General features: G+C 40.2%; 2 protein-coding genes and 1 long non-coding RNA gene across 8 annotated transcripts; all 3 read left to right on the forward strand.

The window, feature by feature from the left end:
* Positions 1-14,841: 14,841 nt before the first annotated feature.
* Positions 14,842-20,859, forward strand: LOC111544706. Its single transcript, XR_002732258.2, has 4 exons — positions 14,842-15,148; positions 15,852-15,988; positions 20,205-20,301; positions 20,540-20,859. It is a non-coding gene; the product is annotated as an uncharacterized LOC111544706 (long non-coding RNA).
* Positions 20,860-22,982: 2,123 nt separating this feature from the next.
* On the forward strand, positions 22,983-99,087 carry U2SURP (U2 snRNP associated SURP domain containing). 6 transcript variants are annotated; one of them, XR_002732259.2, is made up of 29 exons: positions 22,983-23,777; positions 33,050-33,094; positions 34,753-34,884; positions 36,828-36,926; positions 38,757-38,871; positions 39,315-39,448; positions 42,449-42,516; positions 43,079-43,173; positions 43,816-43,851; positions 43,939-44,021; positions 44,986-45,151; positions 45,342-45,553; positions 46,474-46,517; positions 49,639-49,743; positions 50,826-50,892; positions 50,971-51,134; positions 55,562-55,724; positions 56,044-56,123; positions 57,687-57,774; positions 58,782-58,904; positions 59,980-60,136; positions 60,905-61,000; positions 61,693-61,759; positions 65,828-65,987; positions 71,659-71,769; positions 74,340-74,458; positions 75,643-75,819; positions 98,698-98,830; positions 98,914-99,087. XR_002732259.2 is itself a non-coding variant. In XM_023215362.2 (28 exons), exons 1-28 carry the CDS (start codon positions 23,733-23,735, stop codon positions 98,708-98,710), a joined length of 2,964 nt encoding a protein of 987 aa, XP_023071130.1. In that variant the 5' UTR covers positions 22,983-23,732; the 3' UTR covers positions 98,711-99,087. The 6 variants fall into 6 exon arrangements, 5 of the variants coding, with proteins under 5 accessions (XP_023071130.1, XP_023071131.1, XP_023071133.1 ...); XM_023215362.2 differs by having other exon boundaries at positions 98,698-99,087; XM_023215360.3 differs by lacking the exons at positions 98,698-98,830; positions 98,914-99,087 and adding an exon at positions 76,998-81,280 and having other exon boundaries at positions 23,557-23,777.
* Positions 99,088-138,794: 39,707 nt separating this feature from the next.
* CHST2 (carbohydrate sulfotransferase 2) lies at positions 138,795-142,591 on the forward strand. Its single transcript, XM_023215366.3, has 2 exons — positions 138,795-140,154; positions 140,254-142,591. The coding sequence occupies exon 2, from the start codon at positions 140,430-140,432 to the stop codon at positions 142,020-142,022; it is 1,593 nt and encodes a 530-aa protein (XP_023071134.1). The 5' UTR covers positions 138,795-140,154; positions 140,254-140,429; the 3' UTR covers positions 142,023-142,591.
* Positions 142,592-144,179: the final 1,588 nt, after the last annotated feature.

The raw sequence follows: 144,179 nt of genomic DNA on the forward strand, positions 1-144,179 counted from the left end.
AAAAAAAAAAAAGCATAGTTAACAGTGATAACCCACCTTTTTTTTTTTTAAGACGGAGTCTTGCTCTGCTGCCTAGGCTTGAGTGCAGTAGCGTGATCTCGGCTCACTGAAAGCTCTGCCTCCTGGGTTCACGCCTTTCTCCTGCCTCAGCCTCCTGAGTAGCTGGGACTACAGGTGCCCACCACTGTGCCCGGCTGATGTTTTTGTATTTTTAGTAGAGTCGGGGTTTCACCATGTTAGCCAGGATGGTCTCGATCTCCTGACCTCGTGATCCACCCGCCTTGGCCTCCCCAAGTGCTGGGATTACAGGTGTGAGCCACCATGCTCGGCCTGACAACCCAACTTTTAACAGACTGTTAAAGTGAACATCAGCCACTTGAACAAAATTAAGCCCATGAATTCTCTTTTGAAATGAAACTTAATCAATATTTTCTGGGAAATTACAGGATTGTTTTTTGAATTCAGCTGGTGCACTTGTCCCAGCTGAAGGAATGGAGACCTGATGAGTCAGTGATGCATCTAGGGCTCTATCTCCAAATGGTCTTCCATGAATTAATCATTAGACAGCAGGCAGTGCTCCACCCATGTTAACTTTCCATTTTCAAGATTATGTTTCACATAACAAAATAATTTTTCTTCTAAAAATTCTCTTAAAATATGAAACTGTTGTATGAATAGGATGTATTTCCATTTCTAACTGGTTATTGTTAGTGTGTAGAGAAGCTGTTAGTTTTTGATATGTATCATGTATCGAGCCATTTTTTAAAATTCTTTCATTTTTTCTTGGTTGAATCTCTTGGTTTTCTAATTATACTCTCATATCATTTTTTAACACACTGCTGGATTTAGTTTGCTAATATTTTATTCAAAATTGTTTACTTCTATCTTTTTAAAATTTAATTTATTTTAATTATAGAAAGTAGAGATGGAGTTTTGCTATGTTGCTTAGGCTGGTCTTGAACTCCTGGGCTCAAGCAGTCCTCCCACTTCAGCCTCCCAAAGTGCTGGGATTAAAGGTATGAGCCATGGCGCCCGGCCTACTTTGATCTTTGTAAGTAAGATTGTTTTACCATTTTTGTGTTATATATTTTGTGGTAGGTTTTGATATTAAGAACATGGCAAAATCATACAGTGAACTAAAGAGCTTTCTGTCTTTTCACATGGTCTGGAATGGTTCAAGGAGCATAGGAATGATCACGTAGCGCTTATTAAGAATTGTAGTGTTCTGGCCGGGCGCGGTGGCTCAAGCCTGTAATCCCAGCACTTTGGGAGGCCGAGACGGGCAGATCACGAGGTCAGGAGATCGAGACCATCCTGGCTAACATGGTGAAACCCCGTCTCTACTAAAAACTACAAAAAACTAGCCAGGCGAGGTGGCGGGCACCTGTAATCCCAGCTACTCGGGAGGCTAAGGCAGGAGAATGGCGTGAACCTGGGAAGCGGAGCTTGCGGTGAGCTGAGATCCGGCCACTGCACTCCAGCCTGGGTGACAGAGCAAGACTCCATCTCAAAAAAAAAAAAAAAAAAAAAAAAGAATTGTAGTGTTCTGTAACATTAGGAAATATATCAACACCATCTAGAATATTGCCAACTGATAATGTCATTATGGCAATAGATGAAAAATAAAACAAAATTAAGTAGATTTTCAAATAAAAATTCTAAGTATAAGAACAGAAGAAAACTATTGAAACCTGTTAAAGACTGTGTTTACAATCAGCAACATCATATGACGGCATGAAAAATTAAAGCTAGTGCCATTAAAATCAAGGACAAAGCTGGAATATCCACATTCACCACTATTATTCAATATCTTCTCTTTGCTTTAACTAATGTAATAAGACTTCCTTTCCATAAATTTAACAACTGGTGTAATTTTTGGAAAAAAGGATAAACTTTTTGCATTATACCTGGACTGGAAATAATAAATGTAAAAGACTTCACTAAAAGCAATGAGAACAATGAGAGATTTCAGCCCAATTGCTGAATACAAGATAAATATTCCCAAATTGTTAGCTTTCTTTTATATTAGCAATTGTCTAAATAGATATGGTGGGAAATAACACATTTACAATAGTGACAGAATTATAAAATAACTTAGAACAAATTCAATGATAAAGGTACAAAAATTGTATTAAAAGAAAACTTTAATATCTTATTGAAGAACCTAATAAATAGAACATTACACCATATTCATGGATAGAGAGATTTAATACATACATATCAATTCTTAAATTAACAAACACATTTAATGAAATCCAAGTCAAGACATGCAGATATATTTTCTTTGGACCTGGACAAATGATTTAAGTGTTTGTGTGGAATAAAAATATGCAAAGGTTTATTGGACAAATTTAGAAGAGTAGTGAGGGAGCTCCTGCCTTACTGGAGAGAGAATAACACTTACTATAAAGCTACTCAAATCAAAACAATATAATTGCAACTCAACTGCAATAGAATCCAGAGACAGACAGACTGTATTTGAGAACTTGTATCATTGATGTAGTCTGGATATTCATTTCCATATTTGATCCCAAAATTGGAGACGAGGCCTACTGGGAGATGTTTTGGGTCACAGGGGCAGATCCCTTATGAACAGTTTGGTACTGTCTTCACAGTAATGAGTGAGTTCTTGCTCTGTTAGTTCTTGTAAGAAATGATTGTTAGAAAGAAGCTGGCCCCTACTCCTTCTCTTTTGCTTTCTGTCTCGCCGTGTGATATCTGCACATATTGGCTCCCCTTCACTTGCCACCATGAGCGAAAGCTTCCTGAAGCCCTTGCCAGAAGTAGATGCTGGCGCCATGCTTCTTGTAGAGCCTGCAGAACTGTGAGCCAAATAAATATCTTTTCTTTATAGATTACCAAGCCTCAGGTATTCCTTTATAGCAACACAAATGGGCTAAGACAATCATGAAGTTTGTGTTTCAATTAAGTGGAAAAGGATGTTTGTTAAATACTGTTGGCATAATTAGCTGTTTGTATGAATATTTAGAAGAGTAAGGTCCAGAGTGAGATCGCTTGGGCTCACATCTCAGTTTTGTATCTTCGTAGCTTGAGAGTAGATATATAATCTCAGTTTGCTGGAGACTTAGTCCACAGCAAGTGGACTAACAAACAGGCTTTCCTGTTGCTGGTGAGAGTTTGACCTGCCACAATCCTTGGGAAAGTTAAATCAGTAGATAAATCAATAAAATTAAACTTGCACCTTCCTTTTGAGCCAGCAGTTCCACTTTTGAAAATCCAGAAATAAAAAATTCCAACAATTAAAGAGTAGATGCATAAAGAACTTTCTTGCAATTTTTGTTGTTGTTGTACCATTTTTTTTGTAGACCACATGCTCAGGAAAAAAACCCACAAAATAATCTGAAGGGTTTTTGGTTTTGTTTTTTGAGATGTAGTTTCGTTCTTGTTGCCCAGGCTGGAGTGCAATGGCATGATCTCAGCTCACTGCAACCTCGGCTTCCTGGGTTCAAGCAATTCTCCTGCCTCAGCCTCCCGAGTAGCTGGGATTACAGGTGCGTGCCACCATGCCTGGCTAATTTTTGTATTGAAGGGTTCTTAAATAAGGAAATGGATGAACAAGTTATGGAATATTATATAACTCTACTAAATAATAAATTACATGTATATTTGTGGTGACCTTGAGTGACAAAAACCAGTTCCAGAATAGTGACATAACAGTTAACATTTATTGAGCAATTACACCAAGCTAAGCCATTTAGATGTGATGTCCTTGTAAAACACTGTTGCAAGGGTTCTCTGTCAACCTTCTCTGCATCCTCCTCCTGGGTATATCCTGGGCTTTGGCTTTCTCTGCTTTGTTTTATCTGTCTTCCAGAAATGTACTATCCATTGGTTGCTTTCTCTTCTGTTCTCTTTGATGTTGTAATTTTATCCACCCCTACCACTTTTAAAAATATCAGAAATATCTACACAGTGATGGTGTCTGGAACAACAGGGGGCAAATGTGTATGTTTGGTTCACTCTCTTGAGCCAGAAGGCTTTAATTTCATGTTGTTAAATAAGAAACAGGGAAAAAACAGCCCTACATATGCATGCATTAATTTATATAGATTTGTATGAGGGAAGAGGAAGATATCAGAGGTAAATATGAGAGTTAACATTTGATTTGACACTAGGAAACCTATTGTCCTAGAGTGGAAAGCCCTGATGATTTTGTAAATGACATTGTTTCACTTACAATTATGGATAAAACCTGAATCAACAGGCACTCTGTCTTTTGTCATCATACTACTTTGTCAGTTTTGAATTATATACTCACAAAGGAGGCAGAGCCCCATAACTGCTAAAAACAAGTTATCTTAATTAAGGCATTCAAGCCAGATGAAGTCTTTTAACATCCCAATAGCTCAGACTAAATCATATTGTTTTAGGACTTGTCAGCTAGGGCTGCCATAACAAAGTACTGTAGACTGGGTGGCTTAAACAACTGGTATTTATTTTCTCACAGTTCTAGGGCCTAGAAGTCCCAGATCAAAGTCTGGTTGGGTTGGTTTCCAAGGAGGGTTCTCTCCCTGGCTTGCAGACAGCTGCCTTTTCACATGGCAGACAGAGGGAGCTCTGGGGTCTTTTCCTCATCTTATAAAAGCACCAGCTCTACTGCGTCAGAGCCCTACGCATATGACCTCATTTAACCTTTATCACTTCCTCACAAGCTCTATTTTCAAGTACAGCCACATGGGGATTAGAGCTTCATCATAGGAATTTTGTGGGGTACATCATTCAGTCCGTAGCAACTATTCCTCAGATTTTTATTTTAAATTTAAAAAAGACCTATCGAAAAAAGCCTGTAAGAAAAGGAAGAATAAGTTACATTTACGTACACTTTGGTGAAATTTAAATATACTGAAAGCATAAAGAGATAGAGTTTTAAAATCTCCTCTAAACATGTATATGTTTGTAAAATTATTTTTGTTGCTTTTCTGCTATCCAGTGGAATAAGCTCATTAAAAGTCAGTGGAGCAGCATGTCCCATTATCAGCACACTAAACCACAGGATTAACGAATATTCTAGCAAAAGCAATCACATTTATTAATGTCCCCATGGAGCTGTGGTCTGAAACAAAAAACTTAACCATAATAATTTGGTATCCATTAATCAAATAAATGAATTCTTCCATCTACTATTCCTAGTCTATTTCAAATTTCCTGATAATAAAAGGGGGGAAAAGGGAAAAGAAATAATTTTGTTTACTTTTAAAAAGAATAACATTGGGAAAAGAATAAACCCAAAGGAGTGTAAACAATTAATTTACATTAGTTGGTAACTCACGATTTTGGCAAAACCACATGCAAGGAGCTAATGAACCCGTTGACTCCACTTATAACCCATTCTGTAGCTGGAGGAGGTAGTAGGAATTTAGAATCAAAATGATTGCCTGGAATGGCCGACAGGGGCACATGAAGGCAGATGGTAAATAAAGGGGAAGGTTTTTTCCATTCATTCACCCAATATAATTATCTCCTTTTTACCAGTGCTAGGTGCTTTTCAAAAATGATCTCATTTAATCCTCTCACTAACCCTTACAGATGAAGAAATCGGATGAGAGGGAGAGGAGAGGAGGGAGGGCTGGGTTGGGGGGAAGGGAGAAAAAGAGAGGGACACACACACACACACACACACACACACACACACACACACACAGAGACTGACTTGACCAAAGGAACACAGCTTGCAAGTTGGGGAGCAGAGTCAGAAATGCAGAGCAATCTGACTTCAAAGCCTCTATTCTCTATTCCCTGTCACACTGTAGGTGGACTGTTGTTTATACCTGCAATTATTTGCTTAATCTCTGTATCCCTTCTTAGAGAGTAAGAGGGCAGAGGCTATGTCTGTCTTGTTGATTCTTGTGTCCATCATTTCACTCCGCAGACTCCTCTCAGTGGTCTCTGTTGGGAGCAGGACACTTCCTGTTACATTTACTTCCCATTTGGTGCAACCTGCTAAGGATTTATTCATTTCACCTCAGCCAGGCCGCTGGTGCCTGTTCTCAGATTGCCTGGTCTCCTGCCTTCACCCCTTCCCTTTAAACCATCTTCCATGCAGCAGCCAGTGGTCTTCTAACATGAAAATCAGAAAATTTTGACCTTAGAATAAACTGCAAAACATTACCACAGCCTCCATGCCCTATTCCAACCCCTGCCCCCACATCTGCCCTGAAGACTCTGACCTTCCCATCACTACTCCCTGGCTCTAGCCACAAAGGCTCCCTCATGCTTCTCTCTCTGAGCTCTGTTCTACCTGAGCGCCTTTCCACCAGCTGCTTCCTTTGCTCTCTTCATTTTCTTTAATTATTCAAGAGAAATACATGCACAAGGAAGCACATATAAGAGAATTTATTGTAGCATTGCTTGTAATAAAACAGTTGAAAACAACCTTGTATCTTGTATCAGTAGGAGGGCCCTAGACACTTTGGGGTGTATTCTCTCTACCTGGGAATATTATGCAGCAGTTAAAAAGACCAAGATAGGCCAGGCACTGTGGCTCACATCTGTAATCCCAGCACTTTGGGAAGCTGAGGCAAGAGGATCACTTGAGGCCAGAAGTTTGAGACCAGCCTGGGCAACATAGCAAGACGCATCCCTACAAAAAAACTTAAAAATTAGGTGAATGTGGTGGCATGCGCCTGTAGTCCTAGCTACTGGGGATGCTGAGATGAGGACGGCTTGAGCTCAGGGCTTTGAGACTGCAGTGAGCTATGATTGCACTACTACACTCCAGCCTGGGTGACAGAGCGAGACTCCATCTCTAAAACAAACAAAAAAGACCAAGATATGCACCGATGGAGTATAAATTGGCACAGCTCCTGTGGAAGGCAGTTTGGCAAAATCTATCCAAATTAGCTATTCAAATACCCTTTGACGGTGCAGTTTCCCTTTGGGGACTTTATGCTGCAGACGTATTTACATACATGGAAAGTAACATAGGCACAAGGTTCTTTATTATAGCACTGATTGTAATAGTAAACATTGGAAACAAACCAAGACTCCATTGACAGGGGTCTGGTTAAATTATAGTATAGCCATCAGGGGAATACCATGCCTCTGTAAAAAGGACAAAGATGCTCTAATAGATGTTCTGAAAGATGTGGAAAGGCACTTCAAGCTGCAGAACGGTGCCATAAAATATGCATAAATTGTGTGCAGAATGGGGAAAAATAACCTATATTCATATTTGATGGAAATGCACGAAGAGTAATTATTTGTCATAAGAAACAAATGATGGTGGTTACCTAGGAAACCAGTATGAGAACTGTGTAGACAAGGAACAGGAATGGGGAGGGAAACTTTTCATTGCACATCTTTTTATTCTTCTTCCGGTTTTAACCATATAAATGTATTACCCCCCATGCATACAGTGAGGGAGAGGTGGATCTGCATATACTAACATGAAAAGGTCTGCAAGACATATTGCTCAGAAAAGCAAGTAGCAGAACAGTGTGCACATGCTCAACCTATGTCTAGAAAAACAAGGGGGATGGGCTCAGAAGAAGGGCTTGAGAGGAGGGCCTGAAATGGTGGGGGTAGGATGGCCAAGAGGGACTTTCCCTTTAGCTGCATGGTTCATTTTTTTTCCCTCAAGAAGAATGTAGTATGCACTACTTGTTAATCACTTATTTTAAAAAGGAATAAAAAAGCTTTCTGGGGTTGGTATTGTCTGGCGATGACCAGATCAAGGTTCAGATCAACTCCCAGATTCTGGGAGTTGGTGACTGAAATGGAATGAAAGTGAGGTTGGAGTTCAGGACGTACAAGAAATGTTCCGCCAGGCTGTTACCTACATGTACACAGATGTTCAAAAGCCCCAGTGTGATGCTGGGAGCTCAGGTAAGACACTGAGGGGCAGCTCTGAAGGCTACAAATAATAAGGGGGAGCCTCTAGAATTCTTTATCAACTGAGGCAGCTCTATGACTTCTAAAAGGGATGGCTGGAGGTTCTAGAGCTGATCTGCATGGCAGGAGAGAGGACTTTTATCTGATAGTGCAAGACAAATAGTCCAGACTTGGACTGTCCAATATAGTGGCCACTGGCTACATGCAGCTATTAAGCATTTAAATTTTACTAGTGCAACTGAAAAACTTAATTTTTAATTAAATTTAATTTAAATAGCTACATGTTTAATTATGTTTCTCATAGTCTCAGATCTAAACTGAAGTGCCTGAGGAACTGGGACTGGTAATAAGGGGTGTGGAAGAATAAGTGGTCTCCACTAGAAATGCCCAAAGATTGCAGAGTGACCTTTGGATCCTAGGAGAGTGCCAGGATCCTATTGACATAACACGAGGAAAAGTGCTCCTGGGACAGACTGAATATATGAGGCAGAAGTGCTCCTGGGACAGACTGAACATATGTGGAGACAAGGATCTGACGTTTCCATTATTGCAGAAAGTTCAGTTAGACAGTGCAAGTCTAGCCACATGCTGCCGTTGAGCCCTTGAAATGTGGTTAGTCTGAACTGAGATGTGCTGTGAGTATAAATAAATATATAGTGGATTACAAAGACTTGGTATAAAAAGAGTGTAAAATATCTCAATAATTTTTAATACTGATTAGAAGTTGAAATGTTTTAGATATAGTGTATCTATATATTTTATTTATATTACGACTGTTTCTACTTGTTAAAATATAGCTACCAGAAAACTTAAAATTATGTATGTGGCTCATGTTATATTCCTTTTGGACAGAGTTGATCTAAAAAAGTACGGGGAAAAGGTTGAGAGGGGCATCAGGTCAAAGCAGGGCTGAGGATTATGAGGTTAAAAGGCATTTTGGAAATGATGGCCTCACATTGATACATTCTGGTCCCAGGTGGTATTTGGTCTTATCTCAGCTTGATGGGGAGAACTGTCATGGGCTCTGCCAAGGGACTAGGGTTCCAGCCCAGAAGGTGGTAGTACAGGCCTGGCCAGGTAGAGGGGTGGAGGAGTGATGCAGAGGGCCTTGTTATGAGGATAGTTTAGGACTTTCCCTGGATCTCTTTTCCCTCATTGAAATGTACTTCTCCCTCTGGTCTTAACTTGGCTGATAATACCTTAACACTTTAACCTTTTTATAGTAAAGTTTGGCCTGATTAAGACAAGCCCTTCTCTTAAACACATGAAAAGGTGCTTAACTTATAATAAGAAACGTAAAGCAAATATAAGGACATACCATTCTTCACCTAGCAGATTGGCCAAGATTAAAAAAAGAAAAAAAAATCAGGTTCAAACGATGTGGGGCAAGGTATGGGAAAACAAGGGGTTGGGAATTTGATTGGCACAACCTTTATGGAAGACAAATTGGCAGTGTCTGTGACAACTTTAATTGTGTATATCTCTGACTCAATCCCAGTATTTATCCTACAGATATACACAGTGCAAAATGATATATGTAAAAGGCCATCCATTGCAGTAGTGTTTATAAAAGTAAGAGACTGGAGTCAACTTAAATGTCAATTTATAGAGACTGATTACATAAATTATGGGTATCATTTCAATCAAATTATAAAATAATATAATTTTAATAGCAGACAGCTGCTAATAATAATAAGACAGGTCTCTATGTGCAGATGTAGAAGGATCTCTAAATTATTGGTAAGTTTAGAAACAGAAAAAGAAAGTAACAACCATGTATGTAGCACACTGCCATTTCTGTGGGGGCAAAAATACTCAATATATTTGCCGACTTATATATTTGCAAATGTATCAGTTTTTTTTGAAGGATGTATTCAGGAACAGTGGTAGCCTCGAAGAAGGGCAAATGCATTGTAGGGAGAAGGCCGACTCTATCTCTCACTGTATACTTATTTTGTACCTTTTTAATTTTATGATATAAATATATTACCAACTGAATAAAATAAGACGTTTTAAAACTTTATGTATGAATTTCCTCTTATCACAGCTCCATAAGGTGTCTTTGCCTGCACTTCACGATACAGCTCTTCCTGTTGCTGCAACTGTTTTTGCTTCCTAGAGACTCAGAATTACTCTCTTTCCACTTAGTAACTGAAAAAAAAATGTATTCATTTATATGATTGTCAACTACAGCATCTGGATTTACCAGTTTTTAGGTTTGAAGAATTATTTTTCCCTCTACTTTGTCTTTTTCTTCATACTTAAATGTTTATCATTAAGTTCATGAAAGTTTTTTTCTAAAATATTTACATTTAAAAAGCACATTTCGGCCGGGCATGGTGGCTCACGCCTGTAATCCCAGCTACTTGGGAGGCTGATGAAGGCAGGAGAATCACTTGAACCCAGGGCAGGGGGAGCCAGGGGGAGGCGGAGGTTGCCGTGAGCCGACATCGCGCCATTGCACTCCAGCAAAAAAAAAAAAAAAAAAAAAAAAAAAGAAGAAAAGCACATTTCTCTTACTCTTTGACATTCTTTTGTAATATACATTTCGGTTACAGGAACTTGAAAGACAACCAAATGCAGTGTGCCCTCTAGTGGTTAAAGAAAATGATTTACAATCTGCCTCTCCTGAGCCAAATACACAGATCAAATGTAATTTTTCAAAGTCTAGATTCAGTTATGTGGATAACTTAATTGGTTATTTCAGTGTGGCTTTTGTCCTCATATGAAACCATGGCATATCAAAAAAATTGTTCATCTTATAAAATAATCATTTTTCTCTATTTGCAAAAACAAAAAAGTATTGACCTATTTGTCTGTTTGTGGAATAAACAATATATTAAAATAGATGAAAGAATGGGGAGTGAAAAGTAAATTTCCTCCCACCCCTGACCCTCAGAAGCTAAAGATGCCTTCCCTAGTGGCAAGCACAGTTGCCAGTTTTTAAAGAAATATATTGTGCATATGCATAAACAAATACACGTTATATTAGCTATCTACCGCTACGTAGCAGATTACCCAGAACTTAGTGGCTCAAAACAACAAACATTTATTATCTCACATTTTCTGTGGGTGAGGAATGCAGCAGCTTAGCTAGGCCCCCAGCGCTGGGGCTTTCCCAAGGATGTAGTCAAGCTGTCAACTGGTGCTGCAGTCAGCTCATGTCTCAGCTCGGGAGGATCTGCTGTCAGGCTCACTCAGGGGGTTCTTGGCAGGATTTAGTTCCTCACACGTTGTTGGGCCGAGGGCCTCATTTCTTCACTGGCTTTTGGCCTGAGGCTTCCCTCAGTTTCTTGTTACACTGTCCTCTCCATAGGACACCTCACAACATGACAGTTGGCTTCATCAAGTGAATAAGAGAGAAGAGCCAGAAAAGGCAAGCAAGACTAGAAGCCAAAGTTTCTTGGTAATCTAATTTCGGAAGTGATATCCTATCACATTTGCTGTGTTCTGTTTGTTAGAAGCAAATTCCTGGGTTGAACCATACTCAAGGGGAGAGGATTAAATACGGGCATGGATACTAGGAGCAGGAGATCACTGGGGGCCATCTTAGAAGCTGCCTGCCACATAGTTGTGTAAGATATATCTATAGATGCCTTTAAAAAAAAGGTTCTGTACTTGCTTTTGTCATGTGATAGTGTATCTTGGAGCAATTTCTAAGTCAGTACAGAAAGAGCTCCCTCATTCTTCTAACAGTGGCATGGCATTTCAGCCCCACCTCTACACAGAGCATTCTTCGGGCATGCCATACCAAACCTTCTTAAAAGTCCCATATTGATGGATATTAAGGGCATTTTTGGTCTTTTGCTGCACACCTTCTTTACCTGTGTGAGAGTGCATCTAGAAGGTAAATTCCTACAAGTAGAATTGCTGGGTTAAAGGGTATGAGCACTTCACATTTTGATAGCTATGGCCAAATAAATAGACATTCAAGGGAGGTTGTACCAATTTATTTTCCAACTATGAAGTATAAGAATTGTCTACTTACCCACAGCTTCTTGAAGCATTTTCCCACAAGTTTTAATGAAAAAGAAAAAGAGAAATCACAGGAGAAAAACTAAAATTCAAAGTCCAGTAAACCGGACAAATTGGAGTAATTAATTCTTATTAACCAGAAATGGAACAAAGCTCTGATATCTGCATAATTTTGATCTGGACTTATCAGGGTATTTTCCTAGTTCAATATACAAATGAGAGGAGGGACCCTTTAGTTTAGGCCCAGGTATGCCTGGTGATCTCTTGTGGCTCCTGTCCCTACACTCTTAGATAATGTTTCCCCCCTGAGAGTTGTGTGGCTTGCTTTCTTAACAGCATTCAATAGATAGCATATCAGATTCCAACTTCATCTGGAGGATATGCCACTAATAGATAGTGATATGGTTTGGCTTTGTGTCCCCACCCAAATCTCATCTCCAACTGTAATGCCCAAGTGTTGAGGGAGGGACCCGGTGGGAGGTGACTGGATTATGGGGAAAGTTTTCCCCATGCTGTTCTCATGATGGTGTGGGAGTTCTCACAAGAGCTGATGATTTTAGAAGTGTTTGGAAATTCCCCCTTTGCAGCATTGATCTCTCACCTGGTGCCATGTAAGTTGTGCCTGCTTCCCCTTCTGCCATGATTGTAAGTTTCCTGAGGCCTCCCCAGCCATGTGGAACTATGAGTCAATTAAACCTCTTTCCTTTATAAATTACCCAGTGTCAGGGAAGTTATTTATAGCAGTGTGAAAAGGAACTAAAACAGATAGCAAAGGAAGTTTACACTGATTAATTACTTACTTTTGAAACTTTACAACTGTGGCCACTTTTGACTTTTTTTTTTTTTAACTGATGTTTCAGTCATTAGAAAAACAGAGAATGTTGGGGGTAAAAAGAAGTCTTATAACTCACACTTAGCTTAAATGCTGCAGCTTTTCCCCAAATTCTGGAATCCTTTCTACAATCAGTCAGCGTCTATGTGTTTTCACACACAAATACTCATTTCATTAAGGTAGATTGTTCCCTTGTTAAACAAGGAAAAAGCTTTAGAGTTTAAAAAATTATTTTGTACATTGGGTTGAAATAAAAAATCTGTTGCTTTGTGTCTCTTTCCAAAGCTTTCTTCTCTAAGTGGTCACAAGGAAAAAGTCTTTGTTCCTTGTCAACAGCTCCCATAGCTTCCTCAGGTCTGCTCTTCTCCAGGAGGAGTATTTTTTCTTTTTTTTCGAGACAGGGTCTTGCTCTGTTGCCCAGGCTGGAGTGCAGTGCTGTGATCATAGCTCACTGCAGCCTCAGACTCCTGGGCTTAAGTAATCCAGGAGGACAATTTTAATTGGCATCATTCCTTTTTCCCAAAAAATAATTTTAAGATACACTACGACCGGGCACGGTGGTTCATGCCTGTAATCCCAGCACTTTGGGAGGCTAAGGCGGGTGGATCACAAGGTCAGGAGATCAAGACCATCCTGGCTAACAAGGTGAAACCGCAGATCTACTAAAAATACAAAAAATTAGCCGGGCGTGGTGGTGGGCTCCTGTAGTCCCAGCTACTGGGGAGACTGAGGCAGGAGAATGGCGTGAACCCGGGAGGCGGAGCTTGCAGTGAGCCGAGATCGCACCACTGCACTCCAGCCTGGGCGACAGAGCGAGACTCTGACTCAAAAATCAAATCAAAACAAAACAAAACAAAACAAATGAACCACAACACTAATTCCTCTCCTCTGAAGATACTGAAATGGGAAAACTTCCCTTGTCCCCCTTGCAGGGCGTGTGACGGGGGAGTGGCTCGTTTCTTCAGTGTCCCGCTGCTCAGATCTCGAGGGCAGCATACAGACATGCAGGTTGTGGGGCTCTAACCCCATGGGAGTGTCTAGGGGTGAATGTTTACAGCTCCTGAAGTCCCAATGTGCTACCCTGTGCTTTTTTAGTTTTGCCGCCTATAGACGGCTTGTGTTAACCAGTTCAATTAGACCCTCTACCTTGTTGCAAGGACAGAGGACTTTTTGTATCCTGGGTTCTTGTCTGGGTGTACCAGAATAATCGGATCACGCCTGGGCTTGGAGAATGAGTGCAAGGTTTTATTCAGTGGAGGCAGCTCTCAGCAGAAGGGGGAAGTTATAAGGGGAATGGAGTGGGAAGGTATTCCCTGGAGTCAGGCTGCTCTGTGGCCTGGGCTCTCCTCCCGTTGCCCCAGCCAAACTCCAGGCCGTTCTGCTTCTGCCAGTTGGTGGCATGCCGCTTCCTGTCGGTGCGTTCCTCTCAAAGTCCAGCCGCCTGTGTGTTCCTCAGCTGATGTGCTTCTCTTGACATCCAGCTGCCTATGTGCCTTCCTGCTAGGGTCTTGGGAGTTTTTATAGGCACAGGATGGGGGAATGGTGGGGCCAAGGTGGTCGTGGGAAATGCAACATTTGGACAGGAAAACAAAAATGCCTGTCCTCACCTAGGTCCGTGAGTACAGGTCCCGGGAATGGAGCCCTCACCAGGAACCTGCCCTTCCCTTCCCAGCACTTCCCTGCCCCTCTTCCATATCAATATTTCTGGGCCACTCTTCCTGCTGCCCCAGCAGGGATCCACTAGGCGAAGTTAGCTGGGCGCCTGAGTCCGGTGGGGACTTGGAGAACTTTTACGTTTAGCTGGAGTATTGTATATGCACCAGTAAGCATTCTGTATCTAGCTCAGGGTTTGTGGATGCACCAATCAGCACTCTGTGTCTAGCTAATCTGGTGGGGACTTGGATAACTTTTATGTCTAGCTAAAGGATTGTAAATGCACCAATCAGTACTCTGTGTCTAGCTCAAGGTTTGTAAATGCACCCATCACTGCTCTGTATCTAGCTAATCTGGTGGGGACTTGGAGAACTTTTATGTCTCCCTCAAGGTTTGTAAACACACCAGTCAGCACCCTGTCAAAACGGACCAATCAGCTCTCTGTAAAATGGGCCAATCAGCAGGATGTGGGTGGGGTCAGATAAAGGAATAAAACCAGGCTGTTGGAGCCAGCAGTAGCAACCCACTTGGGTCGCCTTCCAGGGTGTGGAGCCTTTGTTCTTCTGCTCTTCACAATAAATCTTGCTGCTGCTCACTCTTTGGGTCCACGTTGCCTTCATGAGCTGCAACACTCCCCGTGGAGACCACGAATGCACAGGGATGGACGAACAACTCTGGAGACACCACCTTTATGAACTGTAACACTAACCGCGAAGGTCTGCAGTTTCACGCCTGAAGCCAGTGAGACTACCAACCTACCAGAAGGAAGAAACCTCAGACACACTATGTTTAAGAACTCTGACACTAACCGTGAGGGTCCACAGCTTCATTCTTGAAGTAAGTGAGACCAAGAACCCACCAATTCCAGACAGTTGCACAACAATGTGAATGTATTTAAAGCCACTGAACTGTACACTTAAAATTGCTAAAATGGTACATTTTAAGTTACATATATTTATCACAATGAGAAATTATAATGGCATATCACAGCAGCATCTCCAAACATTTGAAAAGTAGTTGTATATGTATCTGAAATCTATTATTCATAGAATCGACAGTTTTGCCCCACCGTTGAAATCTTCACTTATTCCACAGTGAGCTTCTGAGGGTCATTTGGACTTTCTTTGAGCACAACTGATGAGACCAAAAATGAGTGGTCAGCCACAGCTGGACTATTCAGAACCTTATCCTAAGAATTTGGAATTCGATTTCAGAAACTTATTGTTAGTCTCTGTGTAGGGGTAAAGGTGAGGTAATATGGTTGGGAGTTATAGGGCAGTCATCTTTTTCCATGTTCATTTTTTATTCAACAAATACTTATTTTTTGTCTACTCTGTGCTAGGCATTGTGCAAGGTGCTGGGATTCAGTGGCATCCCTGACCTCCTGAAACAGAGCAAGCCTGACTGTAGAGAGATCTCTAAAGTTATTTCTCATATTTTTGTTAGACCTGATATTTTGCATACTGTTTTCTAGTAAATGAACAACACAGTATTCCATGATTTTTAAAAATTACATTTAACTTCCTCTGTATTTTTTTAGCACGTTTTTCAGCACCAGGACAAGCGTAATTGCTCAAGGAAAGCTTGGTTGACAACAACAGGAAATTAGAGTCTGAATTGTAACAAATGTGGCAAGAGCACCAAGATCACTGTGTGTTCACAGAAAATGTACCAAAGGTGGGTGTTTTGTTTACCAGTGGCAGCAGCGACACCACGTGGCAAAACAGTAAATGATGTCTGTAATTTCTATGCCTGCCTGCATAGAAATTACTCAATTCTTGAAGAGCAAAAAAAAAAAAGCAAAAATTGGGCATGAAAGGGGATCTGTATTATTTCACAATTGGTACTTGAAGGGAGACTTTTAAGTCTGTTTCAAATTAACATAATTGGAATTTTCTTAAAGTGAGGTAACACTGTGCTAAGTAAGGTCTTCATCCTGCCCTCTCAGAAGTTAACCCCAGAGGTGAAATCTTGAGAGCTGGACAGACACTCCCAGTGGTTCTAAGAGTATCCTTCATTAGGTCTTTCCTTACTTCTCCCAAACCAATCTTCTCCTGTGTTTCCATAAAACTGTTTTTGGTGCTGATTTCATTCATTAACAAATACTCATTGAGTACCTGCATGGTGCTTACTCTGTTCTAGGCATTGCAGATGCAGCAGTGAACAAATCAAACTAAAATTTCAGCCTGTACTTCTTAGAATCTTGTTGTGATACATCTATCTCTTTTATTCCCTGCAAGCCGTTTGACAAAGGGACCTGTCTTATCCCATCCTCACTGGAACCACACCTTCTACCCATTGAATTCCCCAGTAACAATTTCAGAACTAAATTGATTAAAGATGACTATATTTATTAGGACCATTCCCAACTCAGTTCTCTGGTGGGATCAAAGCTGTGTCCTTTCAGCCAGAGACAAAATACAAAAACAGAAACTTCATTATAGATCCCATGGTAAACTGAATAATGGCCCTCCAAAGATGTCCACACCCTAATCCCCAGAACCTGCAAATATATTGCCTTACACGGCAAAGGGACTTTGCAGCTGTGATTAAGTTAAGGCTCTTGAGATGGGAGATTATCCTGGATTGTCATAGTAGAGCCAATGTAATCACAGGGGTCCTTATAAGAGGGAGGGAGCAGAGGTGGAGAAGACATAAGGGTGGAGGCAAGCGTCAGAGAGAAGATACTGATGGAGAAGGCCACAGACCAAGGAATGCAGGTAAATTCTAGAATCCGGGAAGGGGAAAGAAAAGGATTCTTCTTCAGAGACTCCAAAATGAACACAGGCCTGGTGGTACATTTTATATTTCTGACCCCCAGAGCTGTAAGATAATACATGTGGGTTGCTGTAAGCCACTAACTTTGTGATAATTTGCTACGGCAGCAATAGGAAACTATACAGATTTCTATCTGTCCTCCTCTTAATCTGTGTTCCACATTGCCCATTTTCACTGGTGTGCAGAGTGGGACATTTCTACTTTGTTCCCTTATTTTCCCAAGTCATGGAGATGTCCTGGTTTGTCTTGACAAAAGCCTCTAACAATGTTCCTCTAACAGGGCTGTCTGACCGTCTAACAGGGCATTCTTTGGTGTATCCTCACAGTCCCTGAGTTTTCTTAAGAGAATTTTAAATTCTATTCAGTTCCACAGTTAGCTAATATATATATATATAAAATTCAATGTACAACCCAAAAAGTTATCCTCATCCTCATAGAAATACTAAAAGCATCTCATTAGAGTCAGGAACGAGATGGCCGGGTGCGGTGGCTCATGCCTGTAATCCCAGCACTTTGGGAGGCCGAGGTGGGCGGATCACAAGGTCAGGAGATGGACATCTTCCTGGCTAACACAGTGAAACCTCGTCTCTACTAAAAATACAAAGAATTAGCTGGTCGTGGTGGCGGGCACCTGTAGTCCCAGCTGCTTGGGAGACTGAGGCAGGAGAATGGTGTGAACCTGGGAGGTGGAGCTTGCAGTGAGCCGAGATCGCCCCACTGCACTCCAGCCTGGGTGACAGTGAGACTGTGTCTCAAAAAAAAAAAAAAAAAGATAAGCATGTTCATTAGCCCCACACTTAACATTATTCTGGGGGTATTGGCTAATGTAATTATACAAGAAAAAAGTATAAAAATGGGAAAGGAGGAGGCAAACTGGTAATTATTTGCAAATATGATTGCATACCTGAAAGTTCAAGGGAATAAACGGAAAACCTATGTAAATAATAAAAGAATTCGGTAGACAAGTTACACAACATTAATTTATCAATATAACAGCTTATTTGGACATACATAAATACAAAAACTTGCTATATCCACAGTAACAACAGAAAAGACAAAATACCTAACAAAGTAACAGAAAATATGCAAAGTTAATGTGAAGGAAATGGAACAAAACTTGAAAAAGAAGAAAGGTATGCCATGTTGTTTTGATAGAATCTTACCACTATAGCAATGTCAAAATAAAGCCTTATGTGTTTTAAGACCACTGTTACTAACAACTTCTGTTATTAACAGATGAAATTGATAAGGGAGAGTCTTTCATTTTCTTTTCGTAACTTCATTATCCACCCCGCCTTTAATATTACCTGGTCTTGTCTCATGCATTTCAGTCAGTATGGGGATACGTAGGCTTTGCACTGGCCAAAGCCAGGTCACAAGTTAAGTGAGGCCTTATCTTTGGTGGTCCAAGTCAAGCCCACCTTTGGGTTGCCTGGCCATGGCAAGAGAGAGCTCCCCAGATTTGCCGTATGCTGGTTCTCATGACCTGCCACAGGCGCCTTGAGTCCTCCTTTATCTCTCTCTCTCTCTCTCTCACACACACACACACACACACACACACACACTCTCAGGAACACTAATTTCCATTTCCACAGTACGCCATCTGGACCCTCCTAGATTTTATTAACCTTGTTGATAAAATAATTCCTACACAGTAAAGTTTTCCTTCTCACTAGGATCATAGTTAGAATGGCAATTTCTATATCTTCATCATGGTGCCAGTGTATTCTTGGGCTATATACTTTTTGACATTTTTTGTAGAGATGGAGTCTCGCTTTGTTGCCCAGGCTGGAGTGCAGTGGCACAATCTGCAACCTCTGCCTCCTGGGTTCAAGCAATGCTTCTGCCTCAGCCTCCTGAGTAGCTGGGACTACAGGTGCACGCCACCATGCCTAGCTAATTTATTTTGTATTTTAGTAGAGAAGGGGTTTCATATGTTGTCCAGGCTGGTCTCGAATTCATGAACTCAGGCAATCGGCCTGCCTTGGCCTCCCAAAGTGCTAGGATTACAGGTGTGAGCCACCATGCCTGCCTGCCACTGCTAATTATTATTGTCAAAGGAATCTGTCTATAATCAATAAGTGAGTTAGGTAATTTTGTGTGTGTGTGTGTGTGTGTGAAAGGGGGAGCAGCTGGTGTTGCTACTGAAACCTTATTCATAACACTTACATTGTGAGGTGGGTGTGGGGCAGGCAGTCAAGTTCATCAGAAGGAATTTTCCATTCCACATTGACCACACCTCTGTGAAGGCTGTTTCCTAATTATTCCTAGAAGCAGCTAGGATCTCTCTTAGCAGAAGACATTAAGTCTGATTTTTAGTTGTCTCTCTTTTTATCTTCTTTCTTCAGAGCCTAGCACATACTAGAAACTCAATAAATGCCAAAAAAGCAAATGGAGTGTCCCTTTTACCAACCTATATCCTGAAGCCCAGAGAGCAGGGAAAAGCTGTTTAAAACCTGTCTAGAATGAAAATGCCACCAAGTAGGAGCAGTTCATTGGCACAATACAGGAGGATGTAGCTTTGGGGCAATCATTTTTTAAGGTCTCTATCTGTTAGCATGCACAGGTTCCACAGCTGTTTGTATTGTTAAATAGTCTCTCCACTCCACTTTTTTCCTCCTTGAAGAAATCAAAACATTTTTGGTGGGGAGGTCTAAAAATTATTGTGAGCCCTAGGCAATGAGCCTCCTGTACCTGACTTTAAGTCAGTTCTGGTTGGTGCCTGGGGCAACTGGTTGGTAATGTTTTGATCATCACCCCAGGTTAAGAATTACACTGCACATCAGAACTAGAAAACGGAAATGCCTACAAGCAGGCTGGGTATGGGGAATTTGTCCACCGTGTATGATGAGGGGGTGGCTACATTGGTGTGCATAGCTCCCTTCCCTAGAAGTCGCTACAGGTCACCTCACCTGGATTGTCCCCCAGTGTTGGCAGACTTCCCCATTTTTCAAGAAAGGCTAGAAACCCTGAGTTTTATGTAAAATCTCTCTGTTTTAAAATGCTAGCTCAAATTTCAAAGAAAAAAATCTCCCTGAATGAATCAAACAAAACATCTCAATATTGCATATATATGGCACTACTTTGTAATTTCTCTTGAACGCATCTGCTGCAGGAAGAAGCCTTAAAAACAAATGGCAGGTGTGTGGGCACCAGAGAATCAACATATCAGGAAGAGACAAACGGCATGGTTTTAGTGTAATTGTAAAAAGGTAATACTGGTTGCAGTAAATTGCATGAGTCTTACTGTTTATGTGTAGTCCCTTAGCACTAATAATTGTTAATCTAATTATTCAGACTGCATAAAATTCCATTTGGATTATTTTCATGCTATTTCACTTTCCTGAATTTGTAATTTGAGTAATAGAGCCAGAATTTCATGTATCAAGAACTCTTGCTCATAATTGTGATGTTCAATTTTTTTTTTTTTTCTTTTTTTTCCTGAGATAGGGTCACTCTGTTGCCCAGACTGGAGTGCAATGGTAAGATTCCTAGTGCTCCGATGGTCCTCCCACCTAAGCTTCCTGTCCGGGACTACAGATGTGTGCCACCACATCTGGCTGATTTTTAAATATTTTTTTGTAGAAATGAGGTTTCACCGTGTTGCCCGGGCTGGTCTCGAACCCATGGGCTCAAGCCATCTGCCTGCCTTGATCTGCCGGACGTTAGCCTCCCAAAGTGCTAGGATTACAGGCCTGAGCCACCGCACCTGGTCATGATTTTGAAGTTTTCAAAGTGTACTTAAACCTAAATAAAGGCCTATGTATTATTTCTAGTCACATCACATTTGCCTGACTTGCTTTGGGGCTTACAGTATAAAAAGAAAGAAGTCTGCATTGTTTTTAATTCTTTAGGAGTATTTAGTAAAAATTATTTTAAAAATAAGTAGAACTTTGGGGATTTGCCTGAAAAGCTGCATATAGTCACTCTTTATCATCATTATTATTATTATTATTTTTGGAGACGGAGTCTCGCTCCGTCGCCCAGGCTGGAGTGCAGTGGCGCCATCTCGGCTCACTGCAAGCTCCGCCTCCCGGGTTCACGCCATTCTCCTGCCTCAGCCTCCGGAGTAGCTGGGACTACAGGTGCCCGCCACCGAGCCCGGCTGATTTTTTGTATTTTTAGTAGAGACGGGGTTTCACAGTGGTCTCGATCTCCTGTCCTTGTGATCCACCCTCCTCGGCCTCCCAAAGTGCTGGGATTACAGGCGCATATATTCACTTTCTAGTGACAAAATCAGCCTGTGGCATTTTTAGAACACCACAAGGCATACCCAGTCCCACTTCTCCTCTTGATCTCAGCTGATGATTTCACTTTCTAATCCTATACTGTAAACAGTTAAGATCTAGGCCGGGCGCGGTGGCTCGCGCCTGTAAACCCAGCACTTTGGGAGGCCGAGGTGGGTGAATCACGAGGTCAGGAGGTCGAGACCGTCCTGGCTAACATGGTGAAACCCCATCTCTACTAAAAAATACAAAAAAATTAGCCAGGCGTGATGGTGGGCGCCTGTAATCCTAGCTACTCAGGAGGCTGAGGCAGGAGAATGGCGTGAACCCAGGAGGCGGAGCTTGCAGTCAGCCGAGATTGTGCCACTGCACTCCAGCCTGGGCGACAGAGCGAGACTCCTTCTCAAAAAGCAAAACAACAACAACAAAAACCCCAAAAAACAAAACCCAGTTAAGATCTAGTGTGCTGAGCTCTTCAAAGTGGGAAAGTATAGGTTCCTTGGAAACAGAAGAAGGGTCTCTCATTTAGGATTGGTGGGGAGGGAGGACTGTAAGCCTTCCTGGAGGAAGGGACATCTTCACCAAGAGTAGAATTGGGTTATACTTCAATGAGAGGTCAGGGCAAGGTTGAGGCTTGAAGAGGCCCAGAACTGAAAAAGTATGACAGAAGCCAGCACTGGAAGTAAATTCAATTGCGTTGGAGGGTGCAAGTCATTCTAATTTCATGTGTAGCACTTGTCAGTTTCTGATCATTTCTTGTTTACTGTCTGTTCTTCTACCCTCATACCCTCATACAGAATAGGAGGCCTGGCCTGCTGATTCCTTAGTGACTGGCACGTAAGTCTGTTAATCTTTCCTGAGGGGCCAGCCTTGTGTCAGCTCCTGTTCTAAGTGCTTCCCTCGCTCCCCACCCCCGCCATTCAACAAAATTCTACTTCTTCAGAGCTGGTTCAAATGCTTTATTCTCTATGACCACCCTCCCTCCCCCGCCCCGTCTCTTTTCCTCACTCTTACTCTCAGAATTAATTACTTCTTTCAGAGGTCCCTCAGCTATTGATCCTTCCTTGCAGCATCAATTTAGTTATGCATAGTGTTAGTTTGCGGTTTCCTTGTCGCCTTCATTTCTCATTAAGTTTTAAAGCATATGAAGACAATGCATGTTTATCTGTCTCTGTAAGCCCTACAACCCTTTGGGCAGGCTTTTACACACAAAACGGGGCTCAAAAATATTTTGAATAAATGAATTAAGGAGAGGTCCACGAACACCCTCCGCTCCCTCCCTAGTCCTCAGAGCAATACTTTAAAATAAAAACCTGACCATTTCAACCTTGTTAAAGGCCGATCTTCATTCTGAGAATAGAATTCTAACTCCTAAGCACGATGGTGACAGGGCGCTGTGTGAACCTGCACCCACACCCCGTCCAACCACGTCCCTCTCCACACCTGATCTAATAAAACGACTGCTTAAGGTGACCTGCAAGACCGGCTGTACTAATTTATGCCACAGGCTTTTACCTCAATTACTCCCTCTTTCTGGAATGTCCTTTCTTTCCTTGCCTGGCCTGATTCAGGCATAGTCTTCTCAAGCAAGCTTTCCTTCTTTGAATCTAGGTCCTGATTAATAACTTTTTAAAAAAGTATGAAGTACAGAAAAGTTTAATATGGTGCTCCCCCATTTATGTGATTAAAAATGAAAACAATACTAAAGTGTAAAATGCAATCTTTAAAAATGTCACACAACTTTACATGCATGCTAGATTTAGAATACCGTCTGTATTTACGATTTTCTCTTATTGACTGTCTCCACGCGCACCCACTCCGCAGACGCCCTTAACAGTGTCTACTGGATCACCCTCAGGTTGGGTCAAACGCTCCTCTTCTCGGCTTTTCGGGCGCAACCGTATGTCAACATTCACCATCTTCAGATGAGCAGACTGCAAGCGTGGGAGCTGCCGAAGTGGCGAGAACAGCGTTTCCGTCGATCGAGCGCCAGGCCACCGGTCAGCTCCAGTCCTATTTTGAGTTGAAGTAAAAGCTACTCCTTAGATGGCCAGTGCACGTCTTTAAAAAGCGGCTCCCTTCCCACAAAGGAAATACGACTGGTTCGCATCTCTCAAGAGTTGGCGTTGGGATAAGAGAGTGAAATATCAGCTGGCCCTGGACAAGGAGATACTGTGAATTCCCGGACCCAATAACGTGACCAAACACCGTGACTCCCAAGAAAACTAGCGTAGGGAGGGCGGCTGAGGAAATTACTGACACCGGAAGTCACGTGAGCGGCTTCCCCCAAGGTCGCTATCTCTACAGTCGACTATTCAGCCTTGCAGGCTCCTCTGGCGGGCTTCGCTGAGATCCGCTCTTTCGGTGCTCGACTCGCCCGTGCTGCTGCTGCCGCCGAAGGAGGGGCAAAGCTCAAGATGGCGGACAAAACGCCAGGCGGATCTCAGAAGGCCAGTTCAAAGGTAATTTCTGACAAAATTTCGTAAGTCAGCGGATCTACCACTGTCATCTGGGGCCCACAGACGCTTCTGGCCTGTGAGAGGTGATTGGGATTGGGGTCTGCGTTCTGGTCGCGACGGTAGGCCCCGGCGCCGCCGCACCGTGGTGCGCAGGTTGAGAGGCCTGGTATCTCTTATTCCCAGCCTGGATTCAGCTCGAAACTGGCGTGCCCAGGGGGTGGTGGCTTGAGTGCTTCGGCCCGCGCTTGGCGTTGGAGTGTAATCAGGAATTCAGATTGAGGTCCGAAGTCGTGAAAACGCTCTCCTGTATTTCAGTTTCCTGCGCCCTGAGGCCTCCAGACAGCGTCTGGGGGAGAGGCGGGAATCGCTTCCCGGTGCTTAAGTGCTGCTTTTTTCTCGGTTTTGGATCTCAGTTTCCGGCCTCCCTCAGTTTTGCTCCAAGGAATAAATAATCTTTAGGGTCGCCAGCTGTGAGGGGAGGACCACTAGGGCAAAGACGCGAAGTGGGAAATGCAGAGGCGGGAGCAAGCTCTCCTTTGCGGTGCTTCATAGCCAAGGTTAATGTACACTCTACACGTGGTCTTTGCCTTAAGGGGAAGTAAAAAGCACTTTTTAGGGTAGAGGACTCGTGGTCTGTTTCTTCATGTTGAAGAAACACAGTGAAAAGAGAAGCCCCGTAGACTTTTAAGCTACATACGATTAGTAAATTGCATTTGTGTTTACAGGGAATCCTGTGCACGTATTGTGAAACCAGTGAGCTGTGGTAGTAGTTTAGCATTAGTAAGGTTGGGTTCTTAGTTGCCATCTTGGGCGGGACATTTAATCGTTGTTTGCTTTGGGTTTCTGGTCTCGAATATATTGATTGGTACTGCCACTAGGTAGTTAAACTTTCCGATGCTGATGCAAAAAGGTGTATAACACTTTTTCAGGTGCTAGGGGGCTGTTACATCTTAAAAGAGTGTGTGTGACTATAAATCAGTTATTAGAAAGTTAAATTTACGGTAAGAGCGAAGCTTGCTTTTACAGTTCTGAGAAACATCAACTCGTTTTCTACTTGCATTCTCTAATCCGACTGTTTATGCCACTTGGTGAATGATGTACACCAAAATAATTAGTTCATAATTAGTAATGGTCTTACCAGACATCCTTTAGTTACATTCAGACTTTGATAAGGGGCCAGTTTCGGCTGCTTTACAAGGTGTTATGTCAGTTTTTTTCCCTCCTCAGTACATTTCGTCTTCTCCCCCTCTTTGGGGGCGAGGGGAATACAGGGGTAACTCGCTCTACCAACTCTTCTCAACAGACTCCTGACAAGAACATACCGTTAGGGAGCTATTGCTAAAGTTAGCTACATTCATAACAAGTCATGCATAAGCCTCACAATTTCTGTTTCTTCTCAAAGTAATATTTTAAGTATTCCCTACTTGAGGTCTTGGATACATTGAAGACATTTCAATGTCTGTGTTCAGGCTTCCTTCTGAAATAGTACTTTTCATGATTGTGAATGATGGCTGTTCCCTATAAATAAATTATTGGATTATCCAGTAATCTTTTCTGTTTATATTGCCTTAGATTATAATCTCTTGATGCTGTTAACAGATTTCTTACTGATGTCTGTAAAAGGAATCAGAATATCTTAACTAATTTGAAGGCTGCATAATGTAGTGGGAAGATTATGAATTTTGTTAGCAAAAGAGATTTGGGTTTAAATCCTGACTTGGTAATTAATTATATTTGCGATAATATTAAGGCAGATTGCTTAAACTCTGGAACCTCAATTTCCTCATTTGTAATGTAGATATAATTCTTTTTTTACAATGTTGATATAAGGATTAAATGAGCTGGTGTCTATAAAGTACAACATAATAAATTTTAGTTTCTTTCCCCTCTCCTTTTTTGTTTTTAGTGGAAATAAGTTCTTAACTTTCAAAATGTCAGGATAAATTTTAATCCTGTGATTTGGAATCTAAGTCATCAGCCGTCATAATGACTGCCCAGATAGCTGCTTTTTATTTTTATTTTATTTTATTTTATTTTTGTGAAGAAGTCTCGCTCTGTCGCCCAGGCTGGAGTACTGTGGCACAATTTCTGCTCATTGCAACCTCTGCCTCCCGGGTTCAAGTAATTCTCCTGCCTCAGCCTACTGAGTAGCTGGGAGTACAGGTGCCCACTTCCACGCCCGGCTAATTTTTTGTATTTTAGTAGAGACGGGGTTTCACCATGTTGGCCAGGATGGTCTGGATCTCTTGACCTCGTGATCCACCCGCCTCGGCCTCCCAAAGTGCTGGGATTACAGGCGTGATTCACTGTGCCCAGCACTGCTTTTTATTTCTAACACAAAATTTGTTAGAGAAAGTGTTAAGATCATTTTGGCTAATACTACAGTATTTGGAATTTCTAGCCTTTGATATCTGGTTTGATTTCCTTTCCCCTGGAAAGAACAGATGAGTGGCTTATGTTTTACAATACAGATGGAGTGAACAGATACTTCTGTTTCATGTTTCGTCGTTTTCTTTGGTAGTTAAATTCCTATTAATATGGATAGGGATGCTTATATTTCTAGACATTGGGAAAATGGTAATTTAAAAATATACAGTATGGCAAAACTATTAACATTTCTTAATTATAAAAAGATTAGATTAGATAACCTCTACAGGTCTTCTAGTTGCTTTTTTTTTTTTTTTTTTTTTTTTTTGAGACGGAGTCTTGCTCTGTCGCCCAGGCTGGAGTGCAGTGGCGCAATCTCAGCTCACTGTAACCTCTGCCTCCCGGATTTGAGCGATTCTTCTGCCTCAGCCTCCCGAGTAGCTGGGACTACAGGCACCCGACTAATTTTTGTACGTTTAGTATTTTATTATTTGTATTTTTGTGTTTTGTATTTTAGTAGAGACGGGGTTTCATCTATTGGCCAGGCTGGTCTGTTTAACTCCTGACCTTGTGATCCTCCGGCCTCAGCCTCCCAAAGTGCGGGGATTACAGGCGTGAGCCACTGTTCCTGGCCTCTAGTTTTAAAATGATACTTTATGAATGTATACTTGAATGACTTACCTTTATTCATAATTGTCCCTAATGAAGAGACCCCTATGCACTTTAATTTTCTGTGTAATTTTGTTGTGCTTTGCATTTTAGAGCCTGGCAGATGTAGACATTTAATAAATGTACTAGAAATGAGCTAAAATTTTCCTGTGCATTTGTTTATCACTAGTCTAAAATATTGCTTGGCTGGGGAGGGGTGTTGACGTTATGTTGTAGCTTTGATTTTGAGAGGAGAGAGAGCAAGTCTGTAATTGTTTGCCTATAAAATTGTTAAACATATTTCCTTATAATTTAATTTATAAAAAATTATTATTTTTGACTGTCAGTTGTTTACTTAGCAAAATTAGGATATGAAGAAAATTTAGTATTGTCTTTCCTTCTGCAATTTCCTGTGCTGGTAATATTGCTAATGTAATGGAATTGCGTGCCCTGCTATTTCACTCTGTGACTATGGCTTTTTTTTTTTTCTTTTTTGCCGTATCGCCAAAAATTAAGTTAGGTGAATGGATAAAACAGAAAAAACTACAGACTTTCTTGCACATCCAGTGCTGAATTGCTTTGGAAACTGTTTTGATTGACTGCCTTTGCTGATTAACAAAAAGTATCACTTTTAAGAAATAAGTAAAATGAGGATCTGTTCAAGGCTTGTGAACCTTAGGTATTTATTACTGCCAGTTTTCATTTTTTGTGGTAACTGAAAGTTTATGAAAAAGTCCAAACAAAATACATACCTTGAAAATTAGGCTTTTCACAGTTTGCCAGTTTCAAACTGAATCTTTATTATGTTATGGTTGTAACCTTATCTTAAAATATAAGGTAGTTTTTTTGGTAGAAGGTTTTGGTTTGGTGTGGAAGGTAGAACTGAACTTCCTTCCATTTTCTCGATTGATACTTTCTCGAAACTTGAACCTGCAGCACTGGTGCTAGAATATGCCTGTTGGTATGGTTTTAAAAATAATTCCTATCTTTCTGGATTGAATTGATTGTTTTCTGAAAGTCCAGTTTTTATTTTCACTTTTTGTTTTTTAGTTCTGAAACTATGTTTTCCTTGGAAAGAAAAGCTTCTAAGAAAGATACCCATTTGCCTTACGGGGTATCATAGAGAGAAGAGCTCATTTAGTATGCAAGTTGAAGACATCTACCCTGTACCCCCCACTCTTTTTTTACAAGGAGCCATCATTTTTGGAATAAAAAGAAAAACTTGCTACAAGATATTAAAATCAAAAATAGTAATATTACAAACTATTTGCCTCTTATTCTAGTATAGGTAGTTTTAACATTTTAATGCACATCAGCCGTGAGCTGTATATTTTGCTGAAATAACGTTTTTGAAAGCAAGATACATTTGTCAGTAGCACTTGAGGCTAATGGTAGTGTTAGGCATCTATTCCCTGAGTTAAAGGTTTTCACAAGGCCCTTCCTCAGGTTAGATAAGCTATAGGTTATTCAGAGTATACTTAACAACTTTTCGTATAGTATTCGTAGTGTTTTGAGTAATTTAACAAATCATCTTAGGTTTGTTAACTTTATTTACATAGTGCTTGTATTAATGATTTTGTGAATTTTTTTTTAAAGATGGATACCTTGATTTGGCTTGGATAGTGGTATTAACCTAGGTAGCTGTGGTTAATGAGTGGACAGCCTAGTATGTTGACAGTGTGGAGTGTAATTTTGTTTGGTGGTAGGTACTTGTTCTGACAAATCAAGTATATTGAGACTCTGTCGCTTGCCAGATCTTGTGCGTGATGTTGAGTTAGAAAATGGTAAATTAAGAATGTACCCATTTTTAGCGGTCGGGCGCGGTGGCTCACGCCTGTAATCCCAGCATTTTGGGAGGCCGAGGTGGGTGGATCACCTGAGGTCAGTAGTTCAAGACTAACCTGACCAACATGGAGAAACCCCGTCTCTGCTAAAAATACAAAATTAGCCAGGCCTGGTGGCGCATGCTTGTAATTCCAGGTATTTGGGAGGCTGAGACAGGAGAATCACTTGAACCTGGGAGGTGGAGGTTGCCATGAGAGCTGAGATAGCGCCATTGCGCTCCAGCCTGGGCAAAAAGAGCGAAACTCTGTCTCAAAAAAAAAAAAAATAGAATGTACCCATTTTTACCCATTTTTGAGGAGCATGCTGTCTAGTAGAAGAGGGTCAAGACAGTACAATTAAGGTGTTATTATGCTTCCTGCGAGAGAGATTGTTAAACTTGTGGAAATGAAAGTTGCTGCTCTTAGAGGGTGAGAGGAGAAACGTGGGAGATTAAGAGACAGATACGAGAATGGAGAGCTCACTAGGCAGAATGGTGGTGTTGGAGGAATGTTGCTGTGGATAGCTTGCTAATTTGGAAACTCAGATGTGGGGCTTTCACTTGAAGTAAAATTGGAGCAGCTGGAAGAAAATTAGTTTTATTCTCAGCCAGCAAGCTATAGGGCAATAGGTAGTGTAGTTGGCTTCACTTTTATCCCCTTAGCAGCCGTCAGAATGATCTTTTTTTCTTTTTAGACTTTCTTGCTGTCCCTCCCCACATTCGAACTGTCTGGTTTCTCTGCTCCAAAATTTCTCTTGTGTATGCTACTTTATCATCTGAAACTTCCCTTAGTCTTCCTTTTCATTTCTTGCTTTTGTGTCTTCTTTCTTTGCTTTCTTTCTTCCCTCCCCCCCCCCCCCCCCCCCCCCCCCCCAGACGGGGTTCTTGCTTTGTTAGGCTGGTCTTAAACTCCTGGCCTCGAGCAGTCGTCCCACCTCAGCCTCCTGAGTAGCTGAGATTACGGGCATGAGCCACTCCATCCAGCAGCTTTTGGGTTCTTTCATTTGGATAAGGTGCTGTAGACTTCAGGAGATCTTTAAGCATCATTCGTTTGTGTTCTTCAGTTAACAATAAAAAGCCAAACTCAAGACAAATAATACAATTCAGTTCCAGGTTAAGAAGAGGGAGGGGCTCAGCTTCTGAAGTAGTGCTATATTTACTGTTTACCTTGACTGTTATCTTTAGAAGTTGATTATTCTTTTAAAAATTGTGTTAACTGCTGTTTGAACTGTTCTTAACCCTTAAAAAGTTCCGTGCTGAGTGCTGTTTAGCTATAGGTGTGTATCAGTGGAAAATGTCTGGTTTGCAATAAATGTGATTAGTGACATCTTAAGCTAATTGAAATCAGCTGGTGCATTGTCCTACATTGTACACCGGTGCATTGTCCTACACCATGCTGTTATTGCTCTATTTGCAAATTTATCAAATTGTATTATTTTGAAAGCTGACAGAATTGTTACTTTTGAACTCATTTTTGTATTAGAGATTATTTTATTTGATGAATCGTTATGCAAGTGAGATTCTTAAAGATTATAGAACTTCATCTTTTGATGATGACTTGGAGTCAGGGAAGAGTTAACTGTATGGAAATAGGCAGAATGTCTAGGTTCTTGTATCTTTTGTTTTTAAATCCTAGAAATGATTTGGATGTGATAGCATAAAAGACTAAAGAAAGGGTAGCACTTTCTTAGTTATTCTTTTGGGTGCTTATTCTTTCTGGGTGAACTTTAGAATTGTTTTGGCAATTCCTTTGCCCTCTTGCAGGTATTTCTCTTTGGAATTTAAAGCTGTTGAATGAGATTGTATTAAATATGTAAAGAAATTTAGGTATCATTGACATTATCTTTATATTGAATTTTCCCATCCAGTAATATGAATCTTTTGAAAAGGTGACTTGAGTAACTGGATTTCTCCTAAAGTTTTTGTTTTTTCTTCACAAGGGTTATATACATTTATTAAATTGGTTTCTAGATGTTTTTATATTTTTTGTTGCTTTTATGATGAGGATGTTTTTGTTACCTAGCAGGTTAATACTGGTGTATTGGAAGGCAGTTGACTTGTTTTTGTTGTTATTGTTTGTTTTTGAGACGGAGTCTCACTCTGTTGCCTAGGCTGTAGTGCAGCGGCACGATCTCAGCTCACTGCAAGCTCTGTCTCCCGGGTTCACGCAATTCTCCTGCCTCAGCGAGTAGCTGGGACTACAGGCGCCCGCCACCACGCCCGGCTAATTTTTGTTATTTTTGGTAGAGATGAGGTTTCACCAGATTTGGCCAGGATGGTCTCCATCTCTTGATACACCTGCCTCAGCCTCCCAAAGTGCTGGGATTACAGGTGTGAGTCACTGCGCCCGGCCGAGGCCATTGATTTTTTTTCAGTCCCTTCAGCCTCTTGCCTGAACTTCTTTTGTAAGAATGGTTGTTTATTCTTTTGGATTTTTAAATTTCTAGATATTTGTAAATTGATGAGTTTCAAGATATGTTTCAGAGTGTGTTTCATAGTTAATACTAAAAATTTTCTTCTTTTATACCATCTTGACGTTTAAGAAAGATTAGCTGCAAGAAGAAAATGAAGGTGGACACAAAAGTTGGGGACAAAAAAACCATGGACAGAAAGAGTGAGATGGGGCCGGGTGCAGTCGCTCATGTCTGTAATCCTAGCACTTTCAGAGGCGAGCAGATCACCTGAGTTGCGAGTTCGAGACCACCCTGGCCAACATGGTGAAACCCCGTCTCTACTAAAAATACAAAAATTAACCAGGCATGGTGGCACGTGCCTATAATCCCAGCTACCCAGGAGGCTGAGGGAGGAGAATCACTGGAACCTGGGAGGCGGAGGCTGCAGTGAGCCAAGGTCCTGCCACTGTATTCCAGCCTGGGAGACAGAGTGAGACTCTATCTGAAGAAAAAAAGAAAAGAAAAAAAAAGAACAAGAGAAAGAATGAGATGGGAGGCGTCCCAGTACTTGGTTGTCCTGGGCTGATTTTTCTCTATGCTAATGTGCAATACAGTGGAGTTCAGAGGAGTAAATTGATTCAGTGCAAAATTCTTACCAGCTGTTCTTAGCCTTATGTATGGACAACATAAATAAAACAATACTGTATGGATCTATATTAATCTTCCTGATTTGCTCTTTTTAAAATAACATACGAATCTTCAATTTTCTCTTAAAATATTTTGTCTTGTGCTTTATATGACATCTGGATTGGGAGTTGGGGTCAGGTGAGATATTTGTGATCTCAATATTCTTGATTTCATTTGAACACTTAACACTTAAATATATAAATAAAAACAAGTAAAATTTCACTACCCTGTACCCTCAAAAATAAAAACAGCTCAGTGACAGTTATATTTTGGATCCCCAAGTAAAAATTCTTGGAGAATCTTTCAGAAGGATAGCATATATTTAGTTAATAGCCTTACAGCTTGTCATCTCTGTCTTTACATGCGTAATGAAAACAAATTATTGCATACAATGTATAATCTGATCAGTTAAGAAAAATTGAAGTTTTAACAGTTGACATTGCTGGCAGATACCATATGAACTCTTTCTTGTGCCACCAGGAAGCCTGTGTCATGCTATAGAATCATCTCCCTTAAAACGAGTTGTAAATGGTGCCGTATTGAAATTTGATAATATTTTCTTGAACTTTCTGCAGAATTTGTACCTTTTTTTTTTTTTTTTTTTTTTGAGATGGAGTCTCGCTCTGTCACCCAGCCTGGAGTACAGTGGCACGATCTCGGCTTACTGCAAGCTCCGCCTCCTGGGTTCACGCCATTCTCCTGCCTCAGCCTCCCAAGTAGCTGGGACTACAGGTGCCTGCCACCACGCCCAGCTAATTTTTTGTATTTTTTAAGTAGAGACGTGGTTTCACTGTGTTAGCCAGGATGATCTCCATCTCCTGACCTGGTGATCCGCCCACCTCGGCCTCCCAAAGTGCTGGGATTACAGGCGTGAGCCACCACGCCCGGCCAGAATTTGTACCTTTTAATAGACAGCAAGGATTTATATGTGGATTTCTTTATGTGGCTTTGGGTGGTTAGAGAAAGGAAGAGAGTTCTTGTACTGTGAACCAAGAAGTTGCTGTGGCAGTAAATGATGCATCTATGATTAGGAAGAGCTTTTGCCTAAAACTTCTGTTGTATAAATGGTGGTTAGGTTTCCAGTGTATACTATAAAGAGGTAATTGTGCCTCATATATATCCCACTAGTGTTTGTATTATATTTTTGGAAATATGCAGGCTGAATTTTAAAGAAATGACTTATACGTTTACTTTGTATCATAATCTTTTCCTAAGTCAGAGACTGCCTTTGCTCAGTTTAATTAACTGAGGAGAAATTCCCAGAAGTTAGGAAATTCTAAGTTTGTATAACATGAGAGACATAGTTTGTTAGTGTAAGACATTTTTAAATTACTGACTTTTATTTTTAATACTTGTAGACGAGATCATCAGATGTTCATTCATCTGGATCTTCAGATTCACATGTGAGTATAAAAGGCAATCTTTGTCTTTTTTCCGTTAAAATTTAATTTCTTCTCATATGTTTCCCTACATCAATGATTTTACTTCACAAATAAGTACAATTATATTGTGTGTGCTTTTTTTCCTTTTACTCTTTTTTCTAGGTGCCTTCCTTTTTTTTATGTTCTATTTGCGTAAGTTAGCCCTCTCAAGCCATGTTAGAAACCTAGTATGTATATTTCCTTATGATTTTTATTGTGTAAAAATCTGTACATACATACGTATATGTACTTACACTTTGACTATGGGAATGCATTATATACATGCTTTTCTCACTGCACAGAACATGTGTTGGAAATCCCTGCAGGTAAACTGTTATAACTCTAATCTGTTCTTTCTTAAGGCATCATAATGTTCTATGGTAGGGAGGTGCAGTTGTTTGTTATTTGTTTGTTGATGGGCATTTATTTTTTGTTTAAAGCTTTCGAGTAACATTTTGGATAGATAAAACTGCAATAAGTATTTTTTTATTTATGTTATTACAGCAGTGTTCAAAGTGTAGTCTGAAGACCCCTGGGAGTCACTGAGAATCTCTGAGAAGGGTCTGTGAATTCAAAACTATTTTGTAATAATACTAAGGCGTTATTTATGCCTTTTTCACCATTTTGGCACTTGCACTAATGCAAATATAGCTGGAGGTGCAAAAGCATTCGGTGGGTAAACTGTTGGCACTTCAGCACAAATCAAGGCAGTGACACCAGAATATACGTGTAGTCATTATATTCTTCCCCAGCAGGCACAATAGTTTCACTTGAGAAACCAGCATAATTAGAAATAATTTTTACTGCTTGGTGAAGCAGTAAAAATTACTGCTAGTTTACTACTTCATCAAGCAGTAAAAATTTACCATTGTCTTGATCTTTTGTATAGTTTGTCTTAATATTCTATGTGATAAGAAGTACGTATAACACTTATGCTTACCAAAATGTGATGTTTGGTTGAGTTGAGAAATGAAACTAGTTGCTTTTTTCATGAAACACTAGTTTTACTTGGGAGTGACTGACAGGCAAACTCTGGTGAATCAGACTTGGGGATTTTGGCAGACATTTTCTTGAAAATGAAGGTAATGAACCTGTTACTTCAAGGAAAACAACTGTTACCAATATAAAATTCAAGCTTGTGAGTTAGAGTTATTGAAAACTTCCCCTGTTCTTAAGAACTCTTTTATGCTGGGTGCAGTGACTCACACCTGTAATCCCAGCACTTTGGGAGGCCGAGGCGGGCGGATCACCAGGTCAGGAAATCGAGAACATCCTGGCTAACATGGTGAAATCATCTCTCTACTAAAAATACAAAAAATTAGCCGGGCGTGGTGGCGGGCGCCTGTAGTCCCAGCTACTTGGGAGGCTGAGGCAGGAGAATGGCGTGAACCTGGGAAGTGGAGCTTGCAGTGAGCCAAGATCGTGCCACTGCACTCCAGTCTGGGCGACAGAGCGAGACTCCGTCTCAAAAAAAAAAAAAGAACTCTTTTGATGAAATCAATGGTGATATTAAGGGATGTGATATTTTGATAATGTACAATGAAATTTGTGAATATCTGACATGGCTTATTTCTAGTTTTCAGTGCTGTATATGTATGTATGTGTGGTTTGTTTTTTCTCTTGTTTTGCTTTTCCTGAAGATGGATGCATCTGGACCTTCAGATAGTGATATGCCAAGTCGGACACGACCTAAGAGCCCAAGAAAGCATAATTATAGGAATGAAAGTGCCCGTGAAAGCCTTTGTGATTCTCCTCATCAGAATCTCTCAAGAGTGAGTATAGATAAGATAAGGTAAAGATAGGAAAGGATAGTTAATGATGTTAATCTGTCCTTGATTGAATTTAGTGGTTGAATATTTGGTTTTGTATGTGTTTCATCTTACTCTATTTGAAAATAGCATTCTTTTTGTATTTGGGATAACAGTAAACTCATTTATGTAGGGACATCCTTTTAGCTCAAATGTGAGATATATTTCATTTTAGAGTTTTAAATTTTATTCAAAAAGCAGAGTGGTGTTTGGATTTAAAATGGTTAATTGTCAAGTTTATCTTTCCCCACTTATATCAAAAATTTATTGAACCAAGTACCAAATATCAGTTACTGGAAATGCACAGATCATTGAAACACTATTCTTATTTCCAGAGAGCTTATAGTCTCACTTTGGAAAGTAAACAGGAGCAGGTGCTATTCACTCTAATAAGTGCAGTGCCCAGAGTAATACAAGAACACAGAGAAGGAACTTCTTCACTTTTAGATCTGTAAAGTGCTCTCAGGCTCTTTTAGACTTTTATTCTATGTCAAGTAATTTTTTCCTGTGGTTAAATTTGTCGCATAACACAGTCATCACCAGCCAGTATTAACTACTGATAACAAATTACTTTTCTTGTGTAATATTTCTAGGTATAAATATATTTTTACTTTGCCTAGATTTATTTTACAAGAACCCATTTTAAAATACCCTGTTTTTAGTTACAAATTGTTTTCATTTCTGCAAAAATTCTGTAAACAAACTTTTAAATGATCACTTATATTGTTTATTTGAATAAATACTCCATAGTTTCCTTAGCCATATCTCTCTTAGGTGTCTGAATTTAGCTCTTAGGGTATAAATAAAATTTGAGCATGGTGATTTTTCCTTGGGTTTCATTTAATTCATATATAATCTTGCCACTTGTTTAAACTTTTGAAGTTGAAACCAGAGAGACCGAATGATGGCAAAACGATTTTCTATTTTGAGAAAATGTATTTTGAATCTGCTCCTCAAACCCAATATTGACTTTTAGGTTATAAACTGCTTTATTTTTCTCAAAGAGATTTTAATTAACTTTAAAATAGCAGCAATGTTACTCTTCTATTCTGCATCTCCCAAAGCAAGCCTATTTAATGACTAGGGAATTTAAAGTCTTAATTTTGTAATTGGTTAGCTTCTCATTTTAGTGGTGAGAGAAACCTTCAGATTTCAGTATTTTAGGTTGTATTTAATAAACATTTCCTACCTTTTAAGTTCGTAAATGAGTAACTGATTGAACACAAAGGTCTACAGACAGTATATTCAGGCTATATTTCAGAAGGAAGTTGCTTCTAAGTTGCATAAATGAAGACTTCATTAAAATACTGTTTTCTTATATTTAAAATTGATATAGTTTTACTTGAGCTGAAACCTTAAATATTGTAGGTGATATTTTAATCCCAGCAAAGAATGAAATTATGTTCATAAATATCAGTATTATTGATGAAGAATGAGGTAATTTACCAAATTATAAAAAAGTTATTTATAATATGTAAAATGAGGGTTGTAGATGGTAAATTCCTGCCCCGGGACCATGGAAATGTTTGCCTCCCTTTGCGTACTTCAGGATCTGTTTTCTGTCATTGCAACTTTTCCCCAGAAACATCTGTACTTTCCCTCCTCAAATGCTTTTATTCTTGTTCTAAGCATTAGTGTCTGTCTCTTCTATTTTTACCTTTTTTTAAAACATGCCTTTTGCATGTTTTTGACCTAGAGCTAGTGAATGAAGACATCCTTTGATGAATACTTAACATCAGAGTCAAGTAAGATAGGCACCTGACGTGTAGAGTAGCCCCAGCTTTTCTTTACAATGAAATTTTTAAAAATGGCAATCTATTCTGAAGACTTAGTTATCGGTTGATGTGTATTAAAGTTTTAGATAGCACTAAGAATGTATATGTAAAGGTATGCTTTTTATTTCTTAGCCTCTTCTGGAAAACAAACTTAAAGCATTCAGTATTGGAAAAATGAGTACAGCTAAGCGAACTTTAAGTAAAAAGGAACAGGAAGAATTAAAGAAAAAGGTAATGTTGAAAATGTATTTTGAATTATCCTTGGAAATGAGTGTGTCTGAGTGTATTAGAGGAATGTTTCCTGAAGATTCTTAACCTCTAGGATATTCTCAGCTCCACCTCTGAGTCAAATCTGTAATACAACATATATTCCTAGGAGTTGAGCTTCTATCCTTGTTCCCTCACCCTGTTTCTTTTTTCTTTGTTATAGTTTTGGCTATTTTCTAATCTTCTTTTTGTTTAAGTAAAGTGTGTGTGTGTGTGTGTGTGTGTGTGTGTGCGCGCACACACTGTACCCATTCCCCTTAGATTAATGATAGTATGCTTTATACAGTACACTTTTTTCCAACTTGCTTTTGTAACTTAACATTATATCTCAGAAATTACCTCAAGTATATAGAAATACTCCTTATTCTTTTGCTATGGCTGTGTAGATATGCAATCATTTATTCAACTAAAATTCTATTGCGGGCATTTGTGTTTTGTTCTTTTGTCATTACAAATAATGCTGTGAGGGATAATGTTATGCATATGTTTGGTTTTTTTGCTAGTGTTATCTTTGGGATATATTCTTATAGGTGAGATGTGGGATATGTTCTTATAAGTGAGATTACTGGGTTGAATGGTAAATGCATAAATATAGTTTTTCTATATTTGTCATTGTCAAATTGCTCTCTGTGGGGGCAGTGACATTGTGCACCCCTGTCAGTAGTGTATGAATGAATGTTTCCCCATAGCACTGCCAGTAGAGGAGTTTTGCCAGTCTCCTGCATGAAAAATGGTATCTCAGTGTAGTTTTACATTTGGATATCTCTCATTATGAGTAAAGTTTAACAGTTTTTCTTGCGTTTGTTTCTGTGAACTGTCTGCTCAATTTTTTTCTATAAGTTGTATTAACACTTTGTTATACAAGGTACAATTTTTTTTTCTCACTTTGTTGATTGTCTTTTTATTTTGCTGCTGGTGTTTTTCTCCATGCAGAAACTATTGTTGTACAATCAGATCAGTGTTTCCCTATGATTTCTGGTTTTTCAGTTTTTTCCATTGTCAGCTTATAAGGGAATTACCTACTCCTGTATGGTTTCACTTTTAAGAATATTAAATCAGATTATTTTGTAGTTTATTCTGGTAAGTGGTGTCAAGAATAGATTCATTTTTGTCTTTTTTCAAATATATTCAGTTATCCTAGTGTCATTTATTGGAAAGTTTATTTCCCATTGATTTGAGGTGCTCCTTTTATTGAACACTAAATTTCCACATGCTATTTGATTTTATTCTGTATTTTCTGTTATATTCTGTTGGCCTTCTTTCTGTTCGTAGGTGTTTTGGGGACATTTAGCATAATTGAAACTATTAGATTTCTTCTGAGCTTTCTTTAGATCAAGATTCTTCTGAGCTTTCTTTTCTTTAATGCCACTTGTCAGTAGATATTGCTGCTTCAGCTTCTAATATGCATGTTTTTGGTGATTTGAAAAATATTTATATTCACTGAATTAAATCATCATGCCTTGGAAACTTGGTAAACGTTACTAGTAAAATATGTTTTCATATAGTCAATTGTCATACAATTTGATGCTTGAGTAGTCTCTAGACAAATTTACTAGTTAATCTGTACTTAGGGGTTCTTTTCTGGTTCTACAAATTGCCGGTAGAGGAGCAAAGCCTCTCTTGGTTTCATTAATTAATATTTAATATCTACTAAAGATTAGATGTTATTAATTGTTAGGACTGCTTAACCTGGGAAGGGAGGGTTTTCCTCCATCTTATTCCTTGATGAATTTAGCCCTGTGTACATTAACAATGTTTGTATTGTGTAATATTAATATTTTCATGTGTATTTAGGAGGATGAAAAGGCAGCTGCTGAGATATATGAGGAGTTTCTTGCTGCTTTTGAAGGAAGTGATGGTAATAAGGTGAAAACATTTGTGCGAGGGGGTGTTGTTAATGCAGCTAAAGGTAAGTTTATAAGTGTAACTGCTAATAAAGTATAACTGTATTACAGTTTTTGAGCAAACTCCATCTTGGTTGAATGACTGCAGATAGATAATTATGGAAGGAAGTTTGGTTGCTTTTGAATTTTACATTTTCTGTTGGCACCCTCTAGTGGTTATATTAGCAGAATAAATGGCCAAGTGTCAGTTAATGAGATACTGAAGACAGATTTTAAGCCTATTTAGTCCCTTTCAAGTTTTAAGACAGCAGAGCACTTGTCACAGATTTTAATGTGTGTTGTAGTTTTGCTACAAAATGATTAAATTAGCATTATTGAGGTGATACTTGAATTTCATATTTGTTAATAGTGATACATTTTAATGCTAAAGGTATTTTACTAATTTTTACTTGTTTTTAATAAAGAAAAATGCGAAATTAGTTTTGAAACTTAGTATTTTAAATTTCAGAAGAACATGAAACAGATGAAAAAAGAGGTAAAATCTATAAGCCATCTTCAAGATTTGCAGATCAAAAAAATCCTCCAAATCAGTCTTCCAATGAAAGACCACCATCTCTTCTTGTGATAGAAACCAAAAAACCTGTAAGTCATACTTCAGTAATTGACCATTTATGTTCAGAGATGACATTGCCAGTGATACTTCCACTGTAAGCAAGACTTTGGCTTTTTTTCATTTTTGGCGGGGGCAGGAGTGGTAGATGTTAAGTTTTGATGCTTTCTAACCCAGTAATTTACTTAGATGAGAGATGATGAATTAGGACACATAGATGATATTCTTTTTATGCTCTTTGAGCAGTGAACATTTGCTATTTATGCTCATAATATATTGCAAGTCAAAAATTTACTATAATGCAAGTCAAAAATTGACTATATTTGACTTGCAATGGGGTTGTCTTTTTAAACATTTATGAACTGAGGTATTTAAATTATTAGTATGTGTAGTGTCTGTTTCCTAGAACATTTTGGGAATTACTGTCAGAATTAGTGACACTTAAAATATTCTCAGTGTTAGAAAAAAATTCTTTTTCTTTGAGAGTTTGGTTTTTGTGGGAGATGGCAGACAGATGTGAGTCATGTCATTTGGAGCCACATGTGGTGAACAAATGTGATTGCATTGAATAGTAAGCCTGGTTTTTTTGGTTTGGCTTAAAACGTGTCTCTAAAAGCAATGAAAAATCCAGCTTTATTGAGATACAATTTACATACAATACAATAAGGTTCACCTTTTTTTTTTTTTTGTTTTTGGGAGACGGTCTCACTGTTGCCCAGGCTAGAGTGCAATAGTGTGATTACAGCTCCTGCACCCTCAACCTCCTAGGCTCGGGTGGTCCTCCCACCTCAGCCTCCTGAGTAGCTGGGACTACAGGCAATGTAGTCCCATGCCCAGCTAATTTTTTAGTATCTGTTTTTGTGAAAACAGATTTTCACCATTTTGCCCAGGTTGGTCTGGAACTTCCAGACTCAAGCGATTTGCCTACCTTGGCCTCCCAAAGTGCTGAGATTACAGATGCCTGGCTAAAATTTATCCTTTTAAAGTATACAGTTGACTAGGTGCAGTGGCTCATGCCTGTAATCCTAGCACTTTGGGAAGCTGAGGCTGGAGGATTGCTTGAGCCCAGGAGTTTGAGACCAGCCTGGGCAACAGAGCAAGACTCCATCTTTATAAAAAAAAAAAAAAAAAAATTTAAATAAAGTGTACAATTGAGTGGTTTTAAGTATATTCAAAGTTGTGCAACAGTCACCACTCTGATTTCGGAACATTTTTATCAACCTGAAAAAAAATCCCTACCCATTATCAGTCACTCCCATTTTTTTTTTTTTTTTTTTTTTCCTATTAACTTCAGTCCCTGACAACCTACTAATCTACTTTCTGTCTCTTGATTTGTTTATTCTGGACATTTTGTATGGATGGTATCATACAACATTTGGTCTTTTGTATCTGGCTTCATTACTTAGCATAACGTTTCAAGGTTCATCTTTGTTGTGGCATGTATCAGTACTTCATTCCTTTTTGTGGTTGAATAATACTCCATTTTATAGGCATACCATATATTGTTTATCTGTGCATTACTTAGTAGATGGACATTTGGTTTGTTTCCGCTTTTCTGCTGTTAGAAATAATGCTGCTGTAAACATTCATGTGTGGGCTTTTTTTGTGTAAATTTAGTTTTCAGTTCTCTTGGATACATGTGTATACACAAACTGAGAAGTGGAATTGCTGGGTCACATGGTAACTACGTTTAGCCTTTTGAGAAACTGCCAGTTTTTTGAAAGTGGTTATACCACTTTACAGTCCCACCAATAATGTTTGAGGGTTCCAGTTTTCTCACGTCGTATACTAACACTTTGAGACCAGCCTGACCAACATGGAGAAACACTGTCTCTACTAAAAATACAAAATTAGCCGGGCTTGGTGGTGCATGCCTGTAATCCCAGCTACTCCGGAGGCTGAGGCAGGAGAACCGCTTGAACTCGGGAGGCGGAGGTTGCGGTGAGCCAAGATCACGGCATTGCACTCCAGCCTGGGCAACAAGAGCGAAACTCCATCTCAAAAACAAACAAACAAACACAAAACTGTTTTGTTTGAAAAGTTTATTTTAGTCATTTAGTGTGTGTGAAGTTGTACTTCGTTGTGGTCTTGATTTGCACTTACTTGATGATATTGAGCATCTTTTCGTGTGTTTATTGTCCATTTATAGGTTTCTTTTGGAGAAATGTCTATTCAAATACTTGGCCCACTTTTTAATTGGGTTATTTGTATTTTTGTTGTTGAATTGTAAGAGTATTTTATATCTTCTTGAGTCAAGGTTCTTATCAGCTATATGATTTGGGAATGTTTTCTGTTCTCTGGGTTGTCTTTGCACTTTCTTGATGGAAGCATGGAGGTTTTAAACTTTAATGGAGTCCATTTTATCAGTTTTTTTCTTTTATTACTTAGGCTTTTGGTGTCATATCTAAGAAACCATCACCTAATTCAAGATTATGAAGATTCCTGTGTTTTTCTCCCAAAAGTTTTATAGTTTTAGCTCTTACATTTAGGTCCATGAACCATTTTGAGTTTATTTTGTACATTTAGTATGTGGTGTAAAGTAGAAGTCCAACTTCATTTTTCTGCATGTGGATATTCAGTTGTCCAAGCACCATTTGTTGAAAATACTATTTTTCCGTATTAAATTATGTTGGCGCTTCTAAAAGAAGGATTCCAAAAGTAGATTAAGAAGCAGTTTTAAAAGAGGATTCCAAAGATGTTACTTATTGTTCCAGTAATTCATGTCCTCCAAAGGTGATTGTTTTGAAGAGTGCGTATTTTTGGCAGTTACTTTCCATGGCAGTTCAGTTACTTCATGTTCATTAATTTCCCTGACTACTGGTTGTCATTTTAATTGTCTAATTGTATTAATAATTTGTTATTTTGGAGGAAGGGGAAGGGAAGTTCAATGATAAGAAAAGCATTCTTTCTTTTTAATTTAAATAATTAGAACATACAATTTGTACTGAAATGATGTAAAAAGGCTCTTATTATTGAATCATTAGTTTTGCTTAACCTTTTGTTTGAAGTATAACTTGTCATATCCTTTATAGCCACTTAAAAAAGGAGAGAAAGAAAAGAAAAAAAGCAATTTGGAACTCTTCAAAGAAGAATTAAAGCAGTAAGTTTTATAGTGTGGAGAATAACTATCATAGGTATATTGAGCTGATACATAAACAGATGCAAGTATAAAGAATATACTGTACCAGTTAGTTATTACTAACCACTTTGCTATGAGATTGTTTTAGATATTATAATATTTGGTGGGGTATCTTTGAAAATAAATTAGCATTTAGTCCAGTACCTGGGTTGCTTGCATTATGAATATTCAGTTCAATTGATTTATTTAATGTCCAGAGTCCTGTTTGCAGTGGAAACAGTATACTCACTGGGGTGGGAGTGAGGGGCAGCCAGACTTAGCAAGAAACAAATTCAGTGGTTTTAATGTTGAATTTCCTCCTCACCTTTAAAGTAGGCTTTGTGTTCCATTGCTAGTATGGTATATTAGAAATTTGCTCGTGGTTGTGTTATAGCTGAGGGACTCTCTAATCTTGGTTCTCAGTACCAGTATTTAATTACAGATATTTCTAGTTATTTGATGATAGTAATTTGATAAGCGCTATTCTTAAATGTGAATGAACAAATTTTGGCTCATTATAAGTGATTGTAAATATTTTCAACAGAATTCAAGAGGAACGTGATGAGAGACATAAAACAAAAGGCAGATTAAGTCGATTTGAACCTCCTCAGTCAGATTCTGATGGTCAGCGTCGTTCTAGTAAGTGGCATTTACTTTAATGTGTATGTTTGTGATCAATTACAGTAGTTCCCACCTTATCCATGGGGGGTTACATTCCAAGGCTCACCAGTGGATGTCTGAAACCATTGATATATACTATCCTTTCTTTACACATTCATAGCTGTGGTAAACATTAATTTGTAAATTAGGCACACTAAGAGATTAACAACAATAAGTATAACAATATTCTGAAATAAAAGTTATGTACAATCCCAACACTTTGGGAGGCCGAGGCAAACGGATTACCTAAGGTCAGGAGTTTGAGACCAGCCTGGCCAACATGGTGAAACTCCGTCTCTACTAAAAATACAAATATAGCCGGGCGTGGTGGTGCATGCCTGTAATCCCAGCTACTCAGGAGGCTGAGGCAGGAGAATTGCTTGAACCTGGGAGGCAGAGGTTGCAGTGAGCTGAGATCATGCCATTGCACTCCAACCTCGGTGACAGAGCAACAGTCTGTCTCAAAAAAAAAAAAAGAAAAAAAAAAGTTATGTGAATGTGGTCTTTCTTTTTGTCTCTCGGAAATTGTTACTGTAACAAACTGGGGGAAACAAAGGCGAGAGTAAGAGGGGACTACTGTATTACAAAAACTAATAATTGTTTTCTTTTCTCCCCTTTAAGTGGACGCACCTTCAAGAAGAAATAGATCATCTGGTGGTAATACAGTTTTTTGCTCTTTTAATTGATAAATTTTCCAAACTTTATATTTTGCAGGTTATAATTCTTTTTTTCTTTCTGCCCTAGTTCTTGATGATTACGCACCTGGCTCACATGATGTAGGAGATCCAAGCACTACTAACTTATACCTTGGAAACATTAATCCACAGGTAATATTAAGTAAGATGAATGTTGAGTGATATGCTTTATGTTTTTGGAAGAAAGCTACTTTGTCAGTCAAAAAAAATCAAGATTCTGAAGCTGACAAATCTGATGGAATTTGATAGTCTTTAGAGTTGTCTTGTAAACTTGAGACTTACCAGTATGGCCCAAATTGTTTTGCCACATATTCTTGTTTCCTCTTTCAGTAACTAGATTGAACTCTGAATTTGAAATGTTTTACTATGTGCTAATTTTATTATTAAATCAGGGTATGACCATTGATGATAATATTATTTTGAGACTATCCACTTCTGATGCATACTTGTTTCCTTGCGGAGTCCCTTTTTCTTCTCACAGTAGCAAACTACCGTTTGTGGTTTGTCTTTTACATTTTAATTCTTTTCCTGCATTGGTGCTGTTAATTATGTTATGGCGAATATAGTAGCAGTAGTATATAATATACTGTTATTAAAAATTATATTTTGCATATTTACTGTTAACCGGTTTCTCTGCATTTGATTACCTGGGTAGTTGATGTTAGAAGGAGAACAGATGATTAGATCCTTTTTTTCTTCATTGTCAATAAATATTTCCTCCTTAATTTAAATGTACTAACCAAGCCTGCTTGAAAAATGTTCCTAAATGCCTAAACAAACCGTCACTATAAAACGTCTTACTTAGATCCAGGACCTTAAAGCAAAGGAAGATAGGGAGTAAAAGTGATTTTGATTTATCTATCCGCTGAACTTGCCCACCCTGGCATCTTAAATAAACTAGAATATTTATAGTATGAAATGATGTATGAATGCCCCACGTGGGATTTTACTTGTGTAGCGTTCCTGGTACTTGAATGGAAAATTGAAGCATGTTGCTGTGTTGCTTTTCATTTTGTAAAAAACTACTTTGTTTTCTGAAAATAATTTTTTCTTTTCCCTTTTTTGCATAATAAAAATCTCCTACCCTTTTTAATAGATGAATGAAGAAATGCTGTGCCAAGAATTTGGAAGATTTGGACCGTTAGCCAGTGTGAAAATCATGTGGCCTAGAACTGATGAAGAAAGAGCCAGAGAGAGAAATTGTGGCTTTGTGGCCTTTATGAATAGAAGAGATGCTGAAAGAGCTTTAAAAAATTTGAATGGTAAGAATGTTTTTATTACCCATTTATACAATTCAGATATTTCTTTGGTTTGGAAAACTATTTATAAAAACTAGGAAGGATTGGACCTGAAATGGAGAGGTTAAAATGAAAATTATTTCAACTCACCAGAAAGATTTTATTTGGAAACTTTTGAGACTTAACAAAGTGACCTTTCATTTCTTTCTTGTAGGAAAAATGATTATGTCTTTTGAAATGAAGTTAGGTTGGGGTAAAGCTGTACCTATTCCTCCACATCCAATATACATTCCGCCTTCTATGATGGAACATACGCTTCCCCCACCTCCATCCGGACTGCCTTTTAATGCGCAGCCTAGAGAGCGGTTAAAAAACCCTAATGCTCCTATGTTACCGCCACCTAAAAACAAAGAGGATTTTGAGAAGGTAATTTTAAAAATGGACATAAGGCCGCATCTAATTTGTAAATACTAAAACTGTGGTAGTATTTCTTTTCAACAATTTTAAAGAAAATGTGTGTGTAATTCTGTTTGGCAACTTTTAAAGAAATAAGTAGATGTGTTCCCTGCCTTAGCCCGTGGAAACCCTATATTTGAAATACTAGGTCATGTTTTTATTTGTGGCTACCATTCCTTTTTTGACCACTCGTTAAGTTTTTTTTCCTTTGTCCGGTGTTCTATCCAGATTTGCTTAAGTGTAGTATCTAAATTTACTTTGTTCTGAGAAAGTGATATTTTGTATTTGGTTAAGTGACATTTCAATTAGAAATTTCAATTAGAAAGACCTCCTAAGTAGTTATTGTTTGGATGGCAGCTAGGTCTGAGGTATTAGAATATTTGAGAAGATTTATGTGGTTTTTAAAAAATAGTTAATCTAGTAAAAGCCAAGGGTATTTTCTTTTTAGTAAGCAAAAACCAACTTAATTTCAAGTTATAAGAATTTGTTGGTTCTATTATGAATTAATTACACTTAAAACGACAGGGCTGGTTTTAAAGGCTTGGGAACAAAGTAGCGAACTGTATGGTCAGAGGCAAACAGTTAATTATTTCACAAATTAAAATCTTTATCTGATAATTCTCAGTGTAGTACCTATTTCAGTGCATTGATGTGCATTCTGGCAGGAATGTTCTGATTCTTTGCATTTAGTGAACGTTTATTGTTCACTGAACACATCCATTTGCATTTATGTAATTGCTTAGTGTATAATGACTTCAAATGCAGTGATTGCCTGCAAAACTTGTGATTAGATATGTAGTATTTTCAATGCATATGTATATTTTTGCTTGTTACTTGTTAACAATACTCACATATTCTATGTTTATTATCTGATGTGACTTCATATACAGACTCTGTCGCAAGCCATAGTCAAAGTGGTTATCCCAACAGAAAGGTACATGTTTTTCTTTATTATTACTGATCTAAATATAGACAATATCCCCTTCTGAATTTAAAAAGAAATGGTGTTGAGGAAAAGGTAGTATCTTGACTGAGCAATGGTTCCTTCCCAGTACTTTTTGGGGGGATGTGTGAAATTTAACTAACTTTTGTATACTGTGCAATTTTATGTCAATATCTTTTTTGTTTTTATTGTTATCACCATAGGGAATGTTTATAGTTTGACTAGTTAGAATGTATTAGCTCTGATTTGGAGTCAGACAATAGACTATTGTTATGGGAAAATAGATGTTTTAAATGTATCTTAAATTTCAGATAACATTACAGTTTGACTCAATCTGTTGTTATTTTTTTCTTGTTTTCTGAATTATCTGCATTTAATGTATAACGTTGGTTTGAGTTCTCCTTACTGATGGCATAGCTTTGTTTTGTTTTGGTTTTTTTTTTTTTAATTGATTTTAAGAAGAAATTCCTATTATTGTCATGAACACTGGACATACTCGAAACTTTCTTTTCATGATAACAAAGGTATTTGGAATTCTTTTATTTTCCTTTCTTCCTTTTTTTTCTCTTTCAACACACTGTTAAAGCAGAAGAGTTCATGCTGTAGGTATGCTCTTGCTCAGTCAAGCTAAGCCTTTTCCCAAACACAGGAACACAACACTGGTTGAATAATAAATGAACACAAAAGAATACCAAATTCTCTTTGACATTGGCCTTGGTGAGCAACACCAGCTGAACTGTCTGCGGCAGCGGGGGACCAGGAAAACATCATGGGATGGATTGGGAAAGTATACAGTTTTTGACCAGACATTGGTACGATCGACTCCAATAAATGTGGTTTTATTATAACTGAGAGACAATTTTTTGTTTTTTTTTTTTTTTGTTTTTTGTTTTTTGGTTATTGTTGCCCAGAATAAGATAATTACCATTTTAAAATTAAATAATGCACTTTAAATATATCATCTTTTTGTACTACACTGTTTAATAGAAAAGTCACCATTTTTAAAATAAACACAATCCTTAAGGGAAGAAGAATGTGATTACAGTTCTTTAGTAATCTTGAAATCAAGTTAATAATTAATTGTCAGATTTTGATTTTAAATAATCATGAAACATTTTAAAAATACTTATAAACTTTTAATTTTATCAGTTACAAGCCTGTTTAAAACTAAGTGGGTTTTTCCCCACTGATAAAAGCAGTCACAGGATAGTATTTTTATAGCATTCAAAAAAGCACATATCTAGTGGTAGCTTTACATGTATGTGGCTCACCGTATTTCTAAACAATTTTGAGTGTGCGTTTTGCCGAAAGTCTTCACTCACCATTAGGATGAATCCTTTGTTTTTAAACTTGCTAAACAATTTTCCTCTATCTTAAATGCTAAAGTCAAGTTGCTTTTGACTTAATTCACACAAGTTTCTGGGTGTATAACGTTTGTCCACCTAGTAATTAGTCTTATACATAAAATTTCCCTTAGCTTTAATTTGGCTCATATCAGTGGGGAGTTTTGGAATTGAATCATAGCTTTACATTATCTCCCTTCCTTCAAAATAATGTCATTAATCATATGAACGTTGAGGAACTGCGTATTTGCAGAGCAATTACTTCTGTGAAAGAAAAATAATTTTTAAATTAAAAATTAAGCAATGTTTTTAGTTTTTTGTTTTAACAATTTAGGGTTGAATTAGTAGTTTTAAATGCATAATTTCCCCTTTGTAAAGATTTAAACTGTGATACATTTTTTTTTTACTTCCTTTAGGGTTAAATTTTTTTCACTATGTAGAGATTTCATTTTAAGTAGGTTTGTTTGAAAGCTATGAGAAAACAATTATAGCCACCATGAGATAGATTATTTTATTGTTTATGTACTCTGAAATAGGGCATTATGGAGCCAAAAAAGTCTGTCTTATTCTATAACTATATATTTATTTACATTCTAGCAGTTATATGAATGTAATTTGAGCTGGGAATGCTAAAGGTGTAATTTAGTGTGTGCCATGTACCAAGAGCCAATATCCTTTTGCTTTTCCCGATTGTTATTTGCCAACTGTGTATGCTGGGGGACTGGTGAAATGAGAAATCAAAAGCAGCTTATAAATAAGCTGAGTCATTTTGAGCCCGACGCCATTATCAATGTCCAAAATTGTGTTTGGAGTCTAATAAAATATCACATGATTTTAGGACCCAGCTTCAGATAAAGACTTCCTATGAGTTCAGTCAATAAAATGACTGTACTAAAAAATTACTCACATATGTTTATTTTGGTATTTGGAAAATAATTGTTACAGAAAATGGGAAGGGCATCTCACCATGTGCCCCATTTTGCAATATTTTGGAAAGAGTAGTATAAGGCTTTGGCAGCATAATTTCTTCATTGATTTATAGTGTATAGGCATACCAATCTCTCTTGTTTTGGAGGGAAAAAAGATAATACACAGGCAGAATTATCCATTTCGTGAATTGTGAACTAGTTTGAAGTGTGGTCCAAAGGGATGTTGCCTCATTAAAGGTCAGATTTAATAAAAACTCCATCTGGTATGTGTACCAGAAAAACACAGGAGTTGGATAGATTTTTTATTAAATCAGGCCTTAAACTTGTTAGGTAGTTTTGCATTTTTATAAATTATAGTCATGGTTATAACATTTCAGTAGCACCACAAAAGTGCTTGGTTTAGGATTTTTTTTTTTTTTTTTAAACTGAGATAGTGTGTGAATTTCTAGATGGCTGTAATAACATGCAGGCTCAAACTTAACTGATTTTATATATCAATATTTGCAACTTACCAATTAGTTGTGATTTATAATTTAATGTTTTACTTTTGGAAAATAAAATTAAGTAACATTTAGAAAAGTAAATATTACTATGAGGTTATATTGTGGTTTCCTACCCTCCCTCACCTTTCCATCCCCTCCCACTTCCCTACTCCCACTGCCCCACACCCTCTTAATGCACAAGGCATTAACGTATGCTCCAGGTTACTTTTTTGGTATTAAATTTGGTGTTAGTCAGCAGAATAATCATTTTCTGCACAATTATAGTAACTTAGGTCAAGTGTAGTTTTATATAGTGGTAGGTCTGAATCCATTTTCTTTAACTGTGTTGTTGTTGTAGGAATTTGCTCGCCCTGATACATCGAATGATAGAGTTTGTTGTACGTGAAGGGCCAATGTTTGAAGCTATGATTATGAACAGAGAAATCAACAATCCTATGTTCAGGTGTGCATTTTTTAAAAATTGTGTTGAAATATATGTAACATAAAATTTCCCATTTTAGCCATTTTTAAGTATACAGTTCATTGTCATTAAGTACATTCACATTGTTGTGCAGCCATCGCCACCATCCATCTCCAGAACTTTTTTCATCTTCCAAAATGAAACTCTTTACCCGTGAAACAGTAACTCCTCAGTCTTCTGGCCCCTTAGCCCCGGCAGCTGCCATTCTATTTTCTGTCTCTTAGTAATTTGATTAGGTAAACTCATATGAGTATAATCATACAATATTTATCCTTTTGTGACTGGCTTATTTCATTTAGCATAATAATGTCCTCGGGATTCATCCGTATTATAGCATGTATCGGGATTTCCTTTTTTAAGGCCAAATAATATTCTATTGTTTGTATTTGCCATATTTTATCTTCAGGCATGCAGCTTAAAACTACTTTTAATTTATTAGAATTAAAAATATTTCCAAGAATAAAGTTCTAAAAGTATGGGATTAGTTCTGCAGTGGGATGGGAAGGCAGTTTTAGTAATCAGAGTAGAATGTATTGAGGCCAATTTTCCATTAGATTTTGATTTGGTTAATTGAATAGTATTGTTTTTAGCATTCTCTAGGAGGAAAATATATTTCATTATGCTTTTCAGTGAAGGAATCATAAGTGAGATACAGTTGAACAAATGAGTTTTAAAATAAATTGCTTATCCTCTGAACTGTTACAGAATTCTAAAACACTAGTTTAACCCTTAAATAGTATAAAATCACTGCTTTTGTAATTGGGAAAATCTCTCCATTGCCAGACACAGTATCTGCCATGTAAGTGTTCAATAAAAACGATCGTAAGACTCAGCATGATGCATGCCTTCTGATTATTAATGTCAGTCACTAAGGCAGTTTAGGACTGGAGTAAGGGAATGGGGATAGGTAGCGGATGGCAGTGGATGAGGTTCTCTTTAGGGATCTTTATTTTTGTTTTATTTAGAACTAAATAGGCAAATAGTACTTCTCATTTATTTATATTTAATTGAAGATAGCTCTTTGTTGAAGAATATGGTGTTTAATGTTTGTTTGTTTTGTTTAGGTTCTTATTTGAAAACCAGACACCAGCCCATGTTTACTATAGGTGGAAGCTTTATTCTATTCTGCAGGCAAGTAGAATCAATTACTTTGTTAATTTTGACTCTGAGTAATTAGACCTTTATAATAACTCTCTAAATGTTTGTTAGGGAGATTCTCCAACTAAATGGCGTACGGAAGATTTTCGTATGTTCAAAAATGGATCTTTTTGGAGGCCACCACCGTTAAATCCGTACTTGCATGGAATGTCAGAAGAGCAAGAAACAGAAGCTTTTGTAGAGGAACCTAGTAAAAAGGGAGCACTTAAGGAAGAGTAAGATATTTTTCCTTTCTATTATATATTCAGAAAAGTCACTGTAATGGTTGCTTTAATTAATGGTCTTGTTAAGATGTTAACCCTAAAATAAATTTTTTTTCACTTGTGAATGTTTAAAATAGTAACATCTTTCATCATGTGCTTTATAATTTTAAACATCTTAACAAGTATAGGTATATGTCCTATTGTCCTTGACTTTTCTCCTGGTAAAATTAATGATGATCTCTTAAACATGGTTGACTTCTTTCTTTAGCATTGGAGTACTTCAGATTCTTACAGAAATTATTGAGGGATTCCTAGAATTCTTGATTCTCTGAATGCAGCATAAAGAGGAAGAACTATTGTGTGGCTAGTGGGATCATATCGTGGCTATGCAAAGCCCCTTCATGGTAACTTTCACACTTCATTTGCGTTGTGTGGTGAGCTGTGAGATGGCCACCATGGAAGTATGTGTTGTTATTAGTCTCACTTAGCAATTGTACAGTACAAGTAGCTGGTTGAAGAAGCAGAAACATATGAAATGTTCAGAGGACATCCTGTATACCTCATGGGAAAAAATTGGCTAAAAGCATTTTTAGAATATATAATTAAATACAGACATATGTAGTTTTATCGTGCTTTGACTTACTGTGCTCTGCAGATAGAGTGTTTTTCATAAATTGAAAGTTTGTGGCAACCCTACGTCAAACCAGTCTGTTGTCATTTTTCAAGCAGCATGTGCTTACTTTGTGTCTCTGTCACATTTTCATAATTCTCACAATAGCTCAAACTTTTTCATTATTATATCCATTATGGTGATCAGTGATCTTTGATTGTTTTGGGGCACTACGAACTGTGGTCCTATAAGAAGATGAACTTAATCAAAAAATGTATGTTCTGACTGCTCCAGTGACTAGCTGTGTTCCCATCTTTCCCTCCCTTTAGGCCTCCCTATTTCTTGAGACATAACACTATTGAAATTAGGCCAGTTAATAATCCCACAATGGCCTCTTGAGTATTCAAGTGAAAGGAAGAGTCTTACTTCTCTCACATTAAATCAAAAGCTAGAATGATTAAGCTTGCTTAGGAAGGCATGTCAAAAGATGAGGTAGGCTGAAAGCTAGGCCTCTTGCACCAAACAGTGAGCCAAGTTATGAATGCAAAGAAAGAGTTTTTAAAGGAAATTAAAAGTGGTACTCCAATGAACACATGAATGATAAGGAAGCAAAACAGCCTTATTACTGATAGAAAGTTTTGGTGGTCTGGATAGAAGATCACACCAGCCATAGCATTCCCTTATGCCAAAGCCTAATCCTGAGCAAGGCCCACTCTCTGCAATTCTGTGGAAACAGAGGTGAGGAAGCTCCAGAAGATAAAATTTGAAGCCAGCAGTGATTAGTTCATGAGGTTTAAGGAAAGAAGCCATCTTCATAATGTAAAAGTTCAAGGTGAAGCAGCAAGTGCTGATGTAGATGCTGTAGCAAATTATCCAGAAGATCTGAGGTCATTGATGAAGGTGGCTATACTAAATCACATTTTCGGTGTAGACAAAACAGCCTTTTATTGTAAGAAAATGTAATTTAGCACTTTTATAGCTAGAGAGGGGAAGTCACTGCCTGGGTTAAAAGCATCACAGGACAGGCTGACTCTCTTATTAGGGGCTAGTGCAGCTGGTGACTCTAAGTTGAAGCCAGTGCTCATTTACCATTCCAAAAATCCTAGGACCATTAAGAATTATGCTAAATCAGCTCTGCCTGTGCTCTATAAATGGAACAACAAAGCCTGGATGACAGCATATCTGTTTACAGCATGGTTTACTGAATATTTTAAGCCCACTATTGAGACCTGCTCAATAAAATGATTTTTTTCAAAATAATACTGCTCATTGACAATGTACCTGATCACTGAAGATCTCTGATGGAGATGTACAAAGAGATTAAGTTGTTTTCATGCCTGTTAACACATTATCCATTCTGTATCCCATTGTTCAAGGAGTAATTTTGACCTTTTAGTCTTCTTATTTAAGAAATGTATTTCATAAGGCTGTGGCTGCCGTAAATAGTGATTTCTCCAATGGGTCTGGGAAAAGGTCAGTCAGAAAGCTTGCGGAAAGCATTTACCATTCCAAGTGCCATTGAGAACATTTGTGGGCCAGGTGTGGTGGCTCACATCTGTAATCCCAGCACTATGGAAGGCCGAGGCAAGGGGATAGATTGAGGCCAGGAGTTCAAGACCAGTCTGAGCAATATATTGAGACCCATCTCTATTAAAAAGAAATGAAAAAAAATCAGTTTCAGTTTTTTTGTGTATAAAATAAAATCAGCATCAACAGGAGCTTGGAAGAAGTTAGTCCCTCATGGATGACTTTGAGGGATTTAAGACTTTAGTAGAGGAAGTAACTCCAGATATGGTAGAAATAGCAAGGGAACTAGAATTAGAAGTAGAGCTCAAAGATGGGACTCAATTGCTGTGATCTCATGATAAAACTTTAATAAATGAGGAATTGCTTCTTAGGGATGAGCAAATTAAGTGGTTTCTTGAGATGGAATCTACTTCTGATGAAGAAGCTGTGAACATTGTTGAAATGAAAGAATTTAGAATAGGCATACACTTAGTTGATAAAGCAATGCAGAGTTTGAGAGGATTGACTACAGTTTGGAAAGACATTCTCCTCTGGCTAAAATGTTAACAAACAACATCTTGTGCTGCAGAGAAATCCACTGTGATGAGTCAGTTGATGCGGCAAACTTCATTGTTGTTTAAGAAATTGCTGCATCCACCCCAACCTTCAGCTACCACCACCCTGATGAGTTAGCAGCCATCAGCATTGAGGCAAAACCTTCCACCAGCAAAAATACTATGACTCACTGAGAATTCAGATGATTGTTAGCATTTTTAACAAGAAAGTATTTTTAAAGTAATGTATATATTGTTTTTTTTTAGACATACTGCTATTGCATACTTAATAGATTATAGTATGGTATAGTATAGAAGGTGGCTAAAACATAACTTTTACATGTTCTTGGAAACCAAAAAACTTGTGTGATTCGCTGTATTGCGATATTTGCTGTATTGCAATGATCTGTGACCGAATCCATATGCCGTTATGTACTTCACTGCAGTCTATAAATCTTAATACTTGCTGCATTGATTGATTCATTGTCTATGAGAGCATTTGCCAATGGAGTGCGATACTATTTGAGTGTATTTACTTCTGAAGATGTATGTGCATAATCACTGTAATCCTAAGATCTGCAAACTCAGCTCATAGGCTAAATATGGCTGCCTCCTGTTTTGGAAAATAAAGTTTTCTTGAAATACAGTCAGTCCCCTTCTGTACATGTTGTCTGGCTGCTTTGGTGCTATACCAGCAGGAGGATAGAGATCATATGGCCTTCAAAGCCTAAAATATTTATAATCTTTTTTTTTTTTTATCTAGACAAAATCTTGCTTTGTCACCCAGGCGGGAGGGCAGTGGCGCTATCTTGGCTCACTGCAACCTCCGCCTCCCAGTTCCAATCTGTTTTCCTGCCTCAGCCTCCCGAGTAGCTGGGATTACAGACGCCCACCACTGTGCTTGGCTAATTTTTTTTTTTTTTTTTTTTTTTTTGAGAGGAGTCTCGCTCTGTTGCCCAGGCTGGAGTGCAGTGGCACGATCTTGGCTCACTGCAAGCTCCGCCTCCCGGGTTCCCGCCATTCTCCTGCCTCAGCCTCCTGAGTAGCTGGGACTACAGGCGCTGCCACCACTCCTGGCTAATTTTTTGTATTTTTTAGTGGAGAGGGGGTTTCACCGCGTTAGCCAGGATGGTCTCGATCTCCTGACCTCGTGATTCGCCTGCCTCGGCCTCCCAAAGTGCTGGGATTACAGGCCTGAGCCACCGCGCCCAGCGGCTGATTTTTATATTTTTAGTAGGGATGGGTTTTCACCATGTTGGCCAGGATGGTCTCGATCTCTTGAGCTCATGATCCACCCATCTCGACCTCCCAGAGTGCTGGGATTACAGGCATGAGCCACTGCACCCAGCCAGTCTTTTCCTTTACAGAAAAAATTAGCCTGTCCTAATCCCAGGCAGAAGTGCTAAAGTAATAGACTTCCTTCAAAGAAGGGGAGTAAAGAACATGAAAATTCTTCAGTATCATGGGATGGTAAGAGTGGGGTGCTCTTAAAGACTCTTGAAGAAATGCCCATGGTTTTAAATTTACTTAATTCGTAAGCGGAAAACATTGGTATCTTTTATTAGTTCTACGGAGTATTCTTTCTTATATATGTTCTTCAAAAAATTATAACAATTTTGAGGGTCACAACACAAATCAGACAACATATTACAGTCTTCAGAATTATTTTATGTGAGTAGGTTTTAAAGAAATTTAGTTTGTGAGCAAAAACTACAATGGCATTTGAAATTGTATCTAAATATTTATAAGTTAAAACAATTTATGTTCAGACAGAGGGATAAATTGGAAGAAATCTTGCGGGGATTAACTCCAAGGAAAAATGATATTGGAGATGCAATGGTTTTCTGTCTTAATAATGCTGAAGCTGCTGAAGAAATAGTGGATTGCATTACTGAGTCATTGTCCATCTTAAAGACACCCCTTCCTAAAAAGGTATGGGAATGAATTTTAAGAAAAGGGGAGATAGTTGATGTCTTTAGGGATTAGAAGTGGTTTCCTTTTTGCACAAAGAACTTGACTGATGAAATTTTTCCCATGCAGTCTTATGTTACTTCTGCTTGGAAATTTAGGTTCATTAACATACAAGTTGCAAACAAATTGAAATGTAAATGAGTTAACAAATTTCATCCCTGCCAAAGTCATGGTTGTGGTGATAGTTTCATATAACTCTTCTAATTAGTAGCCATTATTAAATTATAGCTAAACATTAGCCTTATATTAACCTATTTTGTGTTATCTTTTGGTATTATAGATTGCCAGATTATATTTGGTTTCTGATGTTTTGTACAACTCTTCAGCCAAAGTTGCTAATGCTTCATATTATAGAAAATTGTAAGTATAATGATATAACTGATATTCCTGAAATAAAGTGTTTAAGGGTAAGGAGTTCAGAAAAGAGGATTGTTTTGTTAACATCCTCCAAGAATAAGAAATACAGTCAGCCCTCCATGTCTGTGGGTTCGTTATCCGTGAATTCAACCAACCACAAATTGAAAATATTTGAGAAGAAAAATTGTATCTGTACCAAACACGTACAGACGTTTTTCCTTGTCGTTTTCTAAACAATACAGTAATGAAAACTCTGCATAGCATTTACATTGTATTAGGTATTGTAAGTAACCTAGAGATGATTTAACACATGGGAAGATGTGGATAGGTTACAGGTGAATATTATGTCATTTTCAATCAAGAACTTGAGCAACTGTGGATTTTGGTGTCCATGGAGGGTCTTGGAACTAGTTCCCCCATGGATACTGAAGGAAGACTCATTTGAATTTCTTCATGGTTTGTAGAATTTTTTAAAAAAATTGGCTTAAACTTAAGCTAAATTACCAATATTTTGGAAAGATTTTATATCATATCACTTTCTTAGTTATTGACAGTAGAACAAATAGGTGGTGTTAAAGAGAAGTTTATTTTTATTGCATATCTAGCTATTCATATAATAAATAGAAACAGTGTATATACTGGCAGACATAAGAAACCAAAGACATACTATTAACTATAGAATCTGCATTCTCTTCTGATCCTCAGCATATTGATTTTAGTTCATTGCTAATGTTTCCTAAGGCAAAAGGAAGTTAGGTTGCTGTATTATAATTAATGTATAACTTAGCCAGGCACAGTGGCTCACACCTGTAATCTCAGCACTTTGGGAGGCTGAGAAGGGCTGATTACGTAAGGTCAGAAGTTCGAGACCACCCTGACCAACGTGGTGAAACCCCATCTCTAGTAAAAATACAAAGATTGGCCAGGTGTGGTGGTGTAGCCCTGTAATCCCAGCTACTCGGGAAGCTGAGGCAGGAGAATTGCTTGAACCTGGGAGGCGGAGGTTGCAGTGAGCTGAGATTGCGCCATTACACTCTAGCCTGGGTGACAAGAGCCAAATTCCGTCTCAAAAAAAAAAAAAAAAAAAGTGTAACTTTTTCTCAGTTCCCCAGAGTTCTCTTTCTGTGTTTATTTTTTGAATTAGGCAAAGGGAAGCTTTTCCCTAAGAAGTTGCTCTGAAAAGAAATTTAGAGATCTGAGTCCTACTTTTATGTCTGCTATTAGTTTTTTTGCCTTGGATGAGTCACTTTTCTAAGTTTTCTGTTTTATAAAATAAAGAAATTGGATGAGATGGTTCAACATATCCTAGATGTAACGTTTCTTGCTTATAAAGGGAGATAATAGGGACTCTTGGGGAGTTTGTAGGAGAAAAATTCAGAGTAATAAGAGTTAAAGCAATTCAGTTACGGTTTTAGAGTTTAAACACCTAGTTTTTGATTTTTAATAATTTCTTGATTGATTCATAGGTATTTTAAGTTCAGGAGGGGTTTTCGTTGGCTGGCATGCTGAAGGGGAAAGGAATTTTAAACAGATTTTATTTTAAAGAATGTATTGTTTGAATTTCAGTTTTGAAACAAAGTTATGTCAGATATTTTCAGACCTCAATGCCACCTATCGTACAATTCAAGGCCATTTACAATCTGAAAACTTTAAGGTACGTTTATTGTTTTACTATTTTTGCCCTAGTGTTTTAAATGGGTCGGGGGAGAGGGCCTTGAAGGGCTAGAAAAGTACATAAGACAAGTATGAGACATAAAATTAAAACTTAGACGTTACAGAAGTTACTGTTTTAAAATTCTGTCATTTTTGTTTTTATCAAAATCAAAAATTTTAAAGATACTATTTTGACAGTAATTTAATTTTAGTTTTTAGTTTTAAGTATTGTTTAAATATTATAAATGTTAGTCTTTTTTCATAAAACAGCCAGAAGAATCACTTGTTTTGTAATGGTATATACTATTTAGCTGGATTAAAGACATACATTTTAATCTATATTTAGAAAGTCTACTCTGTTACCAATTTTTTTATAACCTCTTAAGCTGTAGTCCAGTGTTAAGAGCCAGGTGGAGTACTTTATTTATAATTGACTAAGTAAATATGCTTTCATGGGAAGATGACTTTTTTAAGAAAAATTTTTAGTTTGGGAAGATGCCCAGTGACCCCACCATTTAGGGCATTCAGACAACTCCCATTTTTAAAGTTTTTGACCTTAAATTTTGACCATAAGTTAGAATTTTAAAAAAAGTTTAGGGAAGATACAGAGTAAAGTGTTAACCAGAATTAGGAAGTACTTTACTGGACCATAAGGGGATTCAGGTCAAAACTTGGCTACTTTGGTTTTAAGTTTTCATAAGTTTCTATGTAAGTCTTTCCTGAATGTGGCCCATGTGTAGTACTAATGGTATGGGAGCTGACCTTAGGTGGTAAAGAGCAAATAATTACTGTTTATTTTTCATTATATTTATTTTTAGGGTTTTTTTTTTTCTTTTAATTAGAAGGTGACATTGATTTTTAAAAAAAATATGGTAATATATAGTAATTTTCTTAAAAAATGTCAGTTTAAAGGCAAATTTAGCAAATCTTGATGGTCATTCTCATGAACTGAAATTTGAGACATATAGCCCAAAATAAAAATTTGTTATCTGTTTCCTATTTATTTAGCAACGGGTAATGACTTGCTTCAGAGCATGGGAAGATTGGGCAATTTATCCAGAACCATTTTTGATCAAACTACAAAATATTTTCTTAGGACTTGTAAATATTATTGAAGAAAAGGAAACAGAGGTAGGCACTCTGTATTTGTCTGGTTGTTTTTACAATTCGTTTCTGGGTGGAGGTTTCTTGGAATTATGCTACGTTACATATGCGAGGTATATTTCTTTGTGAAAAATATCTGTTGCTTACCACTAAATACTGGATTTTTATTGCTGGAACTCAGGAGTCAAAATTACATATAGCAGGAATTTTCTGTGTCCTTATGTAAAAATTGATGAGTGGTTTTTTTATTTAATGACCTAAGACTTATGGTATTAACAGTAGAAAAAAAGCAAGTAATAGAGCAGTATATATGTAACATGACTTTATTTTGTTAAAGATAGCTATATAAGTAAAATATGTTCATGAAAAGATGCATCACATGATAGCAGATATACACCACTGTTCTGTTGTTTTTCTTTACCTCCTAAATAATTACTGAACCCTTAATGTTTAATTCTGCCTTACTAGTCAAGCTACTATGTTTTCACTTTTACTCCTGCAGGGTCTTCCTAATTGACCTTACTGTTGCAACCCACATGGTCCTTGTTTCAGTTTCCTAAATGTGTATTTTCACCTACCATTGGCCTGTATACATATCCTTCCCTCTTTCTGGGATTTATCTTTACCTGAGATCCTTCAGATCTCAGCTCAGATATAACCTTAGAGAGCCTTCTCTGACCTCTTTAAGTGAAACTTATTATGCTAATAGTATGATATGCCTTTTTGCTGTAGCAGTTACCATAGTTACAGTTAAGTATATATAGTTGTGATGATCTGATTTCCTGGTTCCCCCACCCCCCAAAACAATAACAAAAGCCTTTACTAGGCTCTGTAACAGGGGGACCAAATTTGTTTTTGCTCATCATTGCCTTACATGGTACCCGGCACCAGTGAACACTTGGTAAATATTAGATAAATGCACAACTGACTGCTTCTTTAGCAAACTGGATGATAGAATATATATTCTTACTATGTTCTTACAATGTACCTTGGATTGTGGGTATCCTGGTATGTTGGCTTGTACTGGATTACACATTAATCTTACAAGCAGTGTGACTTCAGCAAGCAAAGGAAAATGTTATAATAGTACACATTTCCATAGGATGTTCCAGATGACCTTGATGGTGCCCCCATTGAGGAAGAGCTTGATGGTGCACCTCTGGAAGATGTAGATGGAATTCCTATTGATGCTACTCCCATTGATGATCTTGATGGAGTCCCCATAAAAAGTCTTGATGATGATCTTGATGGAGTGCCTTGTAAGTTCAAATTTCAAACTGATTAAATCTAGCTAATAAGTTTGGTGACCAAAACTCTAATTTCCATACATGCGGATATGGAAGAAGGTTATAGTTTCTCATGAAGGTATCAAGTTAACTATTTCTGATTTTTTAAAAATTCAAATACCCAGTAATACATTTATTTGTATGCTATGTATATAAAAGATCAAGAAGAAGCATTTTTTCTGGTCACATTTCTTTGCTGGGACAATCAGCCTTCTATAACATTAGCAAGTTTCTCTTTTTGTCTTAATTGTCAGGAAATTATAGGCAAAATCTTGTGTTCAATTATGCATAATCCTGGGTACCTGGTTTTATCAGTTCTGTATTATTAGTTTTTCTGACCTACAACTTCAGTTTTCCTAGCTGCCTAGAACCATTTCGAAAATAGGAACTCTACACAGCTCTTTGGTACATTTGAATTATATGTTTAAATATTGAATAATGTATGCAGTTTTGTAGAGATTAGGTAAAGGTATTAAAGATTTGTTTTACTTCTCAACTTCTTCACTTGCTTAATATATTACTAACCTGTATTTTCTGAATTGATATAATATATACTGTTAAAAATTTTGCCCTCAGATGCAGAGAATTGGTTTAGTCATAGTCCTTGTTCTCAGGATTACTGTTTGTCCATCCGTGTCCTTATTTTACTTTGCTTTTTAATAATATGGTGAACACCCATGAACGTAATACTTCGCGTCATCCCCTAGTCGTCAGGGTTAATGGCTTATCTTTCCCTAATAGTGGATGCAACTGAAGACTCAAAGAAGAATGAGCCTATATTTAAAGTTGCCCCATCAAAATGGGAAGCTGTGGATGAATCTGAATTGGAAGCACAGGGTGAGTAAAAGTAAAATAAGTTTTTTTTTACATTAAGTACTTAATAAGTTATTTATTGGTGTGCTTGTATATATGTTTTCCTTTTATGTTTTATAACACATTTTAACCTTAATACTCAATGTTATCATATTTTATGTCTAATGTACACTTTTATTGTGGTTGGTGTTGCTGTTACAATTTTCTTAGGTCCTTCAGTTAGTTTGGAGGCTTTGAGAGTAATGAGATATCACTGAAAACCTTTCAGGTTAAGACATTTTAGTAGTAAATGTAGATAGGAAGCTGTACCTACGTAGAAATCTACATAGAGGTCAGTTTCAGAGAAACTTTTTGATTTGACCCTACCATAATGCTAGACTGATTAGATGCCATTTAGACCTGTCTCACACTTACTTAGACCTGTATCCTAGTGCTAATAATCTGTAATTGTTACTATTTGTAGGTTCTAATGAAATCTTAATATTCAACACAGAAACAGGGATGACATTATTCATCACTTCATGAATTTGAATTATACTGTAGGTGTGAGGAAAGAGATTTGGCATATAAATAGCTATTTAGAGAATTGATAAACATAGATAAAGGAAACTTCTGTAATATAAACTTTTCAGTTCTAAAGCTTGAGCTTCCACTGTGCTGCTGCAAAAATGCTAGTTTACCTCATGGAATTACATTCTCGTTTTCCTTCTGTTCAGCTGTTACAACTTCTAAATGGGAATTATTTGACCAGCATGAAGAATCAGAAGAAGAAGAAAATCAAAAGTAAGAATCTAAGTTCCAAATATACTGTTTCTTGTTCATATACGTTCCCTTTTTCATTAAGAGATATAGTTGAAATAATAGTGAAGTGGAAAACTTCACTTTTGCTTTCTGGTCTTGATGGATCTGATTTCATTTTGCTTGTGAGTGTTTTACGCTGGGTTACATTCTCACTTTGTAGTTACTAATTGGTCAACTGCATTTGTTTCAAACCTTTGCCATCGAATACTGTTTTGGACTCCACAAAAAGTGGTTTTTAAAATGTGAGTAGGAAAGGTTATACTCCTTTCTTTTGGATTGTACATTGCTAAGAAAAATATTGCATTATGGCCATTGTGTTATTTAAATATAAACCTTTCAGAAGAACTAAGAATGAATACAAAGGAAAAAAAATCTTTTCTTTTGAAATATAGAGAAATAATTTTGATTTTGCTGTTTGGTAATCACCCCAAAATTGTTTCTGTATTTGACACCTCTGCTCTTAGATTCTCCTGCAAGTTTATATTGGTAGTTTTTAGGAAGTGCTTGACACTTTTCAAACTGGGAGTTGATTTTTTTTTTTTTTTTTAATAATTTTTTAAGAGATGGTTATCACAAACACAAAGCACAGGTTACTGTCTTTTAAAGTTTTGCATTCTTCTATTGTTCTCAGATGGAAGTGGGAACAAAGAGAAAGCCCCTGTGTGTCCTAGCACAATATGGGCGTTTGTGTGGATTTAATAAATGGGCGTTTGGATTGTTGGGAAAATGTGATCAGTCAGCAGGCTATAGAAACACAGTTTGATATGATGGTGAATACTTGTCTACAGTGATGTTTTTCCAGAAATGTTGGTGTGATTAGAACAAGTCAGCAGTGATGATGACAAAATATTTACAAAGTATAGATATGGCTTGCTAATGGAAATAGCTATCTGAGGCTGTTTAGGAATACACGAATTGAGAACAGTTTAGTTCAGTTTGCTTTAAAACAGTGGTTTGCTGAACCCTTTTTATGTTCATGATCCTATGATTAGTAACATCTTATCATTTTAGAATCATTGCTTTAAAAGTAGTATATGTACTCATAAAATAATTATTTAATTTAGGGGGAAGGAAGGATAGAAAAGCCATTGAACTGAAAAAAGTATCGTTTCATTAGTTTTATTTCTAAAGGTATTAGTTGTTTTTTGGGGGGGCATAAAACTGATATTTGTGTTAATGTTTGGAATATGAGTACATTTTAGCATTGATGTTGAAATAATCATACAGTGATGGAAGCCTGGATCACCAGAAGTATAATTTTAGATTTTTCATTTTTCGTAGGAATTCTCGGTAAATCATGATAATGTAAACATAACTGAAAGTACAAAGCAAGAAAAAAAAGCTTTCGCGCAGCTTCTGATCCTTGAAATTTTCTCATGCCTCACTACTACTCTCTAGTGGCTGAATCCTAAATGCCTTTTTACTTAAGGCTGATTTTGTAACTAGTAATTATTTTATTTTGTGGCAATATTGTGATTTGTGGCAGAAATGTGATTTTTAAAGCACGTTTTAGAGAAAAGTTACAAAAACCAATTTCATTTGTATCGAATACTGTATGGATTTAGAATCTTGAATTTGCATGTCTTTTTAAAGAGCAAGGGGAAGAAGATATGATATGATTTGAACCTCGAATTGTGACTAAAAGATAAGGCCAAAACCAGTTTAGAAAAACTGCTTAAGCCTTGAAAAAATTATAATAGCAATTTAAAATATTTACATATTTTAAATCATGAATAGAGCTCATTTAAAAAGTCTTAAGTAATATGGTTAAATGTTAATGTTCAACCATCTAGACCCTTTCTGTGTATATAAAAACATGCATAGCTCTTTGAACGTAAATGATGTAATACTACTGTACATACTATTCTGTGACACGTTTTTCATTCAGTGTCATTGGTATTATTCCATTTTAATCTATTTACCTGTTCTGTGTTCATCTATGATTGAAAACAAACGTTTGGGTAAGTATACAAGGATGTTTACCAAAGAATATTTGAAATTGCAAAATAATTAGAAAAAATTTTACAGGCTAGAATTGGTTAAGTAATCAATATCTGCTGCATTGTATTTTATAGTAACTGTGACTCAATTTAACAAAGTCATGTCCTTATTGACTCTTCTAGAATAATTCTTCAGTAAACATCCCTGTTTACGTAAACAGACATACACTTCACCAATCTAAAAGCATCTGAAACACTTGTAAAATTTTATGTACCATAAAACAGGAAATTCTTGTGTTTAAAAAAAATTAACTAAAAACTATATTTAGGAAATTACTGACAAATCAATGAGAAATATTAAGTAAAACTTTTTTTCCAAAAAGAATATTTTTAAACTGTTGGTTTGGACTTTTTTCTTCCTTAACTAATATTGTATTTAGTTGTACCCATATGGTGATATTAATGATTTGTGTGGTTCCAAAGATGAAGTTAGTAAAATATTTTAGTAATGTCTAGAAAGGATCTTTGGTTGAGAAATTTAAAAACTAGTATCAGAATTTTCTCAGTATCATATCTTTTCTGATTCTGAATTGACAGCCTTTCTTTTTATCTGCCTGGCGTAAATTTTTCTGTCATACAAGGAAGGTCTTATTACGTAAGACTTCAATTAAATTTTATTTGGAAAGAATTTGATTATAACTGTTTTTACATTGTTAGGAATAATTCTACATGTGTATTAAAAGGAATCTTTCTGCTTATCGTAGAATGTCCTTAGTACCCGAATACTAACATAGAAGTGCTTGTGAGGTTCAAGTATTAAAGGCAAAACAGTGTTTGTTCTAGGTTATGCCAGTAGTGTTGTTATCACAGTCAACATTGTTTGTAGGAATTTTGTTTGTATATACATAAACATTCTGAGTTTGTTTGTACATGGGTATCTTGTTTTGCCCAGATTTATTTGCCAATAATAAATACACACACACACACACACAACCCAGTCCCAGAATGTAAAATATATTTTTTAAAAAACCATTCATTCTTTGTGCTTCAAGAACATTTTCTTAATCCTGTACTAGCATTGATGACCAGCTTTACACATAGTTGCCTGTTTATGTTTCCACTAGACTGCTTCTGGAAGGACAGGAGAATTTTTCTTCTTTGTATTCTAAGTGACTTACTCATGATAGTCTCTCAGGTTTTTATTTTCTTCCTGTCTGACCCAGAACCAGTGCAACTTTCAGAATCAACTAAAATGTGAATACTGATATTTGCTAATATATAAAATGCATACATTGCTTTGTTATTAAGGTTATGTGCTAATCAGGTAAGGTCTTTACCAGCTGTATTGATTATTTCATAGTAACTGTGACTCAAGCTCATATATTTTCTAGATTGATTCTAGGCTCTGCTGAAGTTACTAAAGTCTCACATATAGCTTTTTTAATTTTTATTTTCATTTTAATAGTTTTTGGGGTACAAGTGGTTTTGGGTTACATGGATATATTATTTAGTGGTGATTACTGAGATTTTAGTGCACCTGTCACCTGAGCAATGTACACTGTACCCAATATATACTATAGTCTTTTATCCCTCACCCCCCTCCCATCCTTCCATGTCCCAGAAGTCCATTGTATTATTCTTATGCCTTTGCATCCTTGTAGCTTAACTTTCACTTATAAATGAAAACATACAATATTTGAATATTGTTACTCACAATATGAGTGAAGTAACTCGGGAATGGAAAACATGAAGCTTCTTGAAATCACTCTGAACTGTGAAGTATGCAGAAACTAGATTATTCGTTTCATTTAACTGCTGCAAGGAAAGTTTGTTGCAAATGGAAGGCACACAGATAACATAAGCAGAATTTATTAAAGTATGCTTATGTTGAAGCTCACACATTTTCTGTGGCGGAAAGAAGTGTTTTATAAAATTGTCTATAAAATATTGATCAAATATTTTGCAAAAAATGCTTGAGGTATGAATTGTCCTATTATGTTTTGGTTGCATTATTTAAGCTCTAAGACAATGAAAAATAAAATAGGTGGACTATAAAATATAGTACACTCTTGCTACCTTGAGATATAATGTATTCTGCTTATTTCTAAAGTCAAGAAGAAGAAAGTGAGGATGAAGAAGATACTCAAAGTTCCAAATCTGAAGAACATCATTTGTACTCTAATCCAATCAAAGAAGAAATGACTGAGTCCAAGTTCTCTAAGTACTCTGAAATGAGTGAGGAAAAACGAGCCAAACTTCGTGAAATTGAGGTTGGTGTTGCAATGAAACTTAAATTACACTTTATTGGTTTTTCACTTTCTCCACCAAATTAAGCTGCCTCATTGCATTATATCTTAGTGCATACCGTTCCCTCTCTCTGCTTAGAACTCTTCATACCAGGTGACTTTTCTTCAGGCCTCTTCAACCATCTCTTCACTCACAGTAGCCTTTTCTTACCCTTTTGGACTTGCTTCTTCCTATTTATTTCTGTGTGATTTTATATGTATTGTGAGTTATGTATGTGAATGTGTATTTTGTTCGTTTGCTTACTTGCTTATTTAATGTCTTTCTTCCTCATTAGGCTGTACTTCCCATGAAGGGAAAAGACCATGTCTGTTTTCTCTTCATCATTGTATCTCTAATATGTGGCACATAGGAGATCCTCTGAAGAAGTGGATTCTAATATATAGATTATATGTGTATATATATATACATGTAATACATTATATGTTAGGTACTATGAGAAATCCATGTCATTTTGAGTGTTCATAGTATGTATCTAGGAAAAAGTAAAATATTTTCTGGCATGTTCTAGTTATGTTTACATTTTATTAGGCTCATTTTTAATGTCTGTACCTGTAGTATGGAGGAGAGTAGACATTGAGTGGGTCTTTTTTGTTTTGTTTTGTTTTGTTTTTTTTTTGAGACGGAGTCTCGCTCTGTCGCCCAGGCTGGAGTGCAGTGGCCGGATCCCAGCTCACTGCAAGCTCCGTCTCCTGGGTTCGCGCCATTCTCCTGCCTTAGCCTCCCAAGTAGCTGGGACTACAGGCGCCCGCTACCTCGCCCGGCTAGTTTTTTGTATTTTTTAGTAGAGACGGGGTTTCACCCTGTTAGCCAGGATGGTCTCGATCTCCTGACCTCGTGATCCGCCCGTCTCGGCCTCCCAAAGTGCTGGGATTACAGGCTTGAGCCACCGCGCCCGGCCTTGAGTGGATCTTAATACTAAAAAATGGGGAAATGTATAGAAGAGCCCAGACTATCTCAGGCAGACATTTCCCTCCCTTTTCCCCCTCCCCTCTTTTTTTTTTTTTTTGAGACAGGATTTCTCTCTGTTGACCAGGCTGGAGTGCAGTGGTGTGACCATAGCTTACTGCAGTGTCAAGCTACCAGGCTCAAGAGATAGCCTCCGGAGTAGCTGGGACTACAGATGTACACCACCAAGCCCAACTAATTTTTTTTTTTTATTTTTTTTTGCATAGAGGTTAGGTCTCACTATGTTGCCCAGGTTGGTCTCGCCCTCTCCTTTTTAAATGCCTTTTGTTTTGTCCAAGGCTATTCAGACATGTCAGAGAGAGAAGGGCTTTGTAATGCCCTCAAGGGGATGAAATATTCCTAGTAAATGCTAGCAGGAGTTTAGCAATCAGCCTCAAACCTCTAAAGAATGTATGAGAGTGAATTTTCATACTGTATACATTCATTGAACAGTATTTTTGAATGCCTACTGTACGTTAGTACTGTCTCCCTTACTAACTTAGGATACCTATCACATTGGTTACCTCATTGCCGCTTCTCCACATAATCACTGTTGGGCTGATACAAGTTCTTGCCTACCTCTTTGTCAGACATCACCAAACTGAAAAGTAAACAGAGACAGCATTTTGTTTTAACCTTACGTAGAGTCAGTGTGGTGTCATTTATAAGTAGAGATGAAGGATTTTCAGAGTTGATTAGTTGATTTATTTTTTCCTGGGATGTATTCATATACATTTTAAATATGATTTTTAGGGGGATAAGATGTGTGTCAGTGAACACACTCACCTGTGCACCTTTTCAACCTACACATGCCCCTCTTTTACGCCTCTCACCTTATGAGAAGCTCTGCCTTTCTCTGACCTGATGAAACTGTTGGAGTAGAAACAGACTCAAGTTAAATAAAAATACATTTTCTTGATAATAGAAGCTATTCCCTTATATAAATGCCCCAACTGTTTAGAATGTTCTATTTCCTTATTAACTTAAAGAGAGGAAACCATATAATTTAGCTTTTTTGTTAACTTAGGTGGTTTTTACAAACCTTATTCTTTCCACCTTGTATATGTGTATATGCGATACACATGCATGCACATTGCACACGTACACCTTATATGCATACATTTCCATACTACATGTGGTCTTTTGTAATCTAGCCTCTCCTTTATGTATTCAGTGATTATTTCTCCTGCTTTCATAGATACTGCCTCTCACAACTTAGTTGTCTTTCCAGGATTTGGACTATGAACTAAGTCCTGATTTTAAAATGTGTATCTTGGCTTTATCTTAGAATTACCTAATCCTTCTCCTGTGTATTTCCCCTGAGAGATTTAGTCATATGGAATAAAGTTCCACAACAGGTGGCAAACTTGGACTAGAACTCAGGGCTCATGAGCTTTATCCCAGGGCTTTTCACAACTAGCTCTCTTCTCTGCCCCTAAATTTGGATATCCATTTCGAGATTTAGAATCCAGTGAGTACTGACCCTTTTATTGGAGAACCATTAAATAAAGAATTAAGTTCTAAATTAGTTTCTCTAATTAGTTCTATTATATTCTATAGTATATATACTATAATTTTGCATCTCCACATGTGTCCATCTTTTAGCATGGAGTAAATAAAAACCAAATTATTCGTGTTATAAAACATGCTTTGTAAAAACACAAAAATCTTGTAGCTATATGATGTGGTGGTGGCCAGAAGCTAGTTCTTAATCTTTCAGATACCACTGAGAGCAGTGCCTAGGCTGGAGTTACCTTTTCTCATTCTGTTGTCCCCATTTCTACCAACAAGTAGAATAGTGGGTGGGGAACCAAGTGGAGGGTCTTCTATCTTGTTGGAAGAGAGGGATCACTTTCTGTCCTGGTCCCTGAGGAAAGACTGAACAGTTGAGTCGGAAGGTGATAACTGTCTGTTGTCTGAAGGCAACAAGGGAGGGATGGTTAAGCCATTGCATGGGCCACTTCCTTTTGTGTTGAGACCCTTGATCATCTGTTTTCTGTGTGTCTTGGACTTGTGCTTGAGCCTCAGACTATATTAACAGGAACTATAAGTAGGGATTGTATAGTGATTTTTAAAAAGATGATCTTAGGAATCCCTCCTCTCCCCTAAGGAACATTCAGGTCTATTGTTTGACTCTTTTTTTTAACCCAAACCGATTTACTACAAATACATTCTGTGGAAGAGTCATCTTGGTCACGAGAGGCTTCACACAGTGATGAACTTAGCTATTTATGTTGCCCACCCCACCCCCTTGCTTTCTTAGCCTTACATCTTATCTTTTTAAATGCAGTCATGATTAAAACACACAAAAAATGTAGACTTTTAGAGAGCTTTGAAAGAAGAGAAGGAGAGAACATCAAAGATCTGATTATAAAAGACCCTGATTATAGAAGTGAAAATATGTCTGAAATTCCACCACTTTGGGAGGCCAAGGTGGGCAGTTTGAGACCAGCCTGGCCAACAGGGTGAAACCCTGTCTCTACTAAAAAAACAAAAATTAGGCATGGAGGCTGAGGCAGGAGAATCACTTGAACCTGGGAGACTCTGTCTGGGAGGTGGAGGTTGCAGTGAGCTGAGATAGCTGCCACTGCACTCCAGCCTGGGTGAGTGAGACACCGTCTCAAAAAATAATTAATTAAAAAAAAAAAAAAGCGAAAACAGATGGAAAAAGGACAAAATTGGAGAATGTAGAAGAAACATTCATGAAGTCAAAAATAGTGAAAATGCCACTTGGGGCCAGGCATGGCGGCTCACGCCTGTAATCCCAATACTTTGGGAGGCCGAGGTGGGTGGATCACCTGAGGATTAGAGGTTCGAGACTGACCTGGCCAACATGGCAAAACCCCATCTCTGCCCAAAAAAAAAAATTCAAAAATTAGCCAGGCTTGGTGGCATGCGCCTTGTAACCCCGCTACTTCGGAAGCTGAGGCAGAAGAATCGCTTGAACGTGGGAGGTGGAGGTTGCAGTGAACCGAGATTGTGCCGCTGCACTCCAGTCTGGGTGACAGAGTAAGACTCCATCTCAAAAAAAAAAAAAGAAAATACCACTTGGAATGGGGAGAAATGGTAAAAACTAAGTTGTAGTAAAGGGGGTAAAAAGCAAATGAGGTCTTGTTTTGAAGTATAAATAAAATGCTGTAGCAGCGTTTAGTCCATTTAAAGGATGTATCAGTGTTGGAATAAAATAGGATAAAATGTTAGCATCTACAGCAATTTCGTGGGACAAGAATGCTTCCTATTTCTCTTTGAGTAAAACAATACTGAGCAGATTGGCAGCCCAGTGGTACCATCCAGGATCCACGTGCTTTCTACCACTTGGAGGATCTTCCAGGTCCTCATACTTTTCCACCTTATTAGTCCTCTCTTAGAAATCAAGAAGAAGGTATTTTCACCCTTGTAAATTTTTTGGGTAATTTAAGCTCCTTTAAGCCTTAGGGTAGTTTTTATTTTAACTACTTTGTGAAGTCTTTATTTTTAAATTCAAAACAAATAATGAATTTATTCTTTTTACTATTTTTATATAGTACACAATTTTAAGATACTTATATCTCCAGAATAAAAAGCAAAGTTAAGCTCACTTATTGCAGGTTTTTTCTCTCCCTGTAACTGATTTTACTAGTTTTTTCACATCTTTATCCATTGCCATTATATAAGTATATTATATGTATTTGTTTGTGTGTAGGTGTATTGGCCAGAAATCTCTAGGTAAACATCTATCTAGGTGGTCTGTTTTTACAAACAGTGCTACAATGAATATTTTGTACAAATACCTTTGTCCACATATATAGGTAATAAGAGATGGAAGTTTTTCTGTTTTGTTGTTTTTTTTTTTTTTGAGATGGAGTTTTGCTCTTGTTGCCCAGGCTGGAGTGGAATGGCACCATCTTGGCTCGCTGCAACCTCCACCCACCAGGTTCAAGCGATTCTCCTGCCTCAGCCTCCTGAGTAGTTGGGATTATAGGCATGCACCACCATGCCTGGCTAATTTTGTATTTTTAGTAGAGATGGGGTTTCTCCATGATGGTCAGGCTGATCTCGAACTCCTGACCTCAGGTGATCCGCCTGCTTCAGCCTCCCAAAGTGCTGGGATTACAGGCGTGAGCCACTGCGCCCGGCTGGTCTGTTTTAATCAGTATTTGCTCTTACTCTCTTATAAAGTACCCTCCAAATATGATTTAACCTTTTCTTTGTGTTTTGATGTCTAGTGGTTGCACTGTGAGTGAAACCTTCAGACTGTGTGCAGCTTTGCGTGTTTGGTCTTACATGAGCTGAACCAGAATGCCACAGCCCTCCCACCTTCCACCCCTGCCTGTTTTTTAAAGATGTTTATCTGCATTCTGCTGACTGTCATATCTTGCTGGCAGTGTGCTTTCCTTTAGCAACCTTGCTTTTCTGATTTGGGGAACCAGATAGCAAATTTGTTATAATTGTGTTGAGAGTAAGTGGGTTCTTACAGCCATGAAGCACGACTCATGGTTTTTGAATCCTCTCATGACCAGAGAGGCCTCCCAGATATCTGGTCAGCTGACTTTTGCCTAGTTGGACTTGTCTGACAGTTGGCCTTCAGGTGAGGTTATATTTTGACTGAGTACTAATTAAGTTACTACTTTGCTATAGAAAAGAAGCAAAACAGTGCTTGAGAATCTAGAATGATGAAAATGCTTATTTTTAAAATGTTTTATTTCACAGCTCAAAGTTATGAAGTTTCAGGATGAATTGGAATCTGGGAAAAGACCTAAAAAACCAGGCCAGAGTTTTCAGGAGCAAGTAGAACACTACAGAGATAAACTTCTTCAACGAGTAAGGAATAAGTATACCCAACAATACACATTTTTTGAAGTTATTTATTTGACTTCCTAGAATACTGGTATACCTAAAGATGATTTCAAATTATATTCTTTGAATAAATTTTGAATACTGGTAGGCAATTAGAAACATTTGAAATTTGATATTTTAAAAGTGTTTGGTTTGGAAAGGAGCTGAAAGGCAGCAGCACACTATTTTATTCTGGATACTACCTGTGGACAAGAAGATTAATTCTGCTAACAGCTTCCTTTTGAAACTGGAAAACCCTTCAGGACAAGTCACATTTGTGACGGTGAGACACCAACAACCCTGAGAGGTGGTACAGAAAGAAAAAGGTGGAGGCAGGGTTTGGGAAGTTCTGGTGTTGAGAAGTTTATTTCATTTCTCATGGTTTCCAAGGAGGGACAGCAAGTGGTAGAATACCTCATTGGTGAGCTTTGAGTGTTTGAGGGACTTCATCTTCTCGTGCATCACAAAATTTATAGGAACATGCAGAGAATTTTAGAACCAGGAATTCCAGGAATTTTGTTGAGACTGCTATTAATTTTGACTGTCATTGCAAAGAATAATAATAACAATGAGATTATATAGAAAGTGAAATAGGAAAGAGCCATAAAAAGGAACTTAACAATCACTATGAAGTTGTTAATGTACAAAACTGGTGTCAGGGAGGAGTCTGGTAGAGCAACTGTGGTGCCGCTCTCTGCTGCGTACTCCTAGGCAAGTCACTGTAGTCTGCTTTTTCTCTGAAACTGGGTTGATATTCCCAATTTTGTAAGATTATGAGTTAGATAATAGCTACTATTATTACTGTTACTCTTCATTTTAAGTATTTTAGCTATACTATGATTCCTATAAAGTAGACATCTGAATCAGGAAATCATTTTCATTATCAATCAGGAAATGCATCCTACAGATCACCAAAGGAAGTCAGTCTGCTCAGCACCACTCTTTAAAAGTTGCACTCTATATATTTGGAAAAAAGATAAATGGGATTTTGTAAAAGATGCTACTTATGGCCGGGCGCAGTGGCTCACGCCTGTAATCCCAGCACTTGGGGAGGCCGAGGTGGGCGGATCACCTGAAGTCAGGAGTTCAACATGGAGAAACCCCGTATCTACTAAAAAAAAAACAAAATTAGCGGGGCATGGTGGCACATGCCTGTAATCCCAGCTACTCAGGAGACTGAGGCAGGAGAATCACTTGAACCTGGGAAGCGGAGGTTGCAGTGAGCCGAGATAGCGCCATTACACTCTAGCCTGGGCAACAAGCGTGAAAAACTCCGTCTCAAAGAAGAAAAAAAAAAAAAAGATGCTGCTTACCTATACCCCCATAGGAAATTACGCCTTGAGATGCTCACTGTTCTGATGGTAGCAAGCACAAAATGAATAATACTTATATTACCACTTTAGTCTCCTTGCACTCTATGATTATAATTGGAGAGAAGGAACATGATCCTTGCCTGATTCTATAAATAGTTTTATTAGAACACAGCCATGCACATTGACTTAGGTATTTTGTGGGGTGGCTTTCACTCTGCTGTGGCAGAGTTGAGTAGTTGTGACAGAGACTGTATGTGGCCCACAAAGCATAGAGTATTTACTGTCTGGCTCTGTATAGAAAGTGTTTGCCAACTTCTGGTATAGGCTTTTTTCACCTTTTAAAAATTAGAAGAATCAGCTATCACATAGCTTGCTTGATGCATATAAATCATAGAGCAATTAAATTCCTGTTAATGAAGAATTTAGTTTTGTGGATTTATTGTCCATAGCCACTCCTTTATATGCAGAAATCAGAATTTCAAATGAGAAGTGGCAGTTGTAGCATCTGGGGATAAGCAAATATGTTATTTTTTTGGTTTATTGTAGAGTCATGTAGTCAGTTTGTATTTAGGATTTAAAAATTGCAGTGTAATTGGTACTTGTTTCCCACTAATAAAATTTTGATGGAAGATACTGTGAATAACCATTTTCCTTTTCCAGCCTTTTTTCTTTGGTAAGAGCTCTTTTTGATTAAATCAACTTGTTTATAGTTAGACGGTTCACTTTCTACTGACCATTTTATTGTAACTTATAATGGAAAGGGCAGTACGTTGTTGGCTTTTTCTGATTCGAACTTTTCGGCAGGTGGGACAGTAGGGGAAGAGCTCTGATTCTAGAGCTTGGTCTCAAATTCTGACCTGACTCTCCTGTGTGACCATGGACATGGTGCTTAATCTTTCCGAGTCTCAATTTTCATCTCTAGAATGAGGATAATAAAAATTTTCTTAGGGATGCTTTTAATGATTACATGAAATGGTCTGTGGAAAGTTGTTTAGTACATTGTTTGGCCTATGGTAAGCACTCAGTAAATGTTTAGCTGCTGTTGCTAGGATTAGTTTTATTTAGTATAAGCAAAAGAAATGACGAGTTTTCCCTGGAGGGGTAGATTTTTTTTAAAAACAGTATTGTACCTTAAGTAGTAATTTAAAAAATTATTTACTATAAGAGAAAATATTGTTATATAAATGAGATTAACCCAGATTGATATTTTTAAACAACTTAATATTTTCTATAAAAAAACAGGAGAAAGAGAAAGAGTTAGAAAGAGAACGAGAAAGAGACAAGAAAGATAAAGAAAAATTGGAATCTCGCTCCAAAGACAAGAAGGAAAAAGATGAGTGTACTCCGACAAGGAAGGAAAGGTATAACATTTCTCATATTTAATGTATTTACTGGTTTCAAGATTTGCAGTGGTGTTTTATAATATTTTCATTATTGATGCCAGCAAACTGGAAATGTTTGTTCATGATAAACTTGTTTGGGTCCTGCCTGCAGAAGGCGGAAGTAGCGGAGAAATGGGGCATTTAGTTGGCACTTAGTTAACTGGGTGCATCATCCCTTCACGTGGTTTATGTGGTATCCTTAGCCTTAGTTCAGTGCAAGAATTCAATTACAGTATTAGATATCAAACCTGAGGCTTGTGTAACAAAACAGCTTGCTAGATCTTCCTTGTTGCATCCAATTTAAGCATTTTTTCCCAGTATTTGTGCTTGAGGCTGCTACTTGTAAACTTGGGTCTTAGTCTTATCTTTAAAGGAGATTGTTACATAGGCCATAGGTCACTTTAAGTCTTCATTCTAATCAAAAGCATTTCTCTTTCAGTTTTTATTTCTTACTCTCACAGTTCCTAAATCTGATTGAGTAAAGAAAATTGTTTCCTTTAACTGAACTGAGGTTTTCCTAATAAAAAGATCAAGCCATTGCAAATAATAGTCTAGCTTAGTCACTTTACAGATAGTTACAAATAACAAGTTATGCCAATTGGTTAAAAGTTTGCCACTTTTTTGTCTTTTATTACTATTTTGACATAATTTTAGATTTACAGGAAAGTTGCAAGAATAGTATAATTGATAGTTACCCTTCACCCACATTACCCAAATGTTAAAGTATTTCTACTTTCACTTTATTCTTCCTCTTCTGTCCCATCTCCAACCATTTAAGAATAATTTGCCAACATGATGCCCCATTCTCTTAACCACATTCATTTAACCACAATAAAAAGAATCAGTTTAGGAAATTAACATTTAAAAAAACTGATATTTAATCCAGAGACCTTAATTGAATTTTGCCAGTTGTTTTAATAACCTCTCTTATTGCAAAGAGAAAATCCAATTGAGTTGAATTCAGTTGTTGTCTCTTGACAGCCTATCTTAGGACTTACTTGTTCTTGTTACAAAGGACTTTGAATATTGTTAAAAGTAACATTACATGGTTAGAATAAAAGTTAGAGTAAGCTGGTAGGAATCAATAGCTAATTTAGTAAAGGAAAAATGAATACCTGATCCTTTGCTCATTTATGGAATGTTTTGGGGGCTTTGTTCCATAGGAAGAGGCGACACAGTACATCCCCCAGCCCATCTCGCAGTAGCAGTGGTAGACGAGTGAAATCCCCATCACCAAAATCGGAGCGATCAGAGCGTTCAGAAAGATCTCATAAAGAGAGCTCACGGTCCAGGTCATCTCACAAAGATTCTCCTAGAGATGTTAGCAAAAAAGCCAAAAGGTAAATGCAAGTCATTTTTGCTAATATTTCAGATACTAGTTTCCTTGTCATTTCATCAGCTTTTGAAAATAATTTGGTTGGCATACTTTTTTTTTTAAGGATTTTAGAAAACCAAAGAGGTACACTTTCATTTTTGGTTATTGCTCCCCACCTCCTTATCCCAATCTCTTTCATGACTGAAAGTGAAGGCTTCCAACAAGTGAGAACCAGCCAAGAATTTTGAACATCATATCCAATGTTTTCTGTGGAACAGGGTTAGCTGCTTTACTTTTCGTTCTCTTCTTTAGTTTCTATAGAATATTATTGGATTTTTGTCAAAGCTGAAAGAAACACACATTTTTCCCCCATAGCAATATTATTAGCAAGTTCTTGGGTAGATACTTTTGGAAATACATATCATAAATACATTTTTTTCAGTATGTATTTTAGTATTTCATATACTTTTTTTCCTTTAGTTCCAGAAAAATGGTTCAGAAATGTATTATTTATCTGGTGATACATAGAGGAATTTTGCTAAGAGCTAAAACTGCTTTATATGCTAATACTTTATTATTGTAACTATTTTTAGTGAAATCTTTATAGAATAGATACCTTTCTCCTTTTCTAAATGGCACTTGCATATATATGTATGTATGTGTTATATATGTATGTATATGTACATGTGTATTTATTGGTTTGAGTAATCTTCATGCACAGCACTTACAAAATTATAATGTCTTAAATCATGCCCTTGAATGATACTGCAGTAGTTGTTTGCTTCAAGGTGATAAACTTCAAAGCTGCTGTGTTTTTTAAATTTTGTGAATGATCGTAGGTGCAACTTTGAACTTTATCTTGTAGAAATTTGGGGGTTATCGGTCACTTGGGGAGCTTGTTAAAAATGCGAATTCTTAGTTCTAACCTCCAGAGATTTTGATTCAGTAGAGCAGTGATAAGGCACAGAAATCTGTCTTTATAAACAAGTGCTCTACTGATGATCATTGATGCAGTGCATAGTAAGTACAAAATAAATCCGTGTGTGTGTATGTACAATAGAGTTTAAAGTTTAGAAGTTCATGGTCTTATTCCAGTGATTTTTCACCATGCTGTGTTAAAGGTCATTTTCAATAGTTTAAGGATAATCAGTTTTGATCACATGAGTTCTTTCTTTATCAATTGGGATTTTTTTGTTTCCTTAGATCACCATCTGGTTCAAGGACACCTAAGAGGTCTAGGCGATCACGGTCTAGATCCCCTAAAAAATCAGGGAAGAAGTCCAGATCCCAATCCAGATCTCCACACAGGTCTCATAAAAAGTCAAAGAAAAACAAACACTGACGTAAATTTTTAAGATGCTGTCACTTATTGGAAATGCGATTTGTTTTGTGCCTGAACGGTCTGTTTTTTAAAAAAACAAAAACAAAAAATCAAATGAAAGAGCATTCCTGGGGTTTTTTGTTTGTTTGTTTGTGTATGCATGTGTAAACTCATGAGCAACTGCATCTGTAGATGTCATTGTTTTATATTGTGTAAATTACTTTCATTGTGGCTATTTCTCAAGATGAAATTTTTATTGTTCTAATGGATTTCATCAGAAATGTGTATAATGGATCTGCTGACAGTAGTAGTATTTTGTTTTAGGATGTTGTGACTTAGCAAAAATAATACAGATGTCTTCCCCCCTTTTGTAGCTTTGACAATTTGAATTAGATTTCAAATAAAATCTGAACAGAAAACTATAATGTTGTTTTTTTGCCCCACCGGTGATATTAAGTCCCTTAAAGTCCTACTGAGTTTCACACTACTGTTGTGTTTCTTATACCTGATGCACTTTATAAGCCCCAGTGTCAAGTAGCTTAAGTTTTATATTTACTAAGATGACTATCCAAATTAAGGAACCTGAGACTCCTATTTGGTGGTTTGCTAACCATTCTGTTTGATAAGTTTCTCTTGGGTAATGCTAATACCCAGATATCAAAGACTAGATAGATATGGCATGGCGTTTTGTTAGTGGAATGCCTGGATAAAACATTTTTTCACAGAAGCAATATGATTTCCATACATCCAACCTATGTTCTGAGCAACTACTTACTTTTAGGGGGAAATTAAATATCTTTTCAATTCCTCTTCTATTATGAAAGAAGTTTATTTGTCAAACAGATTTTCTAACAAGGTTTGCCCATAGAATTCTCTTGTATGATTGTTGACCTTTTATAATCTTCTGTAGGCTATCTTTCAAACACTGGCATCAGAATATTTTTTACAAGTTTCTGTTTAAACAGCTTAGTTGGTTCCCCGCCTACTCCTCCACCCCCGCCCCCAAGAGACTTGGGTTTAGTTGTAGCTTTAAGTAAAATTTAAAAATAAAATGTATTTCAGGAAACTTAGTATCTAATGGTTTGTAAATTCAAGGTGCAAGAAGTTGATTTAAACCATTTGCAGAGTTGAACTCTTATGAAAATAAATTTGCTATGGTATGAGGAAGAAATAAAACTTGTGTAATGTTGGTCATAATACTGCTATAAATATAATAAAGGGTTATGTAGAATTGAACTGACACTATTATTTGTGAATCTTGATTTCAGTTTTTTATGTAGACACTTTATACAGTGGTTTGATGGGTTTTTTTTTTCCTCCCTAAAAGAGAAAGTAGAAAACTATTCTAACAATGGATTATTTTGATTTAGCTTGCTTTTTTAAAAAATCTTTTCAACTTGTTTTACTTAATCTTGCCTAGTCACAAAATAAGATATGCTGTACCCATGGTTTGAAGAGTAGCTATATTAGTTGAGCAGTGGGATATACTGTTTCCAAACGGTGCACACCCACAGTAGCTTTGGAAATGAGCCAATCACTGTTTTACTTAATGGTTCTTATCAGCATGCAAATATTGCTTGAAAGTCATTTCCTTATTCACTGTTTTGTTAGTCCATTTTGTTAGGAAACATTACTTCCTAAAAATTTGTTCAGAATAATTAAAAGTGAACATTTGGTGCTGATACTCAAAAACCTATAAATGTAGCCATTTAAAAAATAACATGTTTTTCTCTCCTGTTCATTGCCTGGGAGAATGGAATTTTATATAACTACCTTTCTTTGCAAAAATAACGGTAGTGTCGAGTTGGTGGTGATTTTGGCATTCCATTTTACACTAGTTTCTAGTATAGGCTTAGAAATAATTGGTCAGGTAATAATCTTTCCAGTCAAGTTGCAAGGGATGCTTATTTCTCTCTCTTTAAAAAAAGACATCCTTCAGGATTGAGTAGAAAATTTTAGGTCAGTTTTGGGTGCTTATTTGTAATATTTTTCCTACTGCATTGGAGTTTAGCAGTTCTTTTTTTCTGGATCCACATACAAGTATCATAGTTTATCTTACAGTGGGTGAAACTGACTTTCTTTTGGTTGGGTGGGTAAGGATTTCTTAGGCCTGATAGAATATATATTCTGTGTAATTTGTTAATGTACGTATTAGATTGTATTGGATTTTTTTTCTTGAATTTTTAGTGGTATTATTAGATAGGTTATTTCCAGTTTTACTTCATGACAAAATATCTAGAGTAAACCTACTCTAGATAAATCCATGAGTATAAAATCATAGAGTAAATCCATGAGTAAACCTCATGGATTCTATGAAAGTTTAATGGGATCAGAAATTGGTGACTTATAAGGGGGAAGATATTCTACCATATTTTTATAATAACATTATTCATGTTTCTTGTCTGAAGGACACTCAAGTTACAGAGCAAAATTTCTATAGATTCACTAGAATGTTCATAGGCATGGTCTTCCAGTTACAGGAAAGGTCATGTTCTATCTGTGGACACCTATTGTCCTCTACCACAGCTACATGCCAGAGTTGTTTTCCACAGATCTTATAAAGAGCATGATTTAGGCTCTTTACCCTCCAACTTAGTGTTTATACACAGGGATTGTTTACTAGGTTAATGACATTTAACTCCCCTCTCTTCTGTAGGTGAGGGAAAATAAGTAAATGTTGGTCTGTTTCTTACCAAAGAGAGACAGACCTATGATGGAAAATGATCATGTCTCTGAATTTTTTCTTTAACGATATAGTTCCTTGTTATAGATAGTAAGCATATGGGAATTGCTGAGCTATAATGTTGAGAAGTTAGAAATTAAAACTAACACAACAAAAAGTGCTGAATCAAAAGATGCTTTTATTTGGCTCAGAATATTTTTGGCTTTTCTGCTAAGGGTGGCAGACGTTACTCTACACAGACCTGATTTTTCTTTATTGCAGACCATTCTCGTGGGCTTACCCTGAGACTTTATCCCAATTAATGAATCTTGGAGGGAATACTTGCTTATTTATGACTTACGTATTTCCCCCCAAACTTTAATATTCTTGAGCACTTGAAAATACTTTTGAGAAATTTTAACTGTGATTAAATTTAGGTTTATTAGAAATATTCTGTACACATTTGCCTCCATGGTGGCATAAGTTCTGAAAAATATGACCATGACAATAGTTTATCATCATCATTGTTATTCAAAATAAGGGTGAATAAATCTCTGTATTGCCAAAGTGACTTAAACTGTTCTGATGACCACACAGTGTGATTTCTTTAGCAGAAAAAGTTGGTTTTAAAAATAGTACCACTTTTCTAAGACTGTACAGTTTAAAAATAAGAGTTTTTGTTTGTTGTTTTCCTCTTCTGTTAAGTTTTAGTGAAAAGCCTTATTAAAGAAAATTGTGCAGATACTAGTGAGGATACTAGTACAAGTTTAAAGGAACATGTGACTGTAAAATCTCACATTTACAAAGTCCTTGGTCTCTTCATATTTCACACGCATGTTTTAGAATAGATTTTAGGGAGTGTTTAATTCATTATCCTTTTGACTTTTAAAATTTTTGTTACCAACTTCGTAGGACTTAGATAATATATAAATAAGTGCAAATTCCAGGGGAAGTGTTGAGATGATAGACTGAAAGGTGGGAATGTGCTGCTGTTCCGTGAGCCTGGTTCCATTGTTGAAAATTTGATGCCTCAGTGTTTATTCAGTACCACCTCATGGAGCTTCAATGTAAATGGATTATATGTATAATTGGTAATTTGTATAGTTTTGTAGATTGTAGATTAAATGCACTCATCATGTCACATGTAATTGTGCTTGGAGTATTTGTGTTTTATTATTTTACTTCAACGGGTTCTTGTCTGTTACATCTCTGGTGATTTGAAATATTAGGAAAGACAGTTTGTCAGAAATGAGAATAATATAGTTGAAATCAGTTGGGCTAAAATATTCTACAGCAAGACAATTTCTTTTGGGTGAACTGATTCTATAATTTACTTACTTTTGATGTAAGGATTAGGTTTATTGTTGAGCTGCTTTCCAGATCAGACTGTCACTTTATAGTTTTTCTACATAAAGATTATATAGTTGCAAACAAAGGTTGTGAAATTTCCCTTTTGTTGTTTTTGACTTTTAATTAATAAAAGTACATTGTTTTCATAGCAAACTTAGACTGTCCATGTAATTTTCTCCATATTGTTTTTCCGATGCAAGCCCAGTTAATAGTTTTTCAGCAGCTTTCTCTCAAGTGAAATAAGTGATGTGACATGTTTATGAGTTATGGCTAAGATGTTACATTTTGCATGTTTAAACTATAATCAAGTATTTTCATGCTAGTGGTTCTCTTGGTTAGGAAATTTCATTTCCTTATTGGCTGCCTTTTTTAAAAGTTATTTTATTCTGTTTATTTCATTGAGGAAAATTTTTAACATTCTACAAAAGTAAATGGTACAGTGAACCTTACATACCATCAACATGCAGATAACAACTTATGTGTATCTCTAAATACTTTGTTTTTAAAACATGCCTGCAATGTCATTGTCACAGTAACAAATCATTGGGTCCTTTTAAAAAGTGACAGTTATTTTAATTGTGAGACGAGGCTTATAACAAAATTTACCTCTTAACAACATGATGTTAGGTATACTCATATGATTTTGTAGCCGATTTCCAGAACTTTTTTTGTCTTGCAAAATTGAAACTCTCTACCCATTAAACAACTCATTTCCCTCTTCCTCCCCTGTCTCTCAGTATCATCATTCTACTTTCTGTTTCTGAATTTGACTACTCTAGATACAACATAGAAGTGAAATCATACAGTATTTGTCTTTTTTTGAGAGTGCTTTATTTCACTTAGCATAATATCCTCTAGGTTCATCCATATTATACCATGTATATTGTTTTCCTTTACAAAACCCACTTTTTCTTTGCTTCCATATTAATGGAATTTGAAAATGATTTAGCCCAAATGGTTCGTTAGTATTTTCTGTTTTTGAGTAAAAACTTCAAAAGAGAACATGTAATACCAAGTGTATATGCCAACTATTCCACTTTCTCTATTTTTTAACCATTTTCACAACTTTTTGTGCTCTCTGTTCTCTTTAATGGTTACATATGATGTATTTTGATAACACTTCATATAATGGGGTACAAAAGACACTTTTGAAACAAACTGTGAAATTTTAGTGGATTAATACTATTAATGACCATACTTGAATGCTTTTTTAGTTTTATTTATTGCCCAACGAAAAGAAAACTTAAAATTTTGACATGTAGTAAACTCGCTGATTCGATTATTCATTTTTTTCACAGAGAAAGGAAAAATAGCTTTTTCGATTTTTTTCAAGTTATTTTCTCCCATCCTTAGGAAACAGTGTGTCGAACTGTTTTAGAATAAATAACTTACTTTTTGATTTTCAAACGAGATGTGGCATGGCACAGTGGGGAAGGAAGAGGAAGGGCCTGGGCTGTGGAGTCATATTTGGATTTGTATATCAGCCATTCCCTTTTATCACCTGGAAAGAGGGGATATTAACCTTGAATGGTTATTGAAAGGATGAAATCACATGTACATCACTGGCACAGGGTTGTCATACAGTGGCGCTTAAATAAATATTCATTATTCCTGAAAACTAATGGTGGGAACATCTTATAACTAAAACAAGATAAAGAATAACACTATAATTCCATAGCACTGATACCTTTAAAAGATTTCCTTGTACTTGATTTGTATTCAGTTAACAGATTTTATAAATAAAGTTGGTGATATGTTGGCATATTTATTGCATATGGAGTACCACTTCATAATCTGCTTTCCCAGTGTTTTAGATGGCATTTAATTCTTGATCTCCTATGAGAAAAACTATTAAATAGATTTTAAAATATACTTTTTATTAGTTGTCATTTATTATTGTGAATTCCCCTAACCAAAGTTCCTGGAAGGAGGAATCCCATAAAGGAAAATCTGAATGTAAACAGCTGAAATAGGGGATGTGTGGAAAAAGCCTAGAGAATAGTATAAAGGATGATGAAGCACTGGATTCTTTGTCCAAGTTCAAAGTAAAAGAAAAATCTACAGATTATCAGAGCAGAGCAGCAGTGTGCAGTTTTCACAAAATGGGTGGACAGAAAACAGTATCCTGTAAGAGAATTAAGAAGAGGGCTAGTATTGTGAGTACAATTGAACTCCTGTGTTTTTGTATATTTGCAAGTTACAGTTTGTATTTTCAGATTATCCAAGAATAAGAAATGTACCCTAAAATTACTTTTAGAATGGAGTTCAAACCATATGGAATTTGGAAAGGAAATTACAGTTTAAATTCAGTTCAGAAATTAACCGCTTTGTAGTAACGTCCTCAGGACATATGAAGTTCTTTGGAGTTCTCACAACTGCACAAACGTAAATCTGGAAGAGCACAACTTTGATTAGAAATACTATTTTGACCTCCAAGTAGCTGAAACATTGACTTTGGAAAGAATAAGCGCCTTGCTATATAGTTTGGCTACCTAGGCCACTAAATATTCTTATTACATGAGGGTGGTATTAGATGATTGATATGGTTTGGATGTTTATTCCCTCCAAATCTCATGTTGACATGTAATATTCCCAGTGTTGGAGGTGGGGCCTGGTGGGAGGTGTTTGGATCATTGAGGCAGATCCCTCATGATTGGCTTGGTGTGGTAGTTCACGTGAGGTCTGGGGGGAGCATAGCACCTCCCCCATCTCTTGTTCCTGCTCTTCCCATATAGTATACCTGTTCTCCCTTTACCTTCCACCGTGACTGTAAGCTTCCTGAGGCCCTCACTAGAAGCAGATGCCAGCACCATGCTTCCCATACAGCATGCAAAATCGTGAGCCAAAATAAACCTCTTTCTTTATAGTTTGCTCAGCCTTGGGTATTTCTTTAGAGAGATGCAAAATGACCTAGTAAAATTATTTTTGTTTCAGCATATTTTGTTTTATTGCACTGTGCAATAGCTACTGGATGTGAGGGGTTTATTAAGAACATTTAGGAAAATGCTTTTCAGATGACTTGGCTGTGCTAACATTTTAATAAAGGATCTGTCATATCCTTCACTTCTAGTAAGCAGTCTCTCTTACAGGATGTAGAAAGGTATCAAAAACCAAAAAACATTCTAAGTAGCTATTTTATATTTTCTAATCACAATAACTTTTAGCTAACATGAACTTAAACTGTAAATTTCAAAGTTACCTATTATGGATAGCCTACATATTTCATAGGATGCTTTCCTCAACTTTGGATACATCCTATCTTATTTTAAGAATGTGTTCTCCCCAGAAAAATATGCAGCATGTCTAATTCTGTGCCAAATACTATATATGTGTAAGTTCCACAAAGCAAAAATATCAAGTATTTCTACAGAGACATTTACATCTAAAAATACTGTTTTAATTCTGAATTGATTGCCCTGAAAGTATGTGTAATTTGACTTAAATAGCAGGTATGTTAGAGAAAGTCTTTAAGCAGGGAATGATCTTTGTACTTGTTTGTTCTCATGACTGACATGACATGGAACTTGTAAAAACTCAGAATATTCTTTATTTGCATGCATTTTGTAATAAGTATATTATTTATTTTGTCTATATTATATAATAAAACCATGACTAATAATTTATGAAGAATGAGAGAACAGTTTGGTGTTAAGATAAAGAATTACTGTCCACTGTGTATTTCAGAGCCTGTCATGCCATTTATAAGTTGCAGAACTCAACTGTCTAGATCAGTTTAGTGTATTTCTAGAATAGTTTATCTTCATGACTAACAATCAGTGTATATACTGATATTGTCCTGCCAGTGAATGACTCTCTTCAAGTGCCATAGTGAAATTCAAAATATTAGCTACACAGATCACCACTTCGTAGCTTTGTATCTCGTATGTCCGTATATAACTTTGATTATAGGGAAAAAGCCTTCAAGCTATTTTAGTGTCCAAGTGTACTCATACCTACCCTTCTTTATTCCACACTTGGACCCTTTGTCAAGTGTCTTTGCATAGCACCTACTGGGCATCTAAGGACCCTTGAGGGTCTTGCAAAGCTTATGACTGTATGGAAGATGGTTTACCTCTGGTGAAACAGACCCTTTGGATGAAAACAGAGGAGGATATAATAAACTTTTGAAGAAAATAGAGGACTTGCTCTGCCCTACTTGCCTCTTCTGATTGCCTTGCAATGCATTTATTCTCCCCACTTTCTCTGCAACTTTTAGTTTTTTCCTTGCAGAGTGTTGGAGACAAGGTGAACGTGATCAGCTGCCTGGTCTTGAGTAAGATGGTATTTCTCTCTGTTAAATTTGTGCAGATTCTTAGGTTTGACTGAAACACTGCCCACTACAAAAAGAAAGACTGGGGCAAAGAGATGAAGTATTAGATATAATTACTTTCATAATCTTATATGTAAATAAATCTAGTTGCCAAACCTCAGGATCTTTGAGTTCTTTGGATATTTTTGTGGAAAGTGATTTCTGTAGATTAATTTTGGACCTTGATCATCTTTAATGAATCTAGATGAGCTCATACAGGGCTTGAAAAGACAAGGTTCACAGAACCAGAGTGCCTCCTTGAAAACCTGGCTTTTTGTGTTGCGTGGCCCAGCGGGACTTGCCCAAAAATAGAATAAAATACCTGGACTCCAGAGACCCAAAGACTCCCTTCAGCCTTCAACCATTGCAAGGCAATCACTTCCCAGCTCTGTGGTCTCAGTCAAGATGTTTAACCAAGGTCTTTTGAGCCCGTTTCCTCATTTGCAGCATGAGTGTGCTATCTACTTTACAGGATTCTTCAACAAGTTGAACATCTACTATGCACCAGGCACTGGGGAAATATATAGTGATGAATAGAACAGACAAGGTCCTTACTGTCTTGGGACTTACATACAAATGGGAGGAACCAGACGAAAATTTGAACAAGATAATTTCAGATAGTAAAATGTACTGAAAAACAACAAGGTGGTAGGATAGAAAGTGAGGGAGGGGTACCTTTCTTAGGATGGTCAAGGAGAGACACTGGTGGTGAAGTTGAGTAAGAAGGTAGAGCTGGCTGTGTGAAGATAGGGCACCAAGTGTTCCAGGCCGAAGGTGCTGGAAGTAAGCACATTTAGAGGGAGACCATGTTGGCGTGCTGAGAAATGGAAAGTAGTCAGTGGAGTTCAAGTGCAGTGAGGAAAGGACGGTTTGGTATGAGATGAGGTTAGGTAGGGCTTGACAGTTTTAAGCAAGGGAGTGAGTGACCTGATGTAATTTCAAAAGACACGTCAGCTGCTGTGTAGAGACAGAATGGGAGAAGGACAAGAGAAACAGGGAAACAGGAGGTTCTTGGCTGTGAAGATTAAATGGGATTATATAAATACAGTATCTGGCATGTCCCAAGCATATAGCAGCTCTCTAATAAATAATTTAACTCCTCATTTCCTTGGATCTTGTGATTCCTTTCCCTGCAACAGAGGTTGTATTCACCCTAAGATTAACTTCACTTTAGTGCTGTTATACAGAAATCAAACCAGTGGATGATCAGGACGTAGCACTCCTGTTGTTCTTAGGCTGGTATAGGAGGAAATTATAAATTGTGTAGACTGCAGAAGCAGTCTTTAATGCTTCTGTAATCACTGGCACAACTACCTACTGCACTGTGGAGTGTTAATAGATGTTACTTGGAAAAGGGAGTTGTGTGATAAACTAGGTTGGGAAATCCTGGACTAAATAGGCTTCTTTATAGCAGTACTTCTCAGAACCTTGAGTATATACTGTGTATCCCAGGCAGGAGACATTACGTATTTTCCAAACGTAACTGATCTCAGAGGTCTAAGGTTCCACAAACACTTTCGAAAACACTTTAGAACTGGGATTGGGTAACTTTGTTTTTCAGAGTCTGATGACGTAATTAATGGGTTGGCTAGGTGTGTCAGGGTCTTTGGGTACAAACAACAGAGACCATCTGTAGCTAAATCAAGAAAAAAGGATTCGTTGGAAGCCTATGGAGGCTCAGAGAATTGACAGTGCATCTGGAAAGCCAGATGTAGGAATCAGCAGGACAGGAGACAGTGGCAGGACAAGGAAGCCAGAAACACAGATGGGGGCAGTCTGGCCAGGCTTCAGCCTTCAGCCTCTCTGTCCGTCTGCTGGAGGTTCCAGTTCTAGGAAGGGGGCACTTGATGGACCTAGCCTTCCTTCCGTGTTATAAATGTTTAGAAAATGTAACTTTAATGACTACAAATGATCATTTACTGTAGGTTACTTTGCCAAGACCCTGTTGTTAGAAACTGGGTTGTTTCCATTTTTTTGTTTTCTAAGGAATGCCGTGATGAACAGCATTATGCATAACATTTTTGTTTTCATTCATTTAAAAATTACTGGAATTGTTGGGTCAAAGAATATAAACATTTCAAAGCTCATGTGATGCATGTTGCCAACTTGCCTTCGAAAAATGTACCATTTTTGACTTCCTCTGATGCTGAGGAATGGGTGCTTTGCTGCACCGGGAATTTATGACATGTCATTTTAAAAAGTAATTCAAATTGGATGCAATTACTTGCTCCCAGCTGTTAAGGTTTTTGGGGTCTATAAAACAGGCAAATTTTGGCAGGCTATAAAGATGACTGAAGTAACTGGTCTAGTCATCTGAAGAAATTGGTGGGTCTAAAGCAGTTCCACCTACATATGCCATACTGTGTGGCAGCCTTGTCCCTAGATCATAGATTCCTTTTGACAACCAAGATAGAAGGCCAAAGACTCCCAGTATGAAGCTATTGTAACTGAGTTTTTTTTTTTTTTTTAATAAGTATGCTATTTTTAGAAAAGAGAAATTGTATAATATAAACTTAAATGTAAGTCTTTGGGTATCTTCATCTGTTTTCAGTTTTTATGTGTAATTTTACTAGGTTAGGGTTTGTTTGCTGGTACATGGTCATGGGGAACCTTCTCCTCCCCTATGACTCTTGAGCTGGAATGCTGTGGGATCCTCCTGCACTGGAAGTTAATCTGAAACTGGACCTTAATGTTCTTGTCCTCTAAATCTTATCTTGTGAATCATACCTCTCCTAAGCTTCCCACCCCTATACTCATGGGTGACGAGACACCTCCCACCTTCTGGGCCAAGGAGGAGCCAGGGCTTTTGGTGTGGGTGTGCCCCTTTCCCAACAAGGGTCAGGTTAGGAGTGAACCTCCCTTAAGCCTTTACTTCCGTCACCAAAGGTCAAGAAGAGAGACTTTCACTAATTAAAAACTGATCATGAGAAAACCACAACACCTAGCCCTCCCTTCTCTCCTTTCCCTCCTCAGCTTCTCAGAACCTCTCCTATGTCATTTTCCTACATTTGACCAAGAATGAACCCAGTTCTTCATCCCAGGTCATGCCAGTTATCACGAGAAGCCCAGACTCAAAGGTTACACCTCACCTCGGACATTCTTATGTCCTGTTCTTAGTAAAAGTCTCTGTATCTTCATCCTCCTTTCTGAATGTTCCTATTACCTTCTGGTGTGATATCTGGACTCTGAATTTTGGAGGACAACTGGGGAAGGTTTGTGACCTCTATGTATTATCTTATTTGGAAGTTTTACGTTTGAGTTCCCATGTGCAGGTGCAGCTAAAGGGCTCCCTCCCTTTCTGTAGTAGACATTGAGGTCTTCATGATTAAGGCAGCCCCATGAGACTATGATTTCAAGGGTGATGAAAGATCCTAGACAACTTCCAGGGCATTTTTTGGACACATGCATTTAAACTGGGTCAAAGCATCATGTTACCTAACAGGAATACATTCAGAAGCTAATGCATTTGCATTCAAAGGGCAGCCTATTATCTCGAGAACAACCCTGAATCAGAGTCAGGCAACTTGGCTTCTTGCATGAACTGACTGAGCTTGGGCAATTTATTGTCCTTGTATCTCAGTTTCCTTGAGTCAAATCACTGTTTCCCAGACACCAGTCCACTGACCAGCTACATCAGAATCTTATGGGGTGCTCTCAGAACTCAGTCCCTACCTCTGAGATTCTGGTTCAGCAGGTCTGGGGTAGGGCCTAGGGCCTGATATACGTATAGTTTCTTTTAATTACGGAAAATTCAAACATATACAAAAGTAGAAAGACTAATGTAACATGACATTTACAGCCACTCTAATTTGTGCTAAAATTCCATACATAATTTTAATTGTACATATTTTTGTGTGTTTCTGTACAAGACATGGACTTTAAAAGTACCATTAGACACCAGAAAAAAAATTAACAGTGGCTACTTAATGTCATCAAAAATCCTATCAGTGTTCTGAAATCCACAACTATCTTACAAGTTTTTTTTTTTTTTTTTCAGTTTGCTTGAAGTCTGTCAAATGAAGTTCATGCATTATGATTGGTTAATATATCTCTTAAGTGACTTTTAACCTACTGATGTTCCTCAGTTTCATTTTTGCCCTTTAAACTTGTTACAGAGACTCAGTGGTTTGTCCATGAGACTTTCTTACAGTCTGGATTTTGCTGAACACCACACCCACCACCCCGCTCCCCAAGTTTATTTTCTGTAGATCAGTAATTTAATCTAGAGGTTTGATCAGATTTAGTTCAAAAATTTTGTCACATCTACTTTACAGATGATGTGCACTTCTTTCAGGGCCACATGATGTCTGCTTGTGTCTCTGTGACATTTGCAGCCATTGATCATCATTGCTTGAGTTTGCCAATTCGTTAGGGTCACAACTGGTGATTCCTAAATTTATCATTTCTTTTTCACTTATTACTTGAGATAATACAGAGAAACTTCCTCACCTACTATTGACTTATTCCACAGTACAGTTCATATAAGAAAGGCAGCCTCAATGCTTTTTTCCTTTATTTTCCAGTTTTCAACATCACTTTCATGCTGGGATATTATTACCGTTCTCTAAAGTGACCACTAAAGTTTTATTGTTATTTTTAGTATTATTATAACCTCATGGATTTTAATGTATTTGATGTGCTTTAATCCATCACAATTCTTTTTTTTTTTTTTGAGACAGAGTTTCACTTTTGTTGCCCAGGCTGGGGGGCAATGGTGCAATCTTGGCTCACTGCAAACTCTGCCTCCTGGGTTCAAGCGATTCTGCTGCCTCAGCCTCTCGAATAGCTGGGATTATAGGCATGCACCACCATGCCCGACTAATTTTGTATTTTTAGTAGAGACGGAGTTTCTCCGTGTCTGTCAGGCTAATCTTGAACTCCCAACCTCAGGTGATCTGCTCGCCTTGGCCTCCCAAAGTACTGGGATTACATAGGTGTGAGCCACCGTGCCTGGCAATCCATCACAATTTTTATCCTTAGAATTCCCCTCTTTGGCCAATGAGAGCCTCTTCAAGTTGGCTCCTGAAGTCCCTTTGACACGTGACATTACTCTTTCATAGCTTGTTTTCTGAAATGACACATTCTCCAGGCTCATCTTGTACATTTTTTACTCCACACCTAAAACAACCATTTCTCCAAGGAGCTTTCGGGAACTCATATTAGATTAAAAGACTCTTCAGGTAACTCTGATGTGCACCCACGTTTGGGAACTGCTAGGCATCTGAGGTTCTTCCAACTCCAAAACACTGTTTTGTTTTTTCCTCTTGTTAATTAAAGTAGCAAACTTATTTGAAATGATTGTTAAACAGTAATATGAAATAAAAAAATACTTCAATGACATATTCTTTTCCTTTGTGCATTGTGCTTTAAATTGGTACAATGTTTTAAATGCAATTTGACCAAATGTAATATGCTTTAAGTATTTTCATACACTTTGACCCAGAAATTCTACTTTTAGAAATCTGGTCTAAGGACTTTTTTTTTTTTTTTGGAGACGGGGTCTCATACTCTTGCCCAGGCTGGAGTGCAGTGGCATACACGGCTCACTGCAGCCTCGACTTCCCTTGACTGGGATGATTCTCCCACCTCAGCATCCTGAGTAGCTGGGACTACAGGCGTGTACCACCACACCCGGCTAATTTTTGTATTTGTTTTGTTTGTTTGTTTGTTTGTTTGTTTGTAGAGACAGGGTCTCCTTATGTTGCCCAGGCTGGTCTTGAACTACTGGGCTCAAGCAATCCTCCCGCCTCAGCCTCCCAAAGTGCTAGGATTATAGGCGTGAGCCACCGCACCTGGCAGAAAACAATTTTTAAGATACAGAAAAAGAGGCATGCGTCAGAGCTTATTTGCAAATTGTAAACTTTAGACATAGCTCTAACATCCAAAAATGGGGAGCAGTTTGTAAGATTGCTAAGAATTTACTGCAAGGAATATTATGAGGTCATTAAATGATGCCTGGGAGGACTATGTAGCCGGTTACAAAATTGTATTTATGATATGTTAAAATATGCATACGAATAAAGTTTAAGATGGAATATATCAAAATGATAGTAGTAGGTTAGTAGACTTTACAGATTATTACTCCCTATACTCTGTCCTTTTCCACAATTTTTCCAAAAATTACTTAAAACATGCACTTTAAGATTCTGTAAGTCTAATATTACATGATTAACTGACTTGCAGTCCTTTGTCAATTAGAAAGAACAGGGCTTAGGAAAGGAGGGGTCACAGAGTACAAGTCACAGCTCAAAGTCTGGGGCAATACCTGGGGAGTATTAGGACTGGAGGAGGAAGTGCCTGGCTGAGAAAGGCTGGTGGGCGTGACAGCGGACAGGACTCTGCCTCCCCTGCAGTTTTCCCTGAGCCCGTGTCTTTGTTACGTTCATCAGTGCTCATCAGCTCATCAGCTAGGAGCAGGGGCTTGGAATCTGAAAGTTCCTTAGTCTCTCTCTTGGACATCCCAGACATTTCCCCACTGGGGAGTACTGTGAATTCGTTTTCACACCAAGAACATCAACAAATGCAGCTTGCTGGGGATGATGACTGTCCAGCCTGGCATGCTAAGGAATTTGGTAACCACTGGAATCAATAACAATTTGGGCTTGTACTTTTAATGATCTAGACTTTGAGCAAGCTCCTTTGGATTGTATTTATTGGTGTATGAGGCAACTTTTTTCAAATCCTTTCTCACATCTGGAAGCCTTTGCCTGGCTTTCTCTCTCTCTCTCGACAGGAGGTGGTGCCTGAGGTGAAGCTGAGTGGGAGGAAGGAGAGAGAGAAGTCCTGGGACTGCTAGCACCCACCCAGGTCCCTTTGACCCCCATCTGCTGGCGTCTACTCTGCTTATCACCCTAGCATTTCACCCTCACGGGAGAGATGATGCTTGAGGAAAGGCAGACAGGAGCCACATTACAAAGGACATGGAATGCCAAGCTAAGAATTTTGGACTTTCTTCTGTAAGAGCCACAGGAACGTTTAAGCAAAGGAGTGATGTGGTCTGGCATATAAATTAGGAGAACCACGCTGGTGTAGAATGGGGAAGACGTTGGCGTGAGGTGAAACCAGTGTGAGGGCGCCAAAGCCAGGCCAGATAAAAGGCCGTAGGTAGTAATATGGTAGAATGGTAGTAATATCCCAGGATGAAAGTGATAGAACTGGCTGCAGCAGAGAGGATGGGGTGGAGTCACCCATGGAGGAAAAGGCTGCTGTTGGTTACCAAATTCTGTTGCCTTTTCCTCCTTGGCACGTGGCTGGACCACTTGTCCTATGACTGCTGTAACAACAACAAACTTAGTGGCTTGAAAGAACATACATTTGTTTTCTTGGAGGTCTGAAGTCTGAAAGTGCTGGCAGAGCTGCTTTCTCACGGGGGCTTCAGGAGAGAATCCTTTTCTTTGCCATTTCCACCTTCAAGAGGCCACTTGCATTGCCTGGAGTGTAGCTCCTCCTTCTGCTTTGAAGGACAGTCACTCTGAGAGATAGGACTAGCTGGATTTCCTAGGCCGACTAAGAATCCCTAAGCCTAGCTGGGAAGGTGACCACATCCACCCTTAAACATGGGGCTTGCAACTTAGTTTACACCTGACCAATCAGAGAGCTCACTAAAATGCTAATTAGGCAAAAACAGGAGGTAAAGAAATAGCCAATCATCTGTTGCCTGAGAGGACAGCGAGAGGGACAAGGATCAGGATAGAAACCTAGGTATTCCAACCGGTAACGGCAACCCCCTTTGGGTCCCCCCACTTTGTATGGGAGGTCTGTTTTCACTCTATTTCACTCTATTAAATCTTGCAACTGCACTCTTCTGGTCCGTGTTTGTTACCGCTCGAGCTGAGCTTTTGCCCCACGTCCACCACCCTTGTGCTGCCATCCTAGACCTGCAGCTGTCTCCCATCCCTTTATGGCAGGGTGTCCACTGTGCTCCTGATCCATTCCAGGCGCCCATTGCCACTCCCGATCGGGCTAAACGCTTGCCATTGTTCCTGCACAGCTAAGTGCCTGGGTTCGTCCTAATTGAGCTGAACACTAGTCACTGGGTTCCATGGTTCTCTTCCGTGACCCAGGGCTCCCAAGATTCTATTCCTTGGAATCCGTTAGGCCAAGAACCCCAGGTCAGAGAACACGAGGCTTGCCACCATCTTGGAAGCTGCTGGCCAACATCTTAGGAGCTCTGTGGGGGCCCCCACCCCGGCACAACTCCAACCTGTTTCTATCTTCATGTTTCCTTGTTTTTGTTTTGTTTTGGCCCTCTGCCCACCTGTATAACCCAGGATCATCTCATATTGAGAGTGTCATGCGCGTTTGTGTGAAGAGACCACTAAACAAGCTTTGTGTGAGCAGTAAACCTTTTTAATCACCTGGGTACAGGCAGGCTGAGTCCGAAAAGAGTCAGCTAAGGGAGATGGGGTGGAGCCGTTTTACAGGATTTGGGTGGGTAGTGGAAAATTACAGTCAAAGGGGGGTTGTTCTCTTGTGGGCAGGGGCGGGGGGGTGGGGTCACAAGGTGCTCAGTGGGGGAGCTTCTGAGCCAGGAGAAGGAATTTCACAAGGTTAATCGCTCAGTTAAGATGGGGCAGAAACAAATCACCATGGTGGAATGTCATCAGTTAAGGCAGGAACCGGCCATTTTCACTTCTTTTGTGATTCTTCGCTTGCTTCCGGCCATCTGGATGTGTACCTGCAGTTCACTGGGGGTTTGATGGCTTAGCTTGGGCTCAGAGGCCTGACAAAGACTCTGACCTTAATCACTCCTGCAAAGTCTCTTTGGTACTTAAGGCAACATGCTCACAGGTTCACATGGGGATGAGGACATGGACATTTTTGAGAGCCCTTATTCTGTCTGTTACAGCACTGTCACCAGTCTGGCCAGAGGAATGAGGATGTCTTTTTCAGGCCTGGCCCACAAGATCTCCCTTGTCTTTCCTTTTCTCTGTGCTGAGGACCCAGAGGGGAAGCAGAGCCAAAAAAAAAAAAAATGTTGGCGTCTGGGGCGCTGGATGACCAAGCAGAAGACTCGTCATTCACAACCGGAAATTTTCACTTTACAGTTTATACACTCTAAATTTTTAACATTCTTATTATCTCTTATTAAGTATGTGTAGAATTTAAAAATACCACTGAGGAACATAGACACTGGGCCTCGTTCAGTGGAGAATAAGCCTCTGTGTTAAGCCGCTGTTTAGTCAAGATAAAGATTAGGCTTGGAGTCTCCCTTGGAACCCTTTGCCTTTGAGGTGTCGGGTGAGCATCCCAGTCCATATCCAAAGTCCAAATGTGAAAGTAAGAATACATCTGCTACCTCAGAGTGAAAAAATTAATAGGGCAATAGAGCTAAAAGAAATTTCATAAATGTTTCTCCTCCTTTCTATTTTTAAATTAGGTTTTCATAGAGCCGATTTCTGGGGAGAACAACATATTTTAGATGCAACAAATTCATCTGCAGTCAGTCTTAGATCAGGTACCCGAGAGGCTCTGCGGCAGTGGGGGTGGAAAATGGCAGGAATGAGACCTTGATGGTGTAAGAGGGGAAGGACTGGAGGAACAGGGCAGGGGTTTGGGGCAGCCCTCACTGGTGGTCGATGTTTCTGGAGGAAAACAGCTTTGGTTAAGGTCTGAAGTATTTTTCAATTCTACACATACTCAGAAATAATATGAGGTAATAAGAATGTTTAAAATGTAGAGTGCATAAACTGTAAAGTGAAAATTCCCAGTGGCGATGGCTAACAATTTTTTATTCAGGTTTCCTGAATTTTTTTTCTATTCATGTACTCATACACACATGCCCACCCGCCTCAACGTTTTCAACTTGCCTTTGATACTTACGAGATCTTGGATATACTTCCTGATCATTACCTATAAATCTGCCTCATTCTTTAATTACTATTGAGAGACATTTAAGCTGTTGTTATTTTTATTTTTTCTTATTACAAGCACCGTAACAGTGAATAGGCTTTGAGCACTGAGAGAGCACCTCGGGGACTCTATCCACGGAAGAATAAATCTCTTGGAGTGAAATTGCTGCATAAAAGAGTAGGAACATTTTACAATTTTAACAGCTATTTAACATTTCCTCCTAAACTATCATACCAACGCCCCTTTCTTGAGGGGCAGAAGTTGTAGAGTCAAGGAGGGGCTTGGAGCAGAGAGAGGATGGATTCTTGTTTGAAAACCTGAGGGAGACGGGAGGCTGCGGCCCAGAAAGAATCAGAACTCACTGCTCTGAATTGCAGGGACCCAGGGGCCAGGCCCTAGGGAGAAGGGCCATGCTTGATCTAATGCTCCACTGTCACTGTATTGAAATTCTTATTTTTACAAAGAGAGGCCCCACGTTTTCATTTTACACTGGGTCTCACAAATTACATCGCTGATCTCCGCAGGAGGAAAACCGGGGTGGGGCCAATGAGTTCTTGTCCTTGTGGTGAGGAAGGAGCCACATGGACCACAGTTGGCTTGAGGTCTTGGGAAAGTTGGGCTCCTAAAGAGGGGGCGCTCAGTGCACCCAGCTGGGGTCTGAGGGCCATAGACCCAATGAGCAGCTGGACTGGGGGACCAGTAGGAACCTTTGTATATTGGCTACCTTAGAGTGTCCTGAAACAGTGCCCCAATGGTTCTAGAGTGTGGTCCCCAAACCAGTGGCATCAGCATCCCCAGAAACTGGTTAGAAATGCGGATTCTCAGGCCCACAGACCTACAGAACCAGAAATTCTGGCAGGGCCCAGCAATCTGTATTTCAACAAGCAAGCCCTCTGGATGATTCCGACAGGCACTCAAGCTTCAGAGCCACTGTCTAGACCAACCCTGAATCCAAGAGGGACCTCTCAGGGTTGGTTTCTAGAAGAGCAACAGTCTTCTGGCCTCTCAAGGCAGAAGTGAGCCCTACAAGAAGACACTAAGGAGCCTGACTTTTCTCTTGCCCAGGCCAAGGCGTGTGAAGGAAAAGCTTTGGACCATTACAAGCCTCCTGAGAACGTTAACTTGCTCTTTCTCCCCCTCCATCATGAACGTAATCTACGGGGCTAATAAAATGTCACTTAGGCCTCATTTCTGTGGGTCCCCTGGTGGACACATGATATAGTCTATAAGTTCTCCCCACATAGGGGGATAAAGAAAAGCCATGCAAAGACGAATGTTCTAAAAGACTTATTAATGATGTGAATTCTGCTTTCAAGAAGCTAAAAGTCGCCGTGTTAGCTAATAGCTTTATGATCACATTTTAGACTCCTGGAAGTTACACACTTCTAAGGTAAATATCTTTGTCAGGAAAGGGGCCTCATGGGATGCACAGAATATGAGAATATTAGAATTCTAAAGGGCAGCTAGAGATGGTAATAAAGTTGTGTCTCATCTAGGAATAATTTTGAAAAATGCTAACGCAAATTGTAGAAACTCTCTGAAGAGTTAGTTCTTCGTGCTTTGGCCCAGTAGAATGAGTTATGAATGCACTGTATAGAATAGAAATTACAGAGCCACACTGGGTGTGGGGGGTGAGCCAAGATCTGCACCATCCCCCTCCACTTCCCCACTAGCTAGGCAGAGCAGATGCCATTTGAACTTGCAGTGGCTGAAGCTCAGGGGGTTGCACACATTTATTCATTTATTTTTGTTTACTTTTTATGTTTATTTTTTAATTGAAATGTAGTCTCCCTCTGTCACCCAGGCTGGAGTGCAGTGGCACAATCTCGGCTCACTGCAACCTCTGTCACCTGGGTTCAAGCGATTCTTGTGCCTCAGCCTCCCAAATAGGTTGGACTACAGGTGCGTGCCACCATGGCCGGCTATTCTTTTTTTTTTTTTTTTTTTTTTTGTATTTTTAGTAGAGGTGGGGTTTTGCCATGTTGGCCAGGCTAGTCTCAAACTCCTGACCACCCACCTCAGCCTCCCAAAGTGCTGGGATTACAGGTGTGAGCCACTGCGCCCAGCCGCACACATTTAGAAACTGTGCAAAGGAAGTGCCTCTCTCTGGTTGAGTGGAGGCCTTTCACCGTGCCCTGGGGGAAGGGCATGGCAGGCCGAGGGCAAACCTGGGGTGCCCAACTTCTGCACCCTGGGAGCCGGGGCACCACAGGTCCCTGACAGTCCTGAAGGGGAGCCATTTCTGACCGGACACTTCCGTGCCGCAGGGGGAGGTCAGAGCTGGACCCTCCCTCCTCACTGCCTATCTTCTTTCCTTGGAATTCTACAAGCACTGCCTGAGTTCATCTGAACCAGGGCACTCCCTCCAGGTGTGTGGGAGGATGGACAAACTCAGCCTGCAGGCTGGACAACAGTCTTCTTTTCCCTGCTCTCTGTTCCCCATAAGAGGTGCCTGGTTCATAGAGACAGAGGTCTGCAGGTCTCCCTTACATGTGCCCAGATTTTGATATTCTCTCAGTAGCACTTTCCCCTAAGAGGTACCTCTGGGTTTGCTATAGACTGGCTGGCTGCAGCCACACCTGTGCCTGTTGGAAATATGTGCAGGTAGGTGGGTGACAGACTGATTCACAGAATTTTCTCTAGGCTGCAGGTGTGAAAAGAAGATGAATTCAGGGTATCATAACTGATGAAAAGGCTGCATGGATAGAATGGACTTTCCAAGTCATTAACACCAGCAGGAAAACATTAACTGGTCAGAGCAGCTTGTTGGGTCAAATGCCCCAGAGCCTCTGAGGGCTCTTTTCCTTCTCCTTGGTGTCAGCCCATTGGCAATCTCTTGTTCATCTTCTCCAACACATTTGCAGTGAAAGGGGACATGATACTGTTGGACAGATTTGCAAATGAGAGTATGTGATATTCTCTAAAGTTTGTGGGCATCCTCTCAACCTTGTAAGATTAAAAAGAAAGTCTTTTTTTTTTTTTTTTTTTTTTTAAGACAGAGTCTCAATCTGTCACCCAGGTTGGAGTACAATGGTGCAATCATGGCTCACTGCAGTTTTGTCCTCCTGGGCTCAAGCGGTCTCCCTCCTCAGCCTGCCAAGTCACTGGGACTGCAGGTGTGTGCCACCATGCCTGGCTAATTGGAAAAGTTGTGTGTGTGTGTTTTTTTTTTTTTTCTTTTTGTAGAAATAGAGTCTCAGTATGTTGCCCAGCCTTAAAATGAGAGTCATAATAAAGGAATATTCTCCAGATACACTGCACTTATTTCTTTTTAAAATTTTCCCTCTTTAAGTGACCTTTTCTTTCAAGAATGGGCCTCTGACGTTGGGTTTCCTTGGGTCTGCTGCTTTTCCTCCTTCTGAGATCATTCTTTGTGACATGATCACCATGTCCCTCACCTCTCCCTCAGATGCTACGATTGAAGGTTGCAGATGGTGAGAAGAAAACAACTTGCACGGATGAATTCTTGAGACCAGGGCCCTGTATTTATCTCAGTGGCTTCAATACAGGGCAGGGAAGCTCACCGAAGTTGTGACACACAGGTGAAATTATGGCTAAGTGGAATGCTTTTCTAAACTTTAGATGGCATTGTTGGGTTTGTGAATAAACTCTTTTCTGCTCCCAGGTGGCTCCCAGGAGCAGAGAAATTCAAGCAGGCTGTTGTGTAGGCTGGATTCCCACCTACTGCATGGAGAAACTGGAACATGGACATGGAACAGCATTTCTGCATGAAATCTTTTTTTTTGTTTTTCTTCTCTGGCTTTGAAATTTGCATTTCTTTTAGTAAAATAAACTGGTTCAAAAACATGTACACATCTTTGTTTTGTCCATGTCACTTAACAATTCCAAAGGATTTTGCATTTTTACAGGTTTTTTTTTTTTTTTTCAAGAATTCAGTGAAATAGAACTAGTGTTAGCAGCTCCATATTTTAATTGGGAAAATGAGGCACATTCAAGGCCTGGCATCTTGTCTAAGCACAGTCTCTCTCCACTGTATGAATCACAGTTTAGTGCTGTCCGAATCAGGGTTCTTCAGTGCATGCAACAGAAACTGTCTCATGCTGACTGAGAGAAGGATAATTGCCCGGTAGCTCTGGGAATTGTTAGGAGGGCAGGCGAGCCAGGCTTGGAGAATGGCGGAAGCAGAGGCACTGCAGCACGGACGCTCCGCTACCACTGCTGCCACTCTCAGACCAGATTCTCATCTGCCCCTGTCCCTGAATGGCTGACTAGCCAGACAGAGGGCACAAGCTGGGCCGGGGCGCAGAGGGGTCCAGGAATGCAGTGTTGGCTCCTCTTTGGCATCTCCAGTGGAATGTGGACTCTGCTCTCCTATTGGGGAAATTTCCAAATATGGGAAACTGATTTGGTTACTGATATATGCGCAAATCTTTTGCCCATTTATTTCTTGGGTTGATAATGTATTAACAAAAATTTCTTTCTAAAAAATCCTTCTGCAACATCTATCTTTAGGAATTTCTGGGAAACAAAAGCATAAGGAGTGGAGACTCAGCTTATCCCCAAGTCATAAATGTAACATTAGATACATTTCTCAGACTAAAATATTTATGGTCAGCTGTATATTACACAGGGTTATTTGGAAAATTTTGGTGTGTAGAATTAATAAGGAGCCCTAGGATACCTTGATCTCTCATTTTCTAGTTGTCAGGCACAATCCCAGAGGTGAAGGAAAAATAATTAAACAATGGAAGAAAAAAATCTCATTTGCTGTGTTTTGATTTTCAGAAAAGATAATGTTCTAAAAGCCATAACCTCAGGAAACTAAGAAACAGTTTCTTATTTTGAACCCATTATTTTAATCTGTTAGTTTTTCTGTAATTATAATAAAAACATTTAACTGAGAGTGCATTGATCTGGTAGAATTTTGTACCACTTGCTTTAAATTGCACAATCCCGTTCTTCCTACCACATCAGTTAGAATGTATTGAACATTCATTACAACCTATCATTAAGGAGATGTATAAAGACCCAATCTTGAAGTGTTTAGCAATTAGGTAAAGTGGGTTGGTTCCCCATGAGAGCGCTGCATTTAGCTACCACATTTCACGGAGGAGAAGGGCTGTTTAACCTCCCTGCCTATAAAGAAGTCAGGCAAGGACCTCACCACTTGATTTCTGGCTTGATAATCTTGTCAAGGTATTTCACACTTTCCTAATGTTCACATGTTGGATTTCCCTGCTGCCTGGGCCCACGACCATTCTATATTCTATTTTCTTCCTTATCCATTCTGTATTCAAACTCCACACCTACCTGACAGCCACTGGGCCATGGCCTCTGTCAGCACATTTTATGAGAAAGGGGAAGCAGCTCTCCAGTCCTTAGCGCCTCAAAAGACCAGGGTTAGCCAAATGCGAAACAAGGGAAAACTTGGAAAGCTTGCAGATCAAGACAACAAAATCCAAAGACGCCTAGGGGGAGTCCAGGCTTCTGGCTGGAGTGGAATTTGCTAAAGTTAGAACAATTCTGCGGTCCATTCTCAAGCAAATGCTTCCGTTAGTTCAGTGATAGGCTTTCGTGTGGAAATCACGTAGACTTGCATCTGCGAACCCAGTGACCGGTGTTGTGTGAAGAACTGGTTTCTGTGATCATTAAGATCTGTTTGTTAAGATGTGAGTTTGTGGAGCTGCTGTATTGAAGGAGTAGGAATCCTGAGGACCCATAAAAACAAACAAGCAAACAAAAAACTCCACGTATTTTCACTTTGGGAGGCTGAGGCTGGAGGATCACTTGAGCTTAGGAGTTTGAGACCAGCCTGGGCAACCTAGTGTGACCCCTTGTCTAGAAAAAATTTAAAAAAATTAGCCGGGCCTGGTGGTATGTGCCTCTAGTTCCAGCTACTTGGGAGGCTGAGGAAGAAGGATCACTTGAGCCAGGAGGTCAAGACTGCAGTGAGCCAAGATCGTGCTACTGCACTCCAACCTGGGTGACAGAGTAAGACCCTGTCTCAAAAACAAAAAACCCCACATATTTTCTTCTCTTGCCCCTCAACCCCCTACAAGTGCTCTCTTCTCCCCATAGAAGGAGGGAGAGGAAAACATTCACACCTCAACACTAGCTTTCCTCAACCTCAGCTCTTTAATACCCTTAAGGTGGTATTGGGCTGATTGAAATTCCTGATCTCTTCTTTTGCAAGTCTCGTGTGAGGGGTCTATACCAACCTGTGAAATGTGGGAGTACTTGACACCTATTGACTCGAATGAGCTTTGACCAAAACTGACCCATTTCATCCTGTTGGGTCTGTGCAGGCAAATTATCATCTTCACCACCATCATCATCATCACTACATTGCCCAACTTGTTTTGCATCGTATTTCATTAAAATTCCAAAAGCAAAAAACATTGCATAAGAGAAAGTGGGTAGAGTTTCGGAAGTAGTGATGCAAAAAATAAAAAACAAGTATGGATATATAAAATTGGAATAAGGCTAAAAATCCACTCACTTACCATCAGTGGGCCAAAATTTGGCTCTGAGCTTTTGAGTTAAACCAGGAGGAGTCCAACTGGTTTTAGAATGTGAGCCAGAAGGAATATTTTTGGGGTTCAGGTAATCAGTAGATTGTGATGATGACAGCATTTCTCATGTATTTAAATTGAATTTGCTTTTAAAAGCTAGACAATTATAATGCTATTAATTTCCTCTATTGCTCACCCTTCCTTCTATAAAGTTCTAACATGAAAAAAATGAACATAAAAATCCCCCGAAAACAACCAAATCTGCCCAAGACACAAAATTATGTCCACCTTACATGTGAAGTTGTGAACTGTTCTACCCGTGAACGTTGTTACAGAGCCCATTTTCAGTAAAGAGGAAACAAGAGTCCTCTCACGGTAACAGCAGTTTTTTGATGGTGCAGTAACCATTCCATAATTGCACCCAAGGGGTGGGCACGGGATCCAAGCAGGCTGATGGGAATTCCCTCACTGGAATTTAAATCATAGAGTGATGTAGAGACAGAAAATGCCCGGCTGTCATTCATCCCATGCCCGGCTGTCATTCATCCCGTTCCTGCACCTCGTGGGCTGGAGTCCAGTCTCTGAGGCCCCTCAACCCCTGGGCAGACCTACTGGCCCTGTCCTTTGTGAGCTTGGACCTTCTGCCTTCTTCCTTCTCCTGTGAGACTACCAGCCTTCCCCTGCCCCCCTCAGCCTCCTATAACATCTTTCTTTACTTACGATAATCAGAGACTCAGTTCCTGTTTCTTGCAACCCAAGTATTCTGACTGGTGTGCTTTCAATACGGTTTCAGAGTGAAATACAGTCAGTGGGATGGTTTTAGGTGGCACACAAGGAACATTTACATTTTTCAGTTATGTAATTATTTTAATGCACATTCCGAAAAACTATAAACAGCACATCAAACCCACAATGTCATGGGTATTATTGCTTAGAATGACTTCAATACATTTATTTAAGTCAAAAAGTGAGTCATTTAAAAGAAAAACACTACGTGATAGTACAGGTGTCCCTGGCTATGGGGGAGAAGCAATCTCAAATGTGCTGTTCTAAGAGCTTGCAGAGGCCATGAGGACGTCACATTTTTGTAAGAGGGAGCGCTAGATCTGAGTGTTGAGGAGTTCCCTCTACCATCGTGGGACACGGTGAGAGATGAGTGGTTGGGGTGGTCAGAGCTGAGGGGGAGCCTCCTGCCATGGCCCAGAAAGTGGGACCAGGCATGGACTGGAGAGAAAGGGATGGAAGCTCTGAGCCCTGCAGATGACCCTTCATCCTCCTCCTCCTTGGCTGGTGGGCATAAAGCAGATCAACCAGGGGAGGAGGGGTGCTTCAGGAGCCCTCCCTGGGTTTCTTTTCTTTCTCCCTTTTCCCTTCTTCCTTCCCCATTTCCTTCCTGGATCATTGAGTGTCCCTTAACCACCCCCCTTCCCCCACCTCAGGCCTGTCTGGCTTTGCTGGCTGAGCGGCCCAGCCTGGTGGTTATGGCAAGTGTGAGGCTTTGAGGCCACCCTGCCCTCAACAAGGGGATGGCTGTGGAGCATCACCTCCATTCTGCAGCCTCTCATCTGAAGCTCAGGCCATCAGGAGGGAGCCCTCAGGCTTCTCTCTGATGTTTCTTCCATTTGTCAATCTCTAAGCTCAGGCCACAGACAAGGTAGAGGAGCCCCCAGCACGTTTAGGCAGGCTCTTTCCCTGTCACCCCTCACCGCCGCCCACCACACACTAACCTGGAGGTCTCCTTGGTACTTTGCCAAGTCAGGGAATGGGGAGGGTCTGACCCTGTGGCTTCAAGCTAGAACTCTCCCCATTCTCCCCCACCTACTTGGCTCTGCTCCCTAAGCCAGCTGCCCATCCTTCCAGAGCACAGTGGATGCAAACCCCACAATACCCAGTGGCTTCTTTAGCACAGATATTGTTCTGTCTATATCAAGACCCCAGAACAATGTCCGTGCTAAAGAAGCCACTGGTTTTATTGTGGGGCTTTATCTTTTCTTTTCTTTTCTTTTTTTTTTTTTTGAGAGGGAGTCTTGCTCTGTCACCCAGGCTGGAGTGTAGTGGCATGATCTTGGCTCACTGCAACCTCCACCTCCCAGGTTCAAGTGATTCTCCTGCCTCAGCCTCCCGAGTAGCTGGGACTACAGGCACCCACCACCATGCCTGGTTAATTTTTTATATTTGTAGTAGAGACGGGGTTTTACCATGTTGGCCAGGCTGGTCTCGAACTCCTGACCTCAGGTGATCCGCCCACCTCAGCCGCCCAAAGTGTTGAGATTACAAGCGTGAGCCACTGTCCTGGCCTGTGGGGCTCTATCTTAATTCTGCCTTTAAGGACCTAATAAATCACTTTACCTCTAGTTCCTCAGCTATATAATTAGTGGGCTGTGTTATCCAAGCTCTGTGTCACTTATTTATGGCTGCTAACAAACCACCCCACACCTTAGTGGCTTAACGCAACACTGGTTTATGATTTCACAATCCTGCTGGTTGACTGGGTTGTTGTTAGCGGTCTTGCCTGTGTGACCTTGACAGGTGGGTCATCCAGGGGTGGGCTCATCTGGGACACCTGGGACTCTCCCTCCCCATGGTCTTTCATCCTGGGCTTCTTCCTCCCATGGTGGCCACAGGTGTTCCGAGGGAATGAGGTTGGACACTGCAAGGCCCTTGAAGGTGTAGGCTCTGAGGCTGCACAACTTCACTTCCACTGCATTCTCTTGGTCAAAGCAGCAGACAAGGCCCGCCTGGACACAAAGAGTGAAGAGGCTATCAAACACCCTTTGATGGCCATCGGAGTGGCCGTAAACCCTTGCCCTGCCCCATGGGGCTCCCGTGGGTGTTGATGGGGTGTCTTGTATGCAATATTTTGTTTTGTTTTCTTTCAAGCGGAGTCTTGTCCTGTCGTTCTGTCGCCCAAGCTGGAGTGCGGTGGCGCGATCTCGGCTCACTGCAAGCTCCGCCTCCCGGGTTCACGCCATTCTCCTGCGCCAGCCTCCCGAGTAGCTGGGACTACAAGCGCCGGCCACCACTCCCAGCTAATTGTTTTTTTGTATTTTTAGTAGAGACGGGGTTTCACCGTGTTAGCCAGGATGGTCTTGATCTCCTGACCTGGTGATCCGCCCGCCTCGGCCTCCCAAAGTGCTGGGATTACAGTCGTGAGCCACCGAGCCTGGCCCATGGAATCTTTTTTTATCCCGGCTGACTGCCTAATGTTTAAGTGTCTGACCGTGCCCCAGGCGTCCCACACACAGGTTTATCCTGGCAGACGCCTTCATTGCTCCTGTCCCATCTATGTTCAGTTCATTCCCACCAAGACAGCCACTCTCTAGGAGAGCCCTGACGAGGAAAGAAGTTAGGTTCAGGTACATCCGACAGGGGAGACACAGAGGAGGCCTCTCAACAAAACACGTGAGTTAATAGAAGCAGAGCATTCCACAGCCCAGAGAAGAGGGGGGCGCACCTCTCAGGACCCATAGGAAGTGGGGAGCCATCTGGGACATGGGAAGCCCACCGGCGGGCGGGGAGCGAAAGAGTGCGGGTGACCTGCGGGCCTGTGTCTTTTTTTGGGGTCCAGAACATTACCTAGGTGGGAGTTCCAATTGGTGGGTTCAGAGCAGGCAGGCACGAGTTCCCTCAAGTCCTGCTGTGCCTGAGAGGTGGCCACTGGGGCGTATCTCCGCAGTGCATGTATTGTGTCTGATTAGTGGAGCCAGTCAAGTAGGTTGTATTTAGCTGTCCCACGGGGAGGCGGTCACCAGGAGGAGGTTGTATGAGCCAGATATCTGAACTGACCACATTGAGGAAATGGGAGGAGACAGAGAACTGGGACAGTGACTAAGCCCTGCTTCTGGTATGGGAAATTGCTTAAAGCTATATTCAAAATGGACGCTGAAGCAACACAAAATTATAGAAACTCACTACAAATAGCAAGACAACTCATTTCTTTTTTTGAGACAGGGTCTTGTTTGTTGCCCAGGCTGGAGTGCAGTGACCTAATCACGGTTCACTGCAGCCTTAACCTCCTGGGCTCAAGCAATCCTCTCACCTCTGCCTCATGAGTAGCTAGGACCACAGGCATGTACCACCACTCCTGGATAATTTTTAAAAAGCTTTTTGTAGAGACAGAGTCTCTCTGTGTTGCCCAGGCTGGTCTCAAATTCCTGGCCTCAAGCAATCCTCCTGCCTCAGCCTCCCAAAGTATTGGGATTACAGGTGTGAGCCACTGCACCTGGCCAAGACAACTCACTTTTATTTTCCTGCTCTATGAAGATGCCAGGGTTATAGTGGAGATACCAGGAGAGACAGTTTCCAATGATTTTATCAAAAGAAACATGGAAAGGGCCTTGGGGACATTTAGTGTTGTTAAGATCCTAGAAGCCACAGGGGTTTAGAATTTCCTTAGGACTTCTCTCTGCTCTCCAGTTTCTCATTCAATCCCAATCATCATCATCATTAATGATAATCAGTATGATCATCACTGAGCACCTGAAGAGCCTAGCGCTCGGAAAAGAGAAAGAGGATAAAGCATGCACGTGTTTTTCCTTAGTCGTGGCATGCACTATTGGGGGCAACAGTCATTGTTTTGGAGGCTTATGCTTGTAGTCTACCTGTGCTAATTGTGTATATATTTTAGAGTTCTCACACAGCTTCTCGTTTTTTTTTTCTCTTAAGAAAAAAAAAACAAAAATATCTGAGACTTTATTTTGATCTTTCACATCCAGCTAAAGAAGATTCTTTAAAGATAAGTGGGTTTTGCAATCTGGTGAAGGCCATGAAGCTATTCAGTTCAGTGAGTTCCTATCAACTGCATCTGAAAAGAATTGGTGAAGACTACAATACTAAAAATTCATTTTTTTACTTTTAAAAAATTCCATAAGAAATAGGTACTTATGGTAAGATAAGTTTCAAACATATCAAAACATGAAAAATGGAAATTGAAAATCTGTGCTCTCAACTTTTATAGCAGGGCCCCCAGAGGCAGCCGCTGATTGTAGATTTTGTCCTGAATTTTTCTGGTGCTTGCTGTCCTAAATTGATATAACATGCTTCTACCTCTACTTCGTGATTCATCAACTTTAAGTAGAACCCTTTTACTTTTCTCAATCAAGAAAGATGTTAGCTCACTACATACTACTGCTCTGTTGCCTGTTATTTTGCCTAATTCTTTTAGGGACTGTCAGCTGGGGGAATTCCTGTAGATTACCAACCCACTCTTCCTTTCATCTCGTCTGTCTCTCTTTTTGACCTCTTCTCCACCCTCAATTTATGGTTGGTATATTTACAATGCCATGGTTTACCACAACTGCATTCCATTTATGTAATTATAACCAAGGCCATCATCTTATCTTTAGATTAATTCTAAAAGCTGAAAACCTGTTAACAGTATTTGCAATGATGCCATTATGTAGGTATTGGCCACTGTGGAGCCAACTATGATTTGAGCCTTGTAATAGAGATGTAATCCTTTTTTTAAAAAATGTTTTTGCTTGTTAAAGAGAAATTTTTCAAGCATGGCAACCTAACGCATTTTCCCTTAATTCTCCCAGTTTCCTTCACTTCTATGAGATCATATTCAATGGCCACTCTTTGATTTACATAATATATAATGTATTTTATTTCACTTAATTTTGCTTGCTTAGTTCTTTCATATGGAGGATGTAGGTGATAAATCCTTTGGTACTCATTTGCCTGGAAATGTCTCCGTTTTACTCTAATATTTGCCAGGGCATAAAATGTTAGGTAGAAAATGATTTTTTCATTGGACGATTAAATACATCGCATGATTGTCTTCCAGAGCCCAGTGCTGCTTTAAAAAAGCCGGATTTTTGTTCCATTTTGATAATCTGATTTTTTTTTTTTTTCTGGAAGCTTTTAAGATTTTCTTTTTATCCTTGGAGTCAGGAAATGTTAGCAGGATGTGTCTAGATGAGGTGTTTTTTTTTTTTTTTAATCTTGTTTGGAACTTGATGAACCCTTTCAATCTGAAAATTCTCATCTTTCTTCAGATGAAAGTTCAGTGGCAACTTCTTTTATTTATTTATTTTTTTGAGGCAGAGTTTCGTTCTTGTTTCCCAGGCTGGAGTGCAGCGGCATGATCTCAGCTCACCACAACCTCCGCCTCCCGGGTTGAAGCGATTCTCCTGCTTCAGCCTCTGGAGTAGCTGGGATTACAGGCATGTGCCACCAGGCCCAGCTAATTTTGTATTTTTAGTAGACATGGTGTTTCTCCACATTGGTTAGGCTGGTCTCGACCTCCCAACCTCAAGTGATCCGCCCGCCTCGGCCTCCCAAAGTGCTGGGATTACAGGTGTGAACCACTGCCCGGCCACAACTTCTTTTATTATCATTTTGATTATTTCTTCTCTTCAGGTATAATTGTACACTTTTAGTAGAGTTACTATTAGATAGGTGTAAAACTTTCTGAATATATTTTCCATGACTCCAATTTTCTGCCGTATTTTTTCTTTATTTTTCTTAGAGACTGGGGTCTTGCTATGTTGCCCAGGCTGTACTCAAACTCCTGGGCTCAAGCAATTTTCCCACCTCAGCTTCTGGAGTGGCTGGGACAATAGATACATACCAACATGCTCCACATATTTTTTTCTTTCTCTCTTTCTCCCTTCTCCTTTCCTCTTTCTCCCCCTCCCCCCTCCCCTCCCCTCCCCTTCCCTTCACCTTCCCTTCCCTTCCTTCTCTATATTTGGGAGACTTTAACTCTGGCTTTAAAATTAACAACTGGGTCTTCAGTCTTTTCCATTATTCCCTTTTAAAGAAATTACTTTTGTGGTCATATTTTCAAATTGCTATGCTCTCTTTTATTTTTTCTGATCGATCATTTTCCACACACCCAGTAGCTGACATGAGTTTGCCTTTCAGATGTGGAGGTCTGGGTTTTCCTGAAATTGGAGGCTCGTGCTTTTGTGTGAGTGGATGGGGCATGTGGAAAGCCTGCCTTCTGGTGTATTGACAAGAAAAGCCAGGCAGGTGGCCAGGAGCCCCCCTTGCCAGCAACAGGCCTCACTCCACTGTGGAGAGCTCCAGTGTTGCCAGCTGCCCTCTGCTTGTCCCAAATGCCTTCTCTGCATTCCAATGATTTGCTCCAGAGCAGCCCTGTGTACCTGGCAGAGCAAATCTCCACCCTATGCTTCACGCTGCTGTCTGGCACTGACTTTTTCTCCTTTCCTTTATCCTGGGTATCACCGCTTTTTAGGGAGTCCTCAAAGTTTCATGTCTGCTGTTGCTGCTGCGTCTCCTCATGGCTGGGAAAGGGGATAAGTTCACAGGCATCCTTGGTCCTCCATCAGGAGCCAGAAGGCTGGAAAGTTTTTATCTTGTGTTGTTCAAAATTCTGCTATAAAATCCCCCCTCATGAAACACTTTCCCACAAAGAGCCTATCAAGTTTATCTGCGTGCTGTATCTCTAAGGTAGCGAATACGCCTTGGCGTCTAGAGGCCCAATTAGCGGGAAGAAGATGCAACTCCTGCACATTCTTTGGTTAATTAGATCTGCTATGAAATCATTCATTTGATGACCATCCTAATGAATCTAATAAAAGCCTCTTCTGAAGCCATCTATTCTTTGTACCTTAAGTACTGTACCTTGCTCAGCTACGTTGGCACCAGAGCTAACAGACTCATTATCTTCCAAAGTCTGATGTCTGTTTTCAGGCTCCGCTGGTTTCATTAGATACAAAATAAAATCACTACCTATTAAAATTGCATTAAAGCACTAATGTAAACTGACAAAAGCTTAGAAACATTGAGCCTGAGTTGTTGTTTGGCCTCCTGGATATGGGAAATTCCTGCCTTTTGCAGACTGAATGGATCAGGCCAGCTCAGACTTTATGGCCTAAATGTTCTGTTTCCCTCAGCTTAAATGGGAGCTAGCAGTGCCAGCTGCCAATGAAATGACTTGGTTTCTCATCAAGCAGTGATTCAGCTATGTTTTAATGGTACAGTGATTATTCTCTGATTTTCAGAATCAAATGAGGTGAATGAAAAGATAGGAAGATAGACAGGTTTTACACAGCCACTGTAACTTCTTCAGAAAAGATCACAAAAGGATAAATGGATGGTTTGGGGCTACCGATAAACAGGCCGATAGAGTGGTTATACTTCTAGCATTACATGGAATCAAAGTTACTATCTGCACAGATTTAAAAAACAAAAAACTTGTGTGGTGGTTCACACCTGTAGTCCAAGCACTTTGGGAGACTGAGGCAGGAGGATCGCTTGAGACCAGGAGTTCAAGACCAGCGTGGGCAACAGAGTGAGACCTCATTTCTACAAAAAATTTTAAAAATTACTCGGGTTTGGTGGTGCACACCTGTGGTCCCAGCTATTCAGGAGGCTAAGGTGGGAGGATCGCTTGAGCCCAGGAGTTTGAGGCTACAGTGAAGCATGATTGCACCACCACACCCCAGCCTGGGTGACAGAGTGAGACCCTATCCCCACCAAAAATACTAAAAAACAAAAAACAAACAAATGAATAGAACAATTTTGGTTCTTGTACAAAAAAATAGGAAGAGAAGGTTAACTGTCCATAGTTTTCCAAAACCAATATGTAACCCGACTGTATGCAGGGGCGTGAGACAGAGTGGGTGTCTAGGGCATGCTTTGGAAATATGCAGCTGGTGGCTGCAGAGGGAGAAAGGCATTGGCTAAGAAGAGAACGGTTCCTGGCCCGGATCTTGTGACCTTCAGCTAGTCATTCTGTGGACTTTAGGATCCTCATCTGTAAAATGGGCCTGTTGTACGATTACTCTTATCAGCCAACTCAGTGTGTGTGTGTGTGTGTGTGTGTGTGTGTGTGTGTGCACACATGGTCATGCCTGTGTGAGCGTGTGTATGTTTGTGATTTTTAAAAGCTTCCCTCCACACCAAATTGCCCATCCTCAAATTGAGTACCACTGTTCTAAACCATTCTTCCTGATGCAAGCTGGTAAATGTTCCCTTCAGATCCCACATTAAGAATTTTGTTTTGATTACCTTCAAGACTCTTTGTAGCTCTGGCAGCCTCTGAATCTGTGCTTAGGAGGATGAAATGGCCTGTGCTCACAGGCTATGGAAGATAGAAAACTGCCTCTCTTCCTCCCTTCTCCCCATACTTCCTCATCCCCTGATCCCCACTGGAATCTATCAGCTGAATTCTGAGTTTGTGTCCCCAAGGCAGGAATCCAGGAGGTGACAGGACACTGTCCCTTTCAGCAGCTTTCTGTGAGCCATAGCATTCTGGAGAAGTCATGCAGTTGAAGAATATAATTCACAAATAGATAAACTGGTTATTGACCACTCGTTACGTGTCAGGCGCTGTGCTAATTCCTTACATATACATTTCTTAAACCCTTATCATAACCTAGTAAACATAATGACGCCATATTATAGATGAGAATACAGACTCGGACAGGCCAAGGAATTTTCCCAAGGCCTCAGAGCTCCTAAGTGGCTGAGCCAGGATTGAAGGCAGCTGGCCAAGGAGGCACTGTGGAGCAGACTGTTTTTCAAAATATGGGTTATAATCCATTAATACACCATGAAAATAACTCAGGACTTAAGAATAGCATTAAAAATAGAGTAGAATGGATGGCGGCCACCTGTAGTCCCAGCTACTCAGGAGACTGAGGCAGGAGAATGGCGTGAACCTGGGAAGCACAGCTTGCAGTGAGCCGAGATCGTGCCACTGCACTCCAGCCTGGGAGACAGAGACTCCATCTCATAAAAAAAAAAAAAAAAAAAGAAAGAAAGAAAGAAAGAGTAGAATGGAAAATATCAGAGTGCATCTTATGCAATATGTAAATATTGTTTTGTGAAATTTTGTGTGTGTGTGTACAGGGTTGTGACATAAAATCAGCTTCTTACTGTGGGTGGTCATAAACATTTTCGTTTATAATAGAGTCTGCAAAACTCCAGTCTGGAGAAGTTAATAAATGAGATGGAATGAAAAGGGCAGGGTGTGGGGTGTTTGGGTATTTCCCCTGCAGAAATTGACCTTTTTGTAAATTTTTTTTTTCGTTTTGTAGTTTTGTCATTTCAAATACCCTCTTTACATCTCTCAGTCTCTTTTCCTTATGGTTCCTTCTTGTTCTGAAATTCTATGACCCTTTGAGAAGCACAGGTAATTAATTTGTGTTCTGGCAGGGTAGAGAATGACACAGTCACTGGGCACTGGGAAACTTTGCAGGTTGCTTTCCCCTGAGCGGAGAGGAGGAGGCTGGTTTCTCTGGGCAGAGGGACCAGCACCAGCAAAGGCATGGAGAGGGGACTCCAACTGCTCAGGAGTGGAAAGGTAACTCACAGGTGGGGTAAGAATGCTTAGTGCTTCCCATGCTGGGCAAAGGAATTTGAGCAAAATATTGCTGGCAGTGAAGAAAAAATGAAATTTTTTAGATCAAGAGAATGGATTGATAAAAGTGCATTTAATTTGGGACTTGCAATGCCTCAGAGGCCAGGCAGGTACCATGAAAGGGTGAAGTGGGCCTGGTAGGGGCTATGGTGAGTTATACATCACATGGCCCCTCTGTGGGGGCAGCCACTACTCAGCTCTGGAAGATTATCATATATATATATATATATAAATATATCCTATGCAGATTTTTCAACACAAGCCAGAAAATCTGAATTTATACATTAAATCCCCTGATTTGCAATGTAGACAACTGTATTAGTTAAGATAAAGCTGCTATAACAAATATACCTCAAAACACAGAGACTGTAAGAAGATAAAAGCAGTATCCCAGATTGGCAGGGTAGCTGTGCTTCACATGGTCATTCAGGGACCATGGCTCCTCCATTTATTGCTCTGCCATAGGGCATTGTCCTCATCTACATGATCAAATCTGGGTCACAGGCCTGTCTGTGTTCCCATGGCTCTCTTGAGCTGAGGCCAACCCTGAAGGAGCTGACAGCTAAAGGAGGCCTGCCAACCACACTCTGCAACTGGGCAGCATGACCTTCCTTGAAGGGGTATCTAGGCAGCACACTTCTGTGTCTACCATACTAAATGATCCATGATTTCAACACTCTATTTCTATACTATCATTTGGAATAGTTACATAGACTTTGGTCATATGTATATAATCATCTGCTGCCTTGTTTTTGAACTTATAGATCGTTCCCCTTATTTAAACAACATTGTTATGAACAGTCCTAAAACTTCAGACACATCCCTATCATTTTTGTTGCACATATTTCTCTCTCTCTCTTTTTTTTTTTTTGGAGATGGAGTCTGGCTCTTTTGCCCAGGCTGGAGTGCAGTGGTGCGATCTCAGATCACTGCAACCTCCACCTCCCAGTTTCAAGCTATTCTCGTGCCTCAGCCTCCTGAGTAGCTGGGACTACTGGTGCCTGCCACCACGCCTGGCTAATTTTTGTATTTTTAGTAGAGACAGGGTTTCACCATGTTGGCCAGGCTGGTCTCCAACTCCTGACCTCAGGTGATCCACCCACCTCGGCCTCCTAAAGTGCTGGGATTACAGGCATGAGCCACCGCGCCTGACCTATTATACATATTTCTGAAGTAGAATGTTGGGCAGAGTTTCAGTCTTTCTGCCTCCAATTTCTTTTTTCCCCTCCCTATACCTCCCTCACTCTTTCCTTCTTTCCTTTCTTCCTTTCTCTTTCCCTTCTTCTTTATCACTCTCTCTTCCCCTTCCTTTGTTCTTTCCTTGTCTTATCTTCCTTCCTTCTCCTTTTATTTCCTTTTGTCTAATAAAATACTCTACACATAAGAAGAGTATGTAAAATGTATGTTATAATTAATACTGATAAAGTAAATAATCATGTTCCATCATCTAAGTCAACACATATAATATGGTGAGTTTCCCCAAAGCACCCCCATATGACTTTCTCCATCATGCAGTTTTTTCTCCTCCATGTCAGAGGAAACCACTATCTGATTTTTGTGAAAAGTGTTTCCTTGCTTTTTAAAAAATACAATATTGTCATCTGTGTATGTGTCCCCAAAGAATATGGTTTACTATTACCTGTTTTTGAACTTTATATGAATGAGATAATACTCTATGTTTTGCTCCTTTTACTCAACACTGTAATGGCAAAATTTATTCATGTATTTGTTTATACTCTAGTTCAGGGGTTCCCAACCTCTGGGCTGCAGACTGGTACTGGTCTGAGGCCTGTTAGGAACTGGGCTGTACAGCAGGAGGTGAGCAGTGGGTGAGAGAGCAGTACTGCCTAAGCTGTGCCTCCTGTCAGGTCAGCGGCAGCATTAGATTCTCATAGGAGCACCAACCCTATTGTGAGCTGTGCATTCGAGGGATCTAGGTTGCACACTCCTTATGAGAATCTAATGCCTGATGATCTGAGATGGAACAGTTTCATCTTGAAACCAACCTTGTCCTCATCTGTGGAAAAATTGTCTTCCATGAAACCAGTCCCTGGTGCCAAAAAGGTTAGGGACTGCTGCTCTGGTTTATTCTTTTCCATTTTATATTCCATCATTTGACTACACAATGTATTTATTTTTGCTCTTTGGGTTTTATAAACATTGTAGTTTTGAAGGTTGTGGCCTGAGTCTTCCGGTGCACATGTCCACAGATTATCTAATGAATATGCCCAGTGAATAAGGAATAGTGAATGACCCAGAATTGCTGGGTTTTAGGGTATCAAAATTCTCAAGTTTACTAGGAAATGCCAAAACCATTTTTTCCAAAGTAGCAATAATTTATGATTTTCACCAGCAGTGTGTAAGAGTTCTTATTCTCACTAACAGTTGGCACTGCCAGATTTTTTACATTTTTGGCAGTGGTGTGTAGTAGCTCTTTGTGGTTTTTGTTTTTATTTTTACTTTTTGGGGGATGAAGTTTCACTCTTATCGCTCAGGCTGGAGTGCAATGGTGTGATCTCCGCTCACTGCAAACTCTGCCTCCTGGGTTCAAGCAATTCTCCTGCCTCAGCCTCCGAGTATCTGGGATTACAGGTGTCTGCCACCACACCCAGCTAATTTTTGTAGTTTTAGTAGAGGTGGGGTTTCACCAAGTTGGCCAGGCTGGTCTCGAACTCCTGAACTCAGGTGATCTGCCCACTTTGGCCTCCCAAAGTGCTGAGATTACAGGCATGAGCCACCACATCTGGCCCTCTTTGTTGTTTTTGATTGTACCTCCCTGATTATGATGGATGATATGATGGAGAAACTTTTCATGTCTATTGGCAATTTCATCTTCTTCCTTTGTGAAGAGCTTATTCAAATCTTTTACATATTTTCCTATTAGGTTACCTGCCATTTTCTTATTGATCTGTGGAATTCTTTGTGTAATGTGGATAGAAGTCCATTGTTACTTACATGTATTCCAGTATCTTCTCTCATTTCATGGTTTATCTTTCCATTAGTTTTTTTTTTTTTTTTTTCTTTTAGAGATGGAGTCTCACTATATTGGCCAGGCTGGTCTTGAACTCTGTCCTACTCAGGCTGTCTCTGTCCTACCCTTTTGCAGTGCCCACTCTGACACAACTTAGGGTCCATATATATGATGGCAGCAGTGGCCCATTTGGAGGCAGCTGCTGCAAAGACGCTGGCTGCAGCAGTGGAGGCATAGACAGGGCTGTGCGCTTAGCAGAGCCAATGGGAGCCCTGTCCCCTTTCAAGTTGCTGGGGCAGGAGCCCTGCATTCCTGGGTGCAACTGCAGCCATCCAGCCGTGGCTGCAGACTCAAGCATCCCTGTGCTCTCGGGGGCCTGGGAAGATTCCTGGTGCTATTGCAGGCTTGGAAGTGCCTGCTCCCCCTGCCTGGACTCTCCCTGCTCCTGGTGCCTGCTCCAGTTTTGAAGCAAAGTTGTGGCCGAGCCTGGGTGCTGTCATGACCCAACTGGGTGTGCAGGTGCTCAGGGTTGGGCTGACATGGCAGCCTCTTGCTACTTTGGCCCCTTCTGGATTTTGGGTGCTGACAAGCATGGAAGGGAGGCTGAGATGGAGCTGAGGGCAGCCTGGCATGGACCTGCAGGTGCCCCTCAGCATGAACGGCCTGGGTGCTCTGAATGGTGGCAGGGAGTAGACAGGCTCCTGGGTGGAAGGGGGCAGGTCCCCAGTGAAACCCCACCTTCAAGCCAGGGATGGCCTGAAGTTTGGGGGCCAGGCTGCCAGTTCCATGGACTGGCGTGAGAACGTATGGTGCCTTTTCTGGGCCTGCCCATGGCCACCCATGGACCAATCAGCATGTACTTCCTCTCCTCTGAAGCCCATAACAACCCTGGACTTAGCCAGGCTCAAGCAGATGACAGGACAACCTGCCTGTAGAGAAGAGCTACTCACTGTGGGTTGCCTCTCCACTGAGTGCTGCAGAGACAATAGGATGACCTGTTTGCGGATAGGAGCTACCTACTCTGGGTCTGCCCTCTTCTGAGGGCTACAGAGCTATTGAGACGTCCTGCCTGCAGATAGGAGCTACCCACTTTGAGTCTCTTGAGAGCTGTACTGTTGCTCAATAAAGCACCTCTTTGCCTTGCTCACCCTCCAGTTTTCTGCATACCTCATTCTTCCTGGACATGGGACAAGAGCTTGGGACCCTCCAAATGGCAGGCCTGAAAGAGCTATAACACAAACGGGGATGAAACACATTCCCCTGCTTACCATATTGCAGGCAATGAGAAGAAGAGAAGATAGAAGGAGAGAAGTGCTGCGGCCCTTTGGGAAGCCAGACCTAGGAGCTCCCCAAGCTAGGGGTGTGACACCCTCTTTGGGGCTCTGTGGTTCCTGGTGTCTCCAAGCTTCTGGGCACCACCACATTACCTGGTGCCCACACTGGAAGATGCTTGCAGTATGCCTGGTTCAGCTATAGCCCTGCAGGGAGCTGGTACCCATGCCAGTGCCTGGAGCTGCCCACCCCGCCACAGCTGGCATGCCTGGCTGTGTGCAGTAGCCGGACTGCATACTTGCTCACTCACATACCCAGTACTGCCCTATGCCTGGCTTGCCCTTGGCAGGTGTGGGCTCTGGGCTGGTAGTGCAAGCTGAGCACAGCCCACCAGGCTAAGTGGGCGGAATGAGCCCAGTGGACCCAAGGAAAACTCAGACAAATGCGCCACTGGCCACAGAGGTTTCCTGCTGGCAAAGTGACACCCCAAGGATCCTGAGACATATACATGAGTCTGTGATAGAGCTGCCTGGTCTATTCTAGTCCATGGTCAATTTTTTTGTTTCTACACTAATGTCATATTGTCTTAATTATGAGAGCTTTATACCAAGTCTTGATATCTGAAAAAGTAAGTTCTCCTACTTTTTTTGTTTTGAGGTTCTCTTGCCTTTTCTTGACCCTTCATGTTATATATCCATTAACTTTTGTAGTCAATGGTATGTTGATCTAAATAGGCAAGTTTGTCATTAGTCGAAGCAGAACATTCTTAGTAAAAAACTTTTAAAGATTTTGGTTGTCATAACAAATGGCTCTCTGGAATAGGTGATACCAATGTGTACTCCATAAGCAGGCTGTAATAAGATTTGAAATGGAAAATGACTATATCAGACTAGATATGTGTTTTATGATTTAATTTGGGGAAAAATGTCTACTTCATGCCTCTAGTATTTCTCAAAAAACATGTTGAATATGAGTCTTACTAGGTTTTGCCTGTTTGGTGAGTAAAAATGCCAAGACTCATGAGAAGCAGAATATATTTTCTCTTTTATTGTAACTGCATGTACAATACCTGCTATGGACTGAATTGTGTCCCCTCCAAATTCATATGTTGAAGTGCTAACCTCCAATGTGGTAGTATTTGGAGACAGGGCCTCTGGGAGGTAATTAGGGTTAGCTAAGATCATGAGGATGGGCCCCCATCATGGAATTAATGGCTTTATAAGGAGGGAGGGAGAGAGATAGATCAATCGATTGATAGAGATCGATCAATCAATTGATCAAGAGAGATCTCTGTACCACCTGAGGACAGAGAAGGTGGCTGCCTGCAAGCCACAAAAAGGACTCTTGCCAGGAACTGAATCAGTGAGCAGCTTGATCTTGGACTTCACAGCCTTCAGAACTGTGAGAAATAAGTGCCTGTTGTTGAAGTCACCTAGCTTACAGTATTTTGTTAGAGCAGCTCAGGCAGACTAATATAGTACCCATGTGACTCTGAATTTAGAAAATAATTGATTATAAGTTATTCTGAAAAGAAAGTCTAGATATACTTAAAAGCAAAGCAAAGTAAGGGTTTTTAAAAGTCTTAATAAAAGCAAACTATATACATATGTAGTTTATGCAAACATTTCAAAAGAATTCTCTAGTTTTGGGTGCATAGAGATTGCTATCATATTTTGCAATGCTCATGAGCCAGGAATGGAAATATTTAACATTAAGTTAATAAGAAAATAACATGAAAAAGTTGTTTAGTGAGCTGGAGTCAGAGCTTCAGGTTGAGTGAAACTGCTTTAGGTTTCATAGCTGTAAACACAAACCTTCAGGTACAGAGAAGCTAGTGACTGCAGGATTAATATTAGACATACAACCCTAAACCAAAACCCAAACTTAAAAGCCAACTAGTGGCTCCAATAAACAGTGTGGTGCATGACCTAGTGTAAACCAAAAGGATGATTTGGCATGCAAGATGGGAAGTGTAATAAACAAACAAAAAATCCACTTCAGCCACCATAAATGACCAAACTGACTGCAATCAAATCACATACAAATCAGGTGCTGTCTACTTGCATTGTGTAATTGGAACGCAGCACATGGGAGAAGGAAATCATAGGGCAGAATTTGTGTTGTGCTAGGGAGACGCTGGACTGAACCGCTAGAGGTTAATGGAGCAGTTAGACTGAGAAAAGCTACAAAATCAATTTTACAGCCAGGATGTTTGTACATTCCTTCCTTCATTCCCTCAACAAATATTTGTTCAGTGCGCTCCATATGCAAAGCACTCATGCTAAGTCCTGAAGTGGTTTTAAAGATGTACGTGACGGTACTAGAAAATGTTCACATTAATTTGTTATGCAGCAGTATGTCTACCTTTGAATCAGAATAGCTCCCGTAATGCACTACCCTTGTCTGTGAGAAACTTTAAATATCTGGGGCAGGGTTTCTTAAAGACTAGGAACCCTACTACTTACTCATGAGGTAATTTTTGGGAGAATGAGAAATGATTTTCAATTTTAGTTTGGGGTATTCTGTCTTTAATGCTTTCTAAAAGCTAATCTCCCCCTCCTTTAAAAAAAATAAAACAAGGAACATGTCTAAGCCTTTTATAGGCCATAATCAAACTAGAATTTTATAACTTTTTCATTTTTTGGTTACTTTTCATTTCTGGAACACGAAATGGTTTCAATTTACTGTGGTGGTATATGATTTTTATTTAAAATAAACATAAATTAGGTCTTGAACAGTGAGTCAGATGAAAGAAAATACTAAACAATAGGACAAGTGGAGTCTGCTTATGGTGAAAGAGAATAAAAGTGGTAGAGGAATGAATGAGGTTTAGGAACCCATATAAAAGGAAATAAGACAAGCACATGCATCTCTATAATATCAGCTAACTCAGCGGTTCAAACGTGAGTTCTGGAAGGAGCTCTGGGCATTAGCTGCTGCTTTTTCCTGTAGTAATTCTGTAAGTCTCCCTGGAGGAGGCTTTCTTTGGGTGGAGATTGGCATGGGACCAAGGGACTTTCCAAATGGGGGAAAAGACCATGAAAAGCTGAGTCAAGGTGTGTGCTGCTGCCACGGACGATGGTTCCTCAACTTAAGGGTGTGCCAGAATCAGCTGGAGGGTGTTTCCAGCAGGCTCCCAGTACCCAGCCTTGGACATGATGATTTATGGGAGGACGGGGAGTGTTTAAATTTCACTTTAAGAAGGTCTTTGGACCACTTGAAAGAGAGTGTGACACTGGAGAATAAACACAGAACGCGAGGGCAGAAAGAAGCTCCTGAGTGTGGACTCAGCATTCCTTTTGCCGTCACTGGCTTGCAGTACCATTGGGCTAGGTCAGTTTATGTATCTCAGTTGTTTATGTATCTTCTTTGCCATGTTTATGTATCTCTAATGTTGCCCATGAGACTTACCTGCTTATTTGCTACCAATTAGGTGGCATTTCTGTGGGAGAAATGGGGAGGAGAATGACTGGATGTGGGAGGATAGAGAGGAGATCTTCTTTTCTTTGTTCTCTGTTCAGGTTCTCTGTATGAGCAGTGTTTAGGCATTAAGTAGTCCTTGGGAGACACTGAAATAAAGATGCTAAAATTCTGCTGGACCTAGTTATTTATGGGCAAAATTAGTACCACATGTTCAGTCTTCTTAAAATTTCCATCCTTCTCTTGTGGGAGATATAAGGACTAGTATCTGCAAGTTGCTTTGAAAGTAAACCATGCAAGCTGATGACATTATCTGCCTTCCTTTGACAGCAAGAATCTGTGATGTGGGAGGTCTTGTAGGTAAATCAAGACTTTGAATCAGGAGGAACCATGGGATTAGACTAAATGTGAGCCCAAATAAACACAGTGCATATTCAGCACTTTGCCATAAATAACCAGATGGATAATATTCTATTGGGGGATTACAGTGTGGGTTATTTAAAAGGATGTAAAAGATTGCTGATCCAGGCTGGGACCATGGGAAAGCTGTGGGCACATCTGCAACTATTGAGCACGTATTTCTAAGGGTTTCCAGCAGAACATAAGTAAATGATTGCCTGCCTGAGTGAAATGGGAGCTTCATAAGGGCCATAAACACCAAGCTGATGGCCATGATGGCTGGCCAAATCCAGCTGTTTAAGAAACAATGCCATTCACCCAAAACATACCAACTGCCACCATCTCTCTTAGGTTCCTCTCCAACACAGCACTCTAGCAGAAGGGCCACATTTGAGAAATGGATACCCAAGAGCTGTGATCTGGTGACACCAGCAAAAATGCTCCAAATATGTAAAGATGTTGTGGCTTCCACATTGTTGTGGACAGAGCTAAACAAGCCAGAGATCCAAAAGCTTCCAGAGCAGTGCCATGCATATTAACTGAGAAGAATTAATTTTCACCAACAGTATAGCGTTTCCTTCTGTCATCAGTAACTACTATTTGCTTCTTTGGTGCTGCCGTTCTGCCAAGCATAACACCATGTGTCATGATGTCGTACATCAAATCTGCATTCTTTGGGCACAGAGTCCAGGCAGTGGCAATGGCTGTACATTTGCATGGTTGTACATGCATAACATTGTAGTTAATATACAATGATTAACTACAATGACAGGTCAAAATCACACCAGTCTCCTGGTTCTAGGCAGATGAGATACTGGGGAAAAAAGAAACCAAATATCCAGCATTAAAATAATGATGGGAAAATAAATCTAGATGAACCCAGGTACTTGTCATAAAAATCAAAACAGTATCTCACTACAATAAATTCCTAATATATGCTGCAAAAAATTTCATTGAGCCAATTAGATCCTGAAATAAATGACAAATGAGACATTGGCTGGAGATTAAAAAAACAACATATTTTCATAGAAAGGCTAGGCGTTTAGGTTATTTGTTTAATTGGAATTTGACCTGTGCCATCACAATGCAGATTGTCTCCAAAAACTGCTGCTTTCTGGTTAATGCAAGCAAAGCAGCTTTTTGGGGCATGGATTTGCAGAAGAGACTTTTCTGCATAATAAGTTGTGTCCTAACAATAAAATCAATGCATAAAAATTGACAGCTAACAAGGCAAAGCAAAGAAACAGTGCGCGAAATCAACAAAACATTTTGTGCTCTAGAAATGGATGTGGCAGAAACTGTACTTGAGACGAAAGGTTGTTCCTTTGAAGTAAGGAGAACTACATGTAATGTTGTGACTGAGAAAAGAGAAACCTATAGAAGGACGAAGATATATCATCTGAAAACTAATGAGACGTTACATTTTGAACCAAAATTGCATCTAACTTTTCAGCATGTAACTAGGCAAGGTCTGAGCCAAAGTATAAAGAGTTGACATAAAACTTCAGGAATACGGCTGGGTGCGGTGGCTCACACCTATAATCCCAGCACTTTGGGAGGCCGAGGCAGGCAGATCACCTGAGGTCAGGAGTTCGAGACCAGCCTGGCCAACATGGTGAAACCTCATCTCTACTAAAAATACAAAAATGAGGTGGGCGTGGTGGCACGTACCTCTAGTCCCAGGTACTCAGGAGGCTGAGGCAGGAGAATCACTTGAACTCGGGAGGTGGAGGCTGCAGTGAGCCTGGATCATGCCACTGCAGTCCAGCCTGGGTGACAGTGCAAGACTGTCTCCAAAACAAACAAAAAACAAAAAACGTTGGGAATTCAGAACTCAGCAACTGTGATAGAAGATGAAAGGGGAAAAGAGACTAATAATAGAACCGAGAAGACGCAGAATGAAACCAACTAGATTGAAAGCTACTTTCTTTATTCAGTGTTTTCCCCTGTGGAATTTTTTATCCTGTGATGCCAAATGATATCTGTATGAAATTGTACATTCCACTTCACTCACCAATACACCATAGAAATTACACACACAAGCACAGAGATCACCTGTGGAAAATTCTGTGTCTCTGCATAAGAGTTGATAAGTTACAAGGATAAGAGATAACTTTGCCTAGAATAGAATTTGCTTCTGTGTGTGGCAATGTGCACTGTGAGACTCACGACGTGCCCAGAGTGCTTGTCTGTCTTCATAGAGAACCAGTGTCACAGTGTCTTGCTACTGTAATGAATTATGGCTATAATTTCTTTTTCTTTCTGGTTAATGCAAGCAAAGTAGCTATTTCTGTTGCTTTTGGTACATGTGGAAGTTTAAGGTGATGGGCTAATTTTGGGGAATTTTAAAGCATTATTTTACTTATTTTTATAGGCCCTCATACAGTTGTACAGGTTATGTCTGGCACCAAATATCCAGTTGTGCAGTTGAGTGCCACTGAAATCCATCCTGCATCTGCCCTCTGGCTGTGTACCCTGGTGAGGGGCTGCATAAGAGAGAGGAGAGAGACACATCTCTCTCTCTGTGTCGAAGTATTATGAAGTAATTTATTATTTTATATTATTATAATGTCATCATCATTATTATTATTTAGATTGAATTTCACTCTGTTGCCCAGGCTGGAGTGCAGTGGTGTGATCTCAGCTCACTGCAACCTCTGCCTCCCAGGTCCAAGTGATTCTTCCACCTCAGCCCCCTGAGTAGCTGGGACTACAGGCGCCTGCCACCACACCTGGCTAATTTTTTGTATTTTTGGTAGAGACAGGGTTTCACCACGTTGGCCAAGCTGGTCTCAAACTCTTGACCTCAAGTGATCCACCTGACTTGGCCTCCCAAAGTGTTGAGATTACAGGTGTGAGCCACCATGCCCAGTCCATTCCTTTTTAATTTCAAGTTTTATTTTAGATGCAGGGGGTACATTTAGGTTTGTTACATGGGTACATTGTGTGATGCTGAGCTTTGGGGTATGAATGATCCCATCACCCAGGTAGTGAGCATAGTAACCAATAGGTAGTTTTTCAACCCTTGTCTCCCTCTTTCTCTCCCACCATAGTAGTCCCTAGGACCTACTATTGCCATCTTTATGTCCATATGTGCCCAGTATTTAGCTTTCACTTGTGAGAGCATGCAGTATTTGGTTTTCTGTTCTTACATTAATTCACTTAAGATAATGGCTTCCAGCTGCCTCCATATTGCTGAAAAAGACACGATTGTGTTATTTTTATGGCTGTGAAGTGTTCCATGGTGTACATGTACCACATTTTCTTTAACCAATCCACTGTTGATAGGTTCCTAGGTTGGTTCCTTTGTCTTTGCTTAGTGCTTTGATGAAACATGAGTGCATGTGTCTTTTTGGTAGAATGGTTTATTTTCCTTAGGATATATACCAAGTAATAGGATTGCTGGGTCAAATGGTAGTTCTGTTTCAAGTTACTCGAGAAAGCTCCAAGCTGCTTTCCAGAGTGGCTGAGCTAATTTACACTCCCACTGAGAGTGGCAGGAGGCAGTCAAATGCCTAGGCAGAGAGGGTTGGGTCTCCGGTGAAACGCTGCCTCCAAGCCAAAGGCATTTTAAAGCCTGAAAGCCAAGCTACAAGTTAAATCCTTGGACCAGATTGAGAACTGTCTCCTTATTTGGCATGCTTTCTTCTAGTTGATCTTCACCCTTCACCTATTTTACATATACTGACCCTTTCCTCATTGGTGTTCTACACAATCATGCCCACCTTTGAGTGGTGTCTTCACTTTAACCATTCTTTTCACATACTCACAAATCAATCAGCACATACTTCCCATTCTGAGTCCATAAAAGGCCCCAGACCCAGCCACACAGGGGACTTTCCTGCCTTTGTGTAGGGGGCCCACCCCCGCATCCCCTCTTTGCTGAAAGCTGTTTCATCACTTAATAAAATTCTCTGCTGGCTGGGCATGGTGGCTCATGCCTGTAATCCCAGCATTTTGGGAGTCTGAGGTGGGCAGACCATGAGGTCGGGAGTTCAAGACCAGCCTGGCCAACATGGTGAAACACCCTCTCTACTAAAAAAAAAAAATACAAAAAAATTAGCTGGGCATCGTGGCAGGTGCTTGTAATCCCATCTACTTGGGAGGCTGAGGCAGGAGAATCGCTTGAACCTGGGAGGCAGAGGTTGTAGTGAACTGAGATTGTGCCACTGCACTCCAGCCTGGGCAACAGTGTGAGACTCCATCTCAAAAAAAAAAAATAAAAATAAAAATAAAAAATAAAATAAAATGAAATAAAATTATCTGCCCTCCTCACCCTTCAATGTCAAGCATATTCTCATTCTTCTTGGGTGTGGTGCAAAAGCTTGGGAATCACTGAACATGGGTACAAGCTATAACACAGGTGAGCTGGGGCATGCCAGAGTGGCCAAATAGGGCCCAGGTGGGAGGTCCCTGGCTTGCAAAGCGACCAAGAAGAAAAATCCTGCATTATTTTGGGGGCTTGTCTGGGGTACCTGAAGAGCGAGTAAATGTAAACCTAGACTCTTCACTTTTTTCTGAGACTTCTTGTCCTCAGACATTTTTTCTGAAGGCAGACGAAGTACTGAACCTCTGGTGAGCCCATTAAGAATGAATGGCATGGCTACAGAGGACAGGGTGCTGGAGAGGACCCCAACCTCCCACCCCATTGCTCTCAGGGTTTGGGAATGTTGGCCTTGTTCCAATCCAGCAGTCTTTTCTATGGTATTTTTCTTCTTTCCTGGGGGCTGTCACAGTGCCTATTTCTTCTTTTATAATGTTAAGGGTGTTGCATATTGCAGAGATATTACTACGTGGAATGAACATTTGGCCCAGCCATCAGGTATGCAATTCAGAACAATGTGGTTTCTGCCTGGCCGGGAGGGTACAGTGATTAAGAGTTTTCCCCTGCTGAAGGAACCCATTTTCATAGATCAAGAGGCTTTTTTCCCCAGGCATCTTCCCTGTTGCACTTAAGTTTTTTTTTTTTTTCTTTTCTCCACCATGTCAGGACTTCACATAGCCCTGCAAATACAGGGGGTTTTTCTATGTGAGAGGTTTTTACCTTTTGAAAGGTGTCTTACTAGGCCAGGACCCAATTCATGGGATTCCCTAACTTCATGAGTCTATGCACCCTCCTGAGACAACTTTTTGTCCCAAACTCAATTCCAAGCTTCAGGTTGTAGCCCTAGAAAGAAAAGCTGGATCTGAGGGATCCAGAGGCAGACAACAATGGAAGTAAAGGGGAACAGTGCAGGTGAGCATGACTAATTCCTGCTGATTAGGCACCCTTCTCCATTTCATGGATAGAGGTCATGCTAGTATCCATGGCATAAATGAGGTCTGGGGAACTCAAAGGTTACCGACAGCATGGGGTACAGGTAGTGAGTGGGTGAGTGCAGATAATTCCCACCACCTGGGCCTCCTGTTAAGATGGGTGAAAGCTGCATTGGCACCCATGGGCAGCACCCTGGCGAGGTTGCCAGGACTCGGGATATAAGGATGGAAGAAAGAAGGGGGATGCCTTTTCTTTCTCTCCCTCACATACCCTGGGTATTTGCTGGGAAGAGAAAGGAACTAAGGGACAGTTTCCCCTTCCTTTTCAAATGGGTAAGCAATCATCTTCAGTCTGTATTTCTCTCAAATGCCCCCTGAATCACTGGGACTCCTTTGCAAAAAAGAACTTTTATTTTTTTTCCTTTTCTTCCTCTGTCTTCTCTTTGTGGGTAGGTAATTGTGTCCCTGTACCACAATACACTCCCCTCAGATGCATTCCCCAAACAGGGAAAAGCTAATTTCCCCAAATCTGAAACTGCTTGGCTTAAAATTGAGCTTGAGGGAAGGGAACCCAGAAGCCTGACATGCTGGCAAAGGGTAAAGGGTTTTTAACAAGTCGGACTTCTGACCTTTCTCTCCCTGTGCAAACTGGTAAAGGAATGGTAAAGATCACTGTTAAGTTTTGAAAAAAACTAGATGAGGTCTCCATCTTGTTTTACATCCTTGGGAGCTTGACCTTGTAACATGTGGCAGTACTTTCTTTTGGTCTCTGCCATTTTACAATGGGAATGAGTACTTTCTGGTTAATATCTCCCCTCCATGAACAACTTCTAACTTCCTTTCTTAAATCTTCCTTTCTCTGAGCTACCTTTAAAGATTTCAGATTTTGTGAAAACTGCCTACCACCTATTTGAAAATACCTTGTGTGCTCGCAGTTAAGTCATAACCTTAGTTGAGGCTTGTTGGTTTCACCTGTGAGGTTACTTTTGGTACAGTTCAAAAGCCAGAAATATTGGCCACTTGGCTAAAGTTGGGTAAAAAGGGATTTAAAAGTATTTTCTTAAAGAATGTTATAGTTAAAAGCCAACTTAACTAAAAGTAGATATCCAGGCTATAGGTATATTTAAAAGATCTTCATGTTTTTCTTTTTCCTCTTATTGGATCTTGTGTTGCTGGAAAACTTTCTTTCTCCTCAGTTGACTGAATTATTTTTCTCCATTTTGTCTTGCCACTCAATGCACACGTAAGAGGCCCTAAGGTAACTTCTGAGAGCATGAGACTCCTTGGGAAAAACAGAGAAGGCACCACAGACTCTGTTTAGGAAAAAAGACCTCTGTTTTCCTCATGAAACCCCAGGAATTAAAAGCAGATATATCCCTCTCAGTCTGTTTTTGTTATCTAGCTATACCTGTTTATTAGGCCCTAGAAACTGCATGTTTTCCTAGCCCTGTTTCTTTAAGGGCTCCACCATGAAACCAGTAATCCAATTAGGAGATTGGGGCAAATGAAAAAATCCTACAACTACTGGATCTTCTTCTGTCTGCCTGTGTAATTATATATGTGTTGCATGTGTGATGTTTATAAAAAAAAGAGCTCTAATTCATTGGCCTAAAGAAAAATAAGCACTTAGATCAATTTTTTTTGAAGAAACAAAATAAAAGCTGTAATGCTTTTAGTTCATGTGACTTTCAATATTTGAGAAATAAAAACAGCTTTAAAGATAATTGGTAAAAAACAAATGTCTTCAAAATGTAAATATATGGTGTAGATTATGCAGATCAGACACTAGGTTTGCTAAATGTTTTAAGATTATAAACTGTTTCTTTGGCTTTTGAAAATTTGTTCGACTTGCCTGCTTTACAGTTTGGTAAGGCCTGGGGGCATATGGAGTTAACTATGCCCCTGACTATGTTGGGAAGTGTCAGACTTTAGCTATACCTAGCACATAATTAAAATAACTTACCAGGTTTTATATTAAAATAAAAAATTGACAAGAGTTACCATTATAACATGTAATTGAGACTACTGAAAATAGATTTACATGCAAGGTGTGTAAGAAAAGTAAAATATGTTTTTAGTAAAAATTATAAGAAGGCATGAAAATGTAAATTTTTGCATAGTTTAGAGGGTTACAAGATTGTTTTAAATTAAATAAGATAAAGCTAAAGGCTAAACCAAGTTGTGGAAAGTTTGTAAAAATTAATCTTGTAAGAGAAACTCTGTGAATATATTGACTAAATTCAAAAGGATATTATATGGTGTTTCCATAAATTGAGCATTGAAATAAAAGCACAACAAGATTTTCTTAAGGCCCTAATCTGCTCTTTAACAAAAATTTATAAAGGGTTATAAAAGGTCTATAAGAATCTCACCTCATGGCCAAACTAGTTAAGATTGGATAGAATTATTTATAATGTTTCATTAAAAAATTGTGGTTGACGTTAATAGCAGACTAACACAAGGGTGAAATCAGATTTTCTCTCTTTTGAACAAGATTTTCATGTAATAGTAAAGGATAATGAAAGGTTTTTGCCTTTTAAAAAATTCTTGAGTCATCATTTTGGCTAAATAAATGACTTGTGGTAATCTGGAATTTTATTTCATACTATCAAGTGTTTTGAACATTTAGCATGTTTGATAGGCTTCCCAAAATCAAATTTCAGCTTCAAAATTGTCTTTTCTAATCCCTAACTTTTGGATGCTACAGAGGACCCCTGGAGCATCCAAAAGAGAGGTAAACAGGATTATTTGACATGTTTATTTATTTGGGATTGCCCAAATAAAAATAAGATTTAACCTTCAGGTTATATTTCAGTGAATAATATTAATATATGTTCCAAAATTGTATGGGATTTCTAAAATTCCAATATCTGAGTATATGTTATCAATCATGATTAAGGTTATATTATTGTAAACCATAGAAATAAGCAAATTCCTTTGTTAATCATATTTTTGACTGTGACTACCCAAAGACATTTTGTCATTCACAGACAATTGTTGCCTTGTTTTGATCCTCTTCAAACTATAGTTTATAATCAGCTATAGGACTTTGACAGGTGATCTCAAATGCAGGTTTCTGATAGCTTTGGATATTGTAACATTGGAATAGAGGAAAACATACAGGATTCATGAAGAGCTGAAATGTTCATGAATATCAAGCCAACAATGGACTGAACTAACATAAAACTGAAGTAATCTTTTTAAACTTTTCTACTTAAAACATTGCTGATCTTTGTTTTGTTTTTCAGAGCCAAGGAAACTTTTCTTTTGAGCTATCTACAGCTTTTAACAAGTGAGTAAGATAAACTCCTGTGAACAAAATTTGAGGCATATTTGTTTCTCTTTGCCTGGTTTCTCTAGAATTTGGAAACTGAGTATTCTTAACTTATGGCAACATAGCTATTTGCATCAGTGCAATCAATAAGAATCCATTTTGTTTTGCAGCAGGATACAATTGGAGAAACTGGTTGTTTTACCAAGGCTTGGACTGGAAAGGGCATGCTTCCCTCAAAAAATCAAGCTTGACTTGCAGAGCCAATAAAAGCCCCTTGGGAAAACCGGCCTCATACCTTGTCTACCTAGTTCCTATACAGGGTTCCTAACCTGTGGTGAGTAAAGAATGTCACTTTCTAACAGGCCCGGGAGCCCCATGTTATCTTGGGACCTCAAGAAGAGAGGAATTTAGGCTGGGTGCAGTGGCTCATGCCTGTAATCCCAGCACTTTGGGAGGCCGAGGTGGGTGGATCACTTGAGGCCAGGAGTTTTAGACCAGCCTGGCCCAAATAGTGAAATCCCGTCTCTACTAAAAATACAAAAAAAATTAGCTGGGCATGGCGGCACGTGCCTGTAGTCCCAGCTACTCGGGAGACTGAGGCAGGAGAATTGCTTGAACTCGGGAGGCGGAGAGGGCAGTGAGTCGATATTGTACCACTACACTCTAGCCTGGGGGACAGAGTGAGACTCCATCTCAAAAAAAAAAATACCCAACTCATGGGTATTTGAGGGAACAAACCCATGGCTGGGCTCAGCTTTAAAAGGTCTTATCTGAGATTCCTGAACAGAGTTCCATCAAAGCCATTTTTTTTTTTTTTTTTGAGATAGAGTCTTACTCTGTTGCCCAAGCTGGAGTGCAGTGGTATGATCTTGGCTCACTGCAACCTCTGCCTCCTGGGTTCAAGTGATTCTCCTGCCTCAGCCTCCCAAGTAGCTGGGATTACAGGTGCCCATCACCGTGTCTGGCTCATTTTTTTGTATTTTTAGTAGAGATGGGGTTTCACCATGTTAATCAGGCTGGTCTTGAACTCCTGACCTCAGGTGATCCACCCGCCTCGGCCTCCCAAAGTGCTGGGATTACGGGTATGAGCCACCGTGCCCGGCCCCATCAAAGCCAACTTTAAAAGCCTATGTGAAAAATAATTATTCTTGTTGTACTTGATGCAAATAATCAGGCCAAGTATAAGACTAAAGCTTATTTTGCAAACAATTCAGTCCTGTCATTTTTTTTTTTAACTAAAATGATGACTAGAGAGAAAAAATTATTTTTTTTAAAGTTATATACTTGTTATTAAATTCTAGTCTTATAAGTTAAAATTTTGCCTACATTTTAGACTAACTCTGCCTATTCCTGTGAACCAACCAGTGATGTCTGGCTACAGCTCAGAAGAAACAGAAAGGATGGGTAATGTAAAAATCTGGATCAGCCTTCTAGTTCTGGGCAATTATCCTGCAAATCCTGTCAGGTGATAGGTGTAAATAGGGTGCAGTACAAGAGCACAGGAGTGGCCCAACGTGGGCACAAGCTCTAACACAGGTGAGCTGGGGCATGCCAGCGTGGCCAAGTGGGGCCTGGGAGGGGTATTGCTGGTCAGAAGTCCCTGGTTTGCAAAGTGACCGAGAAGAAAAATCCTACATCACTACCAATAAGCATTCCCTTTTCTCTGAAGCCTTACCAGCATCTGTTATTTTTTTGCCTTTTTAATAATAGCCATTCTGGACCTGTCTCTCTAATTTTCACGAGTGCACTGCATGGGCTAGCAGCTGCTCCAGAAGAAGCCTTTACTATGCAGCTGATAATCTCATGCAACAGAAAGGTAGGGGGGCTTAGTTCACCCACCTGGACAACACTGAGTTATTTACTGTGGAGGTTTACTCAACATTAAATACTATAGGGGCTGCTACCACGCTTCCCAAACTTGAATGTGAACCAGTCACTCAGAGATCTTGTTAAAATGCAGATTCTGACACAGGAGGTCTAGGCCCTAAGATTCTGCAGGTCTAGCAAGCTCTCGGGGGACTCCAATTCAGCTGATCCACTGATCACACTTTGCATAGCAAGACCAAGTGGATGTCAAGACCAATGAAACTCACAGGTGAACTGGCTGTGAAGGGCCCTTCCTCTCTGTTAATCATCGAAATCTCCTCTCCATCTTTCTTCCCTTACAAACCTCAACCCTCCCTGCCCTGCCTAAGGACTTCACCAAACCAAGTCCCCAATGTCCTTATCAAGAAAGGGGTAAAGAAAGTGATATAGCATCTGTTTCTTGTAGATCCTGAATTCTCCTTTTAACTGGCTTTATCTCCTCCCCAGGAAAAAGAGGCTGTTAGCCCTGGGCTTTCCCTGGGAGTTGGGGCAGGAATTATTATTTCATAACTAGTCAGTGCTGTGACATGACATATGCTTTACTTCTGAGCTCTCTCCAGGTTTTCCTAGCCATTCTATGAGACAGCTATTAGCTCTGTATTACAGATGGGGAAAACTGAGGCCTGAAGAAATGGCATATCTTTTCCAAGAACGTAGACCTGGAAAGTAAACCTGTAGAGAATTAAATCTAGGGTTAATTCCAAATTCTGTACCGGAGCCGATATTGTTTCTGAATTTCAAGGAACTTAATTTTTTCTGTCAATAAAGAGATTTTCCAATTGGCAACCCTTTAAATCAGATTCTGTAGTACCTGATGTAGAGGTGACATTGAAGGCATGGGGTTATTACAGTAGACATTGCTTTATTTGTTTTAAACTGAATTCTATTACTGCAGAGTCATATGAATGTCTCTTGGAGTTTCTACTAATGTGACATTTTCTCTGCTTCCTGGTGACAGTTGATTTTGGTGACTGGTTACTTATTTTATTTTATTTTTTTGAGATGGAGTCTTGCTCTATCACCCAGGCTGGAGTGTAGTGGCATGATCTCGGTTCACTGCAACCTCCGCCTCCCGGGTTCAAGTGATTCTCCTGCCTCAGCCTCCCAAGTAACTGGGAATTACAGGCACCTGCCACCACACCCGGCTAATTTTTGTATTTTTAGTAGAGACGGGGTTTCACCATGTTGGCCAGGCTGGTCTCAAACTCCCGACCTCAGGTGATCTGCCCGCCTCAGCCTCCCAAAGTGCTGGGATTACAGATGTGAGCTACTGAGCCTGGGCTGGTTACTTATTTTTAAAGCATTTGTGATCACCCACTAAAACCTCAGTGTCAAAGCTTCTCCAGGATTTCAAATGTTATATTTCAAAATACAGCAAGGCTCATCTCTCCTGAGCCATTAGGACCAGGCGGGAGAGTAGCCCAGAATGTCCACGTACATGGGACGGCCATCTCTGTGAACGGGTACAAGGAGGTCTGGCCTCTAAGCACCCAGTCATCAGGGGCAGGCCCCCATGGAGAGAACAGGCTTGTTCCAGGGAAGAATTCCCAGAAGCTGGAGCTCCAGACAGAGGTGAGGGGCAGTGGTCAGAGCAAGGCACACTGGACAGAGCCGACTTCAATCCTATTTGGTGGGTTCATAACTCATGAATCATGGGAAACTGAGGGGAGAGCCCAGGGGAAAACTGAAATAATTTTCAAAATGCTTCAAGACCACTTTCTAATTGAGGGCAGCACAAGATGCAGCTTATTCTGCTGTTGGGAAGGTTTGGCAGGGAGCTGTGGAAAGAGGTGACAGAAACTAAGTCTCCTGCTTCCCTGCAGGAGTTTCTCCAAGAAGCCTCTTCCTAGAAGCTAGTCATCCCTACTTACTTTGGCATGAAAATAGCTTTGCAAAGCATGCTCAGATGAGTCAGCAGGCCAGACCTTCAGAGTGGTAGATGTAGTCCACACGAAATTGCCTTTAGTGAACTGAGCATTGATGTTATGCCATTTGATTGCATTGATTTTGTTTATAAGAATCAGCACATCCCTAGCTGACTCTACAGTTGTTTTTATTGTAGAGATATATTGAAGGACATAGTCCACTTTCTATAACACATAATTCTTTTATAAGGGGCCAGAGTAAGTCAGTCAATAAATATGTATTGAGCATTTATATACCAGACACTGTGCTATTCCCTTTATTGGGAATAAAGCAGTGAATAAAGAAATAACATGAGTGAAGCTCACATTATTGAAGGAAGATAAGATTTTTTTCTTGAGTCCCTATGTCAGGCAAAGCTGTGACTCTCTTAAGCGATTTTCCAATTTTCCTTTTTTTTTTTTTTTTTTTTGTTTTTGAGACAGGGTCTCACTCCAACATCCAGGTTGGAGTGCAGTGGTGAGATCTTGGCTCACTGCAACCTCTGCCTCTCACCTCAAGTGGTTCAAGCGATTCTCCCATTTCAGCCTCCTGAGTAGCTGGGGTTATAGGCATGCACCACCACGTCTGTCTAACTTTTGTATTTTTTGGTAGAGACAGAGTTTCACCATGTTGGCCAGGCTGCTCTCGAATTCCTGACCTCAAGTGATCTGCTTGCCTTAGCCTCCCAAAATGTTGGGATTACAGGTATAAGTGACCATGCCCAGCTAATTTTCATTTTTTACCATGATTACTGGGAAACTCAAAGCTGTTTTGTTGTTGTTGTTGTTCACCTCTAGCAAATGCAAAACCTTATGGAATGAATTGTTACACAGACCATACCCCTGGATTTATGTTATTTTCCCTTTAATCAATTTTTTTTTTGTTTTTTTCTTTGTGAACTACCTCATATACCTACTATCTTAAAAAAAAAAAAAAAAGATACAGGGGGCTATAAATAAATAATAGTAAAAGAACCCAGAAAGTCCTTGGGACAGAAATCAGGAGATAATGATAGCGATAATGAGATGTGGTTTTGGAAGTAAATCCAATGAGAAGAGTATACTCGTTATTGTAAAGGCAATCCCGGCTGTCAGGGGTCACAAGGGAGCAGCCCAGCCAGTGATGGTGACAATCAAGTCCAAGGAAAGATGTGAATGATGAGGCCACTGATGTTGATGTGGGGCAGAGACGGAGTTCCTTAGCATGACTGGCTCTCTAAAAACCAGAATTTAAAAGCGGGGATTCAAAGAGAAAGCCCTGTTGTAAGGACAGATGGAGAACAAGGTACAGTGACGAAAGCATGAATGACACCAGATCTGTAATTAGGCAGCGAGCCAGCCTGTCAATTAGTTTCTTTTTTTTTTTTTTTTTTTTGAGACAGAGTCTTGCTCTGTCACCCAGACTGGTGTACAGTGGCACAATCTTGGCTCACTGTAACTTCTGCCTCCTGGGTTCAAGCGATTCTCCTGCCTCAGCCTCCCAAGTAACTGGGATTACAGGTACACACCACCATGTCTGGCTAATTTTTTTGTATTTTTAGCAGAGAAGGGGGGTTTCATCGTGTTGACCAGGCTGGTCTTGAACTCCTGACCTCAAGTGATCCACCCGCGTTGGCCTCCCAAAGTGCTGAGATTACAGGCGTGAGCCACCGCACCCAGCCAGAAATTTTTGATTGTAAATAACAGAAATGGATGGTGGGTAACATAAGCAAGAGGAGAAAGGGGTTTGGGCAAGCATTTGGGTTAGCTCACAGACTTTAAAGAAAGAACAAACAATAGTCTTAAAAAGGGTAGGGTCCCTTGTGAAGGAAAATGAGCCATTGCTTTAGGGCTCCGCTGTTGGCCTGAGAGGGCAGCAACCATTTTCCTTCTTATGAATCTCTCTGCTAAAGATTCAGATTGCCTGGCACATGGTGGCAGCGCAATACATATAGCATGACTGAATGAGTGACTGACTGAATGAATGAATGCAACTTTCATGGAGAGAACATCTAATTGATTGAGCTTGGGTCAGGTACCTGCCCCTTGGGAGGAGGGAAGAAGCAATTTGGCTGAAGGTCCCACCAAATCCACGTACGATGGGGTGTGTTGGTTCAGACACTGTTACCACAAAAAAGAAGAATGGATGTGGGTCAGGCATAACCCAATAGGATGCCTACAACAGGGAACAGAGCAATGGCTGGAGGGCTAGAGGAGTCAGTGGTTCTAGCGGGGGTGGTGGAGCATCTCCAGCTATAACTGGTCCAGCTAGCTAGCTCCTGTCCTCTAATATCTGGAAGGAAAAAACTGCAAGAAGAAGCCACAGGTTTTGTTACCAACCTTCCAGGCTGGGGTGAGACCCAGGAAGTAGATAGCTGGGCTAGGTCTCAAAGGTGAAGATGCAGAAAGGCTGAGGAAGTCCAGGTGGAGTCTGAGGAGGAGAGAATGGTGCTCAGAGACAACACCAGAGCGACACATTTAGAAATTAGCTACATATGTTCTTAGAGAAGCAAACCTGTGTGCCCTTCTCTCATGATATCCTTTTTGTGCTGCTTCTTTTTCTTATTCCCCCTTCCTGTCCCCTGCCACTGCCTCTTCCTCTTTTTTTTTGAGACAGAGTTTTGCTCTATCACTCAGGCTGGAGTGCACTGGCACCAACATAGCTCACTTCAGCCTTGAACTCATGGGCTGAAGTGAGCCTCCCACCTCAGCCTCCAGAGTACCTAGGACTACAGGCCTGTGCCACTAAGCTCAGCTAATTTTTAGTATTTTTTGTGGAGATGGGGGTAAGGGGTAGTGGGAGGGTATTGGGGGGCAGGTCTCACTATGTTGCCCAGGCTGGTCTCAAACTCCTGGGCTCAAGCGATCCTCCTGCCTTGGTCTCCCGAAGTGCTGGGATTACAGGAGTGGGCCACTATGCCCAATCTGTGTTTCTCAACAAGTTGCTTTTTAAAGTCTATGTTAAGGAAACCCCTTCAGGTTTTGTAAACCAGATATACCCCAATCAGGTAGACAGCGTAATTGCATTCACTGGGCTAGACCTCATCCCTACTCAGGGCTTCTGCACTTGCAGTATCGTCTGCATGCAATTCTCATCCCTCAGTTTTCATCTGGATGTGTCCTCATACTTTGCAAGGGTCACCCCCCTCTTTGCAAACCTCACTTTCCCAATTTAAAAATAGCTGCTTCCAGTCACTCTCAATCACATTAATATTTTATTTCCTCTATAGTACTTACCACATATTCCTGGGATAAACCCAAATTGGTTCTAGTTTATTGTCCTTTCTTCCCCACTTGACTGGATTTGTTTTGCTGATATTTTATTTAAGAGTTTTATGTATATATTAATCAGAACAGGACCAAATTTCTTCTCTGAAATCCCTCTGTAGTTATTATCCCCTTTGAATGAGTTGGGGGAAATATGCCCTCTTGTTCTCTTTTCTGATAGAGATGAGACTGAAACAATCTAGTTCTTGAAAGTTTGGTGGAACCCTCCTTTAAATCCCTCTGGTAATAGTGTGGTTATAATTTATAAGTACTGTTTTTCTTCTTTTTCTTTCTTTTCCTTTTTTTTTGAGACAGAACCTCATTCTGTTGCCCAGGCTGGAGTGCAGTGGCATGATCTTGGCTCACTGCAACCTCTGCCTCCCGGGTTCAAGCGATTCTCCTGCCTCAGCCTCCCGAGTGGCTGGGACTACAGGTGCATACCACCATGCCAGGCTAATTTTTGTATTTTTAGCAGAGATGGGGTTTCAGGCTGGTCTCAAACTCCTGACCTCAGGTGATCTGCCCACCTCGGCCTCCCAAAAGTGCTGGGATTATAGGCGTGAGCCACCGTGCCCAACCTTTTTCTTTTCTTTCCTTTTTTTTTTTTTTTTTGAGACTGGGTCTCACTCTGTTGTCCAGGTTGCGGTGCAGTGGCACCATTATGGCTCATTGCAACCTTGACCGCCTGGGGTCAAGTGATTCTCCCATCTCAGTCTCCTGAGTTGCTGGGACTACAGGTATGCACTGCCACACTCGGCTACTTTTTTTGTAGTTTTTGTAGAGATGGGGTTTTGCCATGTTGCCCAGGCTGGTCTCAAGCTCCTGGGCTCAAGTGACATGCCCACCTCAGCCTCCCAAAGTGTTGGGATTATAGGCATGAGCCACTGGGCTCGGCCATAAGTAGTCTTCTTTCTTTTTGAGATTGTTAAAGCAAGTTTTTTTTCTTCCCCTTAGAACTTTATCATCTCATCTAAGTTTCCAAACTAAGTAGAACGGTTACTCTTGGAGGTTTTTGGGCTGTGTAATGGGTTCATACATATTCATTATCTTAAAACATAGGACATTTAAAAGGGCCACCCTTGGACTAACGATGGCAGCATATCTTAAATCAAGGATTATGAGTAACCTGAATCTATAATCTCAAGTTCTACTGAAAATGCATATTTGTTCAAACTATGAGGGAGTGAATCTATCTTGGTGCCCAGGGGCAAACATTTGGAAGAAGATCCTTGAAGATCTCTGTAATTTTCCACAGTCTGGGTACTGGGCCTACAGCACCCCAGAAGGTTAGGCCCCCTATTTGTCCAGGATTAAGAAAAAGCCACAGCAAGTTTCCAATAGAACATAACAGACAGCAGAGAAGACAGAGACTGAAGGAGCTCCTGGGGGAGATGGAATTGTGACAAACGAAACCAGTGAGCCGAAATCAAGGCTAGCCCTGTGGCATGACTGGCTCTTGAGCAAGTGACATTATTGTGTGACGTATTATATGTCTGGATCATTCCTATACTAAAATAAATAGATTAAAATGAAAGGATTTTCCAAACAAATGCAGGAAAGAAAGCATTATGACGTTTTCAGATATCATTAGCTATAACAAACTTCAGAATTAATCATGACACCATGCAAAATGGGAAAATATTTGCAAGCAAGGAGAGGGTGGAGATGCCAGAACCTGTAAATTTATGCCAGCTGAGCACTCACTGTGGGGGCACTTGGCAAATGGATTTACTATTTTGCCAACACCAGTAAAGTGTTACAAAATTGCAACAGAATTTCTATGCAAACAACTGTTTTTAAAAAGGGTCCCTACATCGACTAATGCAATTCAGTCTTTTTCTGGGTAAGCACAAAGCCAGAAACTAAATGAAAAATATTAGAAATTATTTTTCTTGGAAGCATGTTGAATATTAAAATTGAGAATTACTTTCCTCCCCCAATCCCTCTCTCTCCCATCAGTCTTTTCATGCACCAGTGTAACTTTAGTTTTCGTGGGAAAAGTGGTGAGTGAATAAGGGGCATGGGCATTTGAGAGAGCAGGCGAAGAGGAGGCTAGGGGATCCAGAAAAGGAAAAGATGGGGAGTCGTTCAATTGAACTCTGCCACCTTCATCTGTTAACAGGGATTCTTGCCTGTCTCGACCCACTCCCAGAGGCAACGTTACATTATTTGAGAAAGCTGGATATAAAATTTGAGCTCTACTGTCCCTGTTCCAACCCCCCTCCCCAGGAGAAAAAATTAGCTGAACTGTACTCGTGACATTATGGGTTTTTCTGGAAAACAAGGATAAATCAAGTTCTTTGAACATTTTTCTCCCCTGAAACTAAATCCATAAAGAGTGTTAAAAACCCATGGAAAGCGAGTTAAGTGACTTTTCGTCCTTGTACTCAGGGAATTCTGTAAGACTCACAGAAGAATAATGGCTCAAACAGCAATATTTTAATGTTGGAACCGTCCTCTGAAAAGTCTGCCCAAAATGGTACAAAGATAATTGTGCAGTAACTTTGATAAACTTCTAAAAACTCTGTTGGGACAGGAGGCAACAAAACTCCTCCAGATCAGCGAGCGTTCTGTTTATCCGAGGGTGCTGAGCCTGAGGCCCCTCAGCGATTCCCTTTTCGGCACTTGGAGGCCTGAACTCAGGTCTAATCTTCCGTGTGCGCGCTCTGATACTCAACCACCGTTCAATCTCCGGAGGCTGTTACAACTGTCCCCATTCTACAGATGAAGTTGAGGCTACGGCTTAGTGTTCTTGGGGAGGGAGGGAGTTGTGGGGAGAGAGAGCTTTTCCTCATAACCTTAAACAAAAGTACTTAAACCCAAAGCAACTGAAAAATGATTTTCTTTCAACAACGGTGTTTCCTTTGGGGTCAAGTTCTTTGATCTCATCTACAAAACCAAGAAGCGGGACAAGTATTTTACTACAAATTGGAATGGGGCGTTCCCCTCCCCCATCACCCCAATTCCAGAGGACGTCAATCACAGTGGACGCAGCACCGCGAGCGGAAATGCGGAGAGCATCAGCGTGGGGCACAATGAAACAGGAGCAGCCCCGGCCAGAGGTCCAGTAAAGCGGAAAGACGGCCCCGCCCGCATGCCCCTCCGGAAAACTGAAGCGTCTCCTCTGACCCCCAAGGTCAGAAAGATTTATTACTTCCTTCGAGAAGGAGCAGCCACAGACCCGCTAGAGAGGGCTGGCAGGGTGTCGGAAGCCAGAGAACGGCGCTCCGCGTTCTCCCACTGCTCCAGGGCTCGGGGGTGTCCTCAGTGTCCGTAGAGGCTGGCAGTGTCGGCCCTGAGGGAAGCAAGGGGCGGACGGCCGACGGGATTTCTGCCCAAACTTTATCACCAACTCTTTCTGAGAGCAAAAACATGAGGCCGAGTCCGACAGCTGCACGCAGAATTCAAGCCTCTGGCAGCTCTGGGCACCGACGCGCTCCGAATCCCGCGTTCGCATCCCAGCGCTTTGCGCGCAGAGAGCTACGCCTTCGGACCGGTGGACTGCAGCCCCAGCGCATCGCGGTAAAGCGGGTCACATTTCCACCCCCAAGGCGGCGGCTGTGGGAGCTGGCGCGGCGTTGGGGGCGGGGGCGGGGCCGGCGAAGGGGGTGGGCCGCGCGGCGGAGGGGAGGAGCCGCGGCGACAGACGGCGGCGCGCACCAACCGGGCGCCGGCTGGCAGGAGCCGCGCAGAGGCTGGCCCGAGCGTGTTGCGGTCGCCCGGCGTAAGGGGAGTCGGGTAGCAGCATCCTCCCGGGCGCCGCTTTCGCGCGGCGGCGGCGGCGGGGTCTTTCTTTGCTTAGAGATCTCGTTGGCTAGAACCGGCTGGTACCGGGGACGGGTTGGGTCGGGCAGTGCTGCCCACCTGGGTTTTCTTGCCTAGCGCTGTGTTCAGGGTCCTTTGGGCCAGTCGGAGGCTGCGGAGCGGCGGGGGTTGCCTGCGCTGCCCGCCCGGGCATTCTCCCGGTGATGGAAGCAGCCGCCGCCGCCGCTGTGGGGTCGCGCTGTGCCCCATCCACCGCTGCCAGAGAGGTGGGAAAATTCGCCGCACGGAGGCCGAAAGCGAGAGGGGCTGCGCCGCTATGCCGGGAGCTGAGTCCCATATAAGCAGCCCCCAGCCATCGCCCCCAGCCGGCTTCATTCCCCTGAGCAAGGCAGGAAGCTGCGGTCCCGAGAGAGCAGAGGAGACGTCGCTGGAGCCGGGACGCTCCGGGTTCGCTGGAGCGCTGAGCGGGGCTCCGAGCCGGGTGAAAGTTTTTCTTCCCGAGCCGCAGGGCGCCCGCTGCCCGGAAACTCTGCCCAGGGATAAGTCGGCCGACTCCTCCGTCCCCTCGAAGGTGCGGGGACCCCCAGCGGAAGCGAGAGGGAGCGAAATCGAGGAAAGAGTGACATCTGGACAGTCCGCCGGGCGGTGATCCGGGGCCGCTCCCGGACGCGCCCTCGGCTGCAGGTAAGTGGAGGAACCGGGTAGAACCGAGGGTGGGCGTTACTTAGGAGAAGGCTGGGAGGGAGATTGGGGCGCAGACGCTCACTCCGCTTCCCCTCGCAGGTCCTTCCCGGAGCCGCTGCCATGGGAGAGCCAGCCTTGGGCGCTGGGGACCAGCTGCCGCACCCGCCTCGGAGTCGCGGCCCGAGTCCCGGCGCCAGCAGCCAGCCCGCTGTGTTGCACCCTTCCCGGGCTGCAGGGCTGCCTCCGCCGCGCCGCCGGCCCGGATTGTGCCTGTGATGAGCCGCAGCCCGCCGCGAGCTCTGCCCCCGGGCGCGCTCCCTCGGCTGCTCCACGCTGCGCCTGCAGCCGCGCCGCGTGCCCTGCTCCCGCAGTGGCCCCGGCGCCCAGGACGCCGCTGGCCCGCGTCCCCTCTCGGAATGAAGGTGTTCCGTAGGAAGGCGCTGGTGTTGTGCGCGGGCTATGCACTGCTGCTGGTGCTCACCATGCTCAACCTCCTGGACTACAAGTGGCACAAGGAACCGCTGCAGCAGTGCAACCCCGACGGGCCGCTGGGTGCCGCAGCAGGGGCAGCTGGAGGCAGCTGGGGGCGCCCGGGGCCTCCTCCGGCCGCGCCGCCCCGTGCTCATGCCCGTTTGGACCTCCACACTCCTTACCGCCCTCCTGCTGCCGCCGTCGGGGCGGCTCCTGCAGCCGCGGCAGGGATGGCGAGGTTTGTGGCCCCTCCAGGCAATGGCACTCGGGGCACCGGGAGCGTCGGGGACAAGCGGCAGCTGGTGTACGTGTTCACCACGTGGCGCTCTGGCTCGTCGTTCTTCGGCGAGCTATTCAATCAGAATCCCGAGGTGTTCTTTCTCTACGAACCAGTGTGGCATGTATGGCAAAAACTGTATCCGGGGGACGCCGTTTCCCTGCAGGGGGCAGCGCGGGACATGCTGAGCGCTCTGTACCGCTGCGACCTCTCTGTCTTCCAACTGTATAGCCCCGCGGGCAGCGGGGGGCGCAATCTCACCACGCTGGGCATCTTCGGTGCAGCCACCAACAAGGTGGTGTGCTCCTCACCACTCTGCCCCGCCTACCGCAAGGAGGTTGTGGGGTTGGTGGACGACCGCGTGTGCAAGAAGTGCCCGCCGCAGCGCCTGGCGCGTTTCGAGGAGGAGTGCCGCAAGTACCGCACACTAGTCATAAAGGGTGTGCGCGTCTTCGACGTGGCGGTGTTGGCGCCACTGCTGCGAGACCCGGCCTTGGACCTCAAGGTCATCCACCTGGTGCGTGATCCCCGCGCAGTGGCGAGCTCACGGATCCGCTCGCGCCATGGCCTCATCCGTGAGAGCCTACAGGTGGTGCGCAGCCGAGACCCGCGAGCTCACCGCATGCCCTTCCTGGAGGCGGCGGGCCACAAACTTGGCGCCAAGAAGGAGGGCGTGGGAGGCCCCGCGGACTACCACGCTCTGGGCGCTATGGAGGTCATCTGCAATAGTATGGCTAAGACGCTGCAGACGGCCCTCCAGCCCCCTGACTGGCTGCAGGGCCACTACCTGGTGGTGCGGTACGAGGACCTGGTGGGAGACCCCGTCAAGACACTACGGAGAGTGTACGATTTTGTGGGACTGTTGGTGAGCCCTGAAATGGAGCAGTTTGCCCTGAACATGACCAGTGGCTCGGGCTCCTCCTCCAAACCTTTCGTGGTATCTGCACGCAATGCCACGCAGGCCGCCAATGCCTGGCGGACCGCCCTCACCTTCCAGCAGATAAAACAGGTGGAGGAGTTTTGCTACCAGCCCATGGCCGTCCTGGGCTATGAGCGGGTCAACAGTCCTGAAGAGGTCAAAGACCTCAGCAAGACCCTGCTTCGGAAGCCCCGTCTCTGAAAGGGGTTCCCAGGAGACCTGATACCCTGTGATAATACCTATAAAGAGGATTGTAGTGTGTTTAAACAAACACAGTCCAGACTCAAACGGAGGAAGCCCACATATTCTATTATAGATGTATAAATAATCACACAGACACTTGCTGTCAGTGTTTTGAGTCAGTGCATTTCAAGGAACAGCCACAAAATACACACATACACCCCTCAGAAAAGGCAAGACTTGAACGTTCTGTCCAGGTGCCCCTCTTCTCCTCTCCTTTGCCTTCTCTTGTCCTCGTTCTCCTATTTCTTACCCTGTCCTCCACCTGCCTTCCATTTTGAAGTGGGATGTTCATGAAATCAAGTCCCAGTAACCCAAATCTTGTTTACAAAATTTTCGTGGTATCTGTGAACATGTAAGAGTAATTTGGATGTGGGGGTGGGGGTGGAGAAAGGGGAAGTGGTCCAGAAAGAAAAAGCCCCATTGGGCATGATAAGCCGAGGAGGCATTCTTCTAAAGTCGACTTTTGTGTAAAAAGCAAAGGTTACATGTGAGTATTAATAAAGAAAATAATAAATAATATTCTTTTTTATATTTGCCTCCATTACTTTGGATTCACCTGTGTTACTTGTCCTCAACTTCAGATAGAATCTCCTTCCCCTCCCTTTTCCCCATTTTTCCAGTCTCTTTCCTGAAAGGCAGCTAAACTGGGTGGGAGCAATTTTTGTCTCCTTGGTAATAACCTGGGGGATGTTTTCTCACATGTAAATCTCAGCCTGTTAGGTGCCCAGGAATGAAACACATCTTTGAATTCTAAAGGCAGAAACCAAACAGGGCAGTGGAAGAAAAAGCTCACTCTTTTCTTCAACTTTGAACACAGCAAGAAGCAACTCCTTTAGGACTTGAAGGCATTTGGTTTTTCATTCCTCTTCAGTTAAGATGGGGAACCTTGAAGCAGAGACCAATGTTTTGGTGCTGAGGTTGGTTCAGAAAAAGGATTTTTAAAAAAAGTATGTCATTGTTAAAAGTCTGATTATTAGAGCACAGACCTCAGGAAGTAGTGTGGACATATTGCTGGCAATGGTAGCAGCTTCTTTGGTTTAGCAAAGTGACAGAAGTATCTGTTTGGAGTGTTTTTCTGACTATGACACGGTGTGTGGAGGTGGATGAAAGCAGCGAAGTTTCATCTGAGAACCGTAAGGGCTTTCCCTTTTCTTCCTTGCTTCCCATTTAAATTAGTGCAGGAGAGAATATGAATTTATAATGTTTTACTTGGGATGCCTGTGGAGTATGTTGCTTTTCTTTATCATGTTTCCTGAAAGTAAATTTGCAAAGAAAGTGACATGCTGCAGACAGTATAAGGCTTCAGCCAAGAGCTTCTTTTAGATATGATAATGAATTGTGGTAAAGAGGAAATGAAAATGAACTAGTGTGTAGGATTTTGAAATTTGGTATTTTCCAAGGAGAAAACCATTAAATTTTCCTGTAGTGGGTATGATGTTGTTGTGTCCTGAACCCATTTGGTACTGAAATATTCTGCAGAATATTATAGTATGAGAAGAAATTATGAAGCCCAAATGGGAACAAGAGACAGTGTAGTTGTATATTACAGTAAATATAGTACAAGTTCATTATCATCATGGTTTTATTTTACTATGATTTTTTATGAGATCTCTGAAAGCCAGCATGTATAGGTTAAATGCTGAGAAATTTATTTTAGGGAAAAGATGATAAAAAGAATATGTACGTGGGGAATACTTCAACACATGATGATTCTTAAGTATAATTACTATTGCAATGCGAAATCTAGCTACACTGGTAAGAATTCCAAGATAAAGAAGCATAAAGGTTTAAAAAGGGGTGTATTTAGAAATGAATTTTATAACACAATCTAGAATGGTTATTTCTTAATTTACTGAAATAGTTTTTAGTATTGTGTTTCTGAAGCCAGATTACAGCTCTAATACATTGATCATGTTTTCCATATTTTTGTGGTAGTGCCTATGCTGAATTAGCTTCACCAGCAGTAATTTGTAATAGATTTAATTTAAGAATACTTTAAAATTAAATGAACAAAATAATTAATGTCAAATGACTAGATGAAACAGATTTAACAGGAAATTAAGAGAGCAGCATTAAAAAGCAACCACTCTGAATAAAATAACCATTTATAAACAA

This window comes from Piliocolobus tephrosceles, chromosome 2, assembly GCF_002776525.5.
Source record: "Piliocolobus tephrosceles isolate RC106 chromosome 2, ASM277652v3, whole genome shotgun sequence".
In the NCBI taxonomy this organism is placed as follows: domain Eukaryota; kingdom Metazoa; phylum Chordata; class Mammalia; order Primates; family Cercopithecidae; genus Piliocolobus; species Piliocolobus tephrosceles.

Bases quoted from the DNA above. Each gene is read 5' to 3' on its own strand.
- U2SURP (XM_023215360.3), top strand. From the start codon at position 23,733: ATGGCGGACAAAACGCCAGGCGGATCTCAGAAGGCCAGTTCAAAG. The intron at 36,927-38,756 runs GTAATGTTGAAA...ATGTGTATTTAG, and splicing joins AGGAAGAATTAAAGAAAAAG to GAGGATGAAAAGGCAGCTGC. The intron at 75,820-76,997 runs GTAAATGCAAGT...TTGTTTCCTTAG, and splicing joins GTTAGCAAAAAAGCCAAAAG to ATCACCATCTGGTTCAAGGA.
- CHST2 (XM_023215366.3), top strand. From the start codon at position 140,430: ATGAGCCGCAGCCCGCCGCGAGCTCTGCCCCCGGGCGCGCTCCCTCGG.